This window comes from Echeneis naucrates, chromosome 12 (assembly GCF_900963305.1).
Source record: "Echeneis naucrates chromosome 12, fEcheNa1.1, whole genome shotgun sequence".
NCBI lineage: Eukaryota > Metazoa > Chordata > Actinopteri > Carangiformes > Echeneidae > Echeneis > Echeneis naucrates.
In genome coordinates, this window is record NC_042522.1 from 10,859,375 (window position 1) to 11,003,553 (window position 144,179).

The 144,179-nt window shown below is 39.9% G+C and overlaps 8 protein-coding genes across 13 annotated transcripts; 5 read left to right on the top strand and 3 right to left on the bottom strand.

The window, feature by feature from the left end:
- Positions 1-1,232: 1,232 nt before the first annotated feature.
- On the top strand, positions 1,233-5,313 carry slc5a1 (solute carrier family 5 member 1). Of its 2 annotated transcripts, none has more exons than XM_029515380.1 (11): positions 1,233-1,337; positions 1,447-1,552; positions 1,975-2,055; positions 2,161-2,369; positions 3,374-3,509; positions 3,613-3,720; positions 3,801-3,951; positions 4,054-4,222; positions 4,554-4,769; positions 4,887-4,983; positions 5,099-5,313. In XM_029515380.1, exons 1-11 carry the CDS (start codon positions 1,242-1,244, stop codon positions 5,311-5,313), a joined length of 1,584 nt encoding a protein of 527 aa, XP_029371240.1. In that variant the 5' UTR covers positions 1,233-1,241. The 2 variants fall into 2 exon arrangements, with proteins under 2 accessions (XP_029371240.1, XP_029371239.1); XM_029515379.1 differs by having other exon boundaries at positions 4,887-4,959; positions 5,057-5,313.
- A 4,920-nt stretch (positions 5,314-10,233) lies between these two features.
- Positions 10,234-19,316, top strand: rnf208 (ring finger protein 208). The gene is made up of 2 exons (XM_029516210.1): positions 10,234-10,952; positions 15,607-19,316. The coding sequence occupies exon 2, from the start codon at positions 16,658-16,660 to the stop codon at positions 17,432-17,434; it is 777 nt and encodes a 258-aa protein (XP_029372070.1). The 5' UTR covers positions 10,234-10,952; positions 15,607-16,657; the 3' UTR covers positions 17,435-19,316.
- On the bottom strand, positions 18,044-22,161 carry LOC115052210 (uncharacterized). 3 transcript variants are annotated; one of them, XM_029516209.1, is made up of 7 exons: positions 21,867-22,161; positions 21,472-21,760; positions 19,713-19,883; positions 19,357-19,516; positions 19,135-19,217; positions 18,834-18,931; positions 18,044-18,536 (listed from the first exon to the last, which is right to left on the bottom strand). In XM_029516209.1, the coding sequence occupies exons 2-7, from the start codon at positions 21,517-21,519 to the stop codon at positions 18,455-18,457; spliced, it is 642 nt and encodes a 213-aa protein (XP_029372069.1). In that variant the 5' UTR covers positions 21,520-21,760; positions 21,867-22,161; the 3' UTR covers positions 18,044-18,454. The 3 variants fall into 3 exon arrangements, with proteins under 3 accessions (XP_029372069.1, XP_029372068.1, XP_029372067.1); XM_029516208.1 differs by having other exon boundaries at positions 19,153-19,217; positions 21,472-22,161; XM_029516207.1 differs by having other exon boundaries at positions 21,472-22,161.
- A 1,373-nt stretch (positions 22,162-23,534) lies between these two features.
- On the top strand, positions 23,535-24,790 carry cimip2b (ciliary microtubule inner protein 2B). Its single transcript, XM_029516431.1, is given in 6 exon segments — positions 23,535-23,635; positions 23,637-23,658; positions 23,957-23,969; positions 24,425-24,488; positions 24,490-24,617; positions 24,708-24,790. Coding segments are annotated over 6 exon segments (411 nt in total).
- A 12,234-nt stretch (positions 24,791-37,024) lies between these two features.
- On the bottom strand, positions 37,025-38,685 carry LOC115052287 (liver-expressed antimicrobial peptide 2). The gene is made up of 3 exons (XM_029516329.1): positions 38,286-38,685; positions 38,007-38,146; positions 37,025-37,818 (listed from the first exon to the last, which is right to left on the bottom strand). The coding sequence occupies exons 1-3, from the start codon at positions 38,349-38,351 to the stop codon at positions 37,785-37,787; spliced, it is 240 nt and encodes a 79-aa protein (XP_029372189.1). The 5' UTR covers positions 38,352-38,685; the 3' UTR covers positions 37,025-37,784.
- Positions 38,686-39,405: 720 nt separating this feature from the next.
- On the bottom strand, positions 39,406-50,229 carry scarb2c (scavenger receptor class B, member 2c). The gene is made up of 12 exons (XM_029515474.1): positions 50,005-50,229; positions 47,983-48,140; positions 46,355-46,499; positions 45,774-45,965; positions 45,534-45,625; positions 45,034-45,153; positions 44,291-44,469; positions 44,091-44,209; positions 42,395-42,468; positions 41,929-41,980; positions 41,175-41,327; positions 39,406-40,904 (listed from the first exon to the last, which is right to left on the bottom strand). The coding sequence occupies exons 1-12, from the start codon at positions 50,125-50,127 to the stop codon at positions 40,866-40,868; spliced, it is 1,446 nt and encodes a 481-aa protein (XP_029371334.1). The 5' UTR covers positions 50,128-50,229; the 3' UTR covers positions 39,406-40,865.
- A 2,755-nt stretch (positions 50,230-52,984) lies between these two features.
- Positions 52,985-84,383, top strand: rai14 (retinoic acid induced 14). 3 transcript variants are annotated; one of them, XM_029516282.1, is made up of 21 exons: positions 52,985-53,234; positions 54,386-54,467; positions 69,764-69,894; positions 71,961-72,049; positions 72,198-72,262; positions 73,091-73,148; positions 73,591-73,661; positions 76,454-76,560; positions 76,692-76,876; positions 77,229-77,254; positions 77,623-77,709; positions 78,199-78,288; positions 78,427-78,564; positions 79,091-79,192; positions 79,788-80,504; positions 80,619-81,106; positions 81,334-81,502; positions 81,610-81,777; positions 81,925-82,083; positions 82,192-82,257; positions 82,537-84,383. In XM_029516282.1, exons 2-21 carry the CDS (start codon positions 54,432-54,434, stop codon positions 82,621-82,623), a joined length of 3,039 nt encoding a protein of 1,012 aa, XP_029372142.1. In that variant the 5' UTR covers positions 52,985-53,234; positions 54,386-54,431; the 3' UTR covers positions 82,624-84,383. The 3 variants fall into 3 exon arrangements, with proteins under 3 accessions (XP_029372142.1, XP_029372144.1, XP_029372143.1); XM_029516283.1 differs by lacking the exon at positions 52,985-53,234 and adding an exon at positions 53,389-53,519; XM_029516284.1 differs by lacking the exon at positions 77,623-77,709.
- Positions 84,384-110,415: 26,032 nt separating this feature from the next.
- fgf10a (fibroblast growth factor 10a) lies at positions 110,416-125,956 on the top strand (the record flags this gene model as incomplete). The annotated part of the gene is made up of 3 exons (XM_029516044.1): positions 110,416-110,998; positions 123,171-123,274; positions 125,179-125,956. Coding segments are annotated over 3 exons (888 nt in total), but the record flags the coding sequence as incomplete, so codon positions are not given.
- Between the last annotated feature and the right edge of the window lie 18,223 nt (positions 125,957-144,179).

Sequence of the window (144,179 nt, forward strand, 5' to 3'; positions counted from 1 at the left end):
TGATGTTGTGCAATCAGAACAGCTTAACAACTATGTTTACAATTGTTTTATCACAGATCGGAGGGTTTTCATACCTCAGCACGTACATGTTTTGTTCAATTTCTTCAATTTGATTCTGTTGCGCACTTTGACTCTTTTAACAAACCGAGCCACAAATCAAATATCAAATTAAACGTTATTGTAAATCAACAAGTTCACAGACATATGAATGCATTTCTCCTTCCTCTAAAATGTTTGCTTCTGCTGCTGCAGGCTATGGTTCGCACCAACCGAGCCACTGTCGGTGGCTTCTTCCTTGCAGGGAGGAGTATGGTGTGGTGGCCGGTGGGTATTTTATTGCTCACAAACTTGTCAGTCATTTGCACAATTGAGACCGAGTTCTTAGGTATACTAATCTACACCAGAGGCACATTCTGATTGTTGGTAGTATAAAGTATGATCTTGTGTTACTGTGAGAATACTTTTCTTAGGTTTTATTAGAATAATTGGCTGTGAAAATCAATATATTTAGTACACTGATTAGACCTTATGTGACATTAAAGGAAGGTTGTCAGATTTTGTAAAAGCACACATCAGTGGCAGACTTTACTATGTACTCCATAGATCGGCGCATCCCTCTTTGCCAGCAACATTGGCAGTGGCCATTTCGTAGGAATCGCTGGGACTGCTGCAGCTTCAGGAATAGCCATTGGTGGATTTGAATGGAATGTGAGTAAGTTATATCTGATGTGCAAATTCATCCATTATCACATCTTAGACAAATGTATTTGTAACCTGTGACACAGAAATTAATAATTTATTATAGTTAATAAGGTAAATTAATCTCTCAGGTGAACTGATAAATCTGCAGATTATCACGTTTCACCCTGCAGAGCATAGAAGGAATCAGATGGGCAGACATAACAGAAGTACAATTAATCTTTATAGGAGCACTTAAAGGGATGTTGGCATTGATCACTTATTGCTTGTGTCCTTGAATGTCTGTGTGTTTCAGGCTCTTATTGTGGTCTGCATTCTGGGATGGCTCTTTGTCCCAATCTACATTAAAGCCGGGGTAATAAAAGACACTGGCCTCATGGGCAAAAACAACACAGTTTCTACAAATGCATATTGCGTCCCTTTCACCAAATGTGCATTCATTGCTTTAATGTTTTAACAGTTATTAATAAATAATTTGTATCTCAATGTGCAGTTACTTTAGTAAACGCCATCTGGTTTGTGGGTGTGTTTAGGTGGTTACCATGCCTGAGTACCTGAAGAAGAGGTTCGGAGGACAGCGTATTCGTATCTATCTCTCTGTGCTGTCCTTGTTCCTATATGTTTTCACTAAGATCTCAGTAAGTCACTGTGGCACCACATCTTTACACTCAGCCCTGTAAAGTTTCCATCTCTCATATGCCATGTGCGTTTTTCATTAAAAACGTTGTGTGTTTGTGTTTTATCCAGGCAGACATGTTCTCTGGTGCCATTTTTATCAACCAGGCTCTTGGAGTGGATATCTACCTTGCTGTTGTCTTGCTACTTCTGATTACTGCGTTGTACACTGTCACAGGTTTGTACACTCCTTTTACACTCCCGCTTCCTTTGCCACTAAAGTCATACATCGATATTTCACCCATAAAAAAAAGCCAGAGGATGGGAAGTCTTATCTGTTTTATGAATGGGTTCATGAGCAAAGGTAAGACTCCGTGCAGAGCTGTGGATACACATCTCCCAGCCAGTTTATCTGTGCTGTGTTATTGTACTTCATTACCCACAGATAAGTGGGATCTGGCCTTCTGTTGCTGCTCTGTACTAATCCATCCACACCTGAACTTTATAGCTTTATGGGATGAACACGAAACTAATTATGTAACACCACGTACCACAGACTAATTTGGCAAGGTTTTGTGTAATATTGGCAACCAAATGTGTTAATTCTAAACCATTTGCATGAAATGTTTCTAGAGTGATAACGTCCACATTGTGTCTCAGGTGGATTGGCTGCAGTGATCTACACAGACACCTTACAGACCATCATCATGATTGTTGGCTCATTCATCCTTATGGGATTTGGTAATAAATTTTGAATTATCCTTTATGATGGGACAAATCTTGATAGTGAAATCAAACTGCTGAAGGGCAAGCTAGTCTAATACGGATATGTACATATATCTTCAGCTTTCAATGAGGTGGGAGGCTACGAACGCTTCCAGGAGCGCTACATGGAGGCCATCCCTTCGGTCACAGCTAACTTCAGTGCAAGCTGCTACGAGCCTCGGCCTGACTCCTTTCATCTCTTTAGAAATGCAATCACAGGAGACCTGCCATGGCCTGGCTTGGTGTTTGGACTCACCATTCAGGCCCTGTGGTACTGGTGCACTGATCAGGTCAGTCCAGGACTATTGGGCCATTGAGATAGTGAGCACAGTTGTGCTGAGTTAGTAATTACTAAACACACGCAACCACCCATGGTCATGCACACACAGACACACACATCCGTGCTTTACTCTATTCATGTGGACTTCGTGTTTACATTCATAACAATGCTTAACCAGCCCCCTTACCCTAACCTTTGCCATGGCAACTGGATGTGACACCTTAATTTTCACTCACTCATTCATCTTCTACCGCTTATACATTTCTGGGCTGCAGGAGCCAGCTCATACTGGGCGAGGGCGGGGTCACCCCAGAGAGGTTGCTAGTCCATCACAGGGCTAACATACAGAGACACAGAGACCACCACCACTCACACTCAGACCTACGGGCACTTTAGAGTCACCAGTTAACCCAAACATGATGTGTTCGGATGGTGGGAGGAAACCAGAGTACTTGGTGAAAACCCACGCAGGCACAGGGAGAACATGTAAACTCTGCACAAAAAGACCCCAGGAACCGAACCTGCAACCTTCTTGTTGTGAGGCAACAGCTGAAGCCCCTATGTCACCATGCTGTCCAGTGACACCTTATCAGACCAAAACCCTAAAATCAAATTTCAGCGCTAAAATACATGTGGGGAAAAGCATTTTGGTCCTCACATAGTTGGCTGAAGTATTACAGGCTCCCAATTTTCAAGTCATGCATATGATGAAACGAGGCATCCACATACACACAGAGAGAACCATCTAACTGATTCCTGCACATTTTTACACATTTAATGTGCCTTTATCTCGCCTGCTAGAGCCTTTCTGTTGTGTAGACCTTCATGCGCTCTCAAAGACAGAGATAAGATTACCAGACAGTCTAATAATGGAGAGTAAAAAGTGAATAAAGAGTGTATTTATCTTGCAAATATTCTGAATAGAAACCAGAAACACATTGTCCACTTTGACCATTTTTTTGTCTAATGAATGTTCAATGCATCATGGCTCTACTGATATTTTCCCAATGTTAGGTGATTGTCCAGCGCTGCCTTTCTGCCAAGAATCTATCTCACGTCAAGGCAGGTTGTATCCTGTGTGGCTACCTGAAGCTGCTGCCTATGTTCCTCATGGTCTTCCCTGGGATGATCAGCAGGATCCTCTACACTGGTGAGTGTCGCTTTCAGTTCACAGGCTGGTTAAGATTGAGAAATTACAAGAGAAATAATGTAAATATTTGTAAATATCCTGCCGATCCTGCTCTGCTTTATAGATGAAGTGGCCTGTGTGGACCCAGCTGAATGTAAAAAATACTGCGGGGCAACTGTGGGCTGTACCAACATCGCTTATCCTAAAATGGTGTTGGATCTCATGCCCAACGGTAGGTGGCTGAGTTATTTGGCTCATAGTTAGCAAATTTATCTTCCAGCCCATTTTACATCTTAGGTGTATTTCTTTCAGGTCTGCGAGGTCTTATGCTGTCTGTGATGATGGCCTCTTTGATGAGCTCCCTCACCTCCATCTTCAATAGCGCCAGCACTCTCTTCACCATGGACATCTACACTAAGATCCGCCGCTCAGCCACTGAGAGGGAACTCATGATTGCTGGCAGGTAAAGCAGATTTGGAGTTGCGTTCCATGTGATTATACAAATTGTGTATAATTTCTAATGATTTTTAAGATATCTAACTGCTGTTTATTTCCACGTGCACAGAGTGTTTATCTTGGTTCTGATTGGGGTGAGTATCGCATGGATCCCTGTGGTGCAGTCAGCCCAGAGTGGCCAGCTCTTTGACTACATCCAGTCCATCACCAGCTACCTCACACCACCTGTTGCAGCACTCTTCATGCTCGCCATCTTCTGCAAACGTGTCAATGAATATGTGAGTCTCAATTTCAGCCATTGACTTTATAGCCTATGACCAAGCACTTCTCTGACTCTAATTCAGTTCAGCGGTGCTATGAGCTCCTGTCATGCTCTGAGAATGGGTCCGAAATGAGTTAGCATTTCAGCACTTTCAGTTCTCATTTTTGCAAGAACAAAAAACTTCTGTCAGCCTCAAGAAATCTGGCATCATCATTAAGCAGGTGCAATGTTTACTATGTTTTGCATGTAAGAATTAAAGGTGTAAGTCTTAATTTTCTCATCAAACATCCAACCGATCTATTTCTTCAAATCCTACTTCAATACATTTTTCTAATGTCTGTCCTCAGGGTGCATTTTATGGTCTCATTATTGGCTTGGCCATTGGCCTGTCCAGGATGATAGCTGAATTTGCTTATGGGACAGGAAGCTGTGTTGAGCCCAGCAACTGTCCAACCATCATATGTGGAGTCCACTACCTCTACTTTTCCATCATCCTGTTTGTTATCTCCTGCATCGTCATCCTGAGCATTTCTCTCATGACCAAACCCATCCCCGACAAGCATGTAAGTCACTGCTGTGCTGAATAAATCATTAATTCCCTTCAACCATTCAATGGAAGAAAAAGTCTGCAAACATTATAAATATTTAGTGCCAACTTATGCACTGTGTTGTGTGCCTAGTTGTATCGACTTTGCTGGAGCCTGAGGAACCGCACAGAGGAGAGGATAGAACTGGAACAGGATGACTGGGTTGATAATAACAGTATGGAAATAGAAGGTAATTATCTGACGGACAGTATAGACCTAGCTGGATGCACTGTACGTACTCTATAACTACAGTATGTACACACACAAGCAGATGTCCCTCATTGTTCTTGTCTCGTGCATTACAGAACCTGAGGAGGAGCCCGGCTTGTGTAAGAAGGCAGTTATGTGCTTCTGTGGCCTGGAGCAGAAGAAAGCTGCCAAGCTGACTCCAGAAGAGCAGGAGGAGATGCAGAAAAAGCTTACAGACACCACAGAGGTTCCTCTGTGGAGGAATGTTGTCAACGCCAACGCCCTCATCCTCCTGTGTGTGGCTGTTTTCTGCCATGGCTACTTCGGTTAAGGAAACTCAACTGACTCCAGTTGTCTTCAGACGCTATAATTTATATTAAAGTGGCAATAAGATAATGCAATTTCTTTTAATACACATTACTTCAGTGTGACATGCGTGACTCCTGAACTCCTCTGAGTATGCGACCATCGAAAACAACTGTAACAGCTAACTTGGTAATGTTGTTTTGCTGGTTAACTCAATACCTTACTATAACAAATATTTGCACATCAGTATTGAACGCACTGACCTGACCACCTGCCAGGATCTTCTTCAGTCTTTACTGTGACTTTTCTCTTTAATGTCCTTACTGTTGCTTTTATGGGGTTAAGCATAATGAAAAAGGGAAATGAATAAAGCTACGGGACGACTCACCGGTCTTCACCTTATGCCACACATGGACATGGTTCAGTATTAATTTATTGAATAACAGTCACTGATTCACTATAAAAATGTAAAACGATTAACATTAATGAGAATCAACATGTGACTGAACCCCCCCCCCCCCCCCCCCCCCACACACACACACACACACATTTTGACACAGGAAATACAAAAATCTCATTAATGCATACACTTTTTAGTCAGTATATAAAAGTGTATGCATTTATGTTACTTAACTTTGGAAATATGTTTGTTTAATGCTTTGATTTACCATGCTGCCTTAAATAATGGAAACTTTGATATCTTGTGATGAAGGAAATGTGGGTATCTGGAAGATTTTTTACATTTTTTAATAATGACTGTATTTTCTACCTCATTCTTCTAAGCCTTTTTTGAGTATGCTCAAAGTCCATGAGTGCTGTCACTTCTTAAATCAACGCACCTTTCCGTATGTTGTTTTAAGTGTTAATGAATAAAAACATCTCAGGGAAAGTTCTGTGAATTACTGTCTTGTGTGACTATCTTTACTCCCCTCTGGTGGTTAGCTGTTGTCCTGCACATCACATTTCTGGTCAAGTTTGCTCTTGCTGGGGGAAATTCTCTGAGACATTCACATAAACAAATCTCACAATGAATGAATTCTTAGTCCTGTCAGCCAATCGATCTCTCCATCACAATATCAATTGCAAAATTGTCACAACCTGTCAGCCCAACCAAGATCACAAGAAAATGTTCTGCCATGTCTCCCAATTGTGTCACTTTGCACTGTACAAGCCAATCAAGGTCAGGTCTTATCTCACTCTGTGCACCGCCCATCTCTTGGTACAGGCCATGGTTTTCTCTTGTCTTCTGCCAGTCCTCCCTTGAGCCAATAAAGATCGTGCTGAGTAGATGGAGCAGCATATGGGATCTCTAAATACTCTAAAAGCCAACATGTCACCATGCTGTTCATCAACCTACACTGCTCACCCAAATCAAATTCAAGTCACTGCGGACAGAGTGGCTTGTGGTTGTATGTCCACCTACTTGAACTCAATATAAATATTCATGCTTCTAATCCTCCGAGGAATGTTGCCTGGCTTTGACATTCCTGTCTACAATCACAATCACGGTCCGAACTCTTTTCATGTGTGGTTCTCTTTTGACAGAAAAAGCTGAAACTGCAATCAGAAGAACGACTGCACTTCTGGAATCTCTTGAAAACTCTTCTAATACCCTAACCTGCCTAACTAGTCCTTACTCTGCACTTATTGATCTGATCTTCCAGCATCTTTTGTTATCCCTCACCTGTAAGGTACTTTGGATAAAAGCTTCTATCAAAAGAGTAATTTTAAACAAAACTATTTTCGTGGTCCTAGAAAACAAATGCTGAATGCAAAAACACAGGATCATTAATTTAACACAAGACTGGCACGTTGTTGCTCTTATGAGACACTTGTTATCTCTTATCACTGGGCTTATGGTTAATGTGTGAATGAATAGTACTAATGTAGCCTTGGATGGAACTGCTGTTGAATCATTTATGGTTCCTGCCTTGGCTTTGTGTATTTTTTTCCTGGAAGATTTGGCTTGTTATATCACCTAATATAACCAATATCACTTCATATCAGTTTGTCTCATGCATAAGCGAGGCCACATTTATTTTAGTGCTGAATCCCATCTGTCAGCCTTCTATACTCTTTATGATATAAACGGCAAATAAAAACAAAAAAAATTACCTATTTCTGGATCACAACTGTTTAAGTCTTATGGGTTCTTTGACAAGAATGAAAGAGGTTTTATTTTACTCCACAGGGGCAAACTCTGCATAGTATAGTATATTCTAAAGTATTGCATCAACAAGGCACAAATCTATCTGCACAGTGTCCCATATCAGTTGGAGATATAAATGATAAATGCGTAACAGTGAACACGTATTATTCATTGACGATGATGGTCAATGGGGCATGAGAAAAAAAATTTGTTGACCATTGTATTAGATTTAAAGATCAGTACAAGCAATATTGAGTGGGAAATAGTGTCGCTTCACTCTCAATGAAAACAGTGGTGAAAATGCCGCTCGTGTACACATGCTCCACCTCAATCTACAAAATCATGTAAACACACAGGCAAAGAAAAGAAGGTAAGATGGCCTCCTACTGGTGCAAGAGTCTCATAAATAAGGTAAAGGGGAATCATCAAAACTGTATAAACACTTTAAACTTTGAGTTGTGGGGTACTTTACTTTTGGTATTTTCACAGTATTTTTATGTTATTGCTTGTGAATTTTTACCTGAGTGCCACTGACATTGAAGAAATTCATTTCAGCAGCTGAATTGGAAACCAGGCCTTGTTGAAAGAAAAACGCTTCGGGGAACGTCGGGGCTGTTTTCCATGTGACAGGTCTCGTTGTGACAGCAGCTGCAATTATGTAGTTGCTTTAAGTTTCTTCTAAACTGCACTTCATCTCAACAGCATGACAGCAGCAGTAAAAACAGCTCACACACCTGAAAAATCGTCACCATAAACCTTTTATAGCTACCATTTACTGTCCAGTGTCCTACACACACAAATTTCTCCTGTTTTGGGTTCCTGAGGCATCTGAGAAAAACATTCTTACTCATGTTATCAAGATTTAGCTTTAACTGAGTTCAGATTGAGATCACCTGAGTGTTTGTGCTGTCATTTTCACCTGTAATTAGGTTGCTCTTGTAAGACTTGGAGCATTAAGGAGTGTGGTAAAAACGATTCTGAAGTCATGTTTGGCTCCGGCCACTGAAGGTCCTCCTTGGGCTCATAACCTGCCAATGTTCAACCAGTTTCGTTTACTTCCACCTTTTGGCTGCTCATTCAGTAGATCAGAGTCCTGTTGATGTTACAGGATGAATGCATTTATTATGTCGGTCACTTGGAGGTGTAAACAACAGCTCATTAGCCCGACGCTTATTTACAACACAGCAAAAATAAAAACTACATACCGACTCTGGGTGCAGTTCCGTGTGCGACTCTTAAAGGGCACCTTTTGTTTCTGTCATGTTAAAAAAGAAAAAAAAAAAAGAGCCATCTTGTTGCACGGAGGTTTACGCCGACCACCGGAGGCTCAGTCGAGCTCTGCCGACCGGAAGTGGTGTGTGTTCAGATCCAGATCACCTGCAGGGCTTCACCCTTCATACACTTTCACACTGATGTTCCCCTCCCTCCGGCTCCCCGAGGAAAGAAACCCAGCACCACCCAAAATCTCTGATAGTCTGAATATTTCATTATAACCACCATCCTCTCTGTAGCACACACGAAAGTGCTGAACGCAGCAACAAAAAAGTCAATTGAATTAATTAAAAACTTTCTCTCCGAAGATATTTGATATTATATCATGTTTTTTATAATACTGTCAATAATTATTTGTTGAAATACAGGAGTTTTTTTTTATATGCAACCTTATTATTATGTATTCATATACCTTAAAGTAATAGTTACTCAAAAGACTGAAACATAAAACAATTGTACTTTCAAACAGCTCATGTTATAGAGAAATATCTAGTTTCACTGGCTTTACCAAAATGTTTCTGGACATGGAATGCAGATCCATTTTGTTCAAAAAAGGCTGCTGGGGAAAAGAAATAATAGACACCAAAGCAACCAAAAAAGTTTCAGGAACTTAGGTTGCATCAATGATGCATTTGGCACATTCTGTGGATATTGCAACAAACGTCAGAGTTTTAAGGAGTTTGAATTTCGAAAAAGACGAAGTGCCTAGACGTGCTATATACAGCACATCCCTGCTAAGTTATAACCTGTGAGCTACTGCTCCACGTCCACTCATGGCCTTACACGTTTGACGCCCATATTATATAAACACAACCATTTTACACTGACTAAAAAAATCACACAATTTTTTCCCCCAATTTAATGTGAGGATTATTCATCGGTCAGCACAAAGGCTCAAGCAGATACAAAATTTATTAAAATCCTAGTTATGCAACATCCCTATATGCTGCTCTATCAGAGGAGGGAGATTAGGATTCAGCCTCCATGTCACCGGGTGGATATATAAACCATAGCGGTGTCAGGTGTAGCAGTCAAGTCACGAAGGAATTCATTCAAATAACACCTCTATACTATGTTGTTTAAATTTTTTTCACTGAGTTTCCAGTCACCGTCTTGATGAATTACTTTATCGTTGTGAATGAATTTAGGTGTTATTTATTCTTAACAAATGTGCTGCACTGGGTGGATCAAAGTTATTTTCATCGATGTCCTGCCTTTTGCTCTGTGTCTGGTGTGATTAGTGCAAACCTTAAAGGTTGTGTCCATGTTTCTGTGTGTGTATATGTGTGTGTGCGTGCATGTGCTTTTCAGACAGGGGGGTGTGGAGGATAAGTAGAATTGTTAATGTTTCTCATTGGTTGAAATATTTTCTCTGGCAACTAGAAAACGTGATCCTGCCTGCAGAGGCACTGCAGTGTGTGCTGCAGCGAGATTGGATGAGAGAGGGAGAGAGAGAGGGGGGGGGGTGGGGGGGTGGGCAGGCAAAACAAGCCTCATGCATAAGGAGGGTGCCAGAAGCACAGAGACTGAGATGGAGAATGTGTGTGTGTGGGTGTGTGCATGCATGTGTGAAAACACTGCGCATGTGTGACTGCCAGTCGCTCTGGCTGAAGCAGACAGAGGAGGAGAAAGAGGAGTAATGAACGGCAACTGAGGCGAGAAGAGAGGGAACCAAGTGGAGGGAGGTTTACCTGAAGACCAGAAGGGAGAGACGGGGAGAAAGGAAGACAGGAAGAGAAAGGGACTGGCATGCAGCGGGAAGCAGCACAGTTACTCAGGTCAATACACTTAATAAGCTGAACGATTTGAGAGGCTCAGTAAGAGAGAAAGAGAAACAGGGATGGAGAAAGAGATACCAGGCACTCAGCCTCTCCTCATCAGGGAAGCAACAAGGGTGGGAGAGTGAAGGACAAAGGTACCGGGGGAGAGGAGGAGAGGATCAAGGGATGCGGAGCACAAGGAAAGCAGCCAGAGACATGACGCATCCACCTTGCAACAGCTTCCTCCATCTTACATCTTCTCCATCTTTTTCTTCCCCTCGCTGCTGCCTGTCGTTCACCCTGCTACAGTCATATGCACGGGAAAGAGCATCCTGCCTTTGGTGAGACATCGCTTGATTCAAAATACTCAGCGGCGTGGTTTATCATCCCAAATCAACATCAACAACGGCAGCATTGCAAAAAACTGGAAAAAGAAGAGCACTGGAGAAAGGACTGGAATAAGAGAAGTGCGCAAGCAGACAGGTGAGAATGAGAGGAGTTTGTATTTGTGTCACAGTGAAGGGACTCAGAATTCATTGTTTCATGTGGATTTTAGACCCATGTGGTTCAGATGTTTCAGGTCGGGGTCATCTCTTCTTTGTGCAGGTACACAATAGACAGCTGTTGTCTTTGCCTCGTCTCTTTGTTATATTTAGCAGGTTTTTACGTGGTTGTTGCATCATGGCCACCCATTTTGCATACACACACAGAACACAGAAACATATATGCCCCACACAGACCTGCAGACCTGCTCGTCTGCACACAATGATATTTGAGTTTGGGAGTAGATGGCGTCTTGCGGTTATCATGACTCCAGCAGATGTGACATTTGACAGACCTCTGCACAAATAGGCAGACATGGGGGCAGAGAGGGGGTGGGTGGGGGTTACAGGACAGGGCAAGAACGGTCTGTTCTGTAGCTGTCAGCAGCACTAAGGCATCTCTATATTGGCCATACATTGGCGCTGCAGTGAGTGCTGGACACACCATGTTGCGATTGCATAACTGCTGCTCCTGAGCTGCACCCCTCCCACATTCGAGGCAACGAGCTGAAGCTGCTCCATCTCGCGCAGCCCAAATATTTTGGCCACCTCACGGCTGCCTCACGGACAAACCTCCTCTGGAGCTCACACTACAACAACAGTGCAGTCCACCTTAACTCTGTGCTGAAACTGCCTCCTTTAAAGAAAAATCAATCTTCCCAATCACTCAAGCCACTGTTGTTATTGAAGAGCCGGGCATTTGCTGAAGCTGTTCCTCATAAATCTTCTATGAGGTCCGTGTCAGGCAGAGCGATGCTGGTTATTGCTTTTATTTTTCTGCCTGTGTGCAGCTCTGCCATGTTGCCGAGGGAGCCACATAGACAAGAACAAAGAGCACTTGGCTGTAATGAATTGCGAGGCAAAATGGCCGATGTCTGCTATGAATGACAGGAGGCAGGATTATTAAAAACCTCCCCACATACTCTACAAGCATTTCCTTCCCATGAAAAATTTACAAACATCAGACTGCAATCGCACAGAGGCTGATGTGGCAGGTTACATCTGTATGGATTAATGCAAATGTGTAGTCATCCCTTCGAGCCAAGCATCATATGTGGATTTGATCCAACGAAAAAAAATTGAAAGATATATCAGCCAAGACCTGCTATTGCTGTATTCAGAAACAAATTACAGAACTCCTCTGGTTTTATGTGTTATATGTCACCTTTGTAAAGCAACACAAGAAGCAAAAGCAACAAAGACACTGACATGTATCTGTCAACTACACCCTGCTTCCTCCTGTTCTTTAATATTCTACAATATTTTATTGAATCTCTGCCAAGCCCATGATTAACAGAGAGGAGCCACAGCCAGCAAACAGTAATCCTGGGAATTTGTCCCCAGATCATACAAAGGTCATAATCAGTTACGCAATAAAAATACAACATAATATTCCACATAGGTCTGAGGAGGCATGACGATGTGTTTTACCAGCCAAGGCATGAATGTGGATACACATCTCAGCATAGCTGGCATACCTGACATACTGCTGGTATGTGATGTAGGGGCAAAAAAATCTGCTGTGTCCTGGCCAATGCAGACAGACAGACAGAAAGACAGACAGATAGATAGATAGACTCATTGAGAGAAAAAGGAGGAAGACATGTGGAGAGAGAGCCCGATGTGCTGGGTGTGTATGACTCATTCAGAGCATGTTGCCCTTCACCTGTGCCGCTGGTGTGCATGTGTGTGTGCATGATAGCAGCAAAGGAAGATAGTCGGAGTGGGAGACCTGAGGAATGTTCCAGGCATGTTCTCTTCAGGTCAGGTGCATTTCTGTGTCCGTCCAATCCGTCTGAAGAAAATCGAGTGTGCACATTTAAAAATACGCCTTTTAGTGGCTCCTATCTGCTTGCTATCTGTTCGTCTGTGCAGCCAGTGGAATGTAACGGGTGGTGCCATGTACGTGACGGGGAGATGTCTGAACGCGAGAACGTTCTAGGATATCTGTGTGTGACTTTATACTGCGTGTGTTTAATGCGATGAGGAATGTGCTGCTGAGGCAGATGCTGACATCTCTGTGGTCAGCGCTCCTCTTCCTCCTTTCGCTTGTAATGACGAGGTCAAATGCCTGCCACGATTTCATTAGTGTAATAATTCCTCTGTAGGGAAAGGATTCAGAGATATGTACACACACATACAAAATCCGGACTGTGGGAGAGCTTCAGCAGTTTGCAGTGTGGGGCCAGAGTTGAGCTCCTTACATAACCAAAGAGGGCACTGTCTATTAGGAGGAGGCTGCGCAAAAGCAGGCCCATCAGCAGCCAGCCTGCATCAGTTATCAGCTCTTTTCATAGCACTGTCACCAAATTAGAGGGTAATTTTAGCTGCTTCATCTCCCCCAGGCTCAGACTCCTCATGCAGTCTGGTTGCTTTATCAGCTCAAACTCTACCGCTATCAGACGGAAGTTTTTTTCACAAGCTCTTTGTATCCACAAAATGCATCTGAATATTTAATGTCTGGGAGAAGAGGAGCTGAATTTCCTTAAGGTGCGATCAATAGCAGACCTCACACGAGATTTAGTTTGACCAATACTTGCATCAGTCTACATCAATACATAGATCAGCTGTACAGAACTTGTATGATTTTTTTTTTTTTTTTTACTTAAATAGAAAAAGAGAAATTTTAGTTACGTTGATCCTGGTAGATGTAATGTCAACACTATTTCTAAGTTACCTCAATATATATTTGTTATTTCTCTGCTGCAACGTCTTATCAACATACCCATATACACACTGATATGGATGTATCAGCATGAACAACAGTATGTATCTCAAGTTAATCATCTCTGCACATATATCAGCTCTGGCTTATTCACTGTTTTCACATAGGGGACAATTTTACATAAGTATTAGTACATTTTTTTTTTTTTTTCATTTAGGTTGATATTTTCTACAAAACATTTTTTACCAAAATATCCCTGAACTCTCAAATGCAAACAAATTGAAGCTGAATGAAACAGTGTAAAGGCTGTAGTTTAGTTATCAAATCATTACATATCCAATCATAGATGTCAGTTCGAGACAGTTTCAGTTTGTTATCCAGCCAAATGATGAATGTATAGTAATATTGTTTTTTGTTATTATGTATACTCGTAATGATTTGAAACAAAAACCAATAAGATGAATCAGAATGGGACATAAACAGTTCTCACTAAGAAAAAGAAAAATTTAGAAGACATTCAAAAGAGGAAAACCTGACATTTTTTTCCATTGTTGTAAACATGTACTGTGTGTAAAAGAGGATAAGAAAAAAGAATTGGCTATTCTGGATGAAGTGTTGCAGCACTGCAGTGCTGGAGAGACATTTGGTGGGATTGTGAATGATTCTGGCAAACAGCACCGTGGTGTTTAAGCACAGCCTGTACAAATATGTCAGCAGATTCCCGGAGAAAGAATGAGGGGGTGAAACAAATGTGTGCCCAGCATGGCTCACTGCATCACGTGAATGTATTGGGCCAAACCGCTTCTGCCCTTTAGGTGCATCTATGTCATTCGGTGTGAATCTTCAGCAACGGTTGGAGGCAGGAAACCACTGAGAAGACCATAGATAAACAAACCATAAATAGAAACCAGCCCCAGCACCATGCGCCCTCTCCTCTTTCTCTTTCTCTCTCTCTTGCTTCCTCGCCATGTAGGTCTCCTCCGCTTTTCTGTTTTGTTTTTTGTTTTTCCTCTAATGAATCATCACCATTGACAGCCGCGCAAAGACTGAAAAGATGTGTCATCTCCTCTCTTCAGTTGTTTGGCAGCACAAAAATGTTCATCCGCGCACTTGTTCTTTTTCACAAACCCACACACAGAATGACACAAAGCATCCATGCAGATAATAACCTGTTCCCACTCATGCCATAGTCTTGTGGACGTTATTCACAAGACGACAGAGTGTTGACTGGTAGCAGGAACCATGACAAGTGCGGGCCCACAACATGTCACAATCACCTACACTGAGAACACGAAGCTCAGCTTCTTAGTGTTTGTCAGTTCTACTTGTGTGCCGCCCTTTATTGCACAGTTTAGCCTAAAGCTTGACACGTTTTAACTGCATATAATGTGTACGTGTGTGTGCACCAGAAAATAGAATATCTCTCATGAGTATACAGTGTAATCTTTATAAAGCGCATGATGATAAGTTACTTATATACCACATTGAATTATTTGTTTAGTGTATTGAACAATATTATATTTAGAGGTGTCTACTTTTTTGTCTTTATATACATTTTCTGAGATTGAATATTACAAATCCCTCCCATTATAAAGATACAGCATGATCATGAACTGCAACATATGATTGAATTCGTGCCTCTAAGACAGCCCTAACAAATCTCAACACAGGCATGTGAAACTGTCACTTCATTATCTGGTGGACAGATAATTTAGTGCACTTTTTAAAGAAATTCACTCAGCCCAAGGCCAAGATGCAAAAGGAAATAGGACAAGCAGTTTCTTCACCTGATTGAATCCTGGCATTCCCTCTCATCCGATAAACACAGAGAACCCGATTTTCAAGCAGATATTGTTGATAAAGATAAATGTGTTTATATGGGCAGAGCTTGATGTATTTTATATTAAAATATCCTTTTTTTCTGTCACAGGTGGCTCGATGAAAGGAATCATGTTATGAGTTGGACACACTGAAAGCAGGAGACATACACAGAGGCATCCCTCAGACTGTTATCATTTCTGCTGCTCAGTAGGGAGGACTCTTTAAAAGTCCAAAAAAAAAACCTTTCACTCCCAAAACTGAGGAATTTGGGAGCTCGAAGGATTCATTCTAACAAACAACTTTATAGGATACCTCCCAAAAGACCTCCTTCTCCTTCCATCCTACCAACAAGCCAATGTGAGGGCCACACAGGGTAACCTGACCAAATTTGACCAAGACCAGAGAGAAAGCGGTTATTCGCTCTTATTTTCTCATGCGTCTGTGTCAATGTGTAACACACCCACAGTGAAAAACAGGAAGTTAAGTGGGTGTTAAAGTGTGACACACATGTGAAAGCTGGTTTCTGAAGGCAACAGTTTCCCTTGGCAGGCCACAGGATATAGTTTAAGACAATACTCTCTCTTGGACCTTCCTGAACTCCCTGCACCCAACATTCCCCCCCTGCAACTCTGTTAGTGCAGAAATCCATCAACCTGTACTGTATGTATAAATGTGAGCATCTGTATGCATATGAGATTACTTATTGGTGTTCACTCAGTGAGAGCATATGTTTGTGCTGAAGTCCTAACTGTCCTTGTGTGTGCAAATATATTTCTGTACATGGCAATCGGAGACAGCAGAGGAACATCAGTGATTTAAAACAAAAACAACAAAAAAAAATACATTTAAATAATCAACACTGGTCAGATAGTGTAAGCTGAACTGTTAAATCATCTGTACATATCAGAGTAAGAGCTCCAGGTTGTGGTGCTCTGGCTGAGCTCCTCTGTCCGTCATCTCCTCATAGAGATCCAGGCTGACAGCTTAGTGCACACCTGGAGGGGTGGAGGGCGATCTGTGAGGGAAACATGGAGGCAGCCATCCGTCCCCACGTCCCCTCGAATGGCTGACTTTAGAAAAGGAGCACAGTCTTTTTTCCGGGGTGACTAGAGCCACAGCCTCTCTCTCTCTGTCTCTCTCCCGCCTCCAAAGTTGTGCGAATGTCCTGTCTCAGGCGTCAGCCCGTCACCATCCCGATGGACACCGTCAAGATCATCCAGTCGGAAAAGTTCCCCAGAGAGTGCCCGGTGCCGGTCACCCAGCCGCGCTACGCCCCGCCCCCCCGGGTGGCGTGGGACGGCGGGGGCGAGGGCGAGATCATCGTGAACCAGGCGTGCAGCGACCTGACCCTGGACATGACGGGCTCCCCGCGGCCCATGGTGCCCCCCCCGGCCCCCGTGACGCGCAGGGAGCAGAGCTTCCTGGCGCAGCGCAAAACCAGTGCCAACGAGATCTGCTACCACCAGTTCCACTACAAGATGGAAGACGTCATCGTCAACCAGTACGTGCTGCGCTCCTCCTCCACCTCCTCCTCCTCGTCCTCCACCTCGTCCTCGGGGCCCGTCATGCCGTGCGAGCCCCTGGACTGCCCCACCTGCGGCCACACCTACAACTTCGCCGGCAAGCGTCCGCGCATCCTCTCCTGCCTGCACTCGGTGTGCGAGGAGTGCCTGCAGATCCTGTACGAGTCCTGCCCCAAGTACAAGTTCATCTCCTGCCCCACGTGCCGGCGCGAGACGGTGCTGTTCACCGACTATGGCCTGGCTGCCCTGGCCATCAACACCAGCATCCTGAGCCGCTTGCCCTCCGACCCCAACGGGCCTGTGCAGTGGGGCGGGGAGGCCGACCGCAGCTGCTACCAGACTGTGCGCCAATACTGCCAGTCAGCCTGCACCTGCCAGATCGCCAACCCCTTGTCCTCCTGTGGCATCATGTAGACAAGGGGTGGGTGTGGGGGGGGGGGGGGGGGGGGGACGACACTGCAGGCATGGACCCCCCCCCCCCCACCCAACCCACCACTCTCTTCGTCTATAAGCTCTCCCCTCTTTCTGCCAGTTCCCCTTCTCACACACATACGGTAAATATCCCTCCACAGATGTTATCTCTATATATTTAATAGCACAGATGCTGTGTGGGACTGATGGATGCTGGTGGTTCAATAAATAGTAAATAAATGTATTTTATGTATGGACTCGAATCATATTCACCCTCTCTCGTTTGGTTGGACGTGTTTGTCATTGACATCTCTTTACATGGGAATGCCAGGGGAGGTATATCCCCCTAGCCTAGGTGAATAAAGATGAAATAATGATAAAAGTAACTATGTGTGGCCTGTGCTTGTTATCTGTCAAGCTACAGAGCAGAATATTCTCTTTTATTCTTAGGATGAAACTGAATAACTTGTTTGCTTTTTTTACATTAAAATATATGAAGGTTTTTAGGGGAAATAATTTATAGATGAATGAATTACAATTTATTCAGGTATTTCCCATTAGGTGTTTGCACAGTTGAAATGGTTTTCTAAAAATGAATTGAAATGTACTAAATGCCCTTATGAACAAACTTTTATTTATTTTACAAATTTGAGAGCAACTTCTGAAATGAAAGTGTGATTTGTATACACGTAACAGGGTATTCTTCTGATTGTGTTTTATATGACATTCATATTGCAGTGTAGAATGCATCCTAGCATAGTTTATCAATCTGCTGGGTAAAGTTTAAATTTTATCTTGTGAAGTGTGCTTCTTTACATAATTAGACTACATTTTTTGTTTGTTCCATGTCACAGTTTTACAGAAATTGAGACCATTTCTCAGTATAAATAGAAAAGGAGGTGTATATTGGGTAATAAATAAAGATGGCCTCAGTAGGAAGTCAGATTGAAGACAGTGATAGTGCGCATTTAAACACAGACATTTAAAAAGAAGTCCAAGAACAAAACAGATGTTTGGGTGCTTTCATACAGGCAGAGTCTTCCTTCTACCCCTGAAAAGCTGGCTCAGCCGTCGTCGTGTCGAGCTTTTCTCAGGTGACTGCCGGCTGTACAGATAAAAAATTAAGATAAAGCTGAAGCAAGACTTTGTGGAAAGCTGGGGGCAGCGTGTTAGCTATGTTTCATGAAAAAGAACAAAATGTTCAAGGGGAACAGATGCAGAGGCAGAAAATGAACTCCCAGCAGCGCCTCTGCATCTATTGTTCATTAGCTCTGGAGCGCTGCATCACTGAGGCAGGATGCCATGTTGGAGCAGCACAAACATTTCCTGAAAGTATTATGCATCGTATAGAGTGTAACCATGCTGCCTCCTTAGAGGTCACTGTTAGAAATGCAATATTTACCCCATTTTATCTCTAAGGGAAGACTCCTCTCTTCTCAAAGACCCAAGTTTTAACTTCCAGTTCTTGGTAGGTTTACTGCTCTCTTCCTTTTTTGACTCCTGAAAAGGCCCAGTGGAACAGTTGTGAGACCAAGATTGTAAAAAAAAAAAAAAAAACACACAAAAAAGTGAAATAAAAATGGATAATTTCTTATTAAACTCAGTGTAACACAACATTAATGACATGAAGCCTGAACTCTTTAGATTTTTCTTTCATTGTGTCCATCACTGAGATAGAAATCATGTGCTGTGATGCATCATACCTGTTCTCTAAGCCCTACCTCAGCTGCCTCCAGGATGTCATCTTTATTCAAACACTGCCCTCTGCAGTCTGTATTCATCTTTCCTGCACCAAACACAATAATGTAAACATGAAATCCTTCTCTTCTATTTTGACCAGCAACAGCATTTCCAAATGCAGTATTTAAAAAAAAAAAAAAAAAAAGCGATGTGACAATGGATAAACAAGAATCAAGACAACTCACTTGGATGCCGTGTTTCAATGTTTGTGTCTGAAGCTGATCTCTGCCGAAAATGTTGATGAGGATTATGTTTGTGCTGCTGGGCTTCCCTGGAACTGTGACTTTGACAAGAAGAGGTGTCTTCCTCAGCTGGTCTAGAGTCAGTCTGACAGGTGTTGAGAGCCTGACAGAGTCAAGTGATGAGAAGGAAAATATTGTCATGGTTTAATTCATATTACGATCCCTCAGGCAGCAAGAAAACATCTTGTCATCAAGCAGCTTGACAAGCCCGTGTCCTGTTTATAAAGCCGGCACGGTGTGGAAGCAAAATGACAGTTACTTAATTGCTTTGTAAAGATGTGATACATGACTGTCTTCACCTGACTCTCCTGCATGTGTTGATGTTCCTGCGGGGCATCCACCTCCGCCTGTAACGCTCGGTCCTGCATCTGTTGTTTGGCAATTTCCTCCAACATTTGGCACACCTGCTCCAGATAGCGCAGTCCAGGGCTCAGTTCCTTCCTCCCCTGCTCAATAAGCTCCTGCACACACTATTAAGCAAAAGGGAGCTTCCTTGTCAAGAAGAATTCAATATATAAAAGTTTGTACAACTTTCTCCATAGTGTTTGAAAAGTACTGCATATTGCACAATATATATACTTAGTAGATGATTATTATATAATTTCAACAAGTGTTTTATGGATCATTTTGAGTAAGAATTGGTTAGACGATAAATGCTAGTATGATTTGTGATCTCCTGATTTTCCCATAAAATAACCCTCACCAATCCATATGTCAAAACCTATAATGCCACAGCATCAGCTTCAGTTGTACTTCCTGGTTGGTGCTAATTAGCACCAATTTGCTAACCTAAGATAGTGAACATTTAGCTACCTGTTAAACATCAGAGCACTGCCCCAAGGTATAATCACACGGAGCTGCTAACATGGCTTTATATAACGAAAGATTACTTTTCATTGGCAGTAAATGGTTTATTGTTTTATTTTTCCTTCTAGATATCCTTTCTCTGCAGAATTTTCCAGAAAATATTGAAAACCCATCACAGATACCCAGAAACTGAGATGATGTTTTTGTATATTTTGGGTTAACCCAAATTAGTTGTTGCAAATTAGAGATGCTTTTCAGACGACTGCAGCTGGTTTTATGTTGTCTGATAGATACAATTGCCTCCTAATAATTTTGGCATTACATTAAATAGAACAGAATAATATAGATGGGTAAATTTTTTTCAATAACCCTGCAACACGACCCCGGATAAGCGGATGAAGATGGATGGACAGGAATTATACAAACTTATATTATATAAAATTTGCAATTTCAGTACATGGATTACAGAAAATCATGTTTGTATAAACCAGTGCTGGAGTAAATAAAGGAAATATAATTAAACATAACAGAAATTTAATTAGGCCATTGTGTCTACCAGGTTGCCACAGTACATAGGACAGGTTACATAGTTTCTCACTTACTCATTTCTCAAACCCTTTTAAACCTGGCCCTCATAAAAAAACATTGTGGACACACACCCAAGGACTAAAAAAGAATTCAGTTAAACCCAATTAATGCAGTTGTTTCAACACGTCCCAGTGATGTCATGAACTGGTTTGACTCTGAGCTCACTCTTTCATGACAAATGCAAAGATGAATGTCTTCACTTTTGCCTTGCAAACATAGTCCAAATCAGATTCAGACAAACATTTCCCTGTTGTGTGGTGACCAACACGTCTGTCACATCGATCAGGAAAACACCACAGACAGCTGAACTTCCTCTAAATGTCCATCCATTCCTCTCATGCCTAGGGGCGTCAAGTTAGCTGGGAAGACTGGTTTATGGTCCTCACACCACAGACGGACTCATGGCAGTTTACAAGCATGAAAGAGTATGCAGTGTAGAGTAATGACATGTCTGCCCCACCTAAAACTGGAGAGACCCTTTAACTACGGTAAAGGTAGAGGCCTTGATACACCTTTGGTTTCCTAGCATTCACAAGGTATTGCTCTACAAGACCATACATGTTCGAGTGAAACTTATGCTGTAGGAACAGATGAGTAAATACTTTCATTTTCTTTTCAGCAACAAGAATAAAACACCATACATGTATTGAGATTGAACCTCACCTGTGAGCTCTGCTTTTCTAAATTCATAGATATCGGGCGTCTGCACATTTCTGACTTCTGCCTGCTGGGCACTGATAGGTTAGCTGCTCTCCTTGGACCAACACTCGCTGACCTTTGACCTCTTCCCAATTCCAATGTGTGTCTTCTGGGCGGAAAAGATGCTCGAGGCTGTCGCCTGAGCACATCCTCCACTGTGAGGAGCTCTGGATTTTCCCTTTGATGTTTAGAATTAGTCCTGTTTTGTGCTTGCTCTAATTCAAGGCACACATTGGTCGAGCTCTCCTGAGTCCTGCAGGGACGGAGATAAGGGGATGAAGAGGAGGAAAAGGATTTTGAAGCTGAGGTTGGTCCATCATCTTCTCTCTCTGGCAGAAACGAATCTATTTTTCCTTTACCTACTGAGACGGAGGCAGATGTGGCAGGGAAAGATGTATCAGAGCTGGCTGTCTCGACTCCAGAGTCCACTGATTCAGAGCGCAGGTTTGTCTTCATGTCAGTGGAAGGTGTATGAAATTCTTCATCATTATTTCCAACTGACTGTGAGTCAGGATACAGGCTGCCTTCAGTCATCCAAGCTTCCATAAGGTTCCCGAAGCTCCTGTAGAGATTCATCTTCACAGGTCCGATCACCTGAATTACTCAGCTGCAAGAGGAAGACAAAGACACTGTTTTAGATATCCTACGCTGTCATCTGCTGAGGTGAGCTGGAGAAGTAGCATTCAAAACATCCCTTATGACCCGCCTCTGTTCCCTCACCACACCTCTCCCTACCATTTGCCCCGTCATTGAGCGGAGCTACATGTTGGTACCTGCTCCTTCCTGTCACTAAATACTACAGCACTATTTGACAAGTTTGACAAGTCTTCACAACTGTGACAAATCCAACATAGCAACTTAACAAGAACAAGCCATGACACAGATTTTAATGTGGAAGACTCATAAAACAATAATGAAAGCGCCAAACAAACTTTACTTTCTGATGGTGCTGAACAATCTACAACATTAAGTCTGTGAAAAAACCATTTTGATGTTACCCACAGGCTGAGATGGAAATAAACTCACTTCCATGACCTACATGCATTTCAGGTAACATAACATGCTAAAATTCCTCAGTCGATATACAACATTAAGGTATGTGTGTGAAGAGGGGAACTGTGAGAAAGAAAGGGAGTGGGTGTTTCATCATTTCAACAAAGCAAGATTAGGGATCAGAGCCTGCAGGAATGTGTGTGCAGGAATGAACTGTCTGCTTGATATGATCTACATTCCCCAGGTGGACAGTGACAGCACAGGTCGTCTGATCAAACACACGGACCCATTCAGAACCCTGGAAACATAAAACAAAAGCACGTTATTCAGAGTCACTGCATACTCTGCCCACATTTAAATCTGCTCTTAAGAGTCGTTTAACTTTTCTTCCATTTTATTTATGTAGTTCTAAATAACTAGTGGGAAACAGCTGCAGTTTTCCATAAACCCATGGAGAATTACAGCAAGCCCCTTTATCAAGTCATTCTCCAGATACAAAAACAAAGTAAACACTGTCGCTCCCAAACCAGACAGTTATATTAGTCCTAGTCTTTGTTTTGTGCTCGACGTACCTAAAATCAACGCATTACCTGCACATTATGTCTTATTGTGCATTTCACAAAACTGACAAAAATATTTTCACTCGTCTTCAAGGGTTAAAACTTCAGTTACCAGAGCAACACATTATTTGTTAATAGTTACAGTTGTTTAGTTTGTTTGTTTAGTTATACTTGATATCTGGCCATTATAAACAAACATAATTGATCAACAACGCAACGTTTCCTCTGTAGGAACAGCAGCAGAAGGCCGCTAGAGGTCATAGTTCATTCATCTTTTTTTTTTTTTTTTCTAATTTGATGACATGATGAGTTTGGTATGGCTAAATCTACCAAATACAGCTGTGACTATTCTCAGAGGTGACAAAGTGAGAAATTATCTTGCATTGTCTAGTTTCTGAAGTTTTTAGCCCCTCAGATTTGGGAGAAAAAAGCTGAAATTTGTTCAAACCCATGCTAGTTTGTGATGGTTTTAAAATGAAAAGCTCATTTTTCGCGTATGCAGAATACTGCCCACAGCTGAAGTTCAGTGTGGGGAAGTCCTATGGCCATCTCACAACCGAGCTGTCGACCAGACCTGGTGAAACACTTCAGTTGTATGGTCACCCACACAGGCACCACACAGCCCCCCTGACTTTCCCACATGCACATCACATGGCTACTCAGATAAGGTTCGAACTTGTTTAATCATCCATGATTGAGAAAAACTGTTTTCTAATGGCGCAGTTTTCCTTTCAGCTGCACTAAATTGCTGCCGTTACTCTCAAAAGTTTGTCATATGATCACTGTTTTCATGGTCCTCTGTCATCTTGTGGCCCAGAGACCAACCCGCCCTCTGACAGCAATCACAAGCGACTTGATCTCCTACAAGCCGTTGAAACCATATTGCTTGGAACAAGTACTTTCTGTCTGGTATGGGGCAGAGGAGCTTTACTAGAGCTATAACATGCTAAAGGCTTTAAATCACACATTATTCATCACATTTCAAATTACATTGCAAACCCCTTTGAAAATAGTTGTTCATTCTCATGGCACATATTTGGCCATGCTGTGTCAAGCACAGCTGTTTAGTGAGTTAGCTGTGCCAGCGGGCCATATGATGCTGGGCAGGTAGCACACAGAGGATACAGCTGTTTTATCAGATTTCTCACTGGAAAGCCCGTAAGAGTACAGAGCAATTTGCAAGCTGGATCTAGAAAGGATCTAGAAAAAAAAAAAAAAACTATGGGAAAAGTGTGGGCACACTTCATAGTAATCCATTTTACATTACTCAAACTGTCACTTTGTTTAATATACATACATTGTAAGATTTATAAAGAATTAACGAAACACTTCACTGGTTTAATAACTAATCTGTCTTTTTGCAGGATTTATGGGGCATGTGCCAAAATCTTCTTTCCTCATTGGTAAAGGTTACCCTATTATCACCAACTGGGCTGATCCAGTTTGGAAAGCAGCAGCTGAGTGACAACATATCCCAAGATATGGCAAGGAGGAAGGGCAGTACTATTTATCCAGCAAACAGGGGTGTGGTGCAATCATTGGCAGGACACATCTCAGGTCTGTCAGTGCCAGCAATACATAAATCAGAAATGTACCACTTTGCCCAGGTAAAACATGAATGATGTCCAACCCTACACAATCCCACAGGATACCACTTCACGCGTGGACATACCGTTGCTCAACAATCGCAGAACGCACTGCAGCAGAGCAGGATCAAGGTGAACCTTTAAGAAAGTTGTAAAAGTCATACCTGAAAAAAATTATCACTATAGGCATGAAGAGTCAAACTACGGAACTACTTACTTTCCTTGAGAGCTATTTCTGCTTGACTGTACTTGAATAAACGTGTACTGTTCAACGGTGACAAACAGAAAAAAAAAACCTGGTAAATATGTTGTGTCTTTATTGACAGGATTGTCACTGAGCATTAGAGGAAGCATTCAGAGGCTGAGGAGAAAAAAAATTCTGGCTATTGGAATTTCACAGACTTAACATTACTACAATAATAAAAAATTACCCATTCAACAAATGTGGACAACACTTAATATTCACTCTTTCTTCTTATCACACTCCCAGTCCATCAAAATATACTTTGGACACATGAATACCTGAAACAGCCACAAGATGGCTTTTTGTGTGTGTGTGTGTGTGCGCAGCTGAACAAATTTCACTCAAAGACACACCACTGAAGATGCCAAACATTTCCACACATTTAAAATTCCAGTGTGAGAAAGTTTCCCAAAGTTTCATCAACAACTATAAAATACAACAGTCTCAGGAACTTTAAAGAGTTAATAAAGACTAGAGCACCTATAGCACTGTATGTTTGTTAACTCATGCACCTACAGTAAACACATGCTAAAGACCTGCTCCAAAAGGCGAGTTACTGGAAAATGAAATCATCACTCACATTGCACTACAGGAGGCTGGTGTTTGGCTAATTTGGCACTACTAAAAGTGTATTGCTTGAATTTTTCTTTTTTTTTTTCATATTAATGAGATGAAAGATAGAGCCATGAAGAAACTGACAATGAGAACTGGTGGGTATGCAACAACAGTCTACAGCAAGTCAATATTCACATTTTATGATTGATACACACCTATAAGGAATACAAAGGAGAGTAACAGAATCTGCTGCTTTCAGTTTTTCCAGAGAGCATTTGCAAACAGGGGCATTGGACCTCATTCATCAAGCTATTTCCGAGCAAAAGCTCAGAGTCTGCTGTGGAAACACTCCATGAACTAATCCATAGTTTTCATGAAGCGTAATTTCGCAAATAGTATGAGCACCGATTAAAAAGGTTCATGTTAAAACAACAGTGTTATTTCAAGACCAGAAACTATTTGCACCAGAAGTTCAGAAGTCCAAAGTAAGCACATATCAAATGAAAATGATATTCAGTAATGACGTGACGTCTTAACAAAAACATAAGATCGTTTATGATACTTACCTCAAAGAACAAAAACCATGATCATGCCATAAAAACAAGACAATTCAATAGCCTGTCTTAGATTAGCAGTATCAAATATCCTGAAACACATTTCTCTGTATGAGGACCTTAAAAACATGAAGCGATACAAACATTTTAGGAATAACATTTAAGTGTTAATATCCCACACTGAAGTGACTTTGGCAATATGTATTTGGCAAGTTTTGCTTATGCTTGTGATCCTGCAGTGAGTTTTTGTTGAATGTACAAGATGTTTTATGAGACGCTATTAAAGTTCCTACTTTAGCTAAGAGACATCTCCGTTTTAATGGTGCAACCTGATTGATGATTTAGTTTGAAACCAGGTAAAATTTTTTAAGAACCTAAGGACACTCAAATTTAACAATGGATTTATGAGCGGCTGCCGCAACGCTAAGCTTGATGAATCTGGACCATTGCCAAAACTGCTAATTTTTAATGTGCTTTCTGATCAATTCAGCAGTGTCATCGAGAACTATGTATTACCATGCAGCTAAGACTGTATCATTACAGTTAATGGGCTCTGTTCTTCCCTCCACCAATAGAGGGTGTAGTTTTCAGCAGTCTTTGTTTCTGTCAGTCTGTCCTCCTGCAAGCTTCATTGACTTTATGGACTGAGCCAACAGTCCAAGCTGGGTTCTGTCCAAATGAAGCCACTGTGATGGTCGCCTGAAGCCAGTGATAAAGAAATATTGATCATGAGTACAAAGTAGGATTTTCAATGTTCTTAGCAAACTAGCTCAAGAAGAAAAAGCATAAGAAAAAAATATTAAAACAGAAAAGGAGTACTGTGAGTGCGTGCCTGGTTCTTACCTTCTGGTTTGTGCTCCTGTTTGACTCTGGGAAACAAACTCTGCTCTGGTGCTATCACCCGCTCCAAATAGTTTGGCCCAACGCAGCAGACTGGGATAAGGGTTCTCCGCCTGGACACAATGTGACTCATTTGGGGTCCCATTGTCTTTATCACTCTTTCTGTTTTCTAGTCTGCTCTCCATACTTACTTGAGACCAAGTATCTGCATAATTCTGGCTACAATCCTCCCCTTCAACTACCCCATCCATAAGATCAGGCTCATTTTGCCACAACTCTGGAATAGGAGCCAACAATGGACTTCTTTTAATCAACATCCCTCCACATTGCTGGTATATGCAACTTGAATACACAGGACTGAGTGACTCTTGATGATGCCGAGCAGTCTGATGTGAAATCTTCATTTGCTGGCGGCTGTCCATCTTTCTGTCAGCTTGCAGTAGTGGCCAACTAGTGACTAGGAAGGCTGAGCATGGAGGCGGAGGGGAAACATGTTGCTCCTCAGGACACAGCTGTCTGTCATGCAACAGCCGAGGCTCCAGGAGCAGGTTGAGGTCAAAGGGCAACACGGAGAGCGGCTGAAGCAGAAGCAGCAGCTCCTCAAACAAGGGCTGACACTGACCCAGTGACATTGACAGGAACCCCCAAGAATGGTAGTATGTTGTTACCACATCTGTCAAGACAGGACACAAAGACACATATCTAAACACATATTGGCCTAATAAGTTTTTAACAAGTCTCTTGACAGTCATTTTATAAATGACTAGAGACATGCAAATTTCAATATTGTCCTTTGAAACAGTACTAAAACCAGAGAAGACATTGGTACCAGATTTCATTATAATCCACTCAATAGCCACTGAGATATTTCCAGACTAATATCAAAATGTTTGACTGCGTTTGCTCCACTCACCCTTTTGACTCTGAAGGTGACTGAGCCAGAACTCCAAAGATCTCAAGCTAAAAGAGCAAATAATAATCAAACAAGAGAAAGAATTTTATGTGAAGTAATTCTATTAGCTTTGTTTAGTGTCATTGGTAAAATCAAAGAAATGATCATTTTGGCACATACTTTAGCAGACCCATTATGAAAGCTCTCAGTCTCATGCAGGAGCTAGTAAGATGGGGACATTGTCTGATTTTTGTCACCAGGCTATGGAGGACCTTGGTGGACGGGCCTGTGGGGGAGATGGACAAAAATCAGCAACAAATAGATGTACTGAGCCAACAGCTTGAATTAGACATTCTTCACAGTTATATCACATAAATCACTTCATTATTTCACTGTTACATTTACCAATCCGAGTAGAGACTTCTACCACAGTCCAGGAGTGGTTGCGGCGCTGCCCGACGATGAGATCCAGTTTGTGATCTCTTAGTCCGTCCTCTAAAATATTCTGGATTGCTGGACACAAATGTTCTAGGACCAGACCAGAAATGGTGGGACTCCAGGAGCTGTTACCCATACGTATCTGTGCCAGAGGAAAATACAGTGCATTTCCTGCTGACACAAGTCATTTGACTCCAGGCCTAGAGGGTACGCAATATCAATTTGGCATTTTTCCAGTGTGACACGAACCATAGCTCAAGGTGCTTGGTTCTGTCAAGTCATACCTTTTCTTCAGGGTCTCTGCTGCTGCCAAAATGAGCCATGATCAAGTCTACTGCCCTGCTCACAGACCTGAGCAAACCTAGAAACAACGAACAAGATTTTTGACAAGCTGAAGTTATAACTGTGTTTCATGCATTCATTTGGCCACTAGACACTAACAAGGCAGATGAAACTTTGATTTTCTTAGAATAAGGCAAAAAACCCAGGCTGTGATAAATACACCTGTTTTCATTGCAAACCTACTTAAACTTTGACTCTAATGCAGCAATATAATTTTGTCATTTTTGTTTTAGGGAGCAGGTTGAAATTATTTTACGCCACCAGCTGTACAGCATAATGAATAACAGTTACCTTTTTAGATTTGCCTTACTAACTGGGTCAATACATAGACATAGAGCAGGACACTTTCACGGCTTATCATATTGCAGTAATGCAAATGTTAGTGAGGACTGAAGATCAAAGAGTGACTTTCCCGTTTTAACAGCGACTCCCATTGAGTTGCTTTTCTCCCTGCCTTTCTTCCTTCATCTCATTCTGGCTAACCTCTGCAAATGTCACGCTAAATTCTTTATGCATGTTGATGCTGCCTGCAGTGCTGCACCTCTTAAACGCTGCTGCAAATACCTCGATCGATGATTAAACGTCAAAAAAGGTTCACATTTATATAATTACACTGGCAAGAGACCAATATGGAAACAATAAAACAAAATGATTAGCTGTGTTATCAATCATTAGCACTGTTCCTGCTGCTGCATCATTCTGCCTCTGATTCTCTTGCAGGCGCACTCACATAGGCTACAGAGCAGAAGGCTCAGCCAATCCTGTGCTGGGAGAGTTAAAAATAGGTCATGTTTGAAAGGAAGCCCCTTCAGGGTATTGAAGGCACTACTGCAGCACAGAGAGATCTTATTGCCGCTCTCAAGGGCTCATCACTGAACACACAATCCTTAAGCAGTTACTGCTACTGAGTCACTTTTTACTCCATTCATATTCTTGTGTGTCATATACATTGTTTCACATTATGTGTTATTGAAAACTGATACAGTGCATGACTCAGTTGACCCTTACCTCTCCTCTGAAGATGGCTGATAGACAGTGACTCATAGGATGTGTCAGGCGAAAGGTAGGGCTCGGTGGGTGGCCTGTCACTCAGGATCAGAGATTCACTCGGCTGACTTTGACTGTGTTTCCCATCGAGCCCAGCAGTGTCCTGCAGCCCAGATGGAGCCAAGGAGAGCAGAGAACTCAAAGAGGAGAGAGGAGCTACGGAGAGGGCGGCAGCAAAAGTACAGTGGAAAAAGCCAGAGTCGACTGGAGGTGCAGCATTGCACTGTGGGAATTTCTTTTCTGGTAGTGGGAATGTTAGAGGAGATGAGGACACTTGCCTGTTTGGGTGATGTGTATCAGTGATCAGGGGTAAAGTGGGCGGTGTATGAGAGAATATTGAGTTGTAGGAGGTGGCATTCTGGGACTGATGGGGACTTTCAGGTTCATCGTTGGCATGGCTCTGCTCAGGGGTGAGGTTGATGAGGTCCTGATAAGTGGGGATTTTCACAAGGTTTGATTGATTTGGGGCTGAGATCAGATTTAAAAAACTGTTAGATTGAGTTTTGCCTGAGTATGGGCTTGTCTTATATTGCACCTGAGCCAGTTTGAGCTTCGGGCTGGTACAGGACGGGTCCAGGTTGCTTTTTGATGTACATGGACTCAGACGTCTTTGGCTTCTGCTGGACTGACTCTGGCTCCAAGTGTGTCTGTGGCTGAAGCCCTCTGGGCTGGGTGTGCAGGTGGAGCAGGTATCAGAGCTTGAGGGACCTTCCAGGAAGATGGGACAGAGGCTGCCCGTCGGTGATGGCTTCAGATTAGAAACGCACTGACTACTTTTCCATTTGCTTTGGAAGCCTGATTGGGAGGCACTAGACTTGCTGCTCTTGCGATTTATGTACTGTTCCAGAAGACAGCCCAAGTGCTGTGCCTGAGATTGTGGTTTGCTGTCAGGAATCAGAACAAAGGGCTGAATGGGCAGTGAGGTTGGTCTCTGGGCCTTACTGTAGCGCACCACTGCATCTTCCAATGAACACGCCCCTGGATGGAAGGAAGAAAGCAAGAAGTAAGCAAAAAAATGTCAAAACTGTTTTGAACTGATACATTTCCTCTGATAATTTATCATTCTATATTTGGGCTCCAACAACCTCCTAAGAAAGAGAAAATATCTCTTCACACTGTGTTACCCTTCTCAGTAGGTTCAGAAGTACAGTGCTCTTGGTCCAGATTCGCAGATGGCTGTGTGGACACAGTACTTGTGTCTTGGCATTTTCTGCTTTGTGGGCTATTCTGGCTGGAGTACAGTGAACAGGCAGTGTGGGAGAAATTCTGGATGCTGTCTGCATGTTTCTTCCTGCAAGGGGCTCTGTCAGTGGAGGTGGTGGCAACCTGGTCATCATAGATCTGAAAGTGGGAGCTGTAAAATCCAGAGCTGCACTGTGGTGAGGAGAACTGCCATTCATTTTGTTGATCTTCATTGTCCTGGAATAAAAAAAAGAAAAAAAGAAAAAAGAAGAAGAAGAAGATATAAGTAATAAGGTTTACAAAGTCAAATCATAAATTAAAAATAAATAAATTTCACAACAATCAAACTGGCAGTTACAAGAAATTTATTCTATTCTGCAGTTTTCCAAAATTGTAGTGATCAAATGGACCATTTGAGAGATCTACTTAACTAAGAGCTGGTTTAAAAAAAAAAACAAACAAAAAACAAAAAACATGAATGCTGAACAAATAGAAAAACATGATAAAGGCTTTTTGTTCTATTAAATGGCTTATAGCTATTCTTTTGTGTGATTTATTTATTTGTAATGTCTGTCCAGGACAGAGGATCATTTCCTCAAGCCATTCAGTTTGGAATTTCAAACTCATTACATTTCAAGACCTCTGACGACAAAATGTGGACCTGATCTTTTAAAATGTATCCGTTTTTTCTCATTGTTAACATTTCATTTGAAAACTACCTCCTTTAGTTCTTTTTGTAGTCCTTCTCTCTTATGTGTATTCAAGAACTCAGCAGGAGGGAAGGGGCTGCTTCTGTTGACACTGGACCAGGCTGGGCTGGGTGACTGGGAGGGGAGGTCACAAGTCACCAGCTTGTAGTATTTCTGGTTGGTCCCCATGGTCAGTGTGGCCTGGCTTTGTAGACAGGCAGTCAGGTCTGATACCTCCAGAGAAGAAAGGCCCGGGGGAAGAGGCTGCAGGGAGTAAAGATTGCAGTTGGAGTCGAGGCCCTGAGGAGACCAGCAAGAAGCAGAAGGTTTGGCACCATCATCTTCTTTCGTGGAGGAGTTAACTATCATGTCATCCTGCTGGAGGTCCTCAGCCAGAGTTTGCGGAACAGGTTGGAGGTTGAGGAACACAGATCCCTCACATGATTGAGAGAGGGGAGCTGTAGGACTACTGAGGTCATGAGGTGTGGCGGGGTTGTTGCTCCTGTTATAGATGGTGCAGAAATTAACGAGGACGCCATCAGAACTGTTGCAGGAAGAGTCACTCACATACTCTGTGTGACTGTTGGTGAACAACTCGGGGGAACATTTGTGCTGGCTGTGGACGCAGCAGGACATGTTATCCTTCAGTCTGTCTGAGTACTGCTCTCCACAAGCGGCCGTTGTGATGCCAGATCTGCTCACATTAAAGCACTGGAACTCAGTTAGCATTGAGTCCACCTGGTCAGGCTGGTTAGAGAGCCACTCTTGGTCACGCTCAGGCCCCAGCATTGTCCCTTCGCTGTTCCATTCACTGTCCATGTCTTCATGAGGCATTATAGAATTTCTGGCACCATTATTTTGTGCCCAATTAGAATTCCCATGCAATACAAAAGATGAGTCCTCATGATATCTATGCAGATTATCACCATCACTGTCGTCGTCTTCCTCATCCTCATCTAGCTCTCTACTGGGAAGGAATGAGTTGTGTGACCGCAGATTGCCTCCTCTAGTGCCAGAGCTTTCCTTCTTTAGACTGGAACTCGTCTCTTCTGGCGATGAGGTGGAGTCGTATCTCCCGCTGCTGTCACTGGCCCCCTCTTCCTCTGCTCGCTCCTCATTGAGACTGCTGTAGCTGCTGGAGAAATATCTGCGGCTACTGGTCAAGGCATGCTCTTGGTTGAGCGACTCTTGCTCTGGAAGCGAGATGGCTCGGGTCAAGCCTGCTGAGCACAGACGGCTGGACCTTTTGGTCGAGTTGCACAAGGCCTGCACAGGAAGCTGCCATGTGGGAAGCCGCACTACAGGGAAGTGGCATGCAATCAGCGTATCCCCTGAGAGGCTAGATGTTCCAATCATGCTGCTGGATGAAGATGGACCAGTCTTGATGTTTCTAAAATTTCATCCTGAAAAAAAATAATACGATAGAATCATTTTACAGTGTGCTTGGAAATCTTCTTTGAATGTGCATTTGTGTTGCACAAACATTCCCAACTAGGCCAAAGGATGTGGAGAGGTGTAGAATAGTAGATTGCATGTGTAGAAAATGCAGTACAGTACATGTGACATTGAATCTTTACTATCACGTTTTCAGACCAAACAGTTAGCTGTTGAACATGATGAATCAATTTTTAGGACAGTTAGTTTTGATTTAACAATGTGCTTGTCTGCACTTGAAGTGTCTATGTCTCCTGTGAATCTGCTTATGGGTTGTTCTCTTATCTGTGTGTCAAAATGATCCACTTGTTTCTGTAGCTGCTGAGCTAAAGCCAGCTCATTGCCTCTGGGACCCAATTACAAACTTCTTGGGTAAAAAAACAAACAAACAAACAAGCAAGCCAACAGAATGTAAAAAGATTAAAAGAAAAAAGAAAAGAAAAAGCTATTGCTATCAGAGTCTGCTCCTTCACCTTAAATCTTATAGGTCTTCCAGTCAAAGCACGACTGTTCTCTCTGCATCTGGCTCTCAGCACAGCCAACCCTCCATAATTCAGTCAACCATTAAAAACCTCCTCCTCTCGCTGTTTAAGCCAACAGTCAGTCTTTTGCAGTTATTCAGCTGCTCTGTAACTAGGGCAGCTGCACTGCAGAGATGCTCCACTGGCACTGCTCTGGGTAAATACAATTTCACTTCCATTTAGTTAATTCAAAGTGTTACTATATTCATACACACAATGCTCGTGCACACAGGTAGGACAACAACAACCATCATTCATTCATGAAATCAAGAAGATAAACCATTGCCAAGTGAAAAACTAACTGCAAAGCATCTGGACAATATTAACCACTGAACAGAACTGATGTTATTCAAACATAGAGAAGAAACTTGGTGAATAAAGACAAAATCAGTCATTTAAGTTATCTGTTTAATAAATCTGACTGAAATACAACCACCACCATAACTGCCATTAGAGGTATAAAAGTACAGTCCTGGTGTTCTGTTGTAAATTTATAAGATACTTAAAAATATGTTTATAAAATAGACAATTTTTGTAGCAAAACCTATTTGGACATTATGTTTTTCACAGGAATCAGTTCATGGCAGTCAGATTGTTGTTGATTACTTCTGTCAGACCAGAATACTTACACAAACAACATCTGTTGCAGATGATTATGAATATGTAATCCTCTTTATCATCACAATGCTAAGATAAAAACATTTTACCGCATCAATACCATACCATAAATTATATTGAGATGTTACATACCAGCCTTTTATAGATTGGGTTAAGCAATACAGTAGTGTTAACACAAAAATAACTAATTAAACAATTACATTTCCTGAAAGGAAATATGTTGATCTTTCATGCTCTGGTTGTTGATAAGTTGCTGCTGATGTAAATATTTCAAACTAAAAGACTCAACCACTCTTCATTTCCATTTGTCCTGTAGTGGAGATCGGTTGGCTGCAAGAGCTGATTTGATCATTATAAGATGGATGTGGCCTGATATAAAGTAACCTTCTTTAAAATTTTTTTTGTTTAAAAAAAAGTTATTTAAAAAAATGCATTTAACAGACTTTTAATTCTAAAATTAATTATCATTTTAGCAGACTGACAGTTTATTTTTATATTCAACAACTTGAAGAATCTCAAAATGCTTCAGTGTGTAGGTTCTATGAAAAAAAAGTGAGTATATATATATATATATATATATATATATATATATATATACACACACATATATATATATATATATATATATATATATATATATATATATATATATATATATATACACATATATACACACACACACACACACACAATAAAATTGCTATGATAAAATGATCAAGGTAAGGCTACGCTCCACTGAATCTTGATTTATTTTGATGTTCTTATGACTGCTTATTGTCTGCAGTTCAGTAGTTCAGTTTCTACCAAAGGAAACTAGGTCAGTATGACTGACTTGTCTGCAGAGGACTAACAATGTCAGTGCTGCAAAGGAGACACAGCTCCTGCATTTTATAACCCCTGTAGCGCCCTCAGCTGTAACCTCTCGTTAATAGAGCACACTGAGATGGTTGTGATGAACTGAGCTATAATATTGTCAGGTCAAGTCAGCCATTTCGTATGAAGGATGAGACTGTGAGGAGAGAGAGTCTGAGGCCCACTGTTGTTGTTTGAAACATCATGCTGCTGCTTGTTATCTGTGATGTCACCCTGTAATGAGACTGAACCATTACAGCTCATTTTGATGTGAGGAAAAGTTTCAGTAAGAACTCAGTGACACTGAGAGATGATCAAATCGGATGTTTGACCTAAATCCTGGTACGGCTGAAGTGGGTTTGTGGATGAGTTTGTGCGTGTGTGTATAAAGACCAGCTCGAGTTTTGGACCATTGCAGGGAGGACATTTTTACCACTTCTAACTTTTTGACATACCTACACAACGCTGACTTGGTTTAAGGCCCAGGTTAGTAAAAGGTTTAGGCTTATGGTTAGGTTGAGACAATCAGTCCTGGTGGTTAAGATGGTCGGGGTATCAATGTCCTCATAAACAGACCTGCACAGTGTGTGTGTGTGTTTTGGTTTACATGAAAGTTAAATATTCAGGAGTCTAAATTAGGACAACAGATTAGACATAAAGGCAATTAACACACTAACTGGAGAAGTCTCTCTGGCTCTCTCTCTCTCTCTCACACACACACACACACACACACACACACACACACATACACATACATATACATACACAAAAACAACAACAACAGAATCAAGATCAGCAAAGTAGTTATATATATCTAACTGATAAACCAGCGTTCATCCATTCCCTGGTTAATGTCATAACCTACCTGAAAGCAGCCATGAGCCAAAGGTGATATCCCTCCGCCTCCTCCAGGTGACTTGGATCTGCAGGTGCGGCTTGGTCCAAAATCAGGAGACCGAACATTTTAGAAAAAGCTTATGCAACTGCTCGACGCACATTTGACGTCAAATGCGCATCAGAGAGATGATTTCTTCTTTAGCGGCATTATCTCCTCCCTGATATCTGAGATCCGCGTTACAAACCAACACCGACACCGGCAGACATGAAGGTCCAGGCTGGAGCAGCAGCTCCGCGCCACCGCTGATGCTGTGGGAGACATACGTCACAACGTCGTTAACCAATGAAAACAGGGAACTGCCTGCCAATCAAAGCGTCCAGACGGTTCGTCTGCAAAGAGTTAAAAGAGTTAAAAGAAATCAACATTTTCTTAAAGGATGATAAAAATAAATATGAGCTTTAGACTAAAAACTGTCCTTGTCACGGCACAACGTCTGGAAACATGACTGTGTATTTTTTGTATTATTTAATAAACTATACAGTCAACTAAACCAGTGTAAATCATCCTCAATAGCCAGAGGTTATTGGTCTTTCATTTCTATTTTCTAAATCATTTATTGAAAATCTTCCCTCCTCCAAATTGCTTCTAACAGACTAGACTGTGGATGCAGTGATTCATTAAAAAGAGATAATCTGGTGCAGAGCACAGGGTTGGTGGCCACTCGGTTAAAATGCTGGTGCCATATTGAGCTTTCTGAACCTGTCTGAGCTCGCCCTCCAGTGGTGACACTGAGCTGTCAGTTACAGATGCATTCATTTTCCAGGACAGTCAGGATTTATTTTGAATAGCCCCATTTTGGGATTTTTTCACTTGAGAAGCCATAATCGGTCCATATGTAATGGCGCTCTTTGATGTGAGCATTAGTAGGAATCCTCAGGACAAAGTCTGTCACCTCATCTAAGCTTCTTGAGGTCTTAAGGTGGACATCTTATGTAAATGTTGCCTCCAGGAAAAAAAAAATTCTTAATAATTTTTGGATTATTCAGGATTATCTGAGGCCACATGTTGACTTTTCCTCTGGCTCAGATGAAGTCCTCCAGGCCTGCTGGATCTGAAGCAGGAGACTTTGAGAGGAGCTTCACCCACTTCAACGTAGGATATAATCCACATCATCTGATTTAGGAACATGGTCAAAAATATCCACACAATTCTCCACATCATCACTCATCTTAAGCAGAAAGGACGCAGGAACTGTGGCCAGTTTTCTGTCAGTATTTGCACAGGTATATTGTGTACATTTATTAGAAGTATCTTTTTGTGTATCACATTAACTTTTGATGAAAACAATACAAAATAATCATTATAAAAGTATGTAAACCTTCTATGACAAAGCTTGTCCCTTTAGAAGAGTTGAGCATCAGACCAGCATGTCAAATACAGAAACATTTAACTGTACCAAAACCCTAATTTAGTCAATGCAGAGTATGGATGTCTCATTTATTCCTTTTTTCATCAACCAAGAGAATTTTTTCAAAGATATTCAATTTAATTAAAAAGTAGAGGGGACTTGAAATAATATTTTGATTTGTTTTACAGTCAAAGGCAAAACAAAATTTATGGGCGGGGGGGGGGATCAAACTAGAAATATTATATATAGTGTAGTAGTAAAGCATATGTATTATTTACATTACTCACAATATGTACAAATAAATATATAACAATAATATGAACCAATAAATTCAGAGCACCTCACAAACGTTATGTGAATATTTGTATTTTCTTATAACAACCATACTGAGATGTACACAATCTGTCTGTTATACCAGACTTCTAAAGAAATGAAACGCTAAAATAAAAAAAAAACTAAATCCATATCACTGAAGATAAAGCCATTTTACTGCTCATGAGACTCCAGTTTTTACAGCTTTGTTTTGCTACAGTGCAATGCCAGGTCAAATTCCCTCAACTGATCAAAAGCCAAGACAGAATATCAGAAGAATAATTTGGGTTAATCTTGATGTCACTCAGGCATATAAGGCAGATGTTTGTTCTCTCAGTGTGCACCCAATGGAATTATGATTACATCTCTTCATTAGGTGGATATCCAGAAGGAGCAGATATTTTTCCTGTAAAGATAAAGAGCAACCTTACTTCATTATATGTCAGCAAAACATTTAAGAGATATAGATTTATTCTTGTGAGAGAAGTAGTATTAAAATAGTAGATAAACTAGTGCAATACTAGATAAGAATTGGCAAACTGTATATATGATGTTGATTACTGAAGTTTCCACTTCCACAAAGCTCTTCTTTACCTGCAGTATTTAGTGCCACACTCTACGTGATCCCTGCAGCTGGTCCCAACTGGCTTCATGCTGTTCCAACGCCACAACAACGATCGTTTGGTGCGCTGGATCAAACCACTCCAGTCTTCACGCAGAGGTAGTGCATTGACCTTTAAAAGTCAAGCACACAGTCCTATGAAACTCTTAAGGACCTTCATGATGTACTGCTGTTGTTACACATAAAAACTAAAGACACGGTGTGCTATGTTAGCACGGATGAGGTCAAAGTAAACACAGCCAATAACTTACCTGTACTGCACAGATCAAAGACAGGATAACAGAAAGGATGACGACTTTTTCCTGAAGAGTCCGCATGTTGGTTGCCGATCAAATTCAACAGTGGTACTGTCCTGCAACAGGGCTGGTGTGTTGTTCCATGCCACTTGTATAAAAGGCTTTCATTAGGTTGGGGAGGAGTTACACTCTAATAGATATCAAAGATTATTTGGCCGGTTTGATGTTTAAGGCTTGGCAGAGGAACTGACCTCAGGTTGCAGCCAGCAGTGCTAGCCTCACTACATCATGCGACGTATCAACTTTATGACACCTGAGAACAAAGTTTATCTGCAAGAAGCCAAAGTACTCTTTATCCTCCAATTAAGGACAACTCCACGTCAGAGGTATCTTCTTTGAAATGTGTAGAGGTGGAACAATGACACATTTTCTTTTTCCCGAGAAGCACCAGCTAGCCTGAGCTGCACGGTTTGACACTGGAAGAAAAATTAAAAAACATAAGCAAAAACAGCAATAATGTGTTTACTTAACATAGAATAAACTATGAATGAAGTTAAACAAAATTAGAGAAAATTTGATTAAACCAAATGTGAACTTTCACCCAGAGCTGCTCACCTGCCAAAAATACTGAACAGTTTTAATAGTCACTTTGAATTTGACACAGTACAAAGCAAGCATCTTTAGAAGAAGTAGGAGTCTTTTTCATACTATGATTTTGATGAGAGAAGTCTTGTCTTTCCACAAAAAACTAGCTAGGAGGAAGTTTTAAACTCACACACACACACACACACACACACACACACACACACACACACACACACACACACACACACACACACACACACACACACACACACACACACACACACACACACACACACACACACACACACACACACACAAATATATATATAAATCTAACTTGTGGAAGAATATATCTCTATTAAATTCCAGATATAGCAGGTTTGTAGGTAAGTTATCAGTCTTGAAAAAAAATATTTAGTGACCTATACAATCCTGAAGTTAATCAATAAGCCATTAATGACTGATGGTAACATCTGTTAAAAAAGGAAAAAAGATAGTTATGTTATGTTGCAATGTGTGATAAAAGTAATACAACAAATAAACCTGGAGAGAACATGAATCACACCAAGTTTATTGAAGTTGTAGCAAATTGTAAGTCAGTGTGCAAGTTGTTCAATACACGACCTATTCAGAGTATGTAAACAGTGATTACATGTTGATTTGATATGTAAATGTGATAGTGTAGACATTATGTTTTACGTATAGAACAAACTTCACAACTAATCTGTCAGTGATGGTTGAAAATGATACATTATAATGATATTCTGTATAGCACTGCATAGGAAATCCATCCTTTTTTTAGAAATTAGTGATCCAAACAGCTATAGCTGAAAAAACATTAAATACAGTCACAACAATATGATAAAATTCAGTTTGGAAGTACAGAATTTAACAATAAATATAATTGACCATTCCATAGTGGTTAGAAGAAAGACCTTATTTTATATTAAGCAAAAACGAATCAGTGGTATCACTAGCAAGAAGTTGCTGAAGTGATTTGAGATTGATAGAAATTAGAAGAGATCAAAGATTTATATCATCATATTAGCATTAGGTAAAAGAAACAATTCCATCTTGAGACAAGACATTGAACCAATGCTTAAAAAAAAAACAAAAAAAAAAACAACAACAACAACAAAAAAACGTTCCCTTTATGCAGCCACTCCTGAAAAAACACTAACTGACCATTATACCTCCTCATTCAATGCACGTACTGTACTGTAGATCAAAGACTTCCCACCAGAAGCTAAAACAGGGTGCGTGTTTCTGAAATGAAGCTGATCTGTTTCACTGTAGATTCTATGGACTCTATAACTGACTGGCAAAAACATGAAAATAACTTTTTCCATGCTGAAATGGAACGGGAACTATTATCTGAGTGCATAGCATTTCAGGCTACAGAAATAATCATATTACACTGATGATAAAACATTCTGCCAGCTCTTTTGCAGAGCTTGACTTTATTCACTTGGTTTATCTCTGGACAATAAAATCAAAAGAAACAGAAAAAGAGGTTTGTCTTGCTTTTTCTTAATAGTGCAAAAGCAATCTCACTAGTCCACTCTAAATCCTGATCATCGCCCATTTAACATACAATACTTAATCCTTCTCTTAAATTTTATGATTTTTTTTTTCTGATCTGAGTTTTCAGAATGTCCAACAATCAAGATCAGACTTTGTTCTTAAGAAAATAAAACATACTTAATTAAAGATAAAATTTTAAATTAAATTTAATTACAACTAATTACAACTGACTTGATAAGAAGACATAAGACATTCATCCCGGGCCTGTAACAGATGACACAAAGGCTTCACTTGTTTCTTTCTCTCACTTCACGCTAAACGAATATAAAAATAATACTAAAAACAAACGGATTAAAAGTTGAAATACAAGGTAAGAATATAAAGGTAAACTGTTACTTCAGGGGGAAGCTTCAGCTGGACATCAGCTGAAACCTTAAGATGTTGAATTATACTGCAAATCTCAGGTTATCTGAATACTGTCCAGTGCTATGATGACAGCAGGGGCTCTCGTTCAGCAGCAGTGCTCTAGAAAATGCAAACCAGACATCATACATGTGAGTATTGTCTACCTCGGGTCTCCAGTATTGTAGCTTTTCTGCTTTAAGACAACTGGGCTCTACTGTGTAGCAAGCCTATGAAAGAGTAATTTCCCATACTATTACGTTCATAATTTTACAACATGTCTCGCTGTGTTTGACATACACTAAGAAGCCTTTTCATTTATTTTATATAATCAAATACCAGTTACTGCTCTAAATAATTACAAACTCATGAGGATCTACGTCATCCACTCACCTCCGGGACATTTCGTCGACACATCAGGAACATGAAGACGCCTCCCAAAATGATGCCAAGACCGATCAGCATGAACGGGATATTCATCACAACATTCTGCTGAACAACAATTCCACGCAGCTTCATGGCTGACACGTCATCGATCACAACACTCTGAGAGGATAGCAGGAAGAATGACAACTGAAACATAAAACACTGAACGAAGAAAAAGCTGATCGATCAGAGTAAACACTATTTGTAAACATAATTAGTATTTTCTTTTTTTAAGTGTTGTTCCATGTTGCACATTCTGAAAAATTATGAATATTTGAGAGTTCACAATGCCAGATACCTCAAAAATCATTCACATCTACAAAAGAAAAATTATAAATTTTTGTCCCGATATAGTTCTAAAGGATAAAAAGCAAATAACAATAGCGGTCCGGAAGATTAAATATCCCCTTTACAAACAAACCAATCAGCCACATAAATAAATAAAAAAGGCCTACTAGGAAAAAATTTATAAATTCACTTATCCAATCTGGATCTGAAATAGCATATAAAACATACATACATACATACATAATCCATGCAATACATATGTGGCAGACAGATGTATGTCCCAAGAGCGAAAAAGAAAAAGAAAAAGCAGTTGAAATCCATTCTTTGGATTGGATTTCAACTGCTTTTATTTTCTGTATGCCCGAAATGATTCAGTGTATGACTGTGATAACCCTTCAAAACGGTATGTGTGTGTGTATTTCTGTCTTTGTACCTCATTTAGATAAACCACAGGAAAGACCAGTGTCCGCATGTTTTTAGTTTGACTGGAAAAAAAAAAAAAATGCATTCAGAAAATTTGTTCAAACAAACAAAAATCTTCACCAAGTACTTCCTGAACATGTGTTCAGAGTGCATAATTAGAGTGTGTTTTTTTTCTACCTAACAGTTGATAACATGCATGTCTAGGTCTGGACTAAAGATCATCTTGCTGTTTGTTCATTTAGATGCCAAGTAAATGCAAGTGAGCAGAGTATGTGCAAAAGTCCATTCATAATGATGATGGTGGCAAAATTGCTTTACTGCCATCCTAATGGCAACACAACCAGACGTGAGTAGTCATACAGGCATTACAGCATCATTTCAGGCCGACATGGTGATGGGGATATTGATGAAAAAAGGGCAGTAAAGGAAATTGCTTGGCTGTAATTGGATACTGATGGAGTACATGAACGGATTACCTGAAGCGAGGAATTTGCTCAAGATACACGTTGACCTGAAGCCTCTTTGCTGCTTGCAGAATCATTCCTGTCAGCTAAAAAACAGAATCAAGCTTTGAATTGGTTTAAGAGGAACCACTGCTCTATTCATGTTTGTCACTCCTTGTGTATGAATAAATTATGCCTCTGGTTGTTTTCGGTGCCAATAACACAGCACTACAAATTATCTCAATATCTTAATGCTGTTAATATTATTCAGTATGTTTGTGATTTGTAACACAGATGTATCTACATAGATTTTCAATTTAGCCTTGAGGTTGGCAGTCAAGCTGTTTTTTTGCTCTACCCATTAAAATGTTCAGGGCATTGCTAACCAGTATTTATGGCCCTGTATTACAGACTTTGATCAGGTTCTATGATCTTGGGCAGTGGCAGAGTGAAGATTACAGTGTAGGAAGAAGGATAAACATAAAACAGAAGCTTGTTTACTTGGTTCAAAGACTTCTTTTGAACTTGTGATGCTACCACTTTACGCTTCAGTGTAGAAGCTTATGTGAATTTGTGTGAATTTAGATAGTGTGCTGCTGTTTCCTGGATATGATATATGAACACACAATTTTTCTGTCTAATTTTGTATAAGTCTTGTCTGTAATATTTCTTGTGCTCTGACAATGCTGCTTCACAGTGTTTTCTAATTTGTTTTCCCCATGATTTAACAGACATTTATGTCCTTTTTGCAGCATTCTAAGTGGTATCATGCTCATGACTCAAGCAAATGCATTGTTACACATTTTGTATCAAGGGCCATAATGAGTAATTTATTAGCTGTCATATTCAGGAAACAACCTTTGATAGCTAAAATGTTGCAGAATGATTTGCAGGTCCTCCTCTCGTTCTCAGCTTGAATGACAGCTGTCTAATATTGGTGTCCACCTCTTATGGATTTGACTGTTTTTGAATGTTAACATTCGCACAAACCACAATTAAAGAAAAGTCAAGATAGATCTTGCCCAATGGTATATGCTGTGGAACTGTTTATTGGATTTACAATTTCACTAGATTTCAGAAGGTACTTCTATATATATGCCTAGTTAAAAAAAAAGACAATAATCTTCCTTTCTCTTTTGCTATATTGTTTTTAAAAATGTCTGTGATCTGCTCTATATATTTTCTATTGTGTGACACTAATATACAAAAAGCATTTGAAAGCTTTATCTTCATTGTTACCTGCTATTATTTATAAATATATCAATTGATATAAATTATGAATTCTAAACAATGTTTAACCATGACAAAATTTGAAATGATGAGAATACTAATACTCATTTTTATTTTGTGACAGTGCTATGTAACGTTAACAACCCATTTACATTACAGTCTGACTCTCTTTATCACGGATTTACGGCAAGCTCAACCAAGTCATTATTACACATGATAAGAGCTGTTCGAACTTATCTTTGGAGAGAGGTCTGTACCAAGACATCCATGTTAATTTTTAACCACTGTTTAAACAAATGGATAGCCACTGGCAGATCCCAAAATTAGTATAGTTCTCCATCTAGTGGCTGAAACTAATATAACTGTCACTGAGCGAGGTTTGATACTAATTTTGTGTTGATTGTTTCATTTTTATAATTTATTGAAATATGAAAAACAACTGACTTGGAGCAACACGTATACAAATTACTTATTTAAATATTTAAGTTGTATTACTTACTGGATTGATATCGATGGTTGTCTCATGATGCTCCTTGTTAGGATTCATGCCAAATATATCCTGAACAAATTTTTCATCTCCCTGGTAGAAGTGTGGTGAGGACATGATGATGGGAGCTCCTGAACAAAAGATTTGGTCATTAGGCAGGGAAGATTCATAAAATCAGCTGCCAGACCAAACTAGCTTAATGCACTTCCTACCTTGTTTACATCCGCTGACATTCAGCACACCAGAGCCCAGGCAATTTCCAGCAGGGACACAGAAGCCTGCATTTGCTGGGTTTACGGTCAAATTGGCAAACACCTCACTTGGGGGAATGAAACGATACCCAGGGATCCCCTTCACTGTCACATCCTCATTATACAAAGCATACAGAGACCTTGGAAATAAGAGTCAGATGCTGGTTAACCTTTGCAAGCACAAATCAGTTCCAGAAGGCTGAAAGTGAAACGAAAGTGGGAGGTATTCAAGGTGTGAATTAGCTCTGTGGTGAGATGATTTGCTTAACACCTGCATAAACGGGTTTTTCAAATTTTGTTTGGAGGGATTATTGTCCCATATGCTATAAACTGTAAGTCTGTCTTTTCAGAGCCTCAGTAAGGTTATTTCATGTGCAAATTTTGCACTCCGACAGAGCTGATATTTGTTGCTTAAAGCTGGACTTAACAGTTGTCAACATTACCAGCGACCTCATTTAAGAGGGTAATACTAATCAGCCATGCAACCAGCCAAGCTAAACTGGTTTCCCTAATCCAATATCTAGACCTGAATAACACAGAAAGGGAAGGTTTGGGAAGAGATTGTTATGATAATTGAGAGAAAGTAAACTCAGGCCAGGTGCATATTCACACCAGTAAAATAATGGTCAACAAAACATGCCTAACTGAAAAGTTAGCACTGCAAAGGTGTTTGTCTTCCAGTTTTTAGACTTCCGTCCACTCACCTGCACAGGTCAGAAGAAAACATATAGAGCGGTTCAGTCTTTGTGATGATGGGATGGAAAGATGCCCCATTGGTGCCATTAATCATGTTGCACTCATCAGATGTCCACCAACTCAGTGAACTGTATGCAAGCACAAAAACTCTAATGTTAACATTTTTAAGGTGAGGAGAAGCCTGGGTAAGTTTTCTGCTTTTGAATAGTTCAACTGGAGTCTTTGTGCTAAGCCTAGCTAACCATCTGTATATTTAACTGACAGATACTGTATGAAAGTGGTATTGATCTTTGCTAGCTCTGGTGGTTGGCCAGAAAGTCCAGTGTGGAGGAGCATTCTGATTATTTCCTAACAGAGCAGTGAGGTTTTAAGAGGGAGTCAGGAATGAAAAAAAAAATGTATCCACTCGGTCAAGAAGAGGATGAACACTGGCTTGAGTGAGTGCCATTTTGTCTTTTCTGTTGTGTGGTGCTCTTACTTGTGCTGGAGGGGGAACAGAGATGATTACCTTTCACCCTTCCATGTATCCACTCTTGCATAGTCCTTGTAGTTTTCCTGGCCCGTGAAGAACACATACTCACCATCATTAGAAACATTGGTCTGTTGAAAAGAGAAAATAATAATTTCAACAAACAGCATGAAGATCTATACAATTAAATATCTTTGTGATTCTAAACTGTCTATCTAAATATGAACTCTTCAGTCTGAACTACGTATCCAATTATGTACTAAAGTGTTTAAATGAGACCTTATAGAAGAGGCCAAAGACATCATCCACATATAAATGTAGAGTTTTAAAGGTTTTGAGCAGGCCATCTTCATATCCCCATAGGAGCTCGCCAACTGTGTGGGTGGTGAACAGGCTTGTTTCTTGGTACCTCATGTAGGAGGAGATCACATTAGCAAGGAAAACGTGATCCTTGAATAGCTCCATCAATGTCTACCAGGAGAGAAAAAAGACAGGCTCTAGTTAAAGACACTTTGTTGTGCAAAGCGCTAAATTTCAAGTTGCATAGGAAATACATGTTAATATAAATCAATCATATACTTGAGTAACATTTCAGGCACTAACCATGACAGTAGAATATGGAAGAACATATCGTCCTTGTAAGTGCTAAAGAGTTTCACTGCAATGTCAAGTTATTTTAATCTTCTTCAATCCGGATGCTTTTTTGTGGTTATCCTTTAATCTCTTTTTATGGCATGACAATTATGATACATAATTAATAAATACAAACAACATGAATACATAAAACTAGATATTGATACCACTGTGAGTCAATAATTTACTATCAAACAAAAATAAATCAAAATTTTTTTTTGGCCTACCACAGCAGGAATGTTGACTGTCCTGATGAGGTCACTCTCTGGACCTCGGGACATGTTGCGCTGGAATATGTAGGTTTTAGTGTTGACAGCTGATAATTTGGTGCCATTGTCCTGAAAGGTCACTTGTTCCATTGGCCGGTACTCCCTGTGTTTAAAAAAATACAGCAGAGTTTATGTCTTATCTTACTACAGTATCACTCTCCCCAAGACCCACATGCGAAAATAAACTTATTTTTAGTTAAATTGTGTTCTATATTGGAAATCACAGTGGAATGCATATGAGTTTCATACAGTGCCATGCATAACAGCAAAGATTATCCCCTGTAGTCTAAAACCCACATCTGTCTTTGTGAAAAAAAATATTCTATACAGCTGATTAATTGAATCTGACTTTTTTTCCCAGAAATGCTGGTAATATGATGATTACATTACAAGATCTGTGATGATCTGGTTTGGCTTCCAGTATTCACAGAAGAGAACAAAACTAAACGCAAAACAACCCCCCCCCCCCCAAAAAAAAAAAAAAAAAAAAAACAACAACAACAACAAAAAAACAAAACAAAACAAACAAACAAACACACTTTTTTAGTAGTATATCTATGAAAACTCGTTTCACAAGTTTGAACTCCAAAACATTTGGATGACATGAGTAAATAGATCATGGGACCACACAAGTCACAATGTGCTGAATCGTCACAGTGAAATGCTTTTTCAGCAGTTTTACTTTTAAACATTCATCCATGCTTAGATGTAATTGTTGCATAAACACAATGTCACATATTGCTATAGTAACAAAAAATAAATTGTCTCTTCATAAGAAAAAAAAAAAAAAAAAAAAACAATAGCGCAATTAAACATGGGTTCCTGAAGTGCTTAATCCTCATTTTGCAAACCTTGCACATGGTGAAGCTGTCAAACTCTTCCCGGGTATTTGGTAAAAAAGGCCCTATAAAATCTACGATCATGAAATTAGGCATTAAAAACAAAATTCATTATGAACACAGAATTGGCCAACATTTTACATAAAAGGTTTTTTTTTTTTTTTTTTGCCCCAGGAATAAAAGAGAACATGTATGTCAGGAAAATGCTCTGCAGGGGTCACTAATAATGCACGTCCCCCTACCCATAAATGAATAAATAAATAAATAAATGAAGAGACTAAATTGTACCAGACCAGAGACCAGACAAACACAGACAGCAGACACCAGTCTTTTTTTCAGAATAAAAAGGAATGTAGTGCAGATCCTAGTGCAGAAAACTCAAAAACCTAGACGTCCTCTAAAATACTTTAATGGACTTACATTGTTCTACATTACATTCCAAAGAAATGTTGTGTTTTAGTAGGTGATGTACTCTTTGGTAATAATTTGGTGTGTATATTTGAGTAATTTCCTTCCTTTTCCAATCAATGTAATCACCAACTTCTTTGAACTGTTTTTACCTTGACTGATGTCAGACAATTCGGCTTTTGTTAAGTTGTGTTCATTTTTAGAAGGCGGCCCCTTTAGTACAATAGTTATTATTTCCTTTTCTCTAGGACTGAGTGGCTTGCCCTTATAAACTTGCACTTCTCTTTTATGAGTTGACGGAGAAACAGAATTGAGGCCCCTCTTCGATTCCAACTTTACCTGTACGTATATGGTCCGATCTCCACCACAGCAGGCCTTTCTCCGTCAAGCACCTCTAGGGGATTGGTTAAGTTAAAGAAGTAAAACTGCATGTAGACAGGTGCTGGTGGATCCTCCCAGGCTTCAAATGCTTCTGTGCCATTTTTCAAAACGACTTCCTATTGAGAGCAAAGGTCAGTGGGTTATTTGTCTAGCACGGGCGACAAAACATATGACAGTTTAGGCAGTTTATGGGCTGCTGACTAAGGTGCCATTGCAACATATGACAACCACCACTGCTGTACAAATCTGCTGCCAGTGTAGAATTAGGTTATATGCTGCAAAGGTCAAATTAAATTAAACTATCACTCCTAACTATTAGTGGATGCTGATATACGACAATGACATAAAACATGCTAGGATGTAAATGAAAAGTAAACTAACCAAATAAATTTGAAAATGCCCTAAAATCTGTGCACATTGTTATAGTTATTATAATAGCTATCTCAATATTTAGAAACTGGCTTCAATTGCTATACAGGCTGAATTAGAGTAAAGCTTCAGGACTGCTATTATTGTACAACCAAGTATGTGCTGCTCTTATAACTAAAAACATGTTGTCCAAGACAGAACTGGCAGCAGCTGCCAGAACATGATCATGAACTTATAAACTTATAAAGTGGGCTATTATTACATCATGATATTAAACTACAAAATTCCTTGGCAGAAATTTCGTGATTTGGGTTGCTGCTGCCGGACGGGGACGTTGACTTAACCAGTCAGACCGAGGCATTAGGAATTAACAAAGCCCTTTGGATAAGAGGCAAAACGTTTTTGACAAACCCTAAGTCATGAGTTCAGCTGCTTTCAATTCAATTGTTGGCCGGATATTACTGTGACCTGTGTGAATGAGAATATACACAGACAGACGTATGTCTTTAGACACACGACTATTTATTTCAGACATCTATTTCACACATACACCTTGAGACGTGTGTGTGTGTGTGTCTGTATATCAGTCTAACACAAATGTCAGTAGTAACAGTTGATCAGCAGTCCGATGACGTCATTGACTGCATCATCCTTCTCAGAAAGCCCATTAGAGAGCAGGTTCATTTCTGTAGGGGAGCCTCTCACTCTGAGGCAATTTGTGACAAAACGGTAACTCCTATCAGAAAAAGGAGCAGACCATGAGCGCCTCAACAAGTGTCTGAAGCTGTGTGTGTATTTTGGTGTTTCTAGGATGTAAAATGTGGACACAGGAGCGATTTAAAAACATATGAAATTTAGACGGTTCTGCTTTCCGCCTGAGAAAAATACATGGGGAGAAATATGAGAGATGAGGGCTGAGCATGACCTTCAGAGGGGCACAGTTCAAATTTGGTTTGTCTCACTGTTAAAGTAAAGACATTTTTCAAGAGAGGACACGAATCTCTACTACTTTGGAGAAAATGACACGTGTAAGTCAAACTACGTGCCCGTGAGGGCGATTTACAATTTCTTTTTCCAATAATCATTACCTTGAACAATCGCTGATCGAAAAGTATTGAAGATATCAGGAAGATTAAAACACGACTTGAAAGACCACAAATTTCCCTCAGTTTTAAAGGTTAAACGGACTGTATGGCTGTAAGTATGCCAAAGTGTCGGAGGTTTGAAAAAGCAGAAGATTTTTGGGGGATTTTGGCCGTCGCTCATTAGAAATGAATGGGGTGTGGTCCGTGGGGGGGGGGGGGGGGGGGGGGGATTTCAAAACCTAAATATTTCGATATTTTAAGAGATATTAAGATTAATAATTAACAATAACGGGTAACTAAGTTACTAAATGTGAGTCACTCGTAAAACACACGCCAAACCTACGAATCTGTCCATCTACATTTTATATCATGATCTCAGTCGCAGTCGAAGCTTTCTTATTTTAATAAAATCAAGCTAGGCTGACATTAGCTGTCAGCTGTAAATGTCCCCCAAAAATGGCTTGCTGGCAAATTGTCAAAGGTTGACGCCTTTTTAAAAACGTTAGTCTGGGAGGGGAACGCTTACCTTTTCAACCAGGGACTGCAACAAATGTGGAAACACGTTAGACAAGACCAGAGAAATACCCGTCAGCAAAAGGATCAAGGAAACCAGCCCTACGCTGTAAATGCAACATGATTTCAGTAGCATGATGACACAGCAGGCAAATGGCTAACACACACACACACACACACAACAGTGAGGCTTTCGCGAACTTTAGCTCTGTCTGCCTGCTGCTCGGTTTGTTTTGATTTCACAGGAACTTGCGGGACTCTGGAGAGAGACGCACATCCGGAACGAAATAGTTCACCGACACCACTTCCGCTTTCCTCGAAGGTCGTCTGCTCTCTGGAGCATGAAGCCGTGACACAGACACAGCGACAATGTTTTTAAAGTAGCTCATTAGTGTTATACATAATATTTAAACGTGGCAATGACCAAACAACGATAGGTACACGACATAATAATAATATTCACACTGTATAGATTATAAAGCCAAACTCTTGGATAATATCTATCTTGGAGATGATTATGCTTTGTTTAAATCACATGACCGTATTAGTGAGAAACACTGTGCACCATTATGCTCCAACAATTGTTTTATGATAAATGTAATACTGCAGTGTGGAGTCATATGAGATGACAAGAGTTTTAAATGATTTGTTGATGCACTTATATTAGTATCTAAAATACAGATCTATACTTTTGATCACAGGCATTTCTTTCAACATTTTTTTGCAGTTTTTTGTTTGTTGTTTGTTTTTTTTACGTATGAAAGGTTTAATGTTGCTTCAGAGCAAAGTGATCATATGTTTGCGTTTTATAGCCGTGCCACATACGTATCGTTTTCTTAAATTTGTCAGAAATGCATCAGAAATTGCATTGTGTCATCAAATTTATCTCTGAATAAAGTGGCGTGTGGAACAAATGTATTTGTTTATATGCAACCCTTAAACATGATATCAACACATAGTCCTTGGGTCCAGATGGCTCCTTCATTGCTACGTGTGTCGGGATGGTGCTTAACTAAATCACCACTTGCAGGGTGTTATTTTGGGGCCCAGAGCTCATTTCTGTGTAGGAGATTTTCTGACAGGTAAATCCAGCTATGTGCAGTCTTCCTTCATTTTTCGTATAGGTCTAACCGTACCTTCCTCTCAATTTGTTCATTCTGTCATTTACAGTGCTGAAATAATCATGAGCAAGGCACTTAATTGCCTTCAGTTATTTCTTGGCCAAGAACTAGTTTGATGCATCCTGATCTGAAGGCTGCAGACAGGATGTAGAGCTAGACCTATCGCTTTAATTGTTCTCACAGAAACTATGTAAAATGAAGGACTTATTCTCCATTATACTGAATAATATTGTCCGTATACTATAACTGCATTAAGTATGATATGTTCAAGCATAACTTATATCTACAAGAACAAGTCAAATGTTTTCTAGTATCTGCAAGTGCTTATGTTTTTATTTTATTATATAAACCACTGGAACTCACAATGCACTTCTCTTTTTAATTTTATTTTATGAATTGCATTATTAAATTCACAAAACAACAATGTAAAAGGATTCTCCACAAGATGTCACTGTCTCAACATTTAGTGAGTCTTCTTACCACTGCCTATGCTCTTTGCTTTACTGGGTCACAGTACTTGAGACATAATTTCATACTGAATGGGGACCTTTCTGTGCTGAGTTTGCATGTTTTTGTTTTATTATTCCCGTGTCTGCGTAGGTTTCCTCCCACCGTCCAAAGATATCATGTTTGGGTTAATTAGTGACTAAATTGTCTGTAGGTCTGAGTGTGAGTGTGAGTGGTTGTTGGTCTCTGTCTGTCTGTGTGTGTTGGCCCTATGATGGACTGGTGACCTGTCCAGGGTGACCCCGCCCGGAGTGAGCTGGGATTGGCTTCAGCACCCTCCGTGACCCGGAAACGGATAAGCAGTAGAAGATGTGTGTGAGTGAGTGAGGAGCCACACCTTGCCTAACCTGACTCCTAAGAGCAGTCATAAATTATCTGTCACACACACAGGCATTTTTCATCCACTAATTGTTTGCACTACGTTACAAATTACACAACTGGAAAGACACAGCAGCTCTACTTAGGGAAATATTTTAAGATCTGCCAGGTTGCTGTCAGTTATAGATCACAATGAATTGTGTATGAACACAATTGAGGGGAAAAAAAGCATTCAATCCATTCAAGATATAGACTATGTATGAAAAGACTGCTTTATTTTGGATTACAGCTTCTGTTTATGACGTTTAAGTAGGCTTGGTTTCATGATCTCATCTTACCAATGGCATCAGCATGTGCAACCCCACAATTCAGACACGTTCTTACATGTATTAAAACTACTGCTGTTGCAACATGGGCCCATAGCGTGATTATTTCTCAAGTTTACAGACGATAAATACCGACAGACAGCGATATTACACTTTAAGACCAGTATCATGCTTGAAGGGATAAGCCAGGCCGTAGGAACAGTTAATTAATATCCAGATCGACGTGAATGCTGTGGATATATACATATACAAAAAAACAAAAATAGTCCATCGATATCACAGAGGGACTCCAGGCAATGGCACAAGACAACTACAAACAGACTCAAAATAAATACAAAGAGTCAAAACAACTAAAAAGGGGCATAAAAATGCCATTCAACAACTATGGCAAAAAAAAAAAAAACCTAAAAAAACAAACAAACATACAAAACAATTACAAGGTAACCACAAAGGAAACAATCCCATCCACAAAGTAGCCCAAACAAAACTGGTTGATGATCTGCCCATGGTTCTGTTGGGACTGGCCATTCATACAAAACATCATAAAATAAATTCATTTTGTTCTCGCTCGGTAAGGTTTTGTGCGAAGTGCCCCTTTAACCAGAACACGAATGGGCCACAATGGAGAACACAAGAGGGCTCGCTCGCCGCGGTCACGAGAGCACTGGGGCAGTGACGTCACTCCCCTAAACCGGGCTGCTGCAGGGGAGTTGAGTCTCGAGCGACAAACGGCCGAGGCTCCGCGAGCTGCCTAACTTTTTAATGTGCGCGAGCCGAGCCGGGTCAGCGTGTAGCAGCGGGGCTCCTGGGTCTGTTCTCCCCCTTTCTGCATCCTCCTGCTCGGCTTCTCCTCACCAACAGCCCGCTTGTTTTTTTTTTTGGTAGTTTTTTCTCACCGGTTCGGTAGCTAATCTGCTTTTGGCACAAAAAGCGGTTGTGTGTCAGTCGTGCGACTCCCAACACATAACAAGGTAAGTCATTTCATATCATCTGCTATGTCGCCGGTCGACATACTTGCAATGTTTGTTTTTTTTTAACCTAACTTTCTTTTAATAACAACCGGTGGGACTTTGAACAACTAGCTGCTGTGGAAGTCCAGCGGGGCAGTTTTTCAAAGATCAATCTGATATTCAAGTGTTTCGCGTACAACGATGCTCGTCTGGCGCCTTTGATACTTTTTGTTTGAAGAAGTTGAAGCGTCTCTCCTGTTTATTCGTGCATCTATCCACAACCTCCATTTATTTGGAAAAGCACAGGTAACCGCTTGATCTACCGTGGTGTGGTCTGTTTGTTGGTGTTTTTAAGTAGCCTCTGTGGCCATCAGCAGAACCAGTTCCTGCTTTAATGGAATACTTGACAGCGGAATCTACAGCGTTACTGTTGCATTTGTTTTTAAACATTTGTGTGATAATTATAGGAAGAGGGATGTTCTTCATTCATGCTTCCCCGTTTTGATCGTGGTTTTGGTCCTGTGTATACCCCCAGCCAAAAGTCTTCAAGTACATGGCTCTTTCATATCATATCAGTTGAAACATAAGCTTACACAGAGGACGCTCGACAAAACAATAATGGAGTAAGTAGGCAAAGTTTTGGCCAGAACACTCTCCAGGATATTTTTGGGGCAAGTTGTCGACAAAGAGATTTCTGGTTTCTGGGATGAAAAACTGAGTTGCTCAAGGCACAAAAATAAAAAATATCTAGTCTCCAGACATCCGCAGGGATTTAGCAGTGATTTAAAACTTCTCTATGGGAAATATTACAAAACTAGATACCATTTCCAGCAACAGGTTTAAATTAGAATTGCATGTGTTTTTGCTTAGTCTGTTTCTTATACTTTGTCCTTTGTGCAGTGGGAGAGGTGACTAAAACTTTTTTATTTGTTACAGCTTGAATACAGAGTGTTGTGATCACTGTTCAGCAAAATCTGGAGTTTTAATGAATTGCAAATTAAAAATTCTATCAAGCAAATGCTGATTTACTAAGGCTGTACTAACCATAAACCCCTAATGTTACACTGTACATTTACAACCAACTTCTGCAGGAAATTGTCACATAATACTTAGAGATAATAAATTTCACTGACACAGAGTTGAAACATCTGTTTGTTTGTTTTTCTTCATAGCTTTGACGGACTGGTTGAGCGAGTGACTGCATGGACTGGACTGAACATGAAGAGCCTTAAAGCCAAGTTTAGAAAAACTGATGTAAGTATTATAACATATGTTCATGGGTTACGTTAAGTTTGTGCACATGCAAGCATTTGTGCATATGCATGTCTGCATGGCTGAGTCAGTGTCTGCGCATGTATGGCTTGAGCAGTTGCAGATGATTAATGCCCTCCCCCCCAAAAAAAAACGTTGGGGTCAGAGGACCCAGTGGCTTGTGGATTTTCTATTTGTTTTAGAAAAAATAAATACTTTTGAGAAATAAATAAAGATAGTTTATTGATAATCTCCATCCAATGCCTTTAGGACTCACCCTATGAGCTTGTAAACAAAAAATGCATGCCATTTTCAGTTTCACATGACAACTTGTCAGCTCTGATTTTGGGTGCCATGAGAATTTTAAGACCCCAAAAATGGTTTCATGAGGTTAAAAAATAATGATCTGTGGTGTGAACAATAAGACACAGACATATAGACACGCAGACAAGACAGAGGCCACAGACATTTCTTGTTGAGCAACTTTGGAAGTTTTTCCTCTCTATTTATCCTCAGAGTATCTTACTTTGACTCTGTGCTCTAGATGATGATTTAATCCTGCTGAATATGAATCAGCCCTTAATGAGGAATCTCTCTATATTGGTTCAGTCATTTTTTTTCAGTCTCAGATAACTTACACTCAGAGGAAGTGAGGCGTCTCCACTGCATCTGACTCATCTGTTGTCACGGTGACCATAATGACACAGAGTCAAAGCCAGACAGGAAAGACTGGAGGGCTGCTGGATGAGCGGGATAAGTTTTAGGGGATAGAGGGAGTGTCGCAAGTAGAGAAGTTTGAAAATGGAGCAAAGAAAGGAGACTCTAGGTCTATGGAGACGGTTTCCATGAGATTAGGAGTGTGTGGCAGGGCAGGATGGTGAACTTTGGTTAAATGGCATGCTTTGTTGAGCGAGCTGGTCCCTCACAGGAAGAATTAGGTGGAGTACATCCCTGCTTTTGCTCAATTACAGTCACAAAATACTGCTGGGCATAGCTAAATTATGGATTCTGTTTGTATAGAACAAATTGACATGAAAAAGAAATGAAGAACATTAAAATTTTAAAACTGGGGTAAGGAATAATAAAGCACAGATGTATGCTTACAAATAGAAAAAAACTGAAAAGCAGCACATTTTCCTGTTGTCCAATTTGACAGGCTGCAATTTTTCATGGCATACCTCCTAATAATAGTAAATGATTGCAAATTCAGTCAGCTATGTGGGAGAGTACAATAGTGTCCATTGTTCTTCAAAATATTGAGTCCAGGAGTGGGCTGCAAGGTCACAGTTGTTCTCAGTGAATAAATGGAGGGTAGCAGTCTCACCTTTAGTATGGGGTTTCCAGTCAAAACCTGTATTGTTACAGTTAGAGGTGTAAATAGTTTGAGATTGATGCTTTCAGAGGGACATACTTGTCTTCACTAAAATAGGGAGTTGTGGGCGGTTTGAGAGGAAAAAAAGGAAAAGATCAGTGGATGTGAATGTTGCTTAGAAACACAGCTGAGGCCTTTTGCAGTTATGGTTACCTTTGCAGACCTCTCACCCACATATATTGTCACTTTCTGATGGCTTTGATGGCTCATAATTATTCGGTTTGTGTTTTTAATAGTGCTAAATCCCTGTTTTCATTTGTGTACATTGACAGTGTATTCAGACACATTTCATGCAAAGCGCTGCCCATCATTCAAGTCGATATTACATGTTGTGTATGTATGTCACACTGGGTGTATTGATTCTGTACTTTAATGAGAAAACAATGAATTTCTGTCCTTCTGCATTTTGTTAAACAGTGTTTAAACAACTATATTCTGAGGTTACCCATAGAGTAATTTTCTCTTGAGCAACCATTATAAAACCATTATATCTTCTTTCAATTCCACTTTCATTATTAATGCAGAGGAAACCTGGGCAAAATGATGCCATTTTGCACATGCACACTTACTAAGTAAATGAAATGGTCATGTTTAAGTTATGCAAAAAAGGTTTCATGGGCCAAGATGTTTATCTTTTCAGCTAATGGTCATTCCATTGCTTTTTATAGAAACCCTGAACAACCGTAATAGAAAGAAAATATCTTTGTTTCTATTTTAGGCAGTGTGTGTCAGTGACAGATTACTCAGGAATGTTCCTCTAAAACCAGCCCTTAACTTTTAAACAAAATGACAGAAAGTTAATGCCCTCACAAAGACTTTTTTTTTAAATAAATTCAAGACATTTCCAGATAATATGTAATGGAATATGTGTTTTAGTGTTAATTATTTAATAAACTACTCACTGTAAGGGGCAGTGAACTGAATGCATTCAGCAGTAAAGCTTTTACTCTTAACATGTCCACAACTTAGGTAAGTAAGTAAAATGATAATTTTGTATAGTTCTCTACCTGAACAGTGGGGATCGAAAAACAGCTTATATGCACAAGAGCTGTTCCATGTCATGGAGCCATAGCCATAAATTATACATATACATTTACCTCAGTACTTTGTTTCTTAAAATGTTCTTGTACTGTAAGGGATGACGTTGGCAGTAGATTGCAATCAATTTGCATCAAACAAACAAACAAACAAAAAAACCCTTAAAGCTGTGCTTGAATCATCCAATATGCAAAATATCATTAACAATGCCTTATTAATTTTTGAGAAAAAAAAAAATGTCTCTTTTCCCCTAATCATGTTTGTAGAATGCTTTAATTTATATTATGACTTAATGGCATATTTGATAGGTTTGGCCCTAGAAATACATTGTAGAAATAGCAACTATCTAAAACTGTACAGGTAGGCAGACTCCACAGGATGTGTCACCAGGTTAAGGAGCACCAGCTCAGCTTTCTCCATTGCAGCACTGTGAATGCACTGTGAGGCTAAATAGTGTGAAAATACCGCCTACACGAAAGGTGCTCAAGCTTTTCCAAACTAAATATTAAGCAGCATTAAAGCTGCACAAAACTGAGAACACAAATGAATGTGTGATTCTTCTCACAAATTACACAGTAATGACTTGGATCATCACATGTCTGTTGTGATTTGATTTTTTTCCACAAAAATGTTGTGCACTCTTGTGCTTTAAAGGGAAACACACCAGTGTTGCCCAGTCATGCTCAAAGCAGATGTGCAGTTATGCAAGGTCAAACTGAATTAAAGGAATTTCTCTAAGTCTGTGTTTCCACCACATATGTCTTCTGGAATATTTGCAAATATTTCTGTTAGAGTACTGTTTTTGTTTGTCTGTTTCTTCCTGACTATATCTTTTGAACACACATACTTGGCATTTTAGGATTCAGTTATGGATCATTTTAGCTAAGCCTATTTGGCCAAACAGTCATTATAACGAGGGAGTTTTTGTGTGTGTGTCTGTGCGAGCAGTGTTTAAGATAAGCAGACGGTGTAATCTGGTTTCTGGGAATGGGTTTGGCGAATAGCCACAGACAGGCTTACAGGCATTTTGCTGTAGCCATGTCTCAACAATCAGCTGTCAGAAAAGGTTTTGCTGTAACCTGCACAGCCAATATTAATAAGAATGGTTCTCTTTGTTGTATTCATTTTAAACTTTCATCGATACAAGATGTAAGATGTAAGATGTAAAAGACAAACTTTTTTTTTTCCTTTTCCTTTTTAAAATTTTTTTAAAATCTTGCTTTTATTGAAACTTTGTGAATGCGGCTTATATTCTGAACATTCATTTCCAACTTTCACTACTTGATAATTTTTGGTAGTGATACAAGCACATTTTACTTGCTTATTGTGTACTAATATAATATAATATAAAAATGTGTACTAATCCACCCTCAATAATACACTATAATACTTTACACAGGCTACTGTAAAACAGTTCTAACACACTCTCTCATGTAGAAAACAGTTTTGTTTGATTACTGAAATCTTAATTAACTCTCATTGTGTACGTCAAACCTTTGAGACCACATTAACAACTGAGTCCCTGCTGTTTGAGCAGAGCTCCTCTAAATTAGTTAATTTACTTAGACTATTATCTTACTCTTAGCCCGTTACTACCATCCCCCAAGCACAGTACCTAGTGGCTTAGATATTGTGCACACGTGCACATATGCTCTTCTACACAGCCAGCCTTTGTTATTATCTGTGTATTGTACTGTTGACTGTAGTTCCAGTATTAAACCTTCACCCAGCCCTTCATACTGTCACACTACTTAAACTTGCTCCCCCAGCTGCTAGACTAAGCAGGATTAGTCAAGGCTCCTATAAACACACAAACACTAACACACTTTCACATCCATGTGTATAGACCCATATCCAGCATATGTGTAGACTACCCCCCTTAACATCCACTCTTTGTCTAATTGATGTGTGGATTAGGCTGTCTCCTCTCACTCTACACAGCTGTTTCATAGCTACAGTTCATCCGATCTACATGACACCAGAGACCATTCTGTACATTTACTTCTTTTTGACACCTACAGAATCTGAATTTAGCTGTGTAAATATTGGGGGAATAGATCTCTGCTTATCATGAGTTATGCAATGTATCCGCTGGAGCAGCACTGCAAAATCACATGCTGATCATCTGAAAATGTTTCTAGAAAATGCTTTGTGCACAGTTTCATTGAGATTAAACAATTTCCCTGCCTTCATTTTACATCAAGGAATATATAGCTATTAGAGAAAAATGTTACACTCCGCTTTTTCCATAAAAATCGTTATATAGTAACCTTATAATGTGGCAGTCCTCTTGTCTTAAGTATCCACACTTGGCTTTGTTTGATTTGGCCCAGATTCACTTGGTTTGGCATGGAATGGTTTGTTCTGGCTGGGTGTAGTGAAAGGGTATTAGTACTGGGAGTGTAAAACCTCAGGGTAGAGGCCAGCATTAATCTGGTACAGAGGAGGTGGAGGAAGGGTGTATGTCTGTCTGTGTTGTCATTTGTCAGCAGGAGATAGTTCAGGAGTCCAGGGGACAAGTGTAACCCTGTTCACACTTAACCCCATACAGCAAAATCAGATTCTGTGTAGAAAATGCAGCTCCCTTTCACCACTAATTGAAAACGACATAATTAAGCAGTACAGAGAAGAAGAAGAGTTAAAGGAAATGCAAATGGTTTATCACTTAGATTCAATCATGATTGTCAGTGGGATCACTGATTGATATTTTTAGATTTCTAAAATTCTCAGCTGCTTAATGCGGCTCAAAGATATTAGTCTTGCTTTGAGTATGGTATGTTGGTAGATCAGTTTTTTCTGTGTTTATACTAATCTACTTGCTTACAGTAGCTTGTGCAGATGTTCAGACCATGTATGAGGCTGAATTAGTCGCCAGAGTTTGTTAGCTGTTGATTTTATCACAGTGCTCATTATGCCTGAGTTTCACCCTTGATTTTGACCACATGGCTGTCTCCTAGAAGGTTAAAAAAAATAAAGACCTGAAAGTTTAAATTAATCCAAGACAAGGCAGAGAGAAAAAGACTTAGGGCCATTTTAAATATGGATCCAATTAAAGCAGGAACTGCCCATGTGATCTCTATTCCTTATTGCCCGTCTACATGAACTACAGTGTATAGTTACCTGCTTGTTAGAAAATACATGAAGCACTGAGCATGGTAAAGGGAGGCAGGTGTGATCCTTGTCTCTGTACTTGTGTCTGCATGCTCATTTATGTGTGGGTGTGTGTTTGTCATGGTCTTGTTTTTTTTTTTTTTTTTTGGGTCTGGTGTGGGTGTGAGGAAACTGGCAATGATGCAAGTTGTTTCACTGTTGCTTTGCATGTATGTATGCTTACCTGTATGGTTTTTTTTTGGGGGGGGGGGGATTTATGGGGGTATATTTATCAACGTAAACACATCTAAAATTGTGTCTAGCAAGATTTTCTGTCTGACATAGTTCAAAAATACATGTTGATGAAGTCACGGGGTAAGATGCAACTAATCACTGATAATGATGGCAGCACCAGAGAGATAGAAAGAAGCAGATTGGTAGATGAGGGAGTTCAGTTGAGACCTTAGGAAAAGGGGGGAGTAGTAGAAATGAATAATGAGAGAAGAGAGACACAGATGAAGAAGCTATGAGGAACAAGAAATGGATACAGGAATGGATGATTAAAAGGCTAAGATAAAGTAGGAAAGATTGGTGACAATATGGGAGAGAGAGCTAGAGCGGAACCCTTTTGAATAGGGCCAGTCCTACCCCGCTTAGACTTGGAGGGTTTGTTTAGTTTGGCTTGCGCTGAACAACTGGAACAATATTCATCCTAGGAGATGGATAGAAGAGGGGTTAAACTCAGTTCACCTGAAAAAACCATGAGAACTCTACTTCACTTCATCTTATTACTGAGAACCGTTTTCAATTGCAAATGTGTGTGAGGTGTGTTTTCACTTCTGTCAAATTATTTAAATGATGGAAGGAATGAATTTATGGATTGCACTTAAAAGTTGAGTCGCCAGAATAAATGTATTTCTCTATTCAAGTTTGTTGAGCAGAATTTTGTCCTTGAATCACAAAATGAGACTGTGTTAGCTGTGATTTTACTGTCTCTGTACTCTTTTACTCTGACTTTGTAAACTGACTGTCTATCTGAATGCGTGTGTGTGTAGATGAGTATGTTTGAACTGCGTGCTCTATCCCAATTCAAGTGAAAGATACAGTATATTTTGCCCTACTCCACTGACTTTATGAGTAGCCCTCAAGTGTAATGAGGCTGGTTGCCTTCCAAGTCCAACAGTGTTTATTTATAGGGCAGGAAAGGCTATTTGTGTCAGGAGGAAGTGCTGCATGAGGGCTAATTTTTACTGGAGGCCTTCTTGTACCCATAAATGTCCCATGCTGGACTTTTCCCTTAATCTTTCAGCCTATATCTTTCATCTTTAATGTACTATTCAGTGACAAGAACAATGGAATAATATTTATTTCAAGTCAGAGGTTCAAGAGTTTGGAATTAGAACAGCTTTTACAAATTTAGATGAGGATTGTGATTGAGTAAATGAGTACAATGGCTTCCTCTTCCTTGTGTCACAGTGACCTAATAGTATTGCTTTTACTACACAAGTTGATTGTCAGATGAGTACCAGAAAAACACTGATGTAGGAGGGAAATTGAGGGGATAGGGGAATGTTTTATGCGGAGACTGAATAATGCAGGCTTTTCAAGAGCTGATACTGATGTGACGAGAGGGTAAGGAAGCCCGATGGATGACATGAAAACAATATTTGTTTGTCTATTCCCCCTATTAAGGCTTGCCATTGCCCTGTCAACATTGGAAAAGATTTGGGACCTTCAAACCAATAATAAGATCTATGGATGAACAATTAATTGAAATATTAGCAAACATTTGCTTTGCGTATTGTTCAGCCCCATTAAGATAATGTTAGATTTTTATTTATCAATTGGAAAATAAACATTGTTAATCCACTGGTGTTTAACGGCTTTAAGAATAGGGAAACAAACACACTCCTAGAAAAAAGTAAATACTGAATGGCTCTCAGTATTAATAAAAACAAATAGAGAAAGCCTAAAACAACATGAAAATAAAATCTGAAAGGCCCCACTGCAACATAAACAGATACAGTAATATTGCACGATGTCTTCAACTTAGTTCCTTTGAAAAAGATTTCTTATCAGTGCATCTAGGGCACTGTCAAGGAGAATATTTCTCCTTGGCTGTTTCAGATGTTGGCAGAATTGGTGCAAAGACGCTCCCTTGGTAAACATGGAGTTAATAGGACTGCAATTCAACTTGGTTCTCATTAGTGTCTGTGAAGGGTAACCACCAATTGATATCATGAACGTCTGTTTACAGTGTTTAGGGAGTGCCCCCACAGAAAATACAAAAAAGAGAAATTGTGCATGAAGTCTTTTGTAGCTTCAGAGGGAGTGGCACAAAGTCTTGTCAGTAAACTGCACAAAGAAAAAAAATCTGTGCAATTATAAAGTGATCTTTGTGAGCGGTAGCCTTTCATTCTCCTTGAAGCTAAAGACTCAAGGTTAGATTAGCCACGGCTACTATAAATACAACTAAATATTCAAGCTGATATGGCAGTTATGTTGTGTTGTGGGTAATGTAAACACCTGGTCTCAACAAGGAGGAAGAATAAAGATGATAGGGGTTGTTCTACTGCATTTTATTGTTTATTCCAACTTGTCCCACAGTGTCATAGGAGTGCAGTGATAGCTTGGAGTGCTGTTTTAACTAAACTTATCTACATACATGGTAATAATTTGACTGTACCAATGATCACTGGTTTCGACGTTATAAGAGTATTGATAAAATGTCAGTTAACCTTAAACCAAGCTGCCAAATGACACAAATTATCTACATCTGATCCAATATCCAAACGTGTGGTCCAGCTTGAGCTATCTTGTAAAATACATAGCAGTGTATTTTTATTATGAGAACAAGCATCTGGTCTTTGTTTAACAGTTCTGTCTAGTAACTCTGTTATTCAGGGTTTTAGTTTCAGACTCTAGTAAACTATTGTAATGTGTGTGTGCGTGTGCGTGCATCTGTTGATGTGTGTTTGTGTTATACAGGGCAGTAAGCGGTTTCAGCTGTGGCCCGAGAGAAAGGATGTATTGTTGAGGACATCTGAGAATCTGCTTTGTTGCAGATAAGGGGTTTGAAGTTAACGGCTATTGCTGATCAAAGGGCATTGATATTGTAGATGTGTCAAACAATTTCTTTCCCTCACTGTTTCTGTCTTTCCTCTTAACTCTTTCCTTTTTGTCCTGTGCATTGTTCAGTCTTCCATCCTCTTCTCCACTTCCTGTTTGCACTGCCCTTCTGTGTCTCTGAACCACTTTCTCAAACAAAGAATATTCCCAGAACATGTATATTACGCCATTTACATCTATTCCCATGTTGTTTGTGCACCTTACCTCCCATCTAAACTTCCTCTCCTTCATGTAGTTTATCTATATTAGTCTCTCATCTCTACATGTAATCCCAAAGACAACATCATGCTCATTTGAGATATTGGGAGGAGGAACATTGTTTTTAAACTTGCTCTATATTTTTGTTTTGAAAAATAGGTCACAGATAAAAAAAAAATACTAGTTGGTTGTGTTTTCCACATAACTTGACTTCACAGTTTTACTTCCTTTCTATTTTTTAAGTGGTGTAGCCTTTCAGTAAGTCAGTATATTTCTTTGTGTTATCTTTTGACATGGTACATCCTCAGTCTATTCTATCTTTTCCCATCCTTTTTCCTTTTGTTCTCGCCACATTGCAAAGTGTTTTGTTTTTATGGCCCAGCTAACAGCAGGAGTTGGTTGTCTGGTCTGTCAATGCAGAACAAGATTTCATGATAATTACTGGAAAGACTATGAAATTTGTTAGGATGTTTTTCATACCCATTGCTATTACCAGTTTATTTGGTCGGTTTACATTTCCTTTAAATAAGACTCTAATCCATGCACAGTCTTCTGGAAAAGTAATTCTCAGGTATCCATTTAAGTTTCCATTGATATGCGATTTTTATAGTTGTTAAATATTTGGATTTGTTCAACAAGTTTTATTTATTTATATATATATATATATATATATATATATACCTCCTCAACTCTTAACATTTTAAGCTTAGACTATTTTAAATGAATCATGTTTTTACTTATATATGTGTAGTAATAAATTGATTAAATTAGAATTTACAGTCTTTTTTGTGATGATTCAGTGAAGAAAAACAGGATCACCAAGAAAAAGTAAATGTTTTTCTCCAAACTTTGTCTGCTCCTAGTGGCTGAACTCTACAAACATACAGATTATAATATAAAAATCACTGTTTCCCCATCAATGTTTGTTTTTCCTTCAAAGAACTGAGAAAGTTCAGAGAAACTGAAAAAACATTCAGAAGACCAGAAATGTTTATGGAAAAGCCATTAAATTAACATACACACACTTGATGCCCATATGCATTCTTTGACATGACTTGATGTTTCAAGCTCTAATTCCATAGTTTGCTTTCAAGACTTCACAAACACTTGAGGATAGAAGGTAGGTAAATAAGTCTTCAAAAAATAATTTTAAAACAATGCACATGATAACACAACTTATTAAGTCCAGGCCAGCATTTCTTTGTCTCATAGCAGGTCTCCGCACTTTCCTGCACTTGTCCTTGCAGCCAGCTTCAGGCCTGGACAAACAGGAAACACTTAGTGTTATCAGCAAACTTGTTGTGTTTATTAATGAGTGTCCAGCTAAAGACAGTGGGGGAGCAAACACAAGCAATCCGCATCCTGATTCCACTGTAGGCACCCTTATTACACCACAGGAAACATAAAAGACAAGGAGAAACTGAAAGAGAGGCAGACAGATGCCTGAGAAAAGGGGGAGAGTTGTGGAAGCACCACTGAAAGCAAAATCTGTTGAACTCCCTGGTTGAACACATAATGAGAATCGTCTGTATTGGTATGCTGTCAGGATTAGTGGCCCAATGACTTACAGCCATGGACCAAATGCACCATATTCACTGCAAGCAGATATTGGCAAGCGATTTAGACTTTGTGTTCTGTGAACATGTGATTATTTCATAGTGTGTACAATAATCAGTCACAGGTTCTGTAACAGGTTCTTACATCCCAAAGTGACAAATTACTTGCATTTGCTCACCAAAACAGCATAAACCCCAAAATATTTAAGTTCCTATTAGAAAATGCAGAGAATAGCAAACACCTGGAGCTAAGTCTGGTTGGTCTTTTTTGCTTGAAAAATGACTTCTGATTTTGCCCTGTCTCGCCTGCACATGATTATTTCATCAGCTCGCTGGTGATGACACAAGTTGCATTCACAGTCGAAACTGGAGCAGTGCATTCCGCTCCACTTAAACCCGTCCATTACTATGTGGCCTAGTGCTGTCAGTGTCATGCTGCTCTATAGTGACAGCCCGCCTTTTTTTTTTTTTTTTTATTCAGCCTATTAAAATCACAGAGGCCATTAGGCAGGATCATGCTTCTACAGTACATCAGTGTTTCCTCCTGTCATTTTTTCTATTAGTGCTGGTAGGGGTCCAAAGTCCAGTCCAATTTTTCTCCCACATTCAGAGACCATTATAAGAGCATCCACTCTAAGTGTCAACTATATACCTGTCAAGTTTTGGATTGAGACACTTCAAAATAATCTTTACTAAAATGTTAAACTTTCTTAAATGATAATCAATGAATTCTTCAGTTAAGGAGGCTGGTGTGAAATTAGTCATGAACACTGGAGAAGCATTTCTAAGACACAGACGTGCAGAGTAAGACTGGTTTCTCAGTCATACAACCCCCTTTGTATAATAATAATAAATGACCTTGCAATAAACATGGACACTACATATTTGTGCCTGATAGTGAAAGGGAGGGTTGACTCCACTCTGTAGACATAGTGGAGGTTCAGATGAGGTGAAAGCTATTCAAGAGTTGTATATTTAACAGGGGAGCTGGAGGGAGACATACAGTAGTTGGCCTTCCTATTCCTTCCTTCGTTCTACATTTTCTGTAGTTTCTTGACAAAAAGCAACTGACAGCAAGCAGCAGCATGAACAAATGTTTACTGGAGCGAATATCAGTGATGAAAACTGTAGTCTAATGTTATTTTCATGATGGTGCAAAGCTCTGAATCAGCAAAATATACATTACCCAAATCCACAAACCTTTGCTTTAAGTGCAGCATGAGCCCATACCATTTTGTGGCTTCTTCTACTTTAAAACCCGCAATCTTTAACATTCTAATTGCCAGGTTACCTCACTTACTACACTGTTGGGTAAGACAAGTTTGTGTGGTTTACCACCTTTCATAGCAGCATAGGGTACATTGTACTGACAAACTATGGTAGTGGCTTCACTACTTTTCAAAATCCTGCATCCTGAGATATTTGTGAGACATTCCTTATAAATGAATGTAGCTGCTCTGAATTTGATTGCCTTGGTATCATCCGCCATCAGCCTATGTCATTTGTGGCATGACCATCCAGTTTGAAAACTGAAAATCTCATGATAGTCAGAGGTTAGTGATTTCTGCTTGACTAGAAACCAGCAACTGAGATGGCCAGCATCATTAAAGGAACATCTTTTTCTTGCCCTGCTGCCCGTGAGTGTGTGGAAAATTTAGCAGTGCATATTTAACACTTAGGTAACCGATGAATTTGGGACATCATAAGGAATTGAAATGGCTGCAGATTTTTCCAAAAAAATATACTAAATCTTAATTTTAACCGAGCTTTCAATCATATAATTTAATAGCAATGTAGAGTTTACTTTCATATCAATTTATTAGAAGATAGAATTCAAAGATATAATTCAGACATACAAACAACAACAGCAACATTGATAGAAAGGGATTATATTATGAAATTATTCAGGTGCAGACTATACAAATCGATCTTGAATGTAACAGTAATCTCATTTCCTGTTAGTCATTCTGTCCTGTGTAGAAGAAAGTTTGTTTTACTGTTATTTCCGGCTCACAAAGGCACTCAATTACAACACTGAGTTCCACCCTTCCCGGTATCTACATAGCAAGATAAGGAGAGGATTGAGTCCTCTTACATGCATTGGATGTGTTTCAATGAAATATGATAATAATGATGATACTGGAAATAAACCACTCTTGAAGTTGTGCACTTTTGAATTATTTTGAAATGGGTGTGTGTGTGTCTGTCTGTGTATATATATGTTTTTTTATTTTGAAGAAGAACATAGACCTATTTTTAGCTTTCAAATGCTTCACTTCCCTTTATGCTCATTGAACATCACATAACAGTCTGTGGGAAAATCATGAGACATTTCTTACCGTCACACTGGGAGGCAAATCCAGCCCACATTCGTGAAAACAAAGGCTCCCATCCACCACACCATAAGGGATGTGTCCTTTATAGCCCAAGTCATCTCCTGCTGCGTCATGTTTCACTGCACACTAATCATAGTGGCAGACAGATGCACGTTCACTAACTTCTCTGTTCCACTTTCACTCGTGCCCCAATCCCATGCTACCTTTGAAAATGTCTTTCTCCATACCATAGGTACTTCCCCTGGAAAATGTTTGACATAGATGGTAGGTCTCTAAGGCCCCAGCACATTTTTTCTAATAACAAATTCAGTGAGTTATCATACAGTAGGCCCACACACTGTATATGGTAAAACATAGTTGCTCTAAGAAATGAATTTCATATAACAAATCTTGGAAATGTTTAAGAGGAGATCAGCATCTCACAAAAGGTATCCCTGATCATGGAGGCTTCTGGGCTATACTGTTGAACATGCTAGCAATTAGAAAAAGGGTAATGCTAGGGGTGAAGTCAGTGTCAATAATAAAATTGTGTAATCTGATATTAAAAGACATGCTCACGTTGCTCGCTGATTTTCCAGTGTTGCTAAGAAATAGTTTACTTGAATCTTACTAGCTCTGACCTGATCTAGGATATTTTCGGAGACTCTGTGAGGTACACCCATTACTGCCCATCTTGGACACAGTGGGACACCTGCTAGACTTGTATATCCTTTTCACATGCTTCTGTCAGTGCTCAGCTGAGTGTCTTTATATCCAGGCTGTTATTTCTAATCTGTCAGAGAAGTTTGTCATCTTACACCATCTCCGTGATAGAATTTCACCTCTTGCTTTGATGCTCTGAAGCCTGGATCACACAGTGTCTTGGTGGTTGTGCTTGTGGGCGTTTGTGTACAGCTGGCCAAGAATCAATGTTACCAGGAGTCTTTGCAAGAGTGTTTCGCTGCTCTCACTCATCTTTGACTATATGTAATTTTAAAAATACCAAAAATTTATATATTTAATTGCGCTACTGGTCATCATTAATGACTCCAGGACTTGAGCTGCTGAACTCAGTGACCATCAAAGCTGTGTCAGTGGCAGTAGGGATTTTTATAGCGCTGCATGTTTCCACCAGCTATGCAGAATGTGTTGCAGTGATTGCTTTTGGGTGTGTGCCATTGAGGTTATTTACACCGTGTATAGCAATGTTAACTATACACTCCTGAAATAGTGTACAGTATGCCATTGCAAGTAAATTATGCGGTTAGAGAGCTCAGCTTTTTATCACGTGTAGGTCACTAGGCCATCAGGTCAAATCTAATACTGCACTGCGTCCCAATATGCACAGGTGGTTGCAGGGAGAAGGGACTAGTGAACTGAATAACAAAACTGTGAACCTATCTACCATTTATGTTTTGGTAAACCCCAAAGGACTCAAACATTCAGTGATTTTTGTCTCTACATGTGCAAAACAAAACATGCATCTCTCACATAGGCATCATCATTATGGGTATTTCAACAATAAATGTGATGCCAGGAAATGTTTTAACAGAGTACCACACGTCCACAGTAATTATAATTCTGATTGTGGCTAGAAAATTTGCTTGACAAAACATTAGTGTTAGCTTCCAAATTGGAACAGACTGAATCAAGGCAAATCCACACACCACTCAGAGATAATAGCTCCTTGACAAGCAAAGTGAGCTCAGATCAGTGCGGGGTCTTTAAGTCTGTTCCTCTTTTTTTGTGTGATCTTTAGATTAGCCTCCAGATAGTCAGAGTCTGCAATCCATCCTGGACAGGACAGTCTTGTAAAAGACAGCAGGTCCACAAACAGCCACAGCTTATAGGACTGTGATGACTCGTATATAATGCCTTTTTATACAGGTAATAACTCCACAGAGTTGACATTAAATGTCATGGAGCCATAACTGAGCCACCTAGAAGTAAACATAAGTTCTTACACAGATATATAGCATTAAAGACAGATGTGTTTACTAACAAAAGATGCAAATCTTGCAAATATTCGTGATAGACTGAAATTCCTTAGTTTGCAGTCTGGGATGACAGTCCTCTTTATATGGTTATTGTTTAAGTATTTCCAGGTCTCTTTAGAGAGTTGTGTTTTTAAATACTTAGGTTCATGGCTCTTAAAGCTCTTTGCTGTATCTATGCCATCTGACTGCAGAGTTGCAAGATAGTCTCTGTATGAGATCATGGTTACTGACTTCTCTCTATCTGAATTGCCTGTCAGTGATACAAATGTGGGGCCATTTGGACTGTGTCTATCTGTGTGTATGTGTGTTTTCACATATGGACACAAATGTTTGTGTGGGCCAGAGAAGAGCCAAGAAAACATTCTCTCCCTCTGAGAACATAGTTTGTTAGATAGTTGTTCGACTTATCTGAGGAAAGTTTTTGTTTACAGCCTTTAGAGTAAGCCTGATAATGACAGTGATGATGATAATCATCGTTTTGTTTAGTTATACATGATTTGAACATAAAAATAAACATTATACCCATTTAATTGCATATAAATTCTTGATTAACCTTTCTATTTTTCATCTTTCTGCTTCTCTCTCTTTTTCTTCTTTTCCTTAGGCCAATGAGTGGAACAAAAATGATGAGCGCCTCCTTGCTGCGGTGGAACATGGTGAGGTGGAAAAGGTGGCGTCACTTCTCGCCAAGAAAGGTGTCAGTGCTGTGAAGCTGGACAGCGAGGGCAAATCAGCGTAAGCTTTACTATTATCTACACAAGAATGAATGAAAAATGGCTTTGGTACAGATCTGTATCATAAAAGGATTCATAACCTAATATTCCTGCAGAATTCTCTGACATGTGATGGCGGAGGCAGTTTTAACTGCAAAGGAGAGACCAGATTAAGGTTTGCCACTATGGCAAGTATACAAACCAAAACTAGTAGAATAAGAATCATGGATCTGTAGATCATTGCCAGATTTATTGATACATGAACAGTTGTTTAGGCCATGCTTTAACAGTAAGAAATGGTGTGACTGGTAAAATAAAACTATGTACATTCACTTTCAGGGAAACAAATTTTGGATTGAAAGATAACATACACATTTACAACATACTACTCTCGCATGCTGCAGCACAATGTTATAAATGAATGGCAAGTACAAAAATACATCATTTTTTTGTAGTTCCTCAAAGTTTGACTTTGACAATTCTTCATTCAGCCTCTCTGACATTCAGTGTTATGCAGGCTACCGACTTCCTGCAGAAGCAGTGCTGCTTGTTGGAGTTTGTTGATAACACAGAGGCTCAGTGTTAATATTTGACCTCTCTCTCTCAACCTGAGGGTTAGGGTTAGGGTTAGGGTTAGCTGACCTCAGTGTGTTGAGCAGCACAGACAGAGCCAGGAACATCAAAACACAGAAACAACTGCTAAGAAAGGCAAATGTGCAGATTTTAATGTGTTGAAACAAACACACAGCTTTTGTTGTTCACCAGTAGTCCGCATCCTTGACCTACTCTGTGTGTGTGTGTGTGTGTGTGTGTGTGTGTGAGTGAGACTATAACACAGAGCCACACATAAAGATGCATACACAGCTTTTGTAAATCATGATGAATGTGGTAGTTTGGGATCGCAATGGTCCAATCTTTTCAGAATGCACAAAGGGGAAGTCTACAGTATCTCTATGGTGATAAAACCTGATTGAAAGGCATGTGGGCATAGTTTTGTGTGTGTGTGTGTGTGTGTGTGTGTGTCTGTGTGCTACACAGACACACACACACACACCAAGGGAAAGCTGGGTATGTGTCGTGGTTTTTTTTTTTTTTTTGTTGTTGTTTTTTTTTGTCCCTGCTTGTTGAGATGGAAAGGGATTTTATTGCCCACTGCACAGATACACACAAAAAGACGCAGAATCCAGAGGGTGTTATTTTTTTATTTTTTATTTTTTTGCATAAAGGTGGATGACATTCCTGCACACTATGCAGTACTGTTCCACTTATGTGCAGGCCTCTCAAAATAACAATCAATGGAAGTTTGTATCTGACACTGGAGGTACTATAAATTCGTCAGGGCCCCTCTCTCACTTGGTTGGTTGGTTGGATTTTACCAATACCCAAGTGTCACTTTGTTAAAGAATTACTTTGATATTACTGGAACTATGCCTGTTCGCTGTCAAGTGAAGAGTCAAATAAGACTGATTTATGCTGCAGCTAGCAAGAGCAGTACATAATTATTTAACAGGATGTGTCACATTTATATCATGAAAAAAAATCTATGAAGCTGGGAAGTTAGTTTTCCTTCAAAATGATGTAAATGGCTGCATGATGTAAAGGTCCTAAAATAAAATAGTAGTGCTTTTCTCTTTACTAAAACAAAAAGCTGTAAAAGTATAACCAGTCAAGAGAACACACTAGAGTGATATTTACTAGAGTACTCATGTAACTTAGTACTCATACTAGAGTTTCTCATGTAACTTTGGCAAGAGAGTATGATCCCCAAAAGGCTGAGCTATTCCTTTAAGGTAATGTTTTCCAATCAGACAGTTGGGGATTATTCATTATTTTATCACTATAATCATCATTGGTGGGTAGAAACAGTTTTTCACGGACAAACAGAAAAGTGGGATTATCTAAATTTATGGTGACTTAAAACATTAATGGAGAAGGAGTTCATTTCATGTCCTGTTGCTCACAGAAGTGCAAATTGTGAAATAACTTTCTTGCAAACGTTCCTATTATTTTACAACTACTGACAGTTAATATCCTGCATTTGTAACCTTTGTTTGTTTGTTTGTTTCTTCGCTTTGGGTTTATGTAAAGTCTCCATGTGGCAGCTGCACGTGGTCACACTGACTGCCTTTCTGTCATGCTGGCCCACGGAGCTGACCTGTCTGTCACTGATGCTGCAGGTATGTAACACTGCTCTTAGAAAGAAATGTGGGGCTAGATGTATTGACATGATAGTTTTGCTCAGTAGATAGATAAAACAAGATAAGGTGAAAGATAAGATAGCATAAGATGATAAATGAGTTATAATTCTTTTTGCTTTATGATCAGGTTTGAGTCCTTTACACTTGGCTGCCAAAAACAATCACATCGAGTGCTCCAAAAAGCTCCTTCAGGTAAAGAGTATAAAGTGAAAGAGGCTTTCAAAAACAGTCACAAATCAACCCTAACCCTAATGTGAGAGTCTAGAATTGCTTTCTTATACTACCGGTCATATTTCATTCACTGGGATGACTAATAATACAAATAAAAACATAACAGTTGCTTCAATCTGCCAAGCCATGTATTTATAATTACAGGCAGTAGTGCACATATGGCTCTGCAGTGTTGTACTAGTGACTAAATAACCACAGTATTTGATTTAGTATTCCTTTTACAATATTCCAGATTCACAGAAATACTTTAGATGCATTATACATGTAAAAAATGCCAGAAATTGTCAAATTGTGTTTTAACAGCAGAGCATCTAGATTACTTGGTGCTGAAAACAAGAAATGTGTGCACGCAGCAGCATGAACCATGAAAAATGTACAGTCTGAATAGTTTCACCATTCTGACAGCAGATGTTTTCACTGCTAAGCTGGTTCAGTCTGCTGATCTGCATGCATGCACACATACACACTGTGCTCTAATGTGTCTGCAGTGTTTCAGCAACACACACTAGCCACGACAACAAATATTAAAATATTAAATATAATAATATCCCAGAATTTTGTTGGGTGCATTTTTTTAGCTGGTTCTTCACAACTGATGCTGTCATTCCCAAAGGTTTGATACAGGCCATCACTAGTGGGAAATTTTCTAGAATTGTCATACTACATAAACCCTTGTTTTTATTAGATTTCTGCACCAGTTCAGAAAATGAATGTTTTTTTTTCTCCTAATATTTATAAACAACATATTACCTTAATTTGTGAGTCAAACTTTGTTTTTTTCCTCCTCAGAGTAAATGTCCTGTTGATTCTGTAGACAGCACAGGAAAGACTGCCCTGCATCATGCCGGTAAGAATTTCAGTAAATGTAGAGTGAACCAAACAAAAGTAAACTATGTGGGAAAATATCTTGCAAGATTAAGTTTAAGCTCTAATTGTACTATGATAATATCAACCATATTTAGAATTAAGTAATTAAATGAGATTTCAGCCACAATTGACAGAACTGCTTAAATTAAACATATATGTATTAATAATTTCTGCATTTCTATCGTAGAAGCAAAGGTTTACAAGTATATTAACCCTATGCGCACTTTTTACTCAAACATAGACAGTCTGGCTGTGATAGTTTCATTTTTAATGAATTTGGTCTTTTTGGAAATTAGAGAGGGAGATGAAGGAGGGAAAATTCGTACTAAATTTAATCCTGGACCAAAATGGGCCAAGCTCTGATCTCTGGACACCTGTGTGCTTTTGTTCATTGTCTGACTCTTGTTTTGTTTTATCCTCAGCTGCCAGCGGGAACATTCAGACCGTCCAACTGCTGTGTGAACTCAAAAGTCCGATCAACCTGAAAGATGCAGTATGTTACTTCATTATTGCTTTCAATCTTTCTTACCCAGACTTATTTTTCTTGGCAGGTTAGAAACAGGAAACAACATTAAGACCACAGAAAGTCATTCAGTCGCATTGACATTAGTTTCTACTGTTTTATTTCCAGCGGAATTTGGTCAAGGAAGGTTTGTCATTTTTTAAGCTATATTTTATTGAGGATCTATCTGTCTGCGTTTATCTCCTGTGAACTCTCTTGATTCCTAAACTGCATTTTTCAAGTTCATTGAGAAAATAGTACAGTATTGTTTTAAATCTGCAGCTGTCTCTCACAGCTGGAAGCTTACAATGTGTCAGTCACTCACATCCTCACTTCCTCTTGTTTTTCTTCTGTTTTAAGATTGATTAACAATCTTCAATGTGTATGTGTGCTTGCGTGCTTGTATGTGTATGAGGTAGAGGGTCAGTGTACTGTGGGAACTCTGTTCTCAACCCGCAGACATGTGGTCTCCATTGCAATGATGCTCCATGCCTGTGGTTTATGCACAATATTTTGTCTGTGTGTGTGTGTGCATGTATAAAGGAAAGAGAACAAATGAGAAAAGAAAAAGGGAATGTGTTGCCCGTTTATTTCTTCATTTATTGTCATGCCACAGCTGGGCTATATAAGACAAACACACACAGACACACTGACTCACACTGATCTTTAACCAAACAAGTAAAGATGGTATGACATTACTTATCGAAATGCAGTGCAGACGCTTTGTTTGTTTAGGCCTCTGACAATATATATTCTGGCATTTGAAACTGGTTCATGCCACTACTTCACCACCACCTGCAAGGACTTTAAGGCTTTAGTAAAAGGGTTTCTGAAATCCTGGTACAACTGGAGCAGGTCCACAATCAATCAATCCAACACTTGTTACACAAAACATTCTTTCAGTGCTTTTAAGAACCTGTAAGCTGCATGGGTAAATGGCACATTTCACTTCAGATAACAAAATTTTGATGCATGTTGTATTTATAAAGCATATTGTATGTAAGACGATGTTTTATTTGATCAAACGGCATTCCCTTTTCCACCCATAATCATCTCCAAATGTGTGTGTGTGTGACTGTGTTTTGATTTGAATCACTGTCTTGGTGGACTTGTAGACTGAAAACCTGAAAGATGTCTTGAACAAATTGTGGTTTCTGTGCTAAGTAGAACATGCCGGCTTGTTAGCCTCCTGCATGTATCATGGTTCTAGCATACAGTAAATCTATACCAAATCTGTATTTAACTTGGGTAAACACACAGGGAGATATTGAAAGAAAATGTGAAACATTGTCCAGGACTTACATATTTTAGACAAAGAATGTTTATACAAAATCACATAAATGTAAACCTGAGGTCTCCCTAGAAATGTGGGCAGTGTGTAATGTAAAAGTTTCCTTATGTTTTCTGTTGGAAATAATTATATAACTTAAAAGAAGCTCAGCCTTGACGTGTTTTGGTAATTATTTAACAGTCTTTGTTTAAATAGTTTGAACCACAAATGGTCACTGGTGGAGTGTAACTGGGTACATTTGGGAAAGTACATAACTACATGGTGGAGTAATTTTCACTCTGCTACAGTTATTTGGCATGTATAGTTACTTTAATTTTAAATACATGAAATATGATATAATTTATTCATAAAATATGGTGAACAATCATAGTAAGCAGAGGTATATTTACCTTGACTGATTTGGATCTTAGCCTTTGAAGCTATTTGGACTAAGAAATTTGTAAAACTACCTCTAGTAACAGCTTAAAAAAAAAAAAAAAGTGTTAATACACCTATGCAGTCACACACATCAACAGAAGCATTAAATCTACTGAAGAAAACTGGTTTCTGTCCTTTAGACACAGTTCAGTACAAAACACAGACTGACCAGAGCAGACACAGGGCTGTTAAAGACTTTAGCAGAGCTCAGAGGAAGCCACGGCATAGTTTTCTTCTCTGCGGTATATGGAAACAGCAGCCTTGTAATAGAAAACACAAAACTATGCTGACACATTTTACATTCTTTGCTTTTTCCAGTTGGACAGAACTTCTGAATTATATATATATTTTTTTTCAACATCTTGTTTAACAAAAACAAATGACCTGTGGAAGTGTGTCTGCTCCGTTTAGCACAGAGTTCCTTAATTGTTGTTGGTTGAATTGCGCTTGCTGTGTTGAAAAATATTCATCCAGAGCTCACTGTTGAGTAACTATTTACTAAGATGCACATTATTTCCTAACTAAACCTTGGCTGAGTAAATTTTCCCGACCTGAACTGAACTCTAAAGGAAGCAGCTCCTCCCACATTATACATAGCCCCCAACAATCCCAGCCTTTAAATGTTTAGATTGAAATCTGGTTAGGTTAAAGGTCAGGCTTAGATCTGCCAATTGTGGTGAGAATTGTGGGATGTCTACGTTGCATGAAATACTGCCCCATCTGCCCAACTTGGTGCAAAAAACTCTTCTGTACATTCATTTAAATCTGTAAATATATAATTTGGGGGAATTTCCTTCGTCACATTTCTAAACCATATACCAAGTGGAACAAGTTTGGCTTTTTTGTTTATCAAGTGGGAAATTCAAGTACAGCACAAGACGTACACTCCTTTTTCTCATAGATCTGAGGTTTCTCTCACCACACAGACACTTGACCACACTCCATGTCTAGGGTCACGTCTTCATGTCACACTACATAAGTTATGTGCGTGTGTGTGTCTGTGTATGGCCCTACAATAAGATTATTTCAGAAACAACTAATATTTATAATGTCTGTCTTTCTGTCTCTCTTGAAGGACGGACTCCCTTCCTTGCTGTTGGCAGCTAAACACGCTCATGCTGAAGTATGCAGCACTTTGCTGGAATGCGGTGCAGAGATCGATGCCTCTGACAATAGTGGCAGGTATGGGAACAGTCAAGAAAATATGTTCAAGTATAGAAATTCAAGCAATGGCATGCAGTTGTGTTGATAATTGAGTAAATATCATCAGATGTTGGGTTAATGTTGAATGGCCATGGACTTCTGTGTTGTAGGACAGCCTTGATGCTGGCCATTGAGTCCAATGCAGTGTCTGCTGTTGAAGTCTTGGTTCACAGAGGAGCTGATCTCTTAGCAGTAGATTCTCAAGGCCATGATGCTCTTTACTACTTTAAGCTGTCAGGAAACTCAGAGGTCAAATCTGTCCTCACAGCTGCTCTGAACAAACAGCAGATTTCAGGTGAGTCGCTCAATGACTGCTATTCCCTCCCTAAAGATGTAGCCATGATCAAAACATTACTGAACCAAATATAATCAATTTTAATGTGACAGTTTGAACACATTTGCCTCCACTTGATTACACATCAAATACTTTGCTTCTGTGTGGTAGAAAGCTGTACTGCTCTCCTTTCCATGCAGTCAGCACTGCCATCTAGTGTAGTTCTCAAGTAATTAGGACTGGTTTTTTTTTTCTCCCCCCCACACGTTACTCTTTGCCATCATCTATGTGAGATGTTAACATTGTAGAAATGTTTAAAGAAAAGGCTGATGTCTGATTGTGTTTTAAGTGTTCTTCCTATTTCTTGGAACAGACAAAAAGTCTCCGAGAAGTCCTCTGGTAAGATATTTTAAAAACCTCACGAACAAACAAATTCAATAACAATTTATGAATAAAATACTGCAGTACTGCAATGTTGTGCTTAAGGAAGAGCTAAAAATATGCAACAAGGAGAAACTTTATCTTACGTTTCTGTTGTGTAGCTATACCACATAGACTGTAGTTTAGTAGCAGCTGCCACCATGTGTCAATATTAAATTTCTCAGCTTGGAAAAACTTTCAGTTGCTATTTTTGGGAAAACAAAACTTGAATCTAAACTGTAGAACTCACTGATTGCCAATCCTTTTACTAACCATCACTGAAGCCCATCACTGTCTTTTTCTCTCTCTTCGTTGCCTTTCCTCTATCCTCTTCGCTGGCTCATCAGCATGATCAAGTAGCTAAACTAAGTGATGAACGGATCACAACTCCCAAAAAACGAAAAGCACCTCCACCTCCTATTAGTCCACTGCAGGTAAAAGGCATGTCTCTCAGTTTTTCTGTCTGCTTGTATCAATATGCCACTCTTCATATTAATGCACGTCTGCAGTGTATTCTGAAAATGAGATGTCTGACTAGTGTTTGTGTGTTTAAATATTTCCTGTAAGATTATTATCAAAGTATATCAATGTATTCATATTCATTCATGTAGTATGTTGGTTAAATTTTATTGTAATGGATTTTGTTTTCCAGTGATTATTATTATTAGTATTATAATGCTTTATTTACAAAGATTTGGGAAGGGGATATCACATGGTGTTTCTGTACCAACCAATCATAACAATATGTATTATTGTTTTTTTAACTGCCCACCATTTTGTTTTAATGAAGCTCATGAACAGTCAATGAACAAAAGTTTTTTTTTTAATTCCCCAACCACAATGTGACACATTGTTTACAGTATGATGGAAAGCAAGCCCATAAACAAATGTAAATTGTATTGCTCAACTTCACCCTTCTTCAGAGCTCTGGACCATCCTCTCCTTCAATTGTTACCTCCACTGGGACCCCTGCATCTAACAAAAGCGAAACACCAAAGAGATTTAATTACAAGGTAACAAGCAACAAGACAAATCTGTCATGTATTATATGCTTTTTCTCCTATTGCTTCAAATTTCTCTTCCTTTTCCTTGCCCACCTCCCCTCCCTCTTTCCTGCTACCCCTCTCTCCTCCCCTTCACCATTTCAAAAGGAGGATGAGGTCAGAGGAACAGTGCTGAGAGAGGAGGTTGAGAAGCTCCATGAGGAGAGAAACATGCTGCTGGAAACAATTGAAGACCTGAGGCAGACAGTGGAGCAGACGGTGGGAGATCCTGAGCTGGATATAAAGGTGATTAACGACCAAGACGTGCTATAGTGACATACGTAGATTGCATGTTATTTACGAGCAGATTCTTAAACAGATGTTACGATAAGAGCAACAGACTTTTCAGTAAATATTGTCTGACTTTGACAAGTGTCTCATTAAAGCACAGTGCCCAAGCACATACAGCCAATATATTTATTGGTGTATAAACATATTGCAAATGGATCATGCACCCAATCCAACCTAAAAGTTTTACATTTTAATTAGATACATATAGATAAATTGCATATCTGTTATTTTGGGTTTAAAATCGCTCTTCTCTTGTTTACTAAAAATGCACTGGCTTGTTAAAAATGTAAGTTTCTCTAAGTTTAGTGCTGGCAACTGTTTAAGTTTTTCACCCTTGCATTCTTGAGGAGGTCTAACCTTAGCTTTTGACGTGTCACAACTCGTTCTGTTTTTCAGTAGGTAGCTAGTGGTCTTTAACGTTGCTTTGATGCCTCTCTGTGTGCCTCTGCATGTAATATGTGTGTGTTGTATGTGTTGACAGGTTGAAAGCAGTGGTACGGCATCTGCAGCTCTTGTTTCTGCTCTGCAAGCCAAGATTACGGCTCTTACTTTGGAGAATCAGCACCTTACAAGCAAACTTAAGGTATTTAAACCCGTCACTTACTTTTCAATTGAAGCATAAGCTTAAGGATAAATATAACCAAGTAAACAATAATGCACTGTGTACGATATAAACATGCAAACCAGCCGCTGCACATTCATGTGAGAAACTAAAGACTAAAGCCCTTACAACAACCACAAGACTTCAATTCCACTTTTATTTGAACATAACAAGCGTAAAAATTCTTCACATGCTGTCTGCCTTAGAACAGAACTCATATGCCCACATACATATTGGGATTGTTTGGTCCTTCCAAGACTGTTATGATTTACAGCTATGTAAATAAAAATGGATTTATATTGAACACTATGTTCATACATCATTAGAATATTGCCTATGACATAAATTGTTATTGCTATGTAAGAGAGCAACTACTGTGACTCCTTTAAGAATTGTTTGGAAAAATATGCAACTGTCCTTTAAAGTGTGCATTGTGTTATTTTTCCATGAATTACCACATGAAGTAATGATTATTTAGATCACAAAAGAAAAAACTCATTCTCAGTGAATTGTTTTGTCCGTAGAGGGTCTGAGAACCTCAGTCTTAATTCTCCTTACCTGCACCTTCACCTCACAGAAACATTCAACACTCCAAGAAAATGAGGACTTGAAGGACGCCAGTCGTCCAAACAGCATGGCCTCCAACTCCTCCTTCCACTCCACCAAGGATGAGTTTGAGCCACAGCCACAAGACCATTCTCCCATCCAGATAGAAAAGAGAGATATACCTGTAGATATTTCTGCCAGAAGAGAGGATGATGAGAAGGAAGGAGGGAAAGGAGGAAACAAAGAGGAGATCAGACTGTTGAGACAGGCGTTAGAAAGCGTTCAGGTGAAACTCTTAGAAACCAGGAAGGAGAACCGCTCACTTCAGGCTCAGCTGAAACCTGAGAGAGGCAGAGAAAGAGATTATGATGACGAAGTGAAGGAGAAGGGCCGAGAGGAAGAGTTGATGGGGAGTCTAGCAGAGCTGCAGGCGAAGCTGACAGACACTCAGGAGCGATACCACCAAGCTGTGGAAGAGGTTGAGGAGCTGAGAACACAGATGGCAAGAGAAGATGATGAGCTGGAGAGACATGTGTCATCCACACTGGAACATGAAGTGAAACAGCTGAAGGCCCAACTCATCCAATCAGGATCTGAGCAAGAGAAAGCGGCTCAACAAATCAAACAGCTGGAGGAGATGGTGAGGAGGGCAGAGGAGGAACGTGAGAGTGTAAAGGAGAAAGAACAGAGGACTGCACAGATTGAAGAGCTATACAAGGAGGCAAAGGAGGAGATTAGGATGCTGCAGGTAGATATGGGCCCTTTCTGAAATTTGATTATCCATTAATTCAACATTTTGTCTGATTATTTTTCTCCCTTCCTTTCATTCCCATTCATATTTAAATTTCCGCTTGTTGTCCAGGAGGCTCTGAGAGGCACAGTGCCTGTTGAAGCTGCAGCCAAAGATTTTGAAGAAATGAAGGCAGAGCTAAACGAAGTCATTGCAGGGCTGCAGCGCCGCTTGCTGGAACTCTCACACTCCTACAGTGAAACCAAGAGTCAGCTAGGTGCTGCTCAGAAACAGCTGGCTGAGGCCCAAGCTGAGAGGAGTACATCATCATCTCCCTCTTCAAATCAACAGCAGCAGCAAGTCCAGATGCTGAACAACAGAATGGAGGAGCTGCAGACTGTGTTAGCTGATACAGAGAAGAACTTCTTGGCTGCTCAGCAGGAGATTTCAGTGCTGAGGCAGGAGGCAGAAGCTCAGGCACAGAGCACTGTGGCCCTTGCTGACCACACACATGTGATGTCATCTCTGGGAAATGCCATCAAAGAGTTGGAAAGCCAGGCTGAAAGTCTGAAAGAAGAACTACACCAAAAGACTGTCCAGGTGGAGGCTCTTCACAACAGGTAAGGAGAAAAAAGTGATGAGATTTGAGACATGTTACCACATGTTGCCTTTTCTCCTTTTGAGAGTCTAAAAGGTGGATGCTGATTGTTACGGATCACATCAGAATTTGTTGTAATTTTTAGAAAGAGGTGAATGATCAGAATTTCTGTAGAGGGTAAAGGGTATGATAGAGCTTCTGACAAAACACGTTTGTTTAACAAAGTAAAAATGCATGTTTCGTTAAAAGGTTGACGGCAGAAAAAGATGTCACCCCAGATGATTCAGTTTCCCGTCTGGACCACGAGACCTTGAGAGAACAAATGGAGGGGGAAGTGAATCACCTAACGCAGCTCCTCCAGGGGGCCCTCAGGAAGCAGGATGAGATGGCTCTGGAGGCTGCTGACGCATGGCAGAAGGTGAGAGGAGAAGAAGAAAAGACCAGCTGAAGGGAAAATTCGAGGGAAAGAACAAGATCTTGAATAGTAATCTTCCTGTTACACCCTGTTATCAATTCATCCACCAGGCACGGGAGAACCGTGCAGAGCGGGAAGCCCTTCAGGAGCTGGTGATGTCGAGGGAGAAGGAGAACCAGACACTGTCCTCCAGGCTGGCCGAGTCCCAGGATGCTGTGTGTCAGCTTAAACAGCTGGTAGAGAACCATGTTGCCTCTGAGAGGGAAAAGAACAAGAAGGTCTGTCGTAGCAGCCGCTGCAGTTATCTCAGTGGTGTTTGCCTGGCATTATGGTGACAGACACCCTAAACTGTGATATACAACGTATGCAGTCTAATCTCGTTCTCTCCATCAGTTAAAAGTTGTGCTCTGTGTTTTCCCCCTCAGATAGATGACTTGTCACGGGAGGTGGGAAAGCTAAAAGACGCCTTGAACAGTCTGTCCCAGCTCTCTTACAGCTCTGGTTCGCCTTCCAAGAGGCAGCAGCAAAGCCAGCAGTTGGAGACCATGCAGCAACAAATCAAACAACTGCAGTACCAGCTAGCTGTACGCTTTCTTCAGCCTGCTTAACATCAGAGTGGTTCTCAGGATCATTCTTCCAAATGATTCTTATTCTTAGTCAATGAATTATTTACTTCATGTTCTTCTTTCTAGGAGTCAAAGAAGCAGCACAATGAGATTGTGTCGGTCTACAGAATGCACCTCCTCTATGCTGTTCAGGTAAATTCATCTGTTACTTTCTTTAAAACTTGCATGTTACGTTTTTTACTTAAATATGCTGATAATAAGGTTTTATTATCATAGTTTTGAAACTTTTAAGATGTCTGTCTTAATCCCAGTGTGATGACAGTAAATGTGAATTGTGGCTAAATATTCAGAAAATGAGCCACATCAGATTAGGGCTCACAAACTGTGAACTGGGGGGGGAAACCAAAAACACCAACCAAACAAACATGCATTTTAACTTGAATTAGATTCTAACTGAATCTGTGTCCTCAGGGTCAAATGGACGAGGATGTCCAGAAAGCCTTGAAGCAGATCCTGATGATGTGCAAGGTGCCAAGCCAAGCGAAGGAGGCATGCTGAGACACAAAGAGGCTGGTTTCCCAAAAGTATTGTGCGACTGATGTTAAAGTGAACCGTTGCAGCCAGCAGTTGCTACATTTCATCTTGTCTGAATTCATGCATTGCTTTGGCCAATTACAAGCAAAGCCAACACATGGTGCCTCTGTAGTAACCCTGCATATTTGAAAATAAGGAATAGGGTTAGGGTTTATTGCCTCTTTATCATTTCCAAACGTCATAAAACTTGTGATGGAAAATGTTTTTGGGAAACCCCTGCCCAGCTCATCAGCCAACTGACCATTCACATGAATGGAGGAGTCAGGCGGTTATCATCTGTGTTCCGGCCAAACGTATATGTAAGCATTAAACTGAGAATGTGCAGTAACCTTGAATCACATACTGTTGCACAACTGCGATAATGCAAACGTGTGTGTCCTCAGACACAACATTTACACTAATCAGTTACGGTTTGATGTTGTTTCTCTTTGTTATGTTCACTTAGAGAAAGAAAAGTTGGTGCTGCTGTTACTAGTATCTATTTTATGATACATCAGTGTTAGTTTTATTTTACTTTTGTCTAAATATTCTGTGATTGTCTACGGTTTCTTCATACCATCTAAATTATTTGTGCCCTGATGACAATGCCTGTGACTTTGCTCAGCACCAGCCCAAATTGCATAGAAATTATGTTTTTGGCTGCACTTCTATGAAGAAAAGCATGATACTGTTTGTATTGCTATTTTCCTACTAGCACAAAAAAGAAAAAAAAAGAATTATACAAAGCTGTATTTTCCTGGATTGTTTTTCTTCATGTTCTCTATGTTACTGAAATGAAGAGGTTTGATAGTTGTATTTTTCATTACTTTGTTTTATCTCCTGTGTGAATGAGATTTTTTTCCTTCAATATAACAACACACTAATTGAATAGTCACCTAAATTAGTTCATATTCCTGGTAGTATTCGTTTTTTGTTGCTGCAACAAAAAAAATTCAGTTGTGACAAGTACCCAAGAGTATTGGGTCAATATTTTTGTCTTATGACTCCAAGGATTGTTAGGAGACTTTGACATTGTTAGGATTTGTAGATGTGTCTACTTACTCTTTTTGCTCTTAAGTCTGGGTGTTTCTTACTTGAGGAGCATACTCAAAAAAATAAACAAAAAAAACTATCTGAACTGAACTATCAAACGCTTGGACTTGTGTCATGTGCCTGCACTTAATAATCAGACAGTGTTTTGTGTCTCTCTGCTGTCAATAATCAATGATTTTATTGTTACAGATGCTAATTTCACCTCACACTATCAAATGTGTCTGTTAATTCATTGTTTCCTCGTAGGTACATTCAACACTGCGCACTGACTCGTGCATGTCTGTGAGCATGTCCTTTGAACTGAATCACACTCCTGCCTTTGTACTGTACACCCTAAGATGTCAACTTTCTACTGAACAGAAATTGTTCAAAATACAGACGACACTAGCGTTGTTAAAATGGAGTGAGATTGAATGGATTTCGATCTGATCTACCATCATTTCTCACTCAGGAACTTTTTTATTCTGAACATGACTTACACCTGACAGATTTGCCAGCCTTGAGTGGAGTCTTTGCATGTCTTTATTTCGTACTTAAAAGATATTCTATACCTTCCTCTGTATTTTGGGCCTTGACTGACGTGTTTTGTATGAAGAAAGGGAAAAGAAAGAAGCAACCTGTTTCTTTTTTAGTGACAGAAAAATGTTTTTGCCAACTGCTTTGTTTTGTCCACATAATAAATTTTCAAGATACTGCAACATCCTGTGTCCGTGTTTTATGTTTTACATAATCCTATGTATCTGGAAAATTATCTAATTCATTTCCAGGTCAAAGTCATATTTTATTTCATACTTAATATTTTTGCACTAAAGGGAAAGTTTATGGCCTATGCTGTCTGTCATATCTCCCATACGGTCTAGTAGTTAGGATTCCTGTTTTTTGCAGGAGGCGCAGGTTCAAAAAGGTTTAAAACACCAGGTATTTAAAACCACTTCCCTACCATGTGACAAATAAAGGCATTTGAATAAACTCAACCACACCATGTTCAGCTCACATGGTTTTACAAGCCACCGCAGATCAATGGAAGCCAATGGCTGCATAAATATTTTGGCTTTTGAAACCATGCTGGCAAATGTAAGCATGTGAAACGGAAAGACAGTTACTCTTTTTCACTAGAGTACATATATAAATATGAGTTTTGACACGGCAGTGTTCAGTATGAAAGAAAATGGGACGCCTTACGAAATTACATCGGTCAAACAAGCTGTTCTCCTGATTAAACAAAAACAGATTCAGGGCTGTATGGTTTATAGGCCTTTAAATTGTTCTGTTTCATTCCCTCTTGTCAAAGGCAAAGGCTGCTCTTCCATTAGTCAAAAATAGGCCACAAACTTTTTTTTTTTTCTTGTAAGTAAGTATGTAAACTTGAACACTAAGAAATACTTGATAAATTCCAAGAACAAGATTAGACTGACCAAGCTACAAATGACCACCAGATGGCAGGCTTCACCAAAAGTGGATTTCATCAGTACATGAACAGGTGAAAGATTAAAGGAAAAGGCTGAAGAAATTATTGGAAACTCTTAGGAAGGTAAATGGTTTAAATTGTTTGCTGCTGTCCACACAGTCACCTCACCAAACTGATGGAAAAACCTGATAACACATCAAATGGGCTATATACTGCACATATTTGCACCCTAGTATCTGTTCTTCCTCTCAAAACACACAAATTGACTGTAACATCTCATAGAATCAGTAAAATGTACACTTCAGAGTTCAGGCCTACTTAAAAATATCATTTGCATTGTTTATTTTCCTGTTGAGTTAGGCACACCTTGCAGCAAGTCAACACACCGTCCTCCCTCAATGTCCACTCAACTTGGACTCTCAGAAGTCCTGCCAGCCTGACTCTGGGTAATTTATCAGCCGTTCTGTTTCCTCTAACCGGTGGCACAACCACTTCGTTTCCTGCCCTGGCCCTGTGTTCTACCCGCTGGGCAATCACACATTACCCATATGCACGCAAGAAAAAAACCCCAAAAAACACACACACACACAAACTCAACTCTGTCTTTACACGACAACTTCCTGTCAATCTTGCTTTCCCACACGTTCTGCCCTCAGGCCTGGAGGGTTAGTGGAGAGAGATCGAGTGCTGTGATCCTAATCCAGCAAGGGCCCATATTTGTCAAGCATCCTGGGCTGCAGTAAAATGTCTGGAGTCTGTGAGTGGCCGCATGAACTCCACTCAGCTCCGCTGAAATGTTCAATTTAATCCTGGAAAACTAAACTAACTCAAATGCTTTAACTACAGAAAGGAAAATGTCCAATGGTCACGTACACGCACTGAAATAATAAAATATTTAGCTGCCAGATTATAACTGCATCAATCTTATACAATGTTGACACCCTGTGTTGCTAAACTATAAGGACAAATGCAGACAAAAAAAAAAAAAAAAAGGAAAACGTCCTGTGCTTCCTTATTACATAACTTCAAATTGATCTTTCTGCATTTTGGTTCAAAGTCTTTTTTTTCCCCCCACTGGCTTGAAACTTATGTTCCTCAGCTGCTTATTCCAAAGAAACAATGAATTAATTCACAGATAATTAACCGGCAAAACTGTCAGTAATCCAATTACATGTAAATAATTTTCATGTAAATAAGATTACAGCTATATCGCTGCTTTACTGTGTCAATATTAAATTCAAAGAGGCTTTCCGGATAATGTTGGTTTGTTGTGGAGAAAAAAAAAACAACAAAAAAAAAACCAAACCAGATTTTCCTAACAGACATTTCTGACTGAATCATTACAATAAATTCTAACTACATTGCATAAAATGTGACATTTCTCTTTAATCTAGCATGATGTTTGTTTTGTTTCTTGCTTTTCTGCATTCAATTTTGAATTAGAGCAATAGTAAGAATGACTGTGTTGAGACATAAAATGCCAAAAGACAGTAAATGAAAAGAGGACCCAATACTCAACAGTGAGGAACCCCCGGGGGGCAAATAGGAGTCTGGCTCCACCTGAGGGAAATTTCCTCTCCAAAAAACAACTATAAGCATCTTATCATATATAAATGCAAAAAACGACCTTTTTAATTACATATGGAGCTGGAAGGGGGATAACTGTGTGGAGAAAAATAGATCAGAAATTAGTTTAGACGTGAAGGAGCCACAACATAAGGTCAAAATCCAGGAGAGGAAGACTATGGCTGGAGGAGCCCATTCGCAGAGGAAATGAGAGGAGGTTGTGGCCAAGAGAAAAAACATTGAGACGCAAGACCAGCAGAGCAGGACGTATATATGTTGAATCACTGGAGGGATGACTAATCTGCTACTAAGAAACTCTTCTGAAGTAGCAAACATACCTGCTGCAGCTGCCAGAAGTATGAAGGGTTGAAGATGGAGAGGAAGCTACTGATGAAGAGGTCACTCTTCTGGTTCATTTTCTTGACTACTGTAGCTCAGTCCTGATTAAGTATGGCAGCAATAAAGTAGTGCAGTTCCAGCTGTCAGCTCAGCGCTTTAAGTACATTTTATACATTTTCTAATCTGCTTTTGCTATTTGTTTATACGGAGTGTTTCCAACTAATCAAGCTTGTGTGCTTAGTAAATATTGTTGAATGGCTTCTCACTGATGTGCGTCATAGACTGTTTGCGCTCAGTGAGCAGGTCATGTGCTGTTATCTGTAATGGTATGTGGCGTGTTTCTGCTCCTATAGTAACAAGCTATTTCTGAATATTTTCAGATGACAGTAAACACAGCTGTAGAGGGAGTATTTATATCTTTGCATCTGCATCTTGTATACTTTTAATTTGCATAGCAACCTATTGACTGTGAGCACTTGGGTGGGGCTGGATGGAGCGATGATTCCAACTAAAATGCCATTTCATATCCGGTCTGCTTTCCTTGTTTTGGATCCAGTCCAATGTGTAACCAAGCCCAAAACGGACCCCAGCAGGAAAAAGAGCTTGGCTTTAACACCCAGCATCAAGACTGCTCCTGACTAACGCCCTCCAGGTTCCAAAGTGTTCGAAATCCTTGTTGGCACCACCATTAATTGTAACAGGTGAAATTCTTGGGTCTCTACATGCTTCTGGCCAGTTAGTATACATCAGGTGCAGATATCTTGATCATTTCTAAAGACTTTATGGTTATGTAATTTGAGAGCAAATGTAAATTTACAGAAGACGTTCAAATACAAAACAGCAGTTAATGCAATAACAATCTCATTTTCCATTTTGTTTCCAAAGCCAAACAGAGTACTTTGAAGAAAAATTAAATTTTTTGAGCTACAATTCAACGGGACTATGTCGTGACATGTAACAACGCATAGTGCCTCTATGGAAAGCAAAGGACTTTGGCTTTTGGCATCCAGGCTCCCATAAACAGGGGAAGGTTTTGGTTTGCCTGCAGTCTCAGCCATGGCAGCTACTTCAGTCATGTAATCATTGGGAACTAAAAGGAAGAAAAAGGGTTATTCTCACTCTCTCTTGGCAGAAAAACTCAGACCACAGTGTTGCTTACAAATGTATACTGATGTTAATGAACACTGGATAAAACAAAACATGTTGGACACGTTTCCAAATTAAATTCTTATCGTTTCTGGTTCCCATTTTTTAGCAACTGTCATCACAGCACATGACATCTCATCTCACGTCACCTCTCGTTGGTGTTTGTTCCACCTCCCTCCTCTCGAGCTATTCCCTCTGTTATACATCTCTATGGTTTGTCAACATTGTTAACATGTTCCATCTAATACAACCACATTTTATTGTTCCCTAACTAACTCATGTGTGCAACATGTTGTTGCTGTGTTCATGCATTTAGCCCCAGCCACCAAGCCGTCAAATGTTCTCAGTTTGTCTAATGCAGACTGGCCTTGAAACAAGACCCTGCAGCAGACGAATGGAGGGGCGTAAGAGACGCATGCAGCTTAATTGCTGCAAGATGTAACCTCGCCTGCAGCCTACTGTGGCCCACAAACACACTCGTACACATTCATGCACATGAAAGCGTGTGCATACACAAAAAAGACCGTGCAAAAATACAATCAAATCTGTAGTATATGCATTAAAGAAAATAAACAGATCTAAATGTGTCACGAAATGACAACATGGCTGGGTTTTTTGTTCTTCATAATGGCACTGGCCCAAACCTCGTAGACACTTTTTTTTTTTTTTTGCTGAAAAACAAGGTTTTAATCCTACAACAAGGCTGAACTTTGATGGAGAACATTCAAATGTTCTTTTCTCTGAAGCAAACCAAATCAAAATGATTCAAAATCTATGGGTTGTGTTTCCTTAAGGCATCTTAGGATGGTCTGAGAGCCAAAGTCTGATGGATAAAAGATGATATTAATGCAGAGATGCTTTTCAGTAATCTGCATTTGGCTCAGTGGAGAAATCCATGACTGAGAATGATAAGTGGAATCAGAGAGACAGAAGAGAGGCTGCGGACTGATTTGGTCCTAAATACGAGGATCGTTCTTGTAGCTGGGGAGCTCCTCTGAATTACACCATTACAATATAATATTTCAAAAACAATGTAGACTTCATACAGTGTGACGATTTAACGCTGTCCTTCGTAATCTGAGACGGCAAAGAGGCCATGACCAGAACACAGCTTCCATGGACAATCAATTTTAAAAGCTGGAAAAGTTGACCGTAATAGTACCCTGCAACATTCCCTCTGGGAAAATGCACATTTTATAACTTAATTCTTACAACACCGAAACTGAATAAAAATTTCACACAAATTGGTCTTATTTTGATTGTCACTCCAGGCGCCACCCCACGATGACATCACAGATTACTGCCTCAGCTCTCTGGTTTCTCGCTTGGGGAGAAACGCTGATCAGGTCTCTTAAAAAAAAAAAAAAGATTTGACGGTGCTACGCCATGATGATGGCAGATGTGATTTCTTAAATTGAGGGGGTATTCGCCTACAACCACCATTTTTGGCACACTCATGCATTCCCTGACAGCATAGTGCCGAGTGCGGCGGTCACCCAGGTCACTGAGATAAAGTTACACTTGGGACTGTGGCAGACCACGGAGGGGTTCACTACAAGTAGTGCACCAACAATGGCTGTGATGACGTCTCTCATTTAGAAAGGACAGTTACACTATAAAAGCACATTTCAGTGCATCTTCAGCTCTGAAGAGAATATAAAAAGCCACCAGTTTAGTTAGCTTTGGCTTTGTGTGAGGAGAAATCATTTATTACACCACATGTATTAATCATATCAAACCTGTACTCAATAAGAAATTATCACGTGCATGTCTGGGTGTTTTGGCTACAGATCCAAACCCCAGAGATGTTTATTTCTGCATTTGATTTAACAGAGTATGATTGCAACAGTACTGTCTGGAGGTGGAGTAAGAGTAGAGGGCAGAATGAGGTCTTTGATCAGACTATTTTCATGTTTGCGTTTTACATTATGGGATCTTACAAATATGCTAACAGTGATGTCAGTTTACGTTTGTCCCAGGGCACCTACACTTAACTTTGAAAAGCAATCTCATAAGACACTATAATTATATGATCACTTGTATATCACAAACGTTATGTGCATGTAAGAGTTTGGCCAAGAGCCATGAAACAAGAGTCAGAGAGGGGGAAAAGGGTTTGCTGCACAGTGCGTTCATTTTAAACCACGTGAATCAGGTCAGAAAAACAACTTTGACCATTAATTGTGCAACATGGAGGATCAGCTCTATCACTCCCAAGAGTCCTTCTTATTCCAAACAGGCATTTTATATGTCACTGAAGTGTATACCTGTGCAGAGAAATAGCTGAGAGCCTATGATTTAATTATCTTGCCCGTTCCCATTCCAGGCCAGGCTTCCCAGTTTTAGTCCCTCGTGTTCACTCCGGCCTCCACACATCAGGTTCTGATGAGCCTAAACTGGAAACACGTGGTCCACGCTGGCTCCCCCGACAGATGGGACAATATCATATTATTAATGACAGAAAGAGAGACGGAGGGTGGGGGAGAGAGAAATGGGGAAGGAAAATCCTTTCGTCCTCAAAGGATTGCTGGTCTTAAATAGCTCAACACTGAGCTGCTGTCGCTTCTGAGGAAGTTATTGTAGGAAGGCAGCACGTCTGTGTTTGCATAATATCCTTTCAATCTAAGTCAATACTCAGCAGGCTAAGCCCCAAGTCACTCCTCTGGACGGACTGATAAGATGTATGCTACAGTCCTAAAATTATTTGGACAGCTTTTATTGTGTATGTTTAGTCTGGGAGATTGTTTTTTAGGTTAATGTAGGTCTAATTAAAGAAAATCACAAATCAATGTGTAAGATAATTTTTAAGTCAATAAAAAAACGTTAAGGCTGACTTTTACTGCATCCAAAATAACAACCAGCCAGGTCCTACAGCCCCACATTGAAAATTATGTTTTTATTGTGCTTTGGCTGATATTGTGTATTGAATAGAACATTTTCCACTTCGCAATATTTTAATTTCAGTTTTGCAAGTTCTGCCCCACTGCCAAGCTCGACCTTGTTTTCAATGCTTTGGCTACATCTTATGTTGGCATGTGACCAACGTGTTATTCTGGTCAAAAACAATGACAGAGAGCCAGAAGTGACATAGCAGATGCGAGAAGTTATCATAGTTTAAATGCCATTTTTTTCCAGTTTTCACAGCTATAAAGAAAATGAAAACTCTCATATGCATAGTGTATCAAATGCCTTCCAAAGGAGTGGGAAGGGAGGGGAACAGTATACTGTGACATGTAAAACTTCCAAGTACAAGAGGTGTTCTGTTTATCATGAATTTGGACGTGTCACCATCCACGGCAGTTTTAGTTTTTGGCCAAAGGGGGAAATAAGAACAAAGGCACAAACAAGAAAAAGTGGAGAAGCAATTTCATTATTATTCCATTATGTGTACTGCTTTCAGGTGATATTTATCAGAGCTGTTTTCCTGGATTACGGAGAAAATATCCTTGATCTTATAGGCTGAGTCACAAAGGCCAGATTCACCTGTACCACATTACCCTAGGTGCCTGAGGTTGCATATCCCGCCAGCACAGGAGACACTAAGCATGTGCGTATCGCAGCGGTACAGGAGCTAATCACAGGAGAATGGACGCTGCCTCGCTCTTTACAAGTGCAAATATCAACCTGGCTTAGAAGGAGAAACCACTCTTTTAATAAAGCTTTGAAGGTCTACACACTTTCGTACATACTGGTGCAATTAAGAGACATATTATTTATCTTGAACTGAATGAAACAGATACACACAGAAAATCCCATGCTGAGCGACAATTAGGTGCTTTACTGGTCAGTAAAGTCACCACTGATTCACATTGTATCAAAGCACCGGAAGTTACATTAACTACTGAGTCAAACGTCCAGAAACCAGCTCCCACTCTTTCATTTGTCCTCTCCTTCACACACGCACACACACACACACACACACATACAGTACCACAGCATATACACAGGAAGGGGTCTCTGAGTTTGCAGCCAAGTGACAAAGAATTTACAGGCATGTTGTAGATCTAAGCGTGTGTGAGTCTGTGAGTCTATGAGTGTGTGTGTGTTTAAGTGTGAGAAAGAGAGCAAGAGAGAAAGAAAGAGAAAAAAACGGCCGACACTTGTCTATGAGTGCCTTATTAAAAAGGTGAGAAGTGAGTGCAGTGTCTGGAGGAGGGGGTTAATTGTACTCTTAAAAGAGGACTTCAAAGGCAGGCTGGTGTCAGGGCTGAGGGGCATGGGAGCAAAAGAGGATGGAGAGGAAGAAAGGATACAGTAACTGATGTTGGGGGTTCAGTCGGATAGCTGGGAAAGGGCAGAATTCAGAGGGTGCGTGTCGAAGCTATTCCGATCATTGAGACACTGCGAAGAGGCTGGTTTAGAGACAGAGTTTCCATCCGTGGGATAGAGCCAAGGACAATGAAAAGGAAAATGAGCCATGCTGTGAAGTAAGACATGGTTTAGTTTCAGAGAAAAAAAATGCACTTAAACGACAGAGATTGCAAGCAGGTGAAAAATAATATTGTCTCACTTTTTAATGCAATTTTTCAAACTGCTACTGAAAGTATCATAATTGCTAATGTAAACACTTGGGTGACAGGAATTCAGCTCCAGCTGTGAAAACTGTTTGCACTGAGAGAATATGCCATATGCTGTATCTTCTGTTTTTAGCCACACTTATGGCAGCTCTCCAGGGATGGAGTGGTCTGTCTGTCAGCCCGCCACTTTGGTCCAGACTAAAATATATCAGCATGGACTGGATGGATTAGCTTGGAATTTTGAAAGACATACCAGAGGACGAATCAGACTGGCTCCCCCCTAATGTCCCTTCACCGCACCGGAGGGCTGATGATCACTACTACAGGGCTACAGATGTGACAGCTGTCACGTCATTTTAGAGTGAAATGAGTAGATGTTGGTGGTAGCTGGAGACTCCTAATATAGTGAAGTATGTCAGCCTGTCAAACCATGAACTGACTAAAGATCATGTCAGCACACAGGAGCAGCACACATCACAAACTGAATAAAATATCTTGTCAGATCAATGCAGATTAGTGTTACTCCCATTTGTTCTGTTATAGTTGGAAATCCAAAGCTCTTTAACAGCTTCCCTCGTGAGCTTTAAGCCCTTATGCTCTCTGACCTCCTGATTGTTGTGTTAGACGTTAACTTAATGTGGCATAGATGATTGGACATTATCATTGTTTTAATTAGACGCTCCACCAGGCAGCTGTAAAGCAGATGGTGGAGTCAAACACTCAGACTAAACAGTCCAGAGCCAGAGGAGACGGATCCACATCCTCTGATATATCGCTGCTGTCGGGTGGAAACCTCACATCTCCAAACAGACATCCTCTCAGCTACCAAGACAAATAGGCGTGTTTGGCTTTTGGTTTAACAGGTTTTCAGAGAGTCACAAATCAAATACTGTCAATTTCAGTAAAATATCAAAGTCATAAAAGGATACATTATGACAACTGTTAAATTTTACAACTCACTGAGGCAGGGGCATTTACTTCAGCTTGATGAATTACTACAATATGCTCCATTAGTTACTAGTTTGCTCTTTGTCTAATATCCAACTGTTCATCTATTAATATTCCCTATATGTTAGCAAACTAGATAAAAACCAATTTTACAATGTTCTTGTGTATTTTGTCATAAAATAATAATGAACAGTTAAAATCCAATAAAAGACACCTGGTTGATAGTATTTAGCAGAGCAAATTCACTCAAGTATTTTCACTACAAGGAATAATTTCAGTTTCAGAATTGGATCTCTCTCTACATACAGTATAGTATGATGACAATGGAAGGCTGTTTCAATATTCTAAATGTAATATAAAACACTGTCAGGAGCTATTCTGTTAAATGATTTTCATCAATGACATTTTACAATGTTTACTCAGCACTTTAAGCCTTTTTTGGCCATCAAAAGGAAGCTGCAAATGGAACACTGACACATTGACTTTATAAAGAAGGTACAACAAAACGGTCCAACAGTTTCCTTTTATAGACGGATCAGAAACAATATTCATTCTCTCATGTTAACAACTCTCACCTTCATATAATGTTCATATAGGATGTTGAATGTTCCAAGATGTTCACCAGCTAAATGCTCATTTTTTCTGTGTTCTGTGTTGGGTTGGGTTAGTCAGTTGTGGACGGTAGAACAAAAACAGTGATCTTTTAGTCAAGAAGAAGAATGGAAGATTAAAAATGTAAAGTTGTTTCAAGTGAGATTTAACATATTACATGAGAGTAAATCAGCAGCTTGCCTTCATCCAGTAAGGGACTATCCAGGGATACTGAGGGATTACACTCATTACACTGCAGTTTAATGATAATGTGTGTCAGTAAGTCTATCACTGCATTTAAGTAATTTAAATCACAACCATCTGAACCACACAAGCAGTGCATATAAATAAAAAGCTTCCATTGCATAGTTAGAAATTCAATGTTGAAAAAATGGTCTAATTCATGTCCATGAAGAAGATGTAGAGCACCTTCAGTGTACCACTTTGGGCTCTGGCTAAATTGAAAACCCTGCAAGGGCAAACATTTGTGCTCATGTTAACTCCAGGTGGGAGACCTTTAAACTGTCGTGCTTTAAAGGTTTTCTGTTTTTCAAGATTTCTAAACTCCAATGCTCTCATTTAAAAAAACCCAAAGCATTGCTTGAGATTTCCAGATTTTTTCCAGTGGTTCATAGTCCATCCATGCTATTTCATCTGACACTGATTACTCTTCTCTTGGACAGATGGTTTTGCAGCATTGTGTTCAGTGATTTTAACCAACTACAGCCCCCAAAGGGTAAAAAAAAAAAAAAAAAAAAAAATCTAAATATAATTTGTAGCTGAATCAATTTGGCCTGCAGCACTTAAGTGTCCTTTTTCCATTTTTGAAAGAAGTACCTCAGCACTGTTTAAGCCATTTGTCTCATGTAGTACATTAGCAGGTAGGCCATCAACTATGTAGAGACTTTCTTGGAGCGTAGATTATATTATGAGGATAATTACCACTCAGATGAGAATGCATTACAGCAATAGTTGGCCTCTCGACTTAAGTGATGCCAGTGCTTACATGACACTATAATAATGGCCTGAGGTATTCCCTCCCAGCACCCGTCTGACAATAATTACAATGATTCATTTAGTTTTATTATAGAACAGACTTTTCTCTTTGTGTGTGTCTTGGCTTGGGGAGCTCTAAGTGTCTCTAAGTGACAGGTCTTTAATTACAAGCACAAACAAACGACACCATGTACATATGTTCTGGTTTACTGTAATGAGGGAGACACCAACATGAAAATAATGTCATCACACAAAGGTTTACTTTGAAAGAGATATCAAATTCTCTTTTTGACTTCACTGTGCCTCTTTTGCTCTGTCTCACTGTAAAAAACAATCACCATTACTGTAGGTCCAGTAATCCAATCTGCTGATACGGCTTTGATCCGCTGATGTTGCTGAGCCAATGAGTCTATATGTACTTAGTGTAATGAATTAGACCCGGAGTATCTGGCCCTTAGTTTCACTTCTCATCAGGGTCTAACAGCAGTTTAGCCTTGTGTTTCTGCTAAGTTAAATTAATCACTGTTTATCTGACTGAGGTTAATTTTTCATTGGGAGGGGAAAAAAAAACCAACCTAAAAAAAAAAATAAAATAAAAAAAAAATCAGGTTTTCACTCACATTTGGCGCTCTGTCTCTGTCACCTGCTGGAGCTTGGCTTGTCAAATGTTTGGTGGGGAGAAGGGTTGAATTACAAACCAAACTTGGTCTGCAAGCTACAGTCAGGTTAACAGGCCAAAGGAGCCTGAGAGTGGTATGCACACACTGAGGAGCTAGAGTTGTGTTTTCGTGCATGGGAGTATGAATGTTTGAGTTGTGTTCCTGCTGCATGTGTGTGCGCGCCTGTGTGTATGTGTGACTAGAAACACCAGGTGGTGTGAGTAATGCCTTAGCCTTTGGATATCTCTCATATGAAGCACCGTCAGAGCCTGTTAGTAAAAGATTAATCAACAATGTTATTTGGGCTAATGCTGTCTGATAGCATCTTTCCTGGAAGCTCTGGAATTCGTCTTCGCAGCTGGACTTTTACAAGATCTCGCTTCTCTGCAAAGGAGTGACAAAGGAAGAACTGGAAGAGCTCTGCAGTGTTGCAAGATTCGAGAAAGTTCTTGGACAGTGCAAATAAGTGGAAACTTCATTTATCAAGAGAAGGCTTTGTCTAAACTTTGTAGGAAAACTGGACGGCGACTAATTAAAAGAAATGATTAAAAACACGATAATGATCTCAATAATAAGGCTGGCAAACGAAAAGTTTTACTAGTTTTTATGAGTTCTTGTAAGGTCACAAAGTCTTCTGACATAGTCCAACCACTGACTTGTAGTTAACTCATAATACATTAGTGGTGATATATATATATAAAATTTAACCTCTCTTACTATCTTTCTAAGATAACAACCTCACCACTCGTCTTTTTCTCTCAGACAAATTATTCTAATGACATCATTTCTTGTAGCATATATCAAAGTCCACCCAGTCCTCTCAACTCCCTCTGTTAACACAAATTGCCCTGAAAGACGAAATGCCTAAATCTGTTTTGTTTAATGTAACCACCAAAAGGAGAGTGTTAAAGCATAAAATCAAATGAAACATTATAAACTTTATTTCATTTTAAACGTCAGTTAATTTAAAGGTTTGAATTTCACAGACAATTCAATTTGAGGAAGAGGGGCATTTTTGTGTATGTTTGGTATAATACATTCCAGTTTGTGGTTTTCAAACTGTTGTTGACAAAAAACAGAAACAACATGAAGACTCCTCCTGATTTCACGGTAGCGGCTGGACATGCTACACGAGTGGGACGGACGTATATAATATCAGGCACACTGACAGTTTTAGCACTGTGAGGATCGTTGAACGTGCCGGGTTAACAGTGGAACAGATGGACATGCTGGGAACCAAAGTTTTGGATTGATTTAGGTTTATGTCCAGGCAGCACCAAATAATTTTTAGTTTAATGAAGATTATTGGAAGTTATTAGGAAACTGAGATCAGATGTTAAACGCTTGCATGAAGGCATTTGTGTATAAGACAGTGGAAAAAATTCTGAAAAACAAAGAAACAGGCACAAAAAGCAGACAGACATGTGCCAGCAATAAGTAAGAGACAGACAGAATGTAGATCTCCCTTTCCTACTGAGGTAACTGAGCTGGTGTGACCTTCTGCTGCAGGTCTCTATGCTAAACTGACACAGACTCTTAGATGACTTTAATGGATTCCACTCTGGCCAAGCAAATGTGTTCTATGATTATTATTATCCTAAATGAAAAACGAATGGCACTATTGTCCATTGGATACGACAATATCCTTTCTTTAAAAACAATAACAAACAACAACAACAAAAACCCTAACCCTACTATATGGAGGGCAGCGGCGTAAAATGGCATTCACCTTGAAAACCTTTCATTTGTTTACTCTTCATTTCAATTATCTTTCACAGTGTCGCAGTAACAAAGTGGAGGAAATGCGATTTCTGATACTCACAAAAACAACGGCAAAGATAAAGTAAAACTACTGGTTATACCAGTAACCCTTACCAGGATTTGAAGCAGCTGTGTTAAGATTTGTGTTAGGAGCTTGTTTATGTGGACAAAAATTTATCATAACCCATCACGTTTTATCCTGATGACTCAGAAGTGCAAAATGTTTTGTGTAATTTTCCTCTAATTGGCAGAACTGGCCTATTAAAGTGTTTTGTGCGCATGTGAAATCTGTTGAAAGGTCAGGTCCTGAACAAATTTGCTTCAGACAGGATTCTTCTCAACTTCTGCTTTTCTGCTTTAACCTCTCTCTATGAAAGCCTCATTTACCCACGTTACACCTGGGTTCACTGCAAACTCTCTAGGCATCCATCTTTGGGCTTAATTTGTAAATCATTGTGTTGTGATTGTTGCCAATATAGTAAAACTTAATTATGATTTTTAAAAATATGTTGTGCTAATTATAATAATCAGTAACATGTCTGTCTATTATCTTGACTGGTGAAAGAGATGTTGGTTGAAGATGAAGTTTCAGTGGGCCATAATCCAGGTCCCTCCCGTTGAGTCAGCGGATGCTTTGTCTCGGTCCACTGGACCAGTCAGTGTCACGTTCAGGATTAAATCCACTATTGGACTGGATATAATGAGGTTTCAAACCAGCAACCCACTGCGACAAAGTACACTAATCTCCACCGGAGAAAGGCTAAGTAGTCCCTGAATCACGTGTGTTTGTTTTAAACTCAGCGGGAAATGGTGGCATGTTCCAATAATGTTATCTGTCCGGTAAGTTTATTGTCCCTTGACAAGCAAGCGTTACCCATCAAGATTCACTATTCAGCTATCATTAGTTAGCGTGTCAGTTACATTTGCCTTTGCAATGTCAGTATCTCTGCATCTTGAGAAGGACGGAAGGAGCAAATAATTTTTCCCTGCCTTCATGAGCTTTAATATCTAACTTCAGATAGATAATCAGAATGGGGACAAATGTGAAGATTTAACACAACATAATGGCCTTTTCTTAACTTTTGCTAATGTCAGGAACAAGAAACCATCTGGGCAAATGATGAAAATGATGTTGATTGTCACGCAAACTCCCCAGTTAGTTGGATACTTCCCATCAATCCACGGCTTGCCTGCACATTGCAGGAAAGTCTGCCTTCGATAGGCCAGAGGCCAGTTAAATAAATATAGTTAGAGAGGAAAATGAAAGAAATCACTTCTGCGCAGTTTGTTGGCAAAGAAAAAAACCTGTCCACAGCAGCAGCAGGTGGTTAATGCGTCTCTGATGACATAGTTTTCATGTTGTAGCCAGCTCAGCTGTCTAAGTCCGTCAGTCCACATGTCTAAAAAAAATTGCTGAGCTGAAGCTGGCCTTTTGGTTTACCCTTCAATAGGCCTTACTTATGCCAGATGCTTGACAGATCACATCAAAGATGCACTGCTGTCTGTGTCCAACCTCTGCTGGGTCACTGTCATCCCTTCCAGCCCTAACAGACTGTGCAGAGCTGACTTGGGAGGCAGTATAGCACCACAAACCTTTGTGGGGGACAGATATGACCTGGCCCCTTGTACAATGCGCTGTACAGCAACGGTGCAGTGAAGCTCTAACAACCCGGGGAAGTCCATCGCACATGAAGGATTCTACTCCAACAAACATAGACTACAAAGGAAATAATCAGACTAAATCTGATTCCTTTTTCCTCCTTCAAATATCAGATTCAGTCGTTTAAATTAGTAAAAAATGCATTACAATCCTTACTGCATTACAACAACCTTCGAAGCAAGAAACCACAGTCAAAACACCAGACAGCAAAGCTTGTACAAGGTTTGTTTGTCTGCAGTGCAGCATGAGAAGAATGAACAACCTGAATAACCTCAGTTCTGGGAAGACAGCAAGAGTATCAATAAAAGTTATACAATAATCAACGCAGGCTATTAATTTTAACAAAAATTTCGGCATGATTTTGCTTCTCAAAAATCAGTAACGCGTGCACTGCTTTGAGGTTTTTGTGAAGAGCCCAATGGTGATGTGAGAAACCTCATCACTCAACATCTCAGACGAGACAAACAATCAAAACCACTATGCAAACAAATTTGACACAATATCTTTGTTGTGTTCAAAGTTCATGACCTGCACTGGGGCGATATTCATCCTCTTCTGTTCTATTAGCCATTAATCAGGTCCTTGGGAAACATGTGGACTCAGTTGGGTCCGCATCCAAAACATCAAAGATCTTTGTGTGTTGCTGCCTCCATATGAGGGAGTTGGCCTCGGCACACACTTTTTTTACAAACTGCAGAAGGGTTTTGCAGACTGTGTGTGTGTGTGTGTGTGTGTGTGTGTGTGATATTGTCATTTATGTTTTGTTGCCTCCATATGAAAGACTTGGCCAAAGTTGACACATAGTGACAGTGATGACAGAGGAGTTGCACTGGCCACCATATGAGAAAATCCTTTGAAACAGAAAGGGTGTCATCACAAAGATATGTCAGGGCTCCAAATACAGTATGTCAATGTCATATCTGGGAGAGAACATGTTGATTTGTTACCGCCTACTTTTGTCCAGCTGGTCAGATCATTGAAAAAGTCTTTTTTCTCAACATTTTCTTTGCTGTTACTCCAAATTGGTTTATCGATAAATCACACTGAAAGGCTAAAACTGACAATGTGTGAGTCAATCTTGCAGCATCATCACTTTCCAACCCTATCTGTGTCTCTCAGTTCTAAGCTCATTTGTTCCTACTGAAGATATAAATCTTGAATTATAGAGAATTTGGGGTTTTTTTTTTTTAAAGCTGAGAAATCTCCTACCACAGCTGGGTTTTGTAATATTTAGCTGATGTTACTCAAGCAGAAAAAAAAAACAGCACATTTGCCGGTGAGTATTTTCAGCAGAGTATTGGTGGAAAATGGATTTTGGATCAAGTCAAAATGAACTACAGTGTCCATAGAAAGAAGTTCATTTGTTGTGGGTGATTTGTTTGTGCATTTAAATGGATTAAATGAAGCTCTGTGACATGGAGGAATAAGTTGGGCTTTGTGTCTAAAGGTGATAATTGCTGGAAGGATAAAAATTTTTATTTATTTATTTTTTTTTGTTATGAGCAAAATGTACAGTTGATTATCATCAGAGCTTTTTCTTCCCCCAATGCACTCTGAAGATGTATTACAATTGATATTGAAGTCATCCTGCAGATTTATCTGGGTCCTAAAGCTCACACTGAGAACTACTGAAGGTGAGCGCGGTGGGATTCATCTTCGGTCAGGACCTGCGAGGGATGACCGCTGTGGGAATCCATGAGTGAGGGGAAGCCCTGACACACTGTCCTCACTGTCGGCAGCAGACCACTGTGATAATGAAGCATGATGACTCCTTTTATGTGAGAGTCTCATGTCTAATGGCCCTATCATTACTGGAGAGTGTAAACAGGAGAAAATACTACATACAGACATGGGATTAGTCCTGGAGCAAGTGTTTGTTGTGGTTTGGAAAACCGCAGGTTAATGTGTATGTTTTATGTGTGTCTGTGAGAGTGTGTGCCATGACTGGTAGCAGCACTTCTTCTAATCCTCATGGAGGAATCACAGCAAGTTAGAGCACACCATAAATACAATCAAAGAAAATCTGCAATTTGTTTTATAGAAAGGAGATGCAGGTTTGATTAACTTCCCTCCTCCATCAGACAGTAATGTCAGTCAAAAGTGCAGTACTGAAGCACTAATGATTCAAAGTGGGCTACTTCTTTGTACCCTAGGCCAAAAAAAGCACCTTCAAACACATGAAAAACAATCTCTTCCGACAGATCTTAAACTGGAGTACCCCTCACTGAGACAAGTGCTTAACAGGTTAATTCAAGTGCATTTCAAAGAACTTTCAAAGCGTTTTCAGCTCAACAATGTTTTTGCTCTTGACTCGCGGACTGACAAATGTCTTCATCTGCTGTGTATGGACTCTTTTTGCTTTGGTTTGTTCGCATGTCTAGACAGAAAACATTCAACGTGACTTTGAGCTGGCCGCCTATTGTCTACCTGTATACCTGCACCACATCACACGTGCTTGTCTGCTTTAGTTTTTTTGTCTCATTGGAGAGCAGACATAATTGCCTTTCAACTCTTGCTGCCCTCTGTTGTGTGTGATGTTAGTGTGTGTGTGGGGGGTTATGTTTTACATTTACCTGCTGTGCTACATATATGCTGCTCACCTGATAAATAAGTATGTGTAGGGAGGCTAGAAAGAGTTGTGGGTGGTTGCTGGCCCACTTAAACCTGATATCTGAAATCTAACCTCACTCCATGGAACAGGACACGTGTCTGATTCCAACTATGGCCGAAGTGATGGACAAGAGGAAGTTGGTTTGGCTGTTTTTGTTTGTGTGTGTGTGCATTTTGTTTGTGGTAGGGCCCAGAGTGGGAGTTTATAAGTTTTATAAGTTTATAGGAGCATTTTGGCCAAATAACCCTCAAAATTCCATTCACTCGCTTGCTCACACACACACACACACACACACACACACACCTCCATTTTACATTGTGCTTGACGCAATCTTGCACGTCATGGCAAGTTGTTCCGTAAAAGTGTCCTCTCCAGAGGATTTAGAGATGTTAGAAATGTTAGTGTGAAGCATTTGTTTGTACCATCATCATTAGTGTGTCACTAGCGCGGCTAAATTTAGCAATGCAAGATGTAAAGCCTGCTGGAGAAGTTTCACAGACTCGAACATCCCTCATCTGTTTGCATGCCTTCAGACAACACGACTGCCTTGCTCGTCTTGCCCTTTAATGAACCAGCATTTGATTGGTTCTGGCAGTCATCCCGCCTTTTAATGATGACCACTGATTGGTCACAGGCCTTCTCTGCTTTCAACTTCCCGCCTAGTGAAATAAACAAGAAAGCCATGAGAATCATCAATCATCAAAGACTATTTCCTTCCCTTCTAGGCCTTCTCCCCCATTTTGTATACCTTTTTCTCTTTGTGACTCTTAAAGTACTTGCACGTCTGGACTGTGACAGATGTGCCAGTTTATGTTGGATGTCAAACTTCATTATGTTTACATGAAAGGTGGTTTCTCAAGTCTGTTAAATGTAATGTAGCAAATTACTGCTGAGTATTTAAATCAAAATACTACAATAGATCTAAGAATAGAATATAAAGTGATACTGAGGTTTTTAAAATGACTGGGTGCAGGCTTCAAGCTTTTTAGTTACAGAGCCATGAAATAAGATGGCCCAACAGAACACAAAATGAAGAAAAAGATAAAGAATTTTAAGAGTGGATGGCAGAATTAGGACTGAGTTTGATATATCTGTAATGTCCAGATGATTGAGTGAGTACACATCTTTGTGAGCATTGCTTTGCTCTCCTTGCTTTTCTTTTTCCCAGCTTTAATTGTCTCAGAATGCTGAATGGGAGCATCATTAATTTATCCATCGCCTTGCTTTCTCTGAAACCAAAACTAATCCACCTGTTGCATTATTCACCCGGAACCAGCATCAATATTTCATTGAAGATCATGCACCTCCACTGAGCTGTACCCAAACACTGTCATTAGATGGATGGAAGTCCGTAAGTTCCACAGTGGACGAAGTCTAGCCCACGTGGTTTGTTCTAAATTTCGGTATATGCAATGAATATATTTTATCAACAGTTTATCAACAATTAAAGTTCAAATGAATGCATATTGTACTATTTTACCTGTGTTTTCTAGACTGTCATCATAGTATAGTATAGTATAGTGTGCAACCACAAGCCATCCTCCATGTGTTTATACAGTACAGTGCTTGGAGTTGTTCAACAGAATAAATGCAACAATGAGTCACAGAATGAAAGACGACTTTGCCTTCAACACTCAAAGGAGGCTGCCAAGTTCATTTCCCTGACACCAACGTGCCTGGCAATAAGTTTAGGGCCAGTGAAGTGACGTAAATGAGCCTCACTTTGGTTTAAATGCCCTTTTTTAGTGATGGCTAATGCATCCTGAAAATTTGCATTCCAGTGGCAGTTCCAGTGTTGAACATTCATGACTCAGTGTCCTGCATGAGCCGCACACAAATGACATCCATGGAGTTAATTCAAATGTGGAAACTATCTCACCTTGTAGAAGCCAATTTTAGACAGACTTTGTCGACAGCAGCCTGCCAAAACTTTGGGTTTACATTTAAATGTAAACTCTATTAAGGAGCCGTCTGATAAGAAGACATTTGAAATTGAAGTCAAGAGACAAATTAACAATGAAAGTGACTGCGGACGGATATCATGAGGCTTTGTGATGTTAGATGTAAAGCTTGTGGCATTTTCAACATGTAGTCTCAACTTGGCTGTAACTGCTTTCCCCACTTGACCATAAAGGTTTTTTTTTCTACAAGACGCCAGGGCCAGTTTTAATTAGACTGCTTGTTGGTGCTGTGTTTCCACTGATGGTAATTCTTCATCCTAAGCCACATCAAACATCAACAACTGTGTTAATTTACATTGGCTTTACACAACCTGCACACAAGACAAACCAAAGCTTCCCATCGAGGAAGTCCACAGCCATTATTAAAATCAACACCTACTGAAACCACATCCTATGTGCTCTGAGAAGCCCATGTTTCTGAATGTTGTTTGTTTGACAGTATGGACCATTACAGCATCGGTGCGCTTGCTGTATGCATATATCTGTAAGGCAGATGTTAGGGGGTATTGTCTGCTTCACAGATGCAACGTTTGGTGTCTAAAACACAAAATATGGCAGCACTTTCCTTCAAATGTATAATTAGGTCCGTTATGACTTCATATTGAGTCATGACTTTCTGCATCGCCTGAAGAAATACTTTATTCCCCCTCACTGTCAATTTTAGACTTGTGGATGAAGAAGAACAGCACTGGTTTTCAAACTGGTTAACGACACCATATACAGAGCATTTATTAAGTAAGATTCATTATTCCTCCTCAGTGCATAATACTCTGGATCAACGCTCAGAGACAAATATGCTATTGCCAGGGGAAAATACTCATGCTCATGTGATGTTGCATAATGTTAATGCAAACCAATAAAGCTATTCCCAGACAGAAACCAGATCATCCGAGCTTTCTAATATGTGGCAATCATGACATTGACAGGAAGTGATTGTTAATTTAAGACAGCGCTGCCTTTATTTATTGTTTAGAAGCTTTAGAAGAGACTTGTTTTTGATTATAAACCTGCCTTTATTTTTTTTACATTTTTTTTTACATGTATCAACAGACCTTTGGAAACAGCGCGGTGTGTGAATCATTGTACTGCCTTAAACCAAAGCATTAGTCTTATTGTTCTATGTCATCTCAGAACATCTTTGTTTATGTGATGTGAAGGTCATGTCTCTTTGCTCAGAAGTCTGGCATATCATCTGAGGCCGCCTGTGAAAGAGGTGTTTACTTGTGTTTCTCTTATTGCTGCAGTTAACACCCTGTTTGTTTCCATTGCAAGTACGTGTAGTAGATTCCAATCGGTGACAAAAATAATGCACTTGGTGGGAAGGGAAACTAAACATAGCTTTAAAAGGATTCAGAGCAGCTTTATTTAAAGTTGTGATTTTTTTTTTCCAAGCTGAAAATTAAAAAAAAGGTAGAAATCTAACGGCTGGATTGTCACTTATGGTTTGCATTCAGAGAAAATTATCTATCCAGCAGCTTGACCTTAAGTGGAGCGTATCGCTAAGTTAGCTTATCGTAAGGCCTCCATTTTGTGTCCAAGTGCTTTAATGTGTCTGTAATTAAAGTTAACTGCCAGGGCCATTCCTGCAGAGCTGTTTTGAAGACCATAATGTGTTCAAAGCCACCAGCTCAACCGCAATGAAACAATTAGCATCTCTGAGCCAAACTGCTGGTCCCTAATGGCGTTCTCCTTCCTAGTCATGAGCAACCAAGACTTATCCAAGGCATGACCAGCAGAGCCAGAGGGCAACCCGCGTCTGCCTGGGATCTGCCCCCCTGCCGAAAAATTATGTTTCTTATGTAGCCATTTGTTTTGGCTGCTGATCCTGGATCAGCACTTCCATTCTCTAGGACTTTGAAGTTTGGCCTCAGATTGCATCAACAGTTTCAGCCAAAACCACGAGACAATGAGACTGAGTCATTTCTTTCCTATGTGAGGGGTGGAGAGGGTGTCGAGAAAAATGGTCTCATGTAAAAATAAATGAATAAATAAAACAAACACACAAAAAAAATTGTGTGTTTGTGTGTACATGACAATGTAAGTGTAATTCTAGAAAATAAATGTTTTCTATGGCGTAACATTTTAATAATACTTATATAAAATTAATTGTAGTCGATCATAAAAAAAATTTCAACATTTTTATTGTTGCCGTTGGATTGACAATTCCAGAGAGGGAAGCCCCTACAGCCTTCCTTAGTAGTTAAAAAAAAAAAAAAAAAAAAAAAAAAAAAGGAGTATGCAGTGCTTCACTGCATCCAACAAATTGTTTTCTGGTGTGACGAAACCTTTTTTTTTCTCCCCCCATCTTGGACGACTGACTTCCAACATCTGAGTCTTGTTACGTCTGTTACCCAGAACAACAAGACTGCAGGGCAAGACAATGAAGAGATCAGTCAGTAATTGATCAGTAACTGATAATTACTTCAATAGTGACTTGTGTTTACTTGAAAAGCACAGCAATGATTAAACAGTGATGAAAATGAATTTCAATGTGATAGAAGCAACGTTGGATATATATTATATGTATTTGTTTGTGGGCGCGTTGTCTTTCTACATCCAAAATTCGTGCCACAGAGCCACTGACCAGATGTTTTTTCTCTTTCTTTCGCCTTCTCACTCTATCATTTGACATTTTTCTGTCTCTTCTTTTATTTCCTTTGTTCTTTGTCTTTCCTTTTTATTGCTTTGGAAGTTCCCATCTATTTATCTGCTCAGCCTTCTGCCTGTATCTACATTTAGCAAAGAACAATATACATACAGAATGACTTCTATAACATAGACCTCTGTATTAAAAAGTCACAAATAAAACTGAACCTTTTCTTTATTGATAAGTCTGATGATCATTTCCTAAAAATAGTAAAAAGGTAATAGTGAGACAGTAAAATCTGAATGGCATCTTAACTTGAAAAATAATTTCCAGATTTTCGTGTAAATCTATTTATTTCCTATTACACACTTATATGATCATTTCAAAGAGTGCTTTTTGTTTTATTGCAATATTTATTGTTTTATCATCAAACCCTAATGTGCTACACTGCTCTGGTTGCTCTATATTAACACAGGCCTGCTTCACTGATAGTTTCTTCAGAGGATCGTGCCTGTTCATGCACTGCATATGTCCGCCTCAGAGATTCTGTGTGTTGCAGATGTCAAAGAGCTTGGAGAGACAATAAGAAATATCAGCAATTTCAGAATCATCAGTTTCATGAGCACCTTGGAAAGTGCTGTCCGAGGTGCTGAATTTTCTCAGCAGGTTCAGGTGACGTGGAAATAGTCATGCAGTAAATGAATGAACGTCGTGTGAGCAGTGAGAAGAGGAACATTCTTCATTATTAGTTCAGTTTTATGTCCTTTAGATACACAAAGACATTATTCTGAGCTTTGAATAATTGTGACCGACAGTGATTGAAAAATTTTTACATATTACGGACCAAATGACAAATTGCTTGATAGAGAGAACAATCGGTGGATTAACTGCCACTGAAAGTAACCAGTTTTAAAATCTTCCTATTTTTAAATCCTATAGATATAAAGACCTGAGAAAAAAAATGAAGGATCATTATACTGAATAATAATGTTGTCGATCTATATTTCATCATGATACTCTGCACAGTGGTTGGTATTTCACCAATACCCACAACCCAATCCATCTTTGCCATCTACAAAGTCAGGCCCTCAGCAGGAAACACATGGCTGTAAAGCTGACGTGAATGACAGATTGTTGGCAGTTTCTAACTTCTGTAAAATCTCACTACTTTGACCACCTTCGGGGGAAATACAAGCTGACTGTAGGTGTAGAACGCTGTCTTTTTATACGGTTATTTCTGTGCAGTTGATACATTTGTTTGAAAATCCAAAGGTACAAATATATGATGGATTCACAGCATGAAACTAAATGCAGAAAGAAGCACAGTGGAACATAATAATTCTAGTCTGTCTGCAGTTGAACTTGGATAGGATTCAGTAGTTCCAGTAATAAAAATAAAAATGAGAGAAGAGAAGAAGCAGCGGCGGAGATATGGTTGTTGTCTGACAATGCGAAAAGGAAATTAAACAATGCTGAAACCAGACAGTAGACCTAGATTCTTGAAGGTTGAAAATCAGCAAAACACATAAGATGCAACTTCTTTTATCCAAACATGGAGAGATGTTTATCCGAATATTAAGCTCTAACGATCCTGGTAAAGAAATCGCTAGATTATATCTGTCAAAACAGCTGCAGGGAACTTGCTTCTGCTCAAAACTACCCTGTGCATCTCCAAATAAAAGGAAACAGTTCAGTTAGGCCTGGATATTAGACAGTAATTTTTTGCTGTTGTTTCTCAATCATGAACACTACAGAGGCTCATTTCAGTGATGAACATAATATACTTCATAATAATCTGGAGAATAACTAGTTCAGTTATCACAAATAGAAGGTGCTGCTCTTTGAGTGTGTTGCAGCACGAATCCGGCTCAGAGACTGAATCTTAACACACATGAAATCTTAGTTAAATAAACACCAGCACCAAATGTTCAGGAGGTAGTGGGTGAGAGAGGTGTGACAGCAGCTGGTTCAGATGTGTCAGCTTAAATCGGCCATGCTGTGCACCTGCAGGGCTCTGATGGGATGTTGACAGTCAGCTGGTAGTTACACAGCCGAGACAAAGTAAAACATGAATGAAGCAGCTGATGCTAATCAACTAAAGCTATGCTTCATCTTTTATTTGGAAGGTCAAATTGACGCCATGTATTTAAGTTTTATCCCAAAGAATCTACATTTAGGGAGACTGTAGTGGAAACTACAATAGGAGTCCCATAATGAGCAGGCTCTGTTACTGAAGTTCACATTATAATGTCACTTAGCTGTGAATAAAAACGGTCAGGCTGTGAAGCATAATTAAATGGATGGTCAATTGATTTTATGTCCTTATTTTCTCTTTCAGATAGCTCCAGATGATTCAAATGATTCATACTGAAATTTGAAAATATCAGGAGATTATTTTTTAGGGACTGTTAGTTTCTGCTCTTGTTTAAATAACATAACTTTAAATATTTCTCAAAAACAAAAAAAAAAAAAGTTATTATTTTGGTAACACAAGGTCCAAAATTTGGCTATTCTATCAACATTATTATTGAAAGAATTCAAACAGCAGCCGTCCCTAATCAGGAGGACAAAACACGAGGAGGATGGACCGAACGGCACTGCAACAGGAGAGAGGTATGAAGGAAGGACTTTCCCTCCCCTCTTTTGGTCCTGCTCTGCCCAACTGGTAGGGTTTGGTCTTGAAAGGGGAGGAGACAGAAGTGACGGAGAGGGAGGGAAAGGGAATGGGGTGGGACAGACCCCCCCCACCCCTACACACACAGACACGCGCGCGCACACACACACACACACACACACACACACACACACACACACACACACACACACACACACACACACACGCACGCACGCACGCACACACGCACACACATGCACGCACACAGCTCTTCAAAGCCAAGTGGTTTTCACAGACATCCAATTACACTAAGAGATGACATCTGGCAAACTGCAGCAGATAAATAAGGTGAAAGGAAAGACAAGATTCAGTCACCTCAGAGAAACTAACCAGATAACCAGAGCAGTGCTGATAGAGATAGGAGAGAGGGAGAGGCAAAGGAAAGAGGGAGGGGGCCAAAGGAGAGGGAGCCACACACAGAAGGAAAGAAGAGAGGCAACGCACTGCTCCAGTGCTCAGACTCCGAGAGGCAAGGACAGAGGAAAGATAGGGAGCTCAGCTCACTGACAGACGCACAAGAGAAGGCAGAAAGACGAGAGCTGCCGGGCTCAGTTACACACTCAAGTGACTTCAAACCAGCTCCGACAAAACAGCAGAAACAAAGAGAAAGAGAAGAAAGTCTGGATTCTGAAACTCTTTTGGTGGCCCTCCTTGCATGGATTTCTCTGGACTTTCTATGAGAAGCAGAATTAACATTTTTTTCCACTTCCTGCTTTTATTTTTATTTTAATTTTTTGTATTCAACACTTTGACATCTTTTATCCAGACCTCCTCTAACATCCTGTTATCCACCTCCCAGGACTGGAGAAGATGCATGGTTAGGGACGTGTGTGGAGTAGATTCTAGGAGCATATATGAATGAACTGATATTTGCACTGTTTGTATCTTTGGATGGGAGAGCATAGGTGTGTATTGAGACCAAAAAAAAAAAAAGAAAGGCATTTTTCGTGTGTGTCTGTGCATGTTTGCGTAACCCAGGAGCAAAAAGCAGAAGCTTTGGGAAGAGAGAACAGAGGAAGCGGCTAAAGGTCTTTGAGGCAAGCCCTCAGTTGTTCCCACTGCGACCTGAGTTATGGATGTTGACGCATTCCTGCACTTCTGAGGAATAAAGAGTACCAAGGACCACGGCAGAGTCGGCCACAACACTATGGGCTTCCCCACCACCAGCTACAGCATCCATCACCATTAACATTACTGACAGCTCTACATCTGCTGCCACGACTCTCTGATCACATCTGCCACAGTCTTGTCAGCCTCTGACCCAGCCACTCTACAGGTTTTCATACCACAGTCCCAGTGAGGTTGTGGGTCTCCAGACAGAGGAGGTGTAGTCAGCTGGGGGAGTTTCTCCCACTCTCATTCCCTCTCCCTGCACCCAGCTCAGCATGCCCCAGCCCCTGAGCACCTCCACAGCTCTCCCAGCTCCACTACCATGTGTAGATGGACAGTGACAAAAGGTGCACAGGTCGCCTGGTTCTCCTCCTGCCCCTGCCACCGACCTTCACTCCTTCTCTCCCTGACCTTCCTCCTGCTGCTACTCCTGCTTGGACCGTCCTCGTGCTCACCCCTGTCTGCTTCATCATCGCGCTCAGACTCTGAAAAGAACCGCAATGCACCGGGAGGGACGCCTCCTCAGTTCTTCATCCCATACCCACCACCTTTCTCATCTCCCGCACCTCTGCACGCATCCTCCGCGAGGTTGCCACGGGCTACCAATGAATCATCTTCCTCTGCGACGGTTGTCGGGCGCCACGTGCGGAGCAGCTACAACCATCTACAAGGAGATGTGCGCCAAAGGAAACTGTTCTCCTACCAGAAATTCTTCCTTCGCATTGACAAGAAAGGAACAGTTAATGGGACCAAAAGTGAGGACGATCCATACAGTAAGTGTCTTTCATTTCTACTAAAATAAAAAAATTACAGTTAAAAATTCACAGAAATTTCTGAGAAGGAGAAAGCAGGCTATGACTGAGTATTGTTTTCTTGAGCTTTTAAGTTGCAGTAAATTGATATGAGAGTAGTGGAACACAAAGGGAAGTCCACTTTATTGGGTTTTCTATAAAATATGTTTAAAAGATGCATTGCTTGCCTCTCAGCCTGCTTTAATCTGTGGAAAGTTTCTGTTTTCTCGGCCCAGGCAACCATACACATTAGGACAGGTGACTGGGCAAGAGAACAAATAACAGAGCTGCGTGTTTTTCACCATGTGGATTTGCCAGACTACGAGTTTGGGAGAGTTTGGGAGAGGCAGTATAACAGTAGGAGAGTGGGAGAGGAGAAAACTAGATGAGTAAGCCAGGCAGATAAAATAGAGAGAGAGAGAGAGATGATCCACTGGAACCAATTAGAAACTGCCCAGAGAAGGTTCTTCCTCTTTGAGGAAATATCTAAAACACAGCTATTACCAAACCCCTGGGGAGAATGACAAGTAGACCCACTCCATGCTGCTATTGTGCTGCTGCTATAATAGCAGTGGGCATATGCTAAGTGTGAGGTTATTCAGACTCAAACGGAAAGTAATAAGTTTTGAGATTCCTGCTCCCTTTTCTGGTGGTGCATTCTGCGGCCTGTGAAGTATGATTTTAACCTTTATTTATCCCATGAAAGGTCACTTGGTACGCATGCTCTTTTGTCAGCACCACTCAGCTTCACAGCCACACAGCTACACTCTTTCACACATGGTGCTGGAAGACTAAACTGGGAGTCAACAAAAACGGCACCTGGAGATACCTGTAGTTTTTGAAAGCTATGGCTAGATGAATGAATTTGTGGACTCTAAGTAAATGGACTGGGCAGGCAGATTTTTAACATGCATCGATGGAAATCTTTGGTGCATGGTGCAAACCTCAACAAAGATTCGGATCTGTGAACTAGCAAATATAAGTACTTGTAAGGGCCATCATAATCATTCATGCGTGATCCAGAACAGAAAATCAGCTGTTATCATTCTGTCGTCCACATCTTTATCTTCCTGTTAAACACATCTGGAAGTTCTCCAGCACTGCCACGGTCCTCTGGCCTTAGAAGAGCTCAGTATAGTTGCATTGCCTGAGGGCACATCGACAGTAGTAACTGACGGAGAACAGAACATCACTCCCATATTTACCTGCCCAGAGTTTCCCAGTTCACAGAGTTAGATGGGCGACATCCAAAACAAACTCATTTCTTTAGGATTAGGCAAACAGACTCCAACCGCATTGTTTCTTCCGCATTTGTTTCAATCTGCATGTGTCTGGTAATGTAATCTTCATAAATGGATCTTTATCACACACACACACACACACACACCTTCATACACATGTTGGAAGTTTGTATGCATCTGTCTGTGGGTCTGTGGTCCTGTACAAGCCTCTCCTGCTGAGAGCATGCACACACGCCTGAGCACAGAGAGGCCAGTCTTGCACATGGCCTCCATATGGCAAAGCCCACTTTTATTAGGGCCAGGGCCAGTGTGAATGTGTGTGTGTATGTGTGTGCCACTCAGACACCAAGGCTCTGCCAGACATGGCTGAAGGAATTTCAATTAGCATCTCTTCCTCCCTCCCCTTGCCTGCAGACACACACACACACACAAAAACAGACAAACACACTTTTACACACAAGCTCATATTGAAGAGTTCAACCATTAAGGTGCAATGTGTCACTAGCTCTGGTGCCATCAGCGTATGGCATTAGACCCATTAGCACAATCCGTCATTTTCAACAGCTCCGGCCACTTGATTGTTGTGGGAAACAGGTAAGAACTTTTTGAAGGGGAAAAAAAAATAATATCAGGACTTGGCCATGGAAGCCAAATCTTTCAAGCCATAGTTTCATAGTTTCCTTGTGGCAGCATGTTTAGCAGACATTTCATCAAGTCATATCTACAGCCAGGGCAGATGTAAAAGGTGCTTCAGATTAAAAGATGATTGATGAAAATTTGGTTATAAACCGTAGAGATTTGGCTGTGACGAAACATGATTAAATAATATGTCTCTGTTTGTGTGTCTGCACTCCATCACATCATGCTGCATCTGTGCACAAGCTTGCAGTTAGAGCACCACCTCCTGCTATTTTTCATGAGCTTTAAAAATTAGATGAAAACTAATTCTACCCTTCAAACTAAACCAGCCAGAACGTGATTGAATTCTTTTCCCCTAACTCAGAAAACTATTGTGCGATTTCACAACATGACTTGCTTTTCTGCATAACCATCCCTGCTCGGGTACTTTCAATGTCTGTATTCAAGTTGAAATGTGCTTTTTCTTATTATGTGTTACAGATTACAGCAATTAATATAGTCTATAGGACTATAGGACACATAGCTTGTTTGAAACGACAAAGTTGGCTTGCAAGTTCCTATTACATATATGACGCTATATACCTTCACATCACAGTGTGTGCAAATAGTCCTGATGCTTCAAAGCAAGCCAGCAAAACAAGATTTTGACCAAACAGCTTATTGTCAGAGATGGACCTCTCCTTTTAGGAAGCTGTAGATTAGAAAAAAACGTGGGGGAGCAGTTATTAGTGTGGTTGTCACAGCCTAATAGTCTGTTAATGTTCAGGAGGTCAGATAGCAAATGAGTACCATTAGATGGTGTCAGAGGTGATGGAGTTTTAGGTCCAGCTCTGGGGTCGAGGTTCTCCTCACAGCAAAGCCTTTCCAGTCATCTCCTGTGAATCCGCAGCTTCGCGTCAGTGTTTGTCCATTTGTGTCTTTGCGATCGCTGCCCATCTATCCATCTCACCTCATAAATTCTTCAAGATGAGATGGTCTGGGTCCAACTACGGAAATCCAGTTGGGTTGTCATGTGATTAGCATTGATCCTTCCACTGCCCATTAGCCAGAAAAAGTGCCCTTGTTTTCTCTCCTTGGCCTTTTCCACAGACTGTCACACTGTGTTTACAAACAAATGAACAACGCAATGAAACAAATGGACATGTGTTTGCAGTTGCACCACAGACTTGTGGTTGTGCACAGCTCAATTAGTAATGAACGGTGCCAACTCGACTATAGCTGGAGCTTTGATTCTCGCTGTGGCCACCTGGCTTGTAAAATCTGCCACACATAGTTATTGTTGATGTTAATCACAGCAGATACATCAACCACTGACATGAATGAATGTAACACTTCACAATTTATAGATATTCTAATATGTGGGCCCTTATTGTGATTTAGTGCAGGTTTTCCCTGGGCAGCCTAATTACACAGGTCTGCCCCTCTGCTTTGACCTCTACCTATTGACCCCAGTCAGGAAGCTTTTTGGATGCAAAGGTCAACACTACGTGTAGTGCATCACTTTTGGATGTTTTCTTATTCTCACTCTGTTCGTCAGAGCTACAAGCGGATACTTCAGTGACGATTTCAGATGAATCGTTTTGGCGTGCAAAGCTATTGTGTTACATTTATATTTGAAATAATGCAAAAGTGCTCTGCTGGAGGAAATGTTGTCTCAGTAAAGTACAAATTGTCTATTGTGGCAAATGTTTTAGTTTGCCACTGGATCCAAAGTCTTTCTTTTCTTTAAACTTTAGACAAATCTGTCAGTAAGACAGTTTCTGTCTTTCCAATGAAAATCAATTTGGCTCGAGAAGATTCTCCACGCCTGTGCCAGTGTCTATAAACATGACAAAGAAAGCAGCTCCGTGCTCTAAATTACAGACAAATTGCCCTCAATTCTGTAAAATTCAAGAGTCTATTTGGACGAGATATGTTAAAGTGATTCTCTCCACTGACAGATTTTTGTATTTATTTTGGACAATTAGAACAGAAGAACACCAAATTACTGTTAAGTTACCCTTGAAATAACAAAAACAACAAAAAATATATATATATCCTTGTTAGCTACTATGTCATCTAATAAATCTATTTGTCTTCATGAAATATCTGAATTATATTTTCAGAACCACAACAGTTCAACTTTCTCCCCTGCCTCCAAAAACCTCCAGTGACTCAGCAAGATTAACACAGAACATAAATATATAAAGTGCTTACCCTTCCTTATTTTTATTATTACATTTCCTTGAAATTAGTCCCAGTCTTTCCCTTTTTATTTCTCAACCTCTACTTTTTTGCCTTACTCTCCGCATTTCTTTCCTTGATGAGTGTGTTTAGGGTTCTCGTGGGAAAAGTAATAGTGTGGCCCATAAAAGAGAGTTATGAGGAGGTGCTGGATGCACCAGAGGTTAGTGTCAGTGTTGCTTTTCATTCAAAGTTATTTTGACATCTTCATGGACTCCCCCACTCTAAGAGTCGTAAATAAAAATGGTTCGCAAATTTCACTGGATAAGCTTGTTCGGGAAATACTGAACTGATGGTCAAGTACTCTTAAAGCTGCCAAAGACAAGTTTAGCAACATCTATTACATCCAGCTGTACATGCACTACCAACATGGCCTCCTATAATTTCTCTCCCATGATCCAACTTTTTATGACATTGATGATAATTTTGCTCATGTTTGCAACAAACAGTAGTAAAACGTGGCCATGAAATGTTGTAAAGAGAAATAATTCAACTGATAAACTACAATCTGCCCATTTGGACGAACAGATGTGATAAATTCAAATAAAACACATTTCAGATCAAACACTTTTAATCATCGGAAGGCTTGGAGATGTAACTGCAGCAGGAGTTTGGATCGGATCAAATCACATCTAATCTTAGTCATGATTCATGACTGTCTTTACCTGAACCTACAAAGCAAATGTGTAGAAGCTAAAGAAAACTATGAAATTAAATACTTGTCAATGATCTCCAAATGGGCATACAATGATGCCATTGACAACACATTTTTTTGGAGAATCTGAAATTTTAGGAAGTAATTAAAAGTTTGGTTTACAAGTTATCACCACTAACTCATATCATCCAGATACATTAAAATCATGTATGTCCCTTCCTTCCTCTCCCTGCCTGTAATCATCAGCACCATTTATCCTCTAACACAGGAGGGTGAGTGTGAAGGCCCAGAGTTCCAGATTAGTGTCTTTTATTGGGGCCATTCATGAAGACTTTTTAAGTGAAGTTTCTAGACTTTTGAAAGCCATGGCTGTTCTTTTTTTTTTTGCCAGGAGTCACAGAAGACAATGACAGGATCTGTCTAATTTCCCATCCCTGCTTACATAATTCATGTCATAGTTGCTTGATATTTTCCCATCAGTTCACTCCTCTGTCCATTCATGTGTCAGTTACAACAAAGCTGAAATAAGGGCCAGATTTATGTAGGGAGACCAAGGCAGCCCTGCCACAAACCCCACCACTCAGACACCACCTTAAACAAAAGTCTTTCAGCAGCAAATCATGTTTCTGTAAGATCCTCGGCCACTCTGGAACACTCAGGCTCTCTGAAGAGAAAATGGCTCCAGACATCAAGAGACGATTACTATCCACCAAGAATCTTAACTTGAACATCTTTTGATGGGCAGCCCTTTTCTTTGTTTACGTTATGTGGAGGATTCTTGCAGAGCACAATTAGACTGATCAAAAGGAGAGGGAGAGAAAGAAGGAGCAGAAAGAGATACTTTACCAATATACTTACGTGTGAATCATCATCTCATCATCATAATATATGAGCATAAAAAGTCATGTTCCTGTGGTTTTACAGGCCTGCAGCTCATAACTTCAACATGCTGCCCAACAGTGCCAATGTGTTACCCATTCATCCCAGTTCTTGGCTCATCCCCGGGACGTCCTGAACAATAATTCAACACTTGGCTGTTGTCTAAATAACAAGAGATTACGTCTGACAGAACACAATCACAGCAATGTTCACTTTGGAGTAAACAGTGACAGAAGAAGTTGTTAGCATCATTTACAGTTACAAACTGGAAAGAGCGGTATTTTCCATGCCAGCAGTCAACTCATCTCCTCAGCTTAATGTCATAATGTTGTGTAAAGTCAGCAGAGTTGGTTTCACTGTGCAGACAAAGGACAGATCTGATAGATTTTTTTTTCTGTTTCATATCATTGTTCATTGAAAATGTTTGGTTTTGGACCACTAATCAGACAAAATGTGAGAGAACATCCCCTTGACATATAGAAAACAGCAAAAGACATTTTCACTTTCCCATTTTTAAATCAAGAGACCAACCAACCAGCTACAGCCCAAATCATTTACAGACTTAAAGAAAACTAAAAACAATAAGCCTTAATCATATCCCAGCAAACTTTACTTTATTTTCTCTACCAGTAACAGCAGAAAAATGCATCAGAAGCCAAATACTGAATGTGTCATTTAGGCCTGGTGCATGTGAACAGACAAAATTCATGGGCAGTAAAGCAGTGGGAGGTGAAGAACAGCATCTGTGACAGATAACATCCAGGGCTGCTGCCATATAGATGGACCATGTGAGCTCAGGAAAAATCCTCCTCCAAACACACACACACACACACACACACACACACACACACACACACACACACACACACACACACACACACACACACACACACACACACACACACACACACACACACACACACACACACACACACACACACACCTCATGTTCTTGCTCTTCTCCCTAACCTTTTTTTTTTTTTTTTTTCAACCCTAACCCTTCTAAACACACACACACACGCACGCGTGCACACACGCACACAGCATGAAAGCGGGGCTCTTAATTGAGTCATCAAAGGTAGAACTGAGAGCTTAGAGTAAAGTCCAGAGAGGCATCTGGACAACCTGGCTGTTTGAACATAGAAGGCAGGAATGCCAGCTAATTACTCTGCCTGTGTGTGTGCAGTGTGCGTTGACATCGCCAGTTGAAGTATTGAGAAAGAAAGTAAGGATGATATAGAGAGACAAAGTTGCATGTGACAAATGGAATAATACTCGTACATGTCTATAATATTTGTGGTGTAATATAATTTCTGAATTTCTGAAGCTCAGTGTCCAGTGCCAACAATGCAAACCACAACAGTTGGGAAACATCACACTGGCAGCTGAATTGTAAATGAAAAATGTGTGAAATGCAGACAACCGTCACAGCACTTTGCCTGAAAACATAACTCCTGCCGTGTCAGACCTGTGAAATGTTTTGACAGAAACTGGCAGCTTTGGCACCTAATCATGTTACAAAGTCAACTGTGTGAAAGGCATCACAATATCTCAGGTGGTTAGTCCCCCCCCTCCTGCTTTCAGTCAAATCACCTTTAAAATCACTGTGAATTTCTCTCGGTTTCCTCCCAGCTGCTCTTAAATTAGCTCGCTGGGGTCTCGCTGCACTCAGTAAAGTGATCTCAAATTATGCGGACTGGAACAATGAGCCGTGCAGCCAAAACTTTACACTATCTGCTGGCTAAAACTTCTGGTATTTTAAACACTCAGATGATTTGTTTTGTTTGATTTTGGGATAATCTCAGTTTGTTACCTCAGATCAGTGAGGCCTGAAATGACACACAGCTTGAACACTGTGGTTATGGCTATTTCTGATGGAGACGGGGGGAGTGTTTTCATCAGGAAAGGAAATAAAACCAATAAAGGAGAAAGAATAACCTCAATGCTGTCAGTGCAGGTTAAACAGAAAAATCTTACTACATCCTATATTATCTAGTTAATATGATTTATAGCAGTCAAATTTAATACATCCAAAATAAACTAGGGGGAGAGAAAAAAAATAAATAAATCAGTTTACCAAAAATTCTATTTGTAAAACAATTTTGGCCAAAATCAGAAACAGTCCCCTGTTCTCTTCAGCTTCAGTCAAAACTGTCAGACAGGCGTGCTTTGATGTGGCATCTTAGAACAGGATGATACTGTTGTCAACCACATCAGTCTAAGCCAATACCTCACTGCTCCTCACAACACAACAGCAGTTTCTACTCCAACACAATAGCATAACCAGCGATCGCCAGGCAAAAACACACAAGCGAGAAATGCTTGTTCTCTCCTACGAAGAAATATTCAACCAAGGTAGAATAAAACAAGGATAATAATTGCCGAGGAAATATGATAAAACCACAAATGGCCTCAAGAACAGCAGCAGTCAAGACAATGGTCAAATAGGATCCTCAGTTCATATTTCACATCTTCAGTTCAAACACGGTGGTCCAGTTTTCTTTCGATCCTTCTTTATTTTTTTATTTATTTATCCATTTTTCTATTGGCATTGATTTTGGCAGTTGCTTGGCTGTAAAATGAACGCATATTGTCTGATGCGTAGTTTCAAAAAGAAATAAGATCTTAGTGTTTCGACCTCAACTGATGCAAATCGGATATTAAACCCTTAAAACAATACATAAAAGGGCTAGTCTTGTTTGGTGAAAATTTTGTTTTTTGGAACATTAAATTTATTTTTCACATTTAAGAAGAGTGAGAGAATTAGCCACTGAGGAAAACCAACCGGAAAAGTCAGGGGTTCATCCAAGTATCTGAGCTTTAGACATAGAATAAAAGAAGCCAAACCATTTCCATCCCTTGCACTGAAGGGAGTTCATGACACAAACGAGTCCACAAGTGACAATATTTCACAATGCAGTGAGCCCTCTCTGGGCTGCAGGCACGCAGTAGACCCACTCACAGCTGGTCACTGCGTCAAGGTCACAATGTGAACAACCGCAGTATAATCTTCAAAAAAGCCCCTGGATAAACAGTGGAAACATTTTCACAACCTCCCTTAACCTTTAGGTTCAGCTGGAGTCTCACTGGCAATGTTTCCAGAGAGGCCAGCCTGGGGTCGACAGGAGGTCTTTGTACGTGTGTGTTCCTGTGCATGTATGTGTGTGACAATGGCTTTTTTCTTATGTAAATGTGTATGATTTTGTGTTCATGTGTGTGAGAAGTTGGTAAGATAATTGTCTTTCTGACCAAAGCCATACATTTGGCTCAAAACCCCTTTGTTTTAACCTGAAATTGTGTTTTGAATGAGACAAGGATCGTCCATTGTAGAAAAATATGGACATATCACACAGTTTTGGGGAAAGCACAATCTACTTCAATGTGCTGCTTCAGCAACAGTTTCAGACTTGTGGACCTTCTTTAAGTAATATCTTTGCTGCCTAACAATAAACGTACGGTGCAACTGAAGCACAGTAGACCAAGCAGATGGTGGCTTGAGGACAGGCCTGCAGAGATCAGCAGAGTGGTGGAGCTTCCTGAGTGTGCTGGTGGAACTATCCAGGCAAAAGCTTCTGACCCATCACCCTGTCTCCAGTCTTTTCCTCAGCAGAAACAATTCTTCTGAGCTGGGGATTCTTAGTCTCAATGTGCTGATAAGCCACAGCCTTAGAGATCTTACTGGGATGATGATATGTCGGGTCATTCACGTCAAAAAAACAGAGTGCCGAGTGAGGAAAGTGGTGAAGATAGGGTACAAAGTTTATGAATAAAGATGTAGGCCAAAAGGGGAACTGATGTGAGGAAGGGAGAGAAAAGAACTGAAGTTGAAGGTGAAGCTGGCGACAGATATGAGTTTCAGTGCGCCCATGAAGAAAAGCAGAAGTGGAAAGGTTTCAAAATATCTCAAAAAAGCTGGAGATGTAAAAGTATATGGATGAAAGCAAAAGGAGCAAAGTTACAAAAGAAACTGATTTCGTAAATATATAACAATTCACACACCAAAAAAAAAAAAAAAAAGGCTATAAATCACTAAATTGCTGACAGTGGAATTGCGATATAAACACCTCTAAATGAATTAGTTTTCTGCATGAAGTGGTTAATGAACAGTTTGTTACTGTTAAAATGAGCCAGACTGTGTTTATTTGTTTGTGTTATTCTGTCAGTATTATGGCTGAGGTTTGACTGGCAAACACCCTTTTGGGTTGGTTTAATGAACGTTGTAGTCCTGCCCTGTCACACAGGTGTTTGCCCTTGGTTGGTTGTTGATAGCGGAAGCCATCCATGGCTTTTATATTACAAGTGAACTCTGTGCTATTTATGCTTTCAGTGTTAGGTCTTAAAACCTTTTTTCTCTTTTGCACTCAAAAACATATTCATAATTAATGCTGGGCCGAGATCCAGGAGGGATCGAGAGAGGGAGAAAAACAGTCTGTTCCCTTTTTGAGGAAAAAAAAAAAAAACAACAAAAAAGAAAACATTAACAGACTCTCGTTACCAATAAGGCAAGGCGTTGAATTAGAGGGTACAATAATAAAGCTTTAGGTACAATGTGAGCCAAGTACCAGAGTCTGGACCTTATTGTTTAAATGTGTTTGCATGACTGCATCTGTGTCCTGATGTGTGTGTAGTGATACAAGCTCAGGTCCTGTTTCTCTCCGTCTGCATTGCCATAAACTCTGTTGTTGCAATCTAAGCCTTTTGTTGCAGGCCAGCCTTTTAATTCACCAGCAGACGGGCTGCTTCTGGTAACTGGAAAAGGGGCCATAAAAGAGCCCTGTGCTTTTGGTTTTTTACAAACCACATCAAACAGGAGGAGGGAAAATGGATTCGAACAGGTGGACCGGCCTTTAGTGCAGCACAGACAGATCTTATTTTAACAGATCACAACTAAGAAATGTCAGCTGTGGTGCATTGAGATGGAACATTTAGCATCCGATTGATCAGTGTTGTGCTGTATGTCTGAGTGAGTAATAAGCCAAATATAACGAGCCAACATGATGCGCTGTGAGCCACGAATATCTTTTTAGTTGAAGTTGAGCAAGCTTTTATTGACCAAATAAGGGAATTGTGAGGACAGATTAAGACCAGTTTCCTTGAGAAAAGAACAGTATTTGGACCCCCCCCCCAAAAAAAAAAACACAACGCAAACAATTGTTTGTTACTGAAGAACTTCAAAATTAATTTTATGCGGTTTCACACACACCACAAAACAAGGCTGTTTCTCATTGCTGAAATAAAACATAATAGGAACATGCATAGATAGATATGTATGCCTGTCTATATATATATATATATATATATAAAATCTGTCTGAGGATGAGACAGTTTGAGAAAGGGCAGGAAAGGGGCATGTGGTGGGGTAATACTGAAGACTGAAGAACTACTAAGAACTAAGAGAGTGAACATTCCTGAACTGCTGCTTCTTTCATATTGTTTTTATTCTCTGTGCCTGAAGCTGATCCCACCTTCTGTCACTTTTGACTCAAGTTGGGACATTAGTTTGTTGCTTTGTTTTGTTTTTTTTTTTTCCTTCTGCAGCCTGGCACAAGGTCATCCATTAGTCATTACTCAATTAGGAAACTGAATAAAAAATGCTCCAGAAAAAACAATAATAGACCACTAGAGATACTTTCAGTTTACTCCATTTCTCGCTTCATCCCTCTGACTACTCCTGCAACCAGGTTCAACTTCCTCCCGGCTCCTTTAGCTAATCCTCTCAAAACCCCTGATAGTTTTATGGCTTGGTGTAACTGACTTTAGGATGGGAGAAGAAAGAGCCGGCAACCACAGCTTAAACCAGTAATTGGTTCAGGCTTGAAAACTGATACGAACACCTTGACCTCTTGCCAGTCTGGCACCCAAAAAGCCTCTCTCCACCCCATCTGTGTGCCTGCCTGCATGCTCGCTTGCTTGCCTGCCTGCCTGAGCTCCCCTGGTCAGAAAAACAAACACGGAGTGGAGAAATGTTTTTTCCTGGCTTACACCTTGATCCCAGGGCACACAGCCCACAAGCTAACCAGCAAATGAACAGAGGGCAAGAGGCTGGTCTGAGGTCTGACAGTCACAGCGCAGAAAAAAATGAAGAGGGAAAAGACTGGGGTACAGTTATGAGGAACAAACTCTCTCTGGCAGTATTTTAGGATTTGTGAGCTATTTCACAAACTTATAAAAGCAGATCAAATTAAAGGTGATCCATGCAGACCTAAAACTCTCAAATTGCAATATGAACCTGTTCACATCTCAAGCTGAAGTTTCAGATGCCAGCCTGTTGAAACATATAGCAATACTATGCATTGTGTTTCCTACCCAAGGTCTAATAAAACTACTGATTAGACAAAACCACCTTGGCCACTGGAATGTTGCCTTGGATACTATAAATTAGTTGTAGCACTATCAAGATGATAGTTTTTCTGTCAGAAAATCTGTGGAAAGCAGAGGAGGGGGAGAAAAAAAAAAAAAAAAAGCCCAGATCCAGACAAGCAATGACGCATTTACCTCTGTGTCCCTGCCACACCAGGTATTTTGGAGATCAAGTCAGTGGATGTGGGAGTGGTGGCCATCAGGGGCCTCAGCAGTAACCACTACCTGGCGATCAACAAGAAAGGAGTGCTATATGGAGCGGTGAGTAGCAGTTTTATTACCATCTCACAGTGATCTAAACATCTTTATGTGTCAGGTACTTTTCACAATCACTCTCCAAAACACTTTACTTTCTCACCATCTTCATCAGATGATGTTGTCAGTCTAAGCGACCCACAGACTTGAAAAAGAGATACTTTTCTTTAAAGTTTTGACTGTGGCTTTTCATGAATGCCTTTTAAAACAATGGACAAGGCTTTGAGACTCTATTTCAGAAATAGGAACCGCAGTTTGTCAATGTGAGCACTCCTCTCTGCTACCTACCTCTCTTCTCCTCTCCATTCAGAAACAGGAAACACAATCCTGCAGTTTCTCTATTCTGCTTCAGTCCCTCTGGGGAGAGCAGCCTTGTTTCATCTGTTTTCTCTCTCTCCCCTTTTTCTTCATCTCATTCTCTCCCTCCTTTTTTCTTCTCTTTGCCTTACTTTGAAAGGACCCAAACTTTCAGCATGTCTCTCTGGAGCCACACCACAGATGAAATGACACACGGTAGAAAAGAAAGAAAAAAAGAGGCATTCTGTTGCATGGCCTGAAACTGAATTCCCATGACGTCTTCTGCTTGGTGCAACACAAACCACAGTGGCACAGCGGTGAGGGGCTGGCGTTCGATTACACTTGATGGGTTTACACAGTGACTTCTTTATCCAGTGGTAATCAAATGAAATCATTGTCTCATTATATTGCCAGATTAATGCATGTATTAATCTGGTGAGACAACAGAAGACAAAGGATTATGACAAACCAGATTTTACCGTGATTCAATTTGTATAAAGCAAAACAAGGATGGAAGATAAGATCACTATGCATTTCTGGATTTATGGTGTGTGTAGTCATAATTTTCTACTATTAGGATTTGACCAATAAGTCACTGATATTATCTTTCATGATTCAGTTATTTCTTATCTGCATTAGTACACATTTTTACTGAAAAGGAGCCAGCTCACACACGCCGTTTGGTTGTACCAAGCACCAACATCAGTAGAAAAGCTGCACAGTGTCTGTAAAATATTCTCATTTTGCTTTGGGAACATTCAGTTTTACTTCTGGAACCAATTTGAACAGCTGTGGCCAAATACAGAGAGAGAGAGACTGAGTTATATTGTGCATGTTTGCAAGTGTGTGTGTATGTGTGCATATATGCATAAGTGCGTGTGTGTGTGTATGTGTGTATATGGGGGGCAAGTACATTTTTGCTTGTGAATATTGACTGCATCCAGTTAACTGGCTGTTGAAGCGATGTTAGCCTTAAGCAGAAGGGCACCTTCCAGTAAACTGACAAACGTTAGTCTCTCTCATTTTCTCTTCATTCATGAGTGGGTGGTCACCGTAGTGATGTAAGCCGCAAACATGTCATGATGCTCTTTGCTGGTGATGAGTCCAAACCTCTAAGGCATCACATCTCATGCTGACCTTTCTCTATCCCATCATCTACCCGGAACATTACTGGGCAATGGCCCGCCATCTGTTGATCAGCAGATATAAAATACGATCATGTTCACACTGACCTCAAACAAGAACAAAGAATAGATCCCAAAGAATTCAATATTAGCAAGAATGAAATACATTTGTTTTTCCACTAGTCACTGATAGCTATTGAGAATTGTAATATTGAAACTGAAAAAAATTACAGGAAAAAGATTACGAATACTAGGAACACTGCTGCTCTATTACAGGAATTATAGTGAAGATAATAAATGTACAACAGATGCACATCAGACAGCTTCCACCAAAGAAAAGGTGGATTATCCATGTTTTAAAAAATGCTGTTTGGTGAAGCTGTGGGTAGTAATCTTTTTTTCTCTTTGAATTTTTGGGGTAAATGTGAGCTGCTCTCTTTAGGCACTCTGCCCTGCCTCCTGTTTACACTGCTTGTTTCTCCTCCACAGAGGGACTTCGGCCCAGACTGTCGTCTGATTGAGCGCATTGAGGAGAACAAGTACAACACCTACGCTTCAGCAGAGTGGCGCAACAAGAAGAAGCACATGTTTGTGGGACTGAACGCCAACGGAAAGCCAATGAAGGGGAGGAAGACACGGAGGAAAAACACAGCCACTCACTTCCTGCCGATTGTGGTCCAGCCACGATGATGAGACTTGTCAGTCACGGCAGAACACTGCAGACTGCAGGATGTCAGACTCTTTGGGAGCTATAGTGATGGCTTCATTGGACAGATCTGAATGGGATCTGAATGATGCACTGAGAAGGACAAGAATAGAAAACCAGAGACTCTGATGGATCAAGACTTTTCCATTTTTAAAGAAAGATAAGATATACAATGTATATATTATTTTCTGTTTTAAGTTATAAAATATGTAGGCACAATAGAAAATATGAAAAACGACTTCTGTGCCAAAATGTGATCTTGTAACACATTTCTAGAATTGTGTACACGTGAAACTCTTGACTGAAAAGAAATGAAAATTAAACAATGACAGAAGGAGGAGATGATCAAAGGAGAGAAAAGAGGGAGGAAAAGTATTGATGGAAATCTAATAGAAAAAGTGAGGAAAAGGCAAGAAGGCACAAAAGATGGAAATGGCCAGTGGAAAGGATTTACTCAAGAAAGCACCAACACAGCAGCAAGTCTGTTTTTTTTCCCTTTAAATTTATTTATTTTGTGTATTATTTAACATAAAAGAGGAAAAAATAACAAAAACAAAAAGACAAAGTTTTGTCTTTTTTTTTTTTTACCATTTATGCTTTTCTTTTTGAATACTAATCACTTAAACCTGAATAAATATAAAAATATATTTGTGTTTAACTTGTTTGAGAGACTTTGAATCTTTATATATATATATATATATATATATATATATATATATATATATATATATATATATATATATATATATATATATATATATACACACACACACACACACACACATACATACATACACACGCATTTCAAGGATTCACTGGTTGCTCAGATTGTAAATACACATTAACAGAGAAAAAAATATATTCGTATACTACTAATAAAACAAGAGGTTCTTCAATAAACTGACCAAAGTCCTGATGATGAATGTAGGTATTATTTTATCATAGTAAGAATATTTAAAAAGAAAATAAATTAGATTTAAATGTAATGAGCGTCCTTTGGCAAGGTTGGAAAATAATTATTTTATCGATAAACTCTAAGCATGAAATGAGACTTTGCTTAAATGGAGGCACAAGAATTCCACTATTTGGCAGGTCAAAATCATTAAAACTGCCTTTATCAAAATAATCAGGGGTGAAATTAAACTGTGTGAGTGAGTCAGTAAAGGACCTTTTGAAAACTTGTCATGAATCTGTATGAGATTAGACTTTTTAAAGACGCCCAGCAGTCAACCTGCCTGATGAGTTCAGGGGTTTTCATTTCTTGCTGCAAAATCCTCTCTCACATGTACACATGGAAAACATGGCTTCCTTGAGGATCAACACTGTCTTTTATGTGATAACAAGAAAGACAAAACAGGCTTTAGAAATGGCCAACACACAAACACCCGCACACACAGAGACACTTGGGCGGCTGAGTAAAGGGGTGTGTGCCTCAGTGTGGTCTAGCAGCTGGGAAAAGCCTCCTCCTTGACCTTACTTGTCTGAAACCTGTTGCTGTGCCCCCCGAGACAGAAAGACACATGGAGCAGGGCATATGGTATAACATAAATATCACTCGCTTGTTTATCACCTGATTCTCATTAACTATGATGTCATGTTTTCTTTATTCCTCTCTCGCCTTCCCTCTCTTTCTCTTTAAGTCATTCGCTGGCGCTGTTGCCGTTTAGGCCCTGCAATTTTGCTTACCCCTCCATGCCCTTGCCGTTTTTCAATACTTTTGTCATATCTTGGTCAAGTTCAGACAGAAACCAGAAATTAGTGAGATCAAGGTTATCACACACACAATCTCCCCATGCCCAGGAACTGCAACAGTTGTAATTGGTTGACTGTGTACATCACTTTCAGCTCTTTGCCATCTGTTTTCGCATGTGTGTGAGCTTGCAAGTTAATTTCCGAGCATGAGGGAACCCACCAGAGTTGGTCCATCCTGCTGTGTTTATTACAAAAAGGTCCTTGATCCTCTTTCTGTGCTCAGGAATCCTCAGTGTCTCACACTCATGTCAAAACGTGAGTAAGTATGATGCATCAGGGGGATATTCAAATTTCCTTTCATCCTCCCAGGGCATCTAGTCCTTTGTTTATATGATTACTTGGGTGTTCTGTAAACGACATATCAAGTACAATTACTTTGAAATGTGTCCAACAAACTGATCCAACCCCCCACCTCCCCTTCTCCCTCCCTCGTAAAGTTCAACGGCTGGCATTCCAAAGCCAAGGTGTCGTTATTATTTGGTGGGACGACTTTGGATGGATTTACATATGTAAAACTTCCCGTTTAAGTCCTTATTAGAACATGGAAATGTAAATTCAAACTTAGATATGTGAGACAAATTTTTTCACTTGTTCATTCAGAAAACTTGGAATCCACAGATATATCATGTGTAAACCTCTTGGAATAGTTTGATGTATTTTTATTGCAACTTTAACATGACTTAATGCGCCCTTGCCTTTTACCCGAAATACATAACAAGGCCAGACTTTAAAAGCAGGGCATTTATTCAAGACAGATGTTTCACACTGATTATCAACCCCAATGACATCTGAGTTAGTCTGTACAGCGGCACCAAGCCACACATCGTTTCTCCCATTTCTACAGTGCACATAACATGTTTCTAAAAACTGTTTGCCAATGTCATTTTTTAGTGTTGTGCTTGGGTATGTTTGGTTAGTGTTTGGTTTGTTGAGGCATGTGGCGAGGCTCAGTATGCGGTTTCTGTTTTGACTACATCAGGATCTATCGGACCTGTGTCGGACCTCAAATGAAACATACACCATCGGCTTCACACGTTCACAGCTCCTCTGTTTGCTCAGAGAGTCTTGTGGCCGTGCGACCTGACCGCAGCAGCAGCTGTGAATATTTTACATCCCGGGGAGAGGGGGAGAGAGCCAGTGAAGGGGGGAGTGAGAGAGAGAAAGAGAGATTGCAAGAGAGAGAGAGGGAAAGAGAGCGCGAGGCTGCAAGCTTTGAATCGGAGAAAGACGTGTGGGTTTGGAGGAGAGTTGAATAACTGAAAGAACTACAGTCCTGGGGGCATTTACAGCAGTAAAGAGTGGGGTGGGGGGGCAAAAGGGAGGGGCGGGGGATGTTTGCTGAGAGGGCAGCAGTTTGGATGGGATGCCAAAGGGTGAGAGGAGGGGGTAGGGAGGAAGAACGGGTGATGGGGGCGATTAAAGGACTTGCCAGAAAATTTGGGGTTGGAGGGTGGAGGTGGGGGGTGGTTTAAAGAGGCATTTTCAGAGGTAAAGAGGGTTGGGGGGGGGGGGGGGGGGGGGGGCAAAGGGGCAATCATTGGAAGCAGACCAAGGGAGTTCCTGGAACCCAGGAGGTGAACGAGGAGTCCTCTGCTGCCTACTTATCTTGTGCTCACTACTTTTTCTTAATTTTCCTGTTTTAACGTCATTGTTTTCTCATCCTGGCCAACATTTACATTATTAATGTGTTGTTGCCATGTGTAAATTGAATGGTGTCCATTACGCTGATTAACCAACAAACTATCACAGAGCTCTCAGCAGTTTGGTTTGATTTTGTGATCCACATGCAAACCCCAGCAGCTGGTTGGGGCAAAAAAGCTGATAAAGCCAGACTGCGCTTCAGACAACAAAACTAGCGATTAGCTGCTGGAGTACCTCAAAGATTTTGTAGCTTAAGAGCTTAACATTTTCTTTCAAAGTTGGTTGAGACCAAAACAAAGCTGCAACTATGCCACTAATAGCTAACATGTTCGTCCTAACAATTATGTCACGTAGCTGTGCATCTGAGCCTATTCTGGAGTTCCTCTACCCCCTAGTGGAGAAAAGTCCCAACAGTAATGCATTAATTAGATGAATTAAGAACAGAATAAAAAAAAATAAATACATAAAAAAATGCCATAAAACTTCAAGATTTCCCATTGAGCCATTCTATCAGGCAGTGAGAAAATTTGAAAACCGTGTTCCAGAGATATCGATTAACATTATAAAAAAAAAAAAAAAACCCATCAGCTTCTGAGAGCATAAAAAGAAAAGAAAATAGAGACTAGATGGCACTGTGGGAGATGATCAACACAGAATTAGCAAAATGTGTTAATGGAATATGAATACATGTTAAAAAGGGGTGGCGCTCAATGCATGGCGCTCGGCCTATAGTATAACTAGGAAAGAGTATAAGGTAAGCATGAGCCAGCCTGAAATATAAACTTAACCAAAAAGGAAAGATTAAGCCATTTTTTAATTAAACATGGGATGGAATTGCAGGCACTGCCCTCTCTAACTTTTGGTGACATTAGGACCCAAAAGCTGGCCTGCTCTCTGGGACACAGTGTTCCAGCAGGGTTATATCCACTGTCACATCATGTGGTATACCAAACTAAACCACCTCCGCCTCGAAACAAACACACTACTCTGCCTTTTCCATCTCCCCTTCTGTCGTGGTTCATTGGTGACCTGTACCTGGAGCGCAGCCTCAGCTCCAGCTCCATCTTCACATCTCCTGAGGGCTTCAAGTTTCCTGCAACAGGTGGCTCAAACATTTGCCTTGGCCTGCACTGAGGTGAAGCCTGTGTTTATCGATTCGGAAAGAGGGAGGAGATTTGGGAGCAGGAGGAAAGGCAGAAATAAAGAGAGAAATAAAAAAAACCTGTGATAAAGTAAAGCTGTCGGCAGGAAAGAAGACTCCAGAAAAGTCACTCTGAGGCGAGCGTCTTAAAATGTGAGTCACTCAGCAGTGTGTTCTTTATCTTACTTAGCTACATGCTGATAGAAACATGAATGTAAAGATGTTAGTCGAGGTTTTGATAATCCTATGGAACATTTTCCAGAGACTAAGCCAGGCTGAAAACCTAAAATTAGTCTTAAAGAAAAAGAGAGGTCGTCTTCTCAGCCCCTATTTTTTTTTTTTTTAATAAACTCTCATATTTGCCTCACTTAATTAATTTTACTTCTCCTTTCTCTCCTCTGCTGCCTTACCTCTCTTCTCCTTTCCTCACCTTTACTCCTCCACCCTCCCCACTCGCCAGAGGAACATGCCTGCAGTCTAAATGAAAATATATTTGTTGTTTTTGTTGGCCTTCTCTCCTCTTACTCCACTGGCGTGATTTAGCCTTAGACCCTGGGTCGCTGGAAGCTGCTATGGCAGCAGAAAGTCTCTATTAGTCCTTGATCACTGGCTGCCTGACAGCAGAGTCAACATGCAGGGCATTAGGGCCTGACATGGGATCAAATAAAGGCTAATTTATTGGGTGCCTTTACATAGTTAAGCCACATTAACTATTCCCTTTCCTGGTTTTGTTTTTTAATAATTAAATTAGCTTAAATGAATAAATGAACTCAGCAGATGGACCTGAGGCAGGCATTTTTACTGCAGCAGAGCACAAAATAACATTTTGGTCAGATTTTTCTAATGTCTGAAAGACAGGAATGCGAGTCAAATTGACACATGAGCAAAAAATGTCAGACTCTGCCAAGAGATGATTCTTGCAATATTGTTATCCATAGCTGGTACTGGCATTAAAAAAAATATTTGACACCAGTGGGATTTTTGGAGATTTGTGTTTCTTTATGTGAATGTCATATTCGTTTCATTTCAAGGCAACATGGCTGCCAACGTATTTTTAAAACAATTGTTTGAGTCTTATATTTACATTGCAGGGCACAGAGTTTGATAGAAAGCACAAGAATCTGTTTTGATAGAGAATACTTTTAGCATCTGATGTTGATTCATGTGTGAGCCATGTGTATTTCATGCAAAAAAAAAAAAGTTATAAAAAAGATTAAAATCACAAGGATGACTCTCCCTGAGGGTTTGGTTAATTGTTCTGACCTCCAAATTTGATCTGAAGGTGTTTGTAGGATGGATTAAGTGTATTTAGACCTCACTGCTGTGAACCAGTATTACCACACATTCGCAGAGATAATGGCAAGCAAACAAGGTCAACGCAAATGTGGAGCTGTCTCTGCTGTTTATCATATTTCACAGCACCAAACAGAATTACTTTATGCTTTCAAACTTTCTTTCCCAGGGCCTAACTTATCAGTGTTAATGAAGGGAGAACATTTATCAGTCTGCTGAATATTTAAATGTTACTGAAAAGACAAATGATATTTGATAAATCATTTGTTAAATTATTTTGATGGGGTAAGTGCCAGCACAAGATCATATACAAAGAAATAGCTTTTTCTCAAAACCCCTGAACTGTAATTAGACAAAGCTTGTTCGACGGTGAGAACAGTGTCCAAATAGTCTCTGATGTAGAGGGGGATATGGCACAGAGTTACGTGTCGTGTGGTGAGAGTGTGTTAAGTAACAACAGACTGAATGTGTTCAACATGAGGTAAGGTGGCAGAGGGAGTGAGTGGGGTATTTGTGGTAGTGTGGCGAGATTACTGTGGTCCAGGCCTACAAGGCTTGTGGTGGGAGTGTAAATTTTGTAAGGAGAGAGGGAGCGTGTGCTGGAGCTGATTTACTCTGCATTAAATAGAGCTGGTTATGTATGAAGCTTTCTAATGCAAAAACTCAACCCCACCCCAACATGCCCTATCTACTCTCACTTCCTTTGCTTTTACGGAACAGCATTTCCCTCATTCTCGATCTACCTTTCCTCTACATCTTCAACTTCTCATCTCATTAGTAAGACTGTGCACAGGGTCACCAAAGGTTTACTCACAGACAGATGGATAACAGCCAAACGAGCAGCTCCGTGTCCCAACATCATATCACTGAAGTTAATCAGTACAAGAAAATTAGTACAAACTAAAATTGTCGCTGGTAAAACAGTTACAGTATCAGATAAATATAATAAAAATCTACCAAAGCCAAATTCTCCACTTCTACAAAGAAAATTGATGTCATTAGACGATTACCTCACCAGTTAATGTGGTTGACGACGTGGTTTATGAGTTTCATAGAAAATATCGCATCCTGTTTGAGTCTAGGTGTTTCAGCTATTCAAACTGCGACCAAGTGCCATAATCATTTAGAGCAACTGTCCTCTGAGCTCTCAGGGTCCAGGAATGGGAAACCATTGATGGGAAGTCTGCAGTTCAGTAGTAACAATGAATAGAATAAAATTAAACCTAACCCTGGAATAATTAGTTTAATAAAAGCACAAACACAACACAATACAGGGGGCCTAAATGTTTATCATTTTGTGGATATAGCATATCAGTAGTCATTTAACATGAAGTCAAATTAATCCCACGAAAAGGACATTCATTCAATGCACCACTTCGTCATTTCTGTTCCCTAATTTCCACAAACTCATTAATGTTTGTACACATGGATCAGAGTCTCTGTACAGGTATAGGCATTCTCTCCATTAGGTTTTCATAAATCCTTTCTTTTCTGTAAGAGCCCCACTTCCACACACAATAATAAACTCTCTACTTTGTGTTGAGCCCTGTTCTAGTCAATATTCCAATATGAAATGTGATATATTAGGTTCCACATCATATATTTGCTGATAATTACATTATTTATTTGGGATTCTTTATGACTCACTAATGTCTGAGTGGGAGTTATTAAAGTGATTTCTTTTCTCTGTTTTGATTTACTCCCCTCAAGCTGAACTCCTGCTGGCTATTGCTACAATTGAGCTCATTCTTGGAGACTCTGAATATTTCACAATACTCAAGCCAAGATAATCAATAAATAAAAAAAAATAAATAAAAAAAATAAAAAAAGGCTCTTGTCACAAAGTTTTATTCAGAAAGTATTCAGAACACTTCCCTTTTTCAATGTTTGTTATATTTCAACCGTATGTTATGATGACATTCATATTTTTTACCCCCTTATCAGTCTCTATTCAGCAACCCACAATAAAAATGGAAAGCAGATTTTTGGATTTTTTTCAAGCATTAAAAAGTGAAATATCACATTAAAAGCATTGATGGGAGGTGCTTTTTGTGATTACAGACTTTTGGGCTTGTTGGGTATGAAAAATCGTTGCAAACCTGGATTTGGAGAATTTCTAACCTTTTTTCTGCAGAGCCTCTTAAGTTTTTTTCAGCTTGAATTTCTGGGCCTATTGTGGGACAGCCATTTCAAGTCCCCATAGAGACGTTGGATTAGGTGCAAGTGAGGGCTCTGTCAGAGTTCTCCCTCAACAACTCCTGTGTTGTCTTGGCTGTGTGCTCAAGTTTACTGTCCTACTAGAAAATGAGTCTTTAGCCCACAGTGAGGTCTTCATTGTTCTGAGGGGAGAATTCAAAGAAATTCTCTTACCAACAATTTAGGTTCTTGCATTCAAGTACTATGGCTGGGCATACAGTTCCTTTAACCTGGTGGCTTAGTGTTGCTCTGATATGAATTTTCAGCTGAGAGACCTCATAGACAGGTATGTCTTCCAAAACGACGCCCATATAATTGAATTTGCCACGTGGACTACATCTTAGAGATGACTGAGAAGAAAAGGAAGCACCGGAGCAAAATTTTAATTGTCATACCAACGAGTCGAAATATTTATGTCAGGGATATTTCCATTTTCATTTCATTTCTTCATTTCAGAGTTTATGGGCATTGGACAGTCCTCAAGCTCAGATTCAGTCCAGAGGCTGTAATGTCTTGGTTTAGTTGTTTGTTGTTTTAGATTTGTGCAGGAGTTTACACAAAAAGAGTCTGCAATACAGTGAAATACAGTGAAAAATATAAATTTAATCTGTGAAGTTGTTTGTAATATTCCCATGCAGGCTGAAATATCAAATCCTTTCTATTTGGACCAAGTACATTTTTATCTTCTGTAATAACCTGAAATAGTAAGCATTTGTAATTTATTTGCTACAATAATAATGTCATAATATGATCAATAGCTTTCGTCGTGAGTTAGAGATGTCTTAAGTAATTTACATATAGTTATTCCTTATTCAGTGAATCTGACTCCAATCTTACAGATATCTAATGCCAAAAGATGCATCTGGAAATGTTATGCCATGTTTTAATAAATTCACCTCCTTTTGTGGCTGAGGCTAAGCATTCATTTCTGAACCTGCTGATCACACAGTGTGACTTTTTTTTTCTTCCTTCTCTGCTTCAGATATTGATACTGCCAGGAGAACACATTGATTTCCTCACAGATATCGGGTTTACGGCTGAATATTCCCCCCAGAACAACAGACATTTGTCAGGAAAGCTTGCTCTTGCTGGACCCCACAGAAGGCTAATCATGAAGATGAGTCTTGTGAAAATTTGTGCGCACACGCAACATGTGGTCCCCTACTGCACAGAACCAAAAAGACCACTGATGAGGTTTTCAGTGATGCACTTTGCCTTTCACCACATGAGAAGATGTACCATTGATGTCCTATTCTGCAAGTACTCATTACTAGCCTGTCATCACTGGACTGCATCTTCAACCAATTTCCATTACGGTGCAGGTTCAAGATTGAAAGAAGAACGACAGCATTTAAAGAGTCTTTGTAAGCATTCAAATCAGAAAGTTATGAGGTAAGAATATTTTGGCCATTTTCAGATCCTGTACTAGATGTGTTTATACAGAAATTATAGTTGCATCAAAATTAAAGGCAGCCAAATAAACTTAGTGGATGAATTATGAACATATCAAAGCCTATGCCTATGCCTATGCTCATGCAGGTGAAAAATACAGTGTATTGTAATCCTACACTTTCATTTATATTGTAGCGACACTAAATGGGGAAATATAAAATTGTGCATAAAATGAACCCATCTTAAGTTTTCATCTGTTAGTTTCAGTTCTTCTAACAAATGACCATGCTGCAGAGGCAGTGCGATGATGTCTCAATGGTAAGAGTGCCGTGAGTGTACATATTACAGTTTAAAAAAGCTCTCCTGGCAAATTTAAAACACATGTTGGCTCCATATGAAAGCAATAAACAGCTTCTGGCCCCATGTCCTCAATTCCTGCCATCGTACAGGGCGAGCGTAGATAATAGCAATGATGACTGCCCAAAACACATTTATTGCATTAAATTATTGAGTACATGGTGCTTTCAAGCCCCTAAAGGTTATACGACACACAATCATTGGCCATTAATCACACAGTTTGAAATCCTAATCAGAGTCATGTGTGAAAGCTTAGTGTAATCTTAGTAATGAGTTGATTTTTCAGACTTTGTTGATTGTCGTACTGGCTCATGTTAAGAAAGTGAAATGCAATATTATAATTGAATTTTTTCATTTGGGATCATTTCTGTTATAGTTTATAGAGTTCAATAATTCCATATTCCCACCAACATAAACTATACTTAAGATATTTTTTCATGCAATGTCCTCTCCATAGTTGACATACTTGCTGCCACAGCATTGTGTTCTCAGTGCTCTGACAGTATCCCCACAGTCTGGTACCGTCGTTCACACATGGACACACAAATCACTGCTACAGCTTTAACAAATAAAACTAAAAGACAAACCCTTCCACAGTACATTCCTGCCCATATTTTTCTAAACACAGTGGACAATAGCTCCAGACATCAACTTCAGAACTAAAAACTCAAAACGAGAGAAAACAAAAAGGAAAACTCCTTCCTGAAAAGATTCGGCTTTATTAGACTGTCAGAAATGATGGCCCGCTAATAGGAACCGCAGGTGTCTGGAGACATTGTGGCCCGAGTCAATGCAGTCCGCCACAGTGTTTTTTACTGCGAAGAGAACCGTGGTTATGGCAGAACAGGACTAGGACCAGCAACCACAGTGTCACTCACTGCACTGTGCCCAGACTGTGTTTGTGTTTGTGTGTGTGCGTGAGAGACAGAGAGAGAAAGAAGAGGCATTTCTGTGTGTTGTAAACATGCTTAAGCTGTCTGGAACCATGTCCATGTATGTCTGTTTTGTCTCTCAGTCGTCAATGATCACTATAGCGTAGAGACTGCCGGAGGACAGTGGTCGTCTGGGTGTGTATTCTTTGTCTATCCCCTCAGGTCACCTACAGATCCAGATGTGAGATAGCTTGTAACCTACAGTGACTCTGGTGGCATCTAGTGAAGACCTCCAGCAGTTCAAAGTGTTGTGAGTCTGCAGCTGCAGAATTTGGCGGGAAGCATCATTTAGCTGGAATTAGTTAACCTCAGTTGTGCCTGTGTGTGTGTGTGTGTGTGTGCGCGCACCCCCTTTAAAGGATGTCAGACTATTTCATAAAGGGCTTCTAAATGCTGTGCTGCTGCTGGCTGTTTGTTTAGAGAGAAAACAAGCCGAATGAGACAGGGGAAGGAGACTCTTCAATTTCCTTATCTCTGATTCTCCCTGGTAAGTGTCCAATATCCTCAGAGAGTGTGTGTGTGTGTGTGTGTGTGTGTGTGTGTGTCTGTCGTCTTCTACCAAGTTGTCTGTGCGACCTGCATTCAAAAGCAGCCTCTTTTGCTTTGCTTTCCATATTAACAACCTCCATATGGCAGGCGTTATGATGTTGCTCTTTTTCATGCATGAAACGGATCAGATCAGACCTGATGACAGCCAAAGCCTTTTTGAGTTTCACTGTGCTCTACACACTTATTTGCATATATCCAAACAAGTAAATGTACAGTAAAAAAAAAACAACTTAAAACTACTGCTCATGTGCAGACATCCATGTTTCTTTCTGAAGACAAACCTGCCCCTCACATGAGCAACCACCCATGTTTATCATCTAATCAGTCTTGTGTATCATATGTGACATATGTATGTATGTACACACAAACTACAAATAATATGCTACTAACTAAAAAAAAAATAATAATACTCAAATTTCCTGAGAAAAATTATACCAAAATCTGTCCCACAGCTAATGCAGACGGTGCCTAACTATAAAGCTACAACATAGAAATAAAATGGTGTCTTTTACACAATACTTACTGACCACCTTAGCAAAGTTAATTTGCTTCTGTAGACTATTTAAGTATCAGGAGATGAAAACATTGAGGCTTTGTTTCTCATCTCAAGAAGAACAAGAAGTTTACAAAGATGATGAATTATCTCATGAGGAGGCCACATTGGCCCTTCCACAGTAACCATAAAAACCACTGCATGTTAAAGTTGTCCTTCTTCACCTCGACTTTTTCTGGCTGCAGTCATAAGGCTGCTCTCTCAGGGGCTATGATGTCTTTTTTTATGTCTTTCCCATTTGAGTTTCAAAACTTGTTTTTTCTTTTGCTTTTCACATCAGCTCCTCATCTATACCATTTTCCATGCTTCCCCATCTTTCTCATCCTGCAACTATCCTCAGCCTAACATCGTTCCTTCTTTCTCTCTCCTGTTGTTTTACTAGCAGAACTCTTCCAACCAGATGCACTCTACAATCAGAGTTTATCTTACCTTGGCTTTTAAACTCAAGTCTGTCATATGATTAAAAAGACTCAAGGATTGAGAACAGACTTCAAACGAAGAAGATGAAAGTAGGAGAGGTGGACTGAGCACCTAATGATGACTTATTTTCATGTGTGTAATGAACATACTGCAGTGATGCTACAAGCTATTCCTGTCAAGGATAAATGGCAAAAATGGATATTAATTCCAATTAATTAAGGCGACAGTCCTTACCAGACAGGGAACTATGAAATATAATTTGATCAGTGTTGGCTTCCTGCAAGCTCCAAGTCTTGCAGAATCATCTCTGCACCCAACATCCTAAAGCAGCTTCATGCTCCCCCGTCACGTTATGTCACAGTACTGCCTGTAGGAGGCCCAGCTAAACTCCAAGACCCCCCCAGGAATTCCCCCCGACCAGGACAACATTGACATGAATACGGCATGCCTTGACACACAGTTGACATATTTTTGTTGGCAGCCTGTGCGCGCAACTGTATACAGTCTAAATGTTTTATATCAGCACTTTACAGAGTGGACAGAATATCATCCATCAAAGTGTTTCCCACCCCCAGAGCAGGGGAGGGCTCTAGCTAAACACTGCACTTTATGGATTACTGCAGTTATCTCTGATCACTGATGTACAAGGACAGCCAGGAGAAATGGTGGGACCTTGTCATTAACAATGCAGGAGGTACCAAGGGGGTTCCATATTCTGAGTGTTGTAGTCACAAATCTTGAGGTGTCTTCGACCTATAATTGAACAATGCTGGATGAAGGAATGATCCAAGCACAGCCACCAGGGGTGGGGGGTGAGGAGGTGAGACAGCCTGCAAGTGTTCATGTCACCCAACAGGTAGACTGGCTGAACTGGTGATTGTGAGAGCTCAGCATTGAAACGTTCAGTTATATACTTTTTGGCGCTTCCCCAAGGTAGACAACTATTACACCGATTTGTCCAAGACTCCTGCAGGACATAAAATGGTTTGTAAGATACCGACAGAAGATCTCCTGCACTTTGAATCAACTGGCCCACGCAGTGTCTACCAGGATACAGTCCTCCATAGGTAAAATCTTAATTATTTTTAAATGTTACCCAAAAAAGAAAAAAAAATCCTGCATGTGTCATTTTGTTCTACAGTAGAAAGAAATAACCAGGTAAGAGATGCTTTTAGCAAGTTCTTAGCCCATTTTCACACGAAATATACCATATGACACCATGGAGACTCAATTGTCACCAAATGTCAGTAATGGCCCAAATACAACAAACTTCTACCAGCACTTGAAGAAGCAGAAAATTAATTTGCAAATAAATCGCAATCACAAAATAACATCAAAATCCCAATAAGATATTTTCCCCCAGCCCAAACACATTCCATCTTACATCTAGAAATATTCATCATGCAACTGCGAGTACAGTAACACTACTAAAAGATTGGGTAACACGTAAATAATAATGGCCAGGGGAATGATTATGGATCACCTCCAAACCTTGGCACCCAAATACTCTAACGCAACTAACAGACACATGCTATTTTGTTGACTAACACTTAAGCAGACATTTGTTGGTTGAATATTTTAGTGGTAACATACAAAATTAGAGAAAGAGATGCACGATAAATGTAATTTGTAGAAGCCAAGAATATTTCTTTTTGTGACTGTGATGATTCAACTCATGAATTTGGTCTGTATCCAGTACACCTGCATGTGTTTAAAGGATACGAATGCAACTTTCAATCTGATATCACTTAACAGCTCCTTTTGTACATGTGCAACAGCTAATAAACTGTGAATATTGTGCAATTCTGGCAATAATGGTTTTATGTTGAAGGTACATAAATAATACTTTCAATAATAAACATAATACCTCAAATATTGCTTAAACAATGGATGGGAAATCCGGGAGTATTCATGTGAATGCACCAATGTCATAATATGTAATTTGCTCGAATTTTACACCCACAAAAGGAAAAAAACAAAACAAAAAACAAACAGCACTTTTCTCAAAAATCAATTATCCCTTGCCGCTATAAAACAGTAACCTATATAGTAAGCTGTACTTTGCAGCAATTGGCAACAAAATTTTGGTGTGGTTGTTAATTTTAAGGTTGATCAGACATTATCAACTGATACATAACTCTAGCCCTCCCCTCCATAAAATGTGATATACATGTGGCCAGCTATCAAAATTTCCCAAGACTTCCTAATGAAATTATAATAGGTGGCAGCATAGATGGAGAGGATGTGGTGAGACCATGGAGTCGATGATAGTACATGTACCATCAGTCTCCAAGTACATTTGTATTTACTCAAATTCTCAAAATACTTACAGTCCTCCTTTGGACAAGACACATAAGAGACAGAAGCAATGCATGGAAAACTATAAACACCAGGGTATCATCCAAGTGTGAAGCATCTTACAGTACTCAGCCTGGAGCCTTGGACCAACCTGCTCATCAAAGACAGAGGGGGAATTACCCCAGCCTGATGAACACACACACACACACACACACACACACACACACACACACGTCTAATGAGTTCCAGCTGCGAATGGTTGCGTGATACAGCAAGACAACAACTAATGCAGAGAGGAGGTAGGACATGTTGACCTACTAAACAGAGAGCGACAGAGCGCAAGATGGAAAGATGTTGAGAAGATGAGAGAGACGAAGGAAGGTTAGGAAAATGGAAAGTGCAACAAAGCTCCGCACAGCTGAAGTGACTTACTACAGAAGAACAACAACTGTTGGTATTTATTTACAAATAACACTAAAATACGTCACAACACTTTACTGACCCAAATAGTTGACACAGAAAGTGTTACAAGTAAAAAAAAAATTGCATGCAGGTTCATCCCTCAACAGCTGTTGGAGGGGAAGTTATCAGTTTGATCACTACTGACAAGATTCATACAGATAAAAGCCAGCCTAAACAAAATTGCTATGCACTATTGCTGTTAACAATGATAATCTGAGCCATGTATGTTCTTCAGAATACGCCTCACAAATCATGAAACCAGAGAAATTGAGAAAATACTGAAGGCTGAGTGTTTGAACTTGACGTTGCATCTTTTATTTCACTTTGGCGTTGACATCACTGAACCACACAATGTGCCCATGTCCCCATAAAATTTCCCCCAGTCCTGTCAGTGCCTGTAAAGTCAGTTTTTCATTATCCGTCAAAAGAGCAAGTGTTGGCTTTGTAAGTTAGACTTATTATTATTAAACAAAGCAGGTTTGTGGGAATTTGATTTTAGTGTGTTTAACCTCTGTCTGGAAAGTCTCTGACTTGTGAACAGTGAATTGTAGCAATTCTTCAGAGTGAAGAACTTGCAGATGATCTCAAACATGTTATTTTATTTATTTCAAAATATAATTTAATATTTTACATTAGTTAATCATCAAAAAAAAAAAAAAAAAAGACAAAACTGTCTCTTCTACAAGCATTTCACTTTATATCAGTATCAACGCAGGTAAAGTCTCTCATTAGCAGCCATTCAGGGAATTAGGCACATTGTTTATTTAAGGATCTGCAATTCACCATTAACTTTAAAAACCAGAGTATGATGGTCCTGCTTGCAAGTGAGATCATGATAGGACCTCATACTGTATAATCTCCACAGTCCCACAGCCTTTTTCATCTCTCAGCTTATCTCTGTATGTATCCATCTATACAAAGTTCATCAAGAATGCCCTCAGAGCTCGCTCTGAAACTGCCCAGAGAGGATAAAAATTCATCTATTTTGACATCTCTGCAAGACAGCAGGAATGTGTCAGAGTAGACACATTACTCTCATTTAGTAGACGGGAGTCATCCCCTGGGTCAGCGGGGCTGGGTGTGTCAATGTTGAACTGGAAAGCCGCTCAAGAATGGAAACCTTAGAGAGTAGCTCTCACATCAAAGCAGGGTCAGTGTAAAATATCTGAACCATATCCTATTTCAGTTTGGTGTATTTAAATTTGAAAGTTATTAAAAGACAATCTTACATTGACATTAATGACCGCTATCCATCAAACACCCTGGCTGAACATGGTGATCATGAACTTCCCCTACCTGCAATATATTTTATCAATTTAACCAAACCCAATGATGTGAATATATAAATCCATGAAAAATAACATGCCAAAATTGTGTCTCCCTCAAACTTTTTGAGGTCACCACAGCTGGGACTTCTGAACACCAAGTACTCGTCTTCATTGTCCCACCAGCCTGGCTTTGGGGTGGACAACACCATCATTTTCTTCCAACATCGAGCCCTCTCTCACCCGGAGACTACACAAGCTGCTCTACTGAGCGACAGAGGTGGAACTTCTCCTCACATCTTGAATCTTGGGCCACTTCTGGACTGTGTGTCCAATAACTGTAAATATTCATAAAGTCTATTGCAATTGTTTAGCTTCTTATTAGGTGTGAATAGCCTTGCAAAATGCAAACTTAGAGACCGAAGATTTCCATGGAAAGTTTCCAGAAATTTACTGGAAATTTCCCACCCCATGCCAAACCTACACACCACACACCTCTGCTCAATACCAATGTGCAACAATATGGGATTATTATATTTTCTTAGGACAGTCTCAGGACCTTCACCAGATTTTGGTACCCAACCCCTGGCTGTGATTTAATCTGGATTTAAAAAAAAAAAAAAAAAAAAAATCCTGCAAAACATTCCAGAGTTAAACACAACAGTAACTATTTTAATGTAGTGCTTTATTGCACCTGTCAGCAGGTGAAAACATAGCTAGCTGAGATAAATACACGTTTGCAGTGAAGACACTGTAAAAAACAAACAAACAAACAAAACAATCACATCCCCACTAACATTTTAAGAGGTGAAGTCAACCACACCACAGCAGCTGGTCAAAAATCCGCCAAACACACACATGCACAGGCTAGTACATAAATATATAAAATCCCTGTTAGTTACTCTCCATGCACACACACGCTCAGCACACAGTCTGGCCACCCAACACTCATCTAGCTAATAAAGCTTTTGGGTCTCAGCCCAGAATGGGGCTGGTTTGAGGGGCTGTTCAGAGTAAACAGAGCTTTAAAAACAATAACAACACACTTGTGAAAGATTCAAGTTTGCAGCGGCTCTGTGGACTAATAAACTGTGTATTAATGTGCAACTTTGTTGGGACCTCAGGGGAAATGTCTGTTTGCTGGAGGAATACTACAGAGATCAGATGGCCTGGTGTCACCAAGTAAGGACAGACAAACACAAATATACCTGTACTGATGCATGTGAAGGAGGTGGAGCTGGTTGTTAATAAACAACATCAAAATCTTGAAGAAGAAAGGCTCATACTTCGGCATAATTATAGTGCTATTCATATATTCACATTAACCATATGACCACATGAATAAAATATGAAAGAAACTAAGAATTAATTTCTAATGATTGGATAATATATATATAGCTGCATAGTGGTTAGCGCTGTTACTCCACAATAAGAAGGTAGCGGGTGCAGTTCCCGGCTTGGGGCCTGTCTGTCCGAGGTTTGCATGTTCTCCCTGTGCCTGCGTGGGTTTCCTCCCACCATCCAAAAGACATCATGTTTTTTTTTTTAATTGGTGACTCTAAACTGTCTGTAGGTCTGAGTGAGTGGTTGTTTGTTTCTGTGATGACTGGTGACCTGTCCGGGGTGACCCCGCCCTCATCCAGTGTGAGCTGGGATTGGCTCCTACACCCCCCACAAATGGATAAGTGGTTGAAGATGAATGAATCAATGGTTTGAATTACTTCAAAAGCAACCCAATTTTTTTAACTACTCTTCTGAGCTGACGTTCTATTCATTTATGATGCTTTTGCTGCATCACAGAGCAATAAGCCATGTTAGATTTCATGCTATGGTAGACCTACTACTGCTGCAGTTTAGAAAAGCAGCATGCAGCTGCACCTTTAGCTGCAGTTTGATACTGCTTCACTTAAATTGATGATTCATTAGGACAAGATCACTAGTTTGTTGAAGGGCAAAAGATTTTACAAACGCCAGTTTGACAGACTGATTTTTAGATTTTTTTCTTTTAAAAGGAAATGGACTTTGAAAGAACAAATAATAACCTTAACAGCCATGCATTCACTTACCGGCAAGCACATACAGACATGTTCTGTTTCAGGTCATCCCACCACCAGTCGCCGCAGACCAGTGGAGAAATAATAATGTTCACACTGACAAAGAAAAAACACACACTTGGTCCAAAGAATGAGCAGGGAAAACAGGGGAGTAGCAAAGCTAGTGAGGTGGAAAAGTATTCCTCACAAGAAAAAAAAAAAGAAGGAAAGAAAGAAAAGAAATCAGCACAAAAGGCCAGGCACACTGACTAAGTTGTAGCCACAAAATCCTGGCTCTAAAACCCCACAAAGAAAACAATAACTGTTGATCTTTGGATGCAAAAAAAAAAAAAAAGACAACTTGCCCCAATGAGTTTTAATTCAGAGCTGTAAAATTAGAGTGTCTTTCTAGAAATATCTGTTGTCTTTTTCCAAATCCAAGACACCAGTGCCAATATTAATACACCTCTTAGAACACAGAGGCAATGTTATTTCAACTG

Excerpts from the sequence above, each read along its gene's own strand:
- slc5a1 (XM_029515379.1), top strand. The coding sequence starts at position 1,242 with ATGCCTGAGTACCTGAAGAAGAGGTTCGGAGGACAGCGTATTCGTATC. Across the intron at positions 3,721-3,800 it reads GTTGGATCTCATGCCCAACG|GTCTGCGAGGTCTTATGCTG; the intron begins GTAGGTGGCTGA and ends TATTTCTTTCAG. Across the intron at positions 3,952-4,053 it reads GAACTCATGATTGCTGGCAG|AGTGTTTATCTTGGTTCTGA; the intron begins GTAAAGCAGATT and ends CCACGTGCACAG.
- rnf208 (XM_029516210.1), top strand. The coding sequence starts at position 16,658 with ATGTCCTGTCTCAGGCGTCAGCCCGTCACCATCCCGATGGACACCGTC.
- LOC115052210 (XM_029516207.1), bottom strand. The coding sequence starts at position 22,083 with ATGAATCTCTACAGGAGCTTCGGGAACCTTATGGAAGCTTGGATGACT. Across the intron at positions 19,218-19,356 it reads CATTGAAACACGGCATCCAA|GAAAGATGAATACAGACTGC; the intron begins GTGAGTTGTCTT and ends TGTTTGGTGCAG. Across the intron at positions 18,932-19,134 it reads AGGTAGGGCTTAGAGAACAG|GAGTCAAAAAAGGAAGAGAG; the intron begins GTATGATGCATC and ends GGGCCTTTTCAG.
- LOC115052287 (XM_029516329.1), bottom strand. The coding sequence starts at position 38,351 with ATGCGGACTCTTCAGGAAAAAGTCGTCATCCTTTCTGTTATCCTGTCT. Across the intron at positions 38,147-38,285 it reads CTTTGATCTGTGCAGTACAG|GTCAATGCACTACCTCTGCG; the intron begins GTAAGTTATTGG and ends TGACTTTTAAAG. Across the intron at positions 37,819-38,006 it reads TGTGGCACTAAATACTGCAG|GAAAAATATCTGCTCCTTCT; the intron begins GTAAAGAAGAGC and ends TTATCTTTACAG.
- scarb2c (XM_029515474.1), bottom strand. The coding sequence starts at position 50,127 with ATGCTACTGAAATCATGTTGCATTTACAGCGTAGGGCTGGTTTCCTTG. Across the intron at positions 45,626-45,773 it reads TCTTTGGCCTCTTCTATAAG|ACCAATGTTTCTAATGATGG; the intron begins GTCTCATTTAAA and ends TCTTTTCAACAG. Across the intron at positions 42,469-44,090 it reads CAACCATCGATATCAATCCA|CTGACAGGAATGATTCTGCA; the intron begins GTAAGTAATACA and ends TCTGTTTTTTAG.
- rai14 (XM_029516282.1), top strand. The coding sequence starts at position 54,432 with ATGAAGAGCCTTAAAGCCAAGTTTAGAAAAACTGAT. Across the intron at positions 72,263-73,090 it reads GCTCCAAAAAGCTCCTTCAG|AGTAAATGTCCTGTTGATTC; the intron begins GTAAAGAGTATA and ends TTTCCTCCTCAG. Across the intron at positions 80,505-80,618 it reads AGGAGATTAGGATGCTGCAG|GAGGCTCTGAGAGGCACAGT; the intron begins GTAGATATGGGC and ends CTTGTTGTCCAG.